The sequence below is a fragment of the Monodon monoceros genome, unplaced genomic scaffold (genome assembly GCF_005190385.1).
Source record: "Monodon monoceros isolate NGI ecotype Baffin Bay Population unplaced genomic scaffold, NGI_Narwhal_1 Super_Scaffold_16, whole genome shotgun sequence".
NCBI classification, from domain to species: Eukaryota; Metazoa; Chordata; class Mammalia; order Artiodactyla; family Monodontidae; genus Monodon; species Monodon monoceros.
Genome location: NW_021703772.1, coordinates 35,402,273 through 35,546,451, shown reverse-complemented (window position 1 = coordinate 35,546,451; position 144,179 = coordinate 35,402,273). Strand labels below are relative to the sequence as shown.

Below are 144,179 nucleotides of genomic sequence, written 5' to 3'. Positions count from 1 at the left end.
GCCCAATCATATCACTCTAAATTCTGTTCCTTATCAATCTCATCTTCTAGGCCCTGTCAATTTTTCCTTCCAAACCCAGAAATCAAAATCTAACATCTGGAAAAACTAGGATAGGCCAATTAGTGCCTGGAGCAGAGGTTTCTGGGATACATGCACCTGCCTATTAGAAACTGTTCTGACTCCACCATCTCCTTTTCAAAGGACACCAACAGCCTTCAGATGTTAATGACTTCCAGCCTTCAGCAGCTTGTGACTCACTTGAATGTGTAACCTGAAGGAGAAAGCTGCCATACCCTTGTATGGCAACCACACATAACCCTCTAGTTATTTTTGAAGTTTACAAGCCTGGTTCAGGCTCCTTAAAAGTTCTTCGTATGCCTACAAAAGCAAATTCAGAGTGAAGGACAAAAGTTTTCAGACGGTAATTAAACCTTTCACTATGCCATTATATCTTTGTCGCCCTGTCCCCTGGCAGCTTAACAATTAATCTTTTCAGAGGAGAGGAAAAATAAGTTACACGCAGCAACTACAGAGCTTACAGCAGCCCCGCACTATTAATTTTAATAACATGAAAAGATAAACTTATGTCACTCACTCATAGCCAAATGAGCATCTACAGAGACCTGCCCTGGTATAGGTCTAAAATTTATAATTCAGCTTTCTTTCCATAAGACCTTTTAGGTCATTTAAATGTTTTCACATTGCTTAATTGGAAAAAATATAGGTGATATAGTTTTATTCCACTCACTTAAAAATAAATGCCTTTAAAGTATTTGTAAAATAGCAGGTCATTTTCTTAACTAGTGCTACCTTCCCTGCATTTTTAAAACTATGAAAGATGGGAAGCAACACGATCATACAACCTCTTTTTATGTATTTTTTTCAACATACCTAAGCTTTTAGAAGAAAAGATTTGATTTGATTTTTTCATTCTAAATCTTCTTCTGAAAAGCTTTTATTCTCAGTTTCATATGATTCAATTGAATCAAATGCTGAAAGAATGAAACACTCCTGAAATTTCTTAAGCATGCATATAGAAAAAAAATTACTGCTGGCAGGAGGAGCTGTCAGTATGAACCTCAGCAGAAGTAAATTGTTTGGTATTTGTAATGCAGTGTAATAGCTATAATTCCGTTTGAGCTGCTGTCACTAATAAGCTGATAAAAACTGTGAGTTGAGACCCAGGCGTCCATCAGTGTGTGGCTTCCACAAATGTCTCTGCCCAGTCACTTAATCACGGCATATGTCTGCACATTCACCCAATCCCACTAGATGTACTATCTGACAATGAGGGGCCCAAGCTGGCTCTTACTGCAAAGAGAATGCAAAAGCACAGCTGCACACTGACTCCAGAGGAGCTTTCTTATTAGAAATTATCAGGAATTTTCACAGACATTTCCAGCTCCCTCAAAGTTGCAAGACAGTAACTTAAATGTGCTCAGCGTTAGCAACGGGCTGGGGGAAAACACTTCTCTCTCATGAAAAGCAATAACCAAAGAAAAAATGACAATCAGAAATTAAAATCGACTGTCTCAAATGCTTTAGGGCTGTGACCCTAGCGTTCACCTGTTGCCAAAAAGCTGTTGATTTCAAATAACAAAGTTAAGTGATTGTAAGTCTGTAAATACACTATATTCTGTGTATGTGTGAAAGTAAAAACAAATGTCTAGAACTGTATGTCATCACATGAACATTTTAACAAGGGTTAAAAAAAAAGAGAGAGTAGTATGTCTTATAGTAAATACTGGCCCAGGGAGTAAGGAGGCTTGAGTTTCAGTCTTCTGAATTGAATCGCAGAGTAATCATACACACATCACTTAAATGCAACTGCCTAAGAGTCTTTATGCGTAGAAAATGCAGTAGAAATATTAATGCTGCAATGACAGCATGGGCTTTGATGGCAGGAGTGCTTTTGAAGAGGACTTGGTATTTGGTAAGTTTATTTTTTATTTAACCTGCTGAATAAAAAGCATAATATACAATTATGCTCATTCTATTAATGATCATATAAATGGCCCATAAGGGAAACATTAAACCTTTATGTAAATATATCCTCCTCAGGAGCCTGCCAATATCCTGAATAATGTGCATTTCAGACACTCTCTCCAATGTGAAGAAATATGCTGGGGATTGTATGCAGGCGTTTGGAGAAGAGCATATGTGCACATCTGAGTAAGTCGTCTATCTCAGTATCCTGGAGTCCTGCAGAAGCTATAACAGCCCAAGAACAAGGGGGGAAATTCAGGAAGAAAGAAGAAGAGCGTTCTATAGACATTGTTAGCAGAGTACAAAAATTACTGTATTATCAAAACACTACATATTCACTTCAATTGCCTGTTGTTCCTACCATTTTTTTTAAGAAGAGCCGCTTTCGCTACATTCTCAACAATGTATTTTCTTCTGGCTTCTGAAATGTTTAATAAACAGACAGCCAAACGGAGCCCCAGTCTGGAAGAAGACATGGTAATTTTCTTCTAGAATAGGAGAAAAATAAGCCTTCATTTTGGTTTCTACAGTTCATTCATATTTTCATGTTCATTAAACTTTTTAAAAAAATCATAGCTTTTTGGAAACCAGGCAGTCATAATATGAATACTTCACTATTTCATTCCTCAGTAACACCTAAAGGATAAAATCCTCAGATTGACTCAACCAGGAAACCATGTATATGTGGTCATGCACATATGAACATATGAAGATAGCAACAACACTAGAAAATATCCATCAAGTTACTCAGTCTGAATTCTGTCCTGTGAAACTTCTTCATTAAAGTATGTTACTCCTTTTAAGAATTGTCTTCCACAGTTTAATCCTATTTTCAAAGAGGCATGATACTTTCATTAAATGAGATTACTGGGGAAATGCAGAAAAGAGAAATGAGGCAGATTACTTAATATGCTGATTCTTACAAAAACTATTCTGACAGAGAGAAAGGGTATCTCTACAGGCCATGCCATGGGCAGTATATGAACTAACAAAAGGGGCTCATTTGGGGGCTTTAAATGACAACTATATGACTAAATTTCTCTTGTACTTTGATCTCCATAGTCCCTATAACAGCTTAAAATCTTGTTTCACAGGACTCTGTACCTTGAACTGAAAGCTGACATGGACTACTCTGATATGTTACTCAATAATCAGCCAAAAATGTGACTGATTTTGTTGAAAATGGAATGATTCCACACAAGCTTTGGTGGTTGCTTTGATTCTCCTTAGTACTCTAGAATGGCATTTTCAACTAGTTATCTTTCTATACCCCAAATGATACTATGAACTAAAGAAATTTCAATATCTCAAAACAAAAAGAAAATAATTCCCCTTTTTAAGATCAGGTCATCATATTTCGGCCTCTTTTAAATATAGCTAAAAGTGAATGTGGCCCTCATGAACTCGATCAGCAAATGTTTGATGAGGGTCATTTTGTGCCACATAATGTTCTCCGTGTGGGGATACTGCAGGGAATGATGTCCAACTCTGAGACACACGTTAAGCTCGTAAGTTTAAGCTAACATGCTGTGGTGCCATTAACAGTGCTCTCCATGCATAAATCCACTGGCTTCTGTTCACTAGGATTGTTCGTTGGCCTGATCACTTTAACCTAAGAGGGGATACAGGGCTTCATGGTTAGTTCAGGTTTTCATATCGTGACCATCATCTCATGATTGAAAATTCATAAAAAATACGGTCATTAGGATTTTGTAGACATTAATAACACTGTTGTAATAAAGCAGCTCAGACATCTCTCGTTTTTATGTAAACAAAAAATTGCTTTACACAAGGGGTGTGGGCGTCTTCTGGCTTTCATTTGTTTTCAGTGTGTTTATGTAGCTTAATTGTCTCATCAGGCACTTTCCCAACATAATTATGCTTTTTAACAAATGGTGTTTATGGCAACCCCTAACAGTGCAAAAGAAAAGATTAGTTTCATCCTCTCATTCCACATTTTTATTCCCTGTGGACAGCTAAATCACACAAAGATGGTGTTAGAAAAATCCACCTTCACTGCAAAAGCTGAAACTAGGGGCAATATCAAGCTTTTGGCAAGCAGTCAGGCTTGTTAGTAAAAAAGGGAAGTCTTTCTCTCCCTCCGCCTCTAAGAATGTGACCCCGAGCAAGACCCCAAACACTTTATGGTTTGAGGGAGTGTGATCCTAGGCCTCCCACCACTTCGATCACCTTTGGGATTACTTCCGGCGAGAGACCTAAAACCTGCCTCCCCCGGAGGAACCGGCTGGGCCCCTGAGGAGCTGAGCAGTTCGCAACGGCTCTGCCACATCACCTGTGTCCTGCGCACGCACCACCGCCGGCACTTTTAGGGCGGCAGAGGCTCGCCGAGGAGGCTGTAGTGCAAGGTCTGGGGCAGACACCGTCGCTGGGACCCCCTGCGCGGTCCCGCCCAGGTTCTGGTGTGGGGTGGCCCAGAGCCGCGTGGGCCGAAGGGTAACCCGAGGGACTCGCTGAGGGCCCCGGGAGACTCTAGCAGAGGTATCAGCGTCCGCGGGCGGCGGGCCCCGGAGCGAAGGGCGGCCGGCGGCGGCGCTGCCCCAGGCCCGCCTCGAACCTGCGACCACGCTGGCTGCTCCTTGGTTTGGGGGACCCACCTGCTGGCGCGGAGGGCGGCGGGGTAGGACGGCGCCAAACCGGAGTCGCCGCGCGTGACCGGCGCACAGCTTCCGTCGCTGGCCCCGCCTCCCGGGCGCCCGGGCGCGCTCCAGCCCCGCCGCCCGCCGGCTCGGCTCTGCAGCTCTTTCCCTGACCCCACCCGACCCCACAGGCCCCGACCGCGTGCCGGCGGCCCGGAGGGCTTAACGTTCTCTCTAGAAGTGCTTTCCCGCCCCACCTGCTTTAACCTGTAACTCTCCACAACTCTCTCGTAAATGAGTGACTTTTTAAAAGGGCGTTAGAATCTAATGATGAGGTCATTACCCACTGATCCTACACCAGCAGGGGGCTCTTTTCTCCGGTTTACGCACAAACGCATCTTTAATAAATTCCCTTCTGAGAAATACTGCCCGCGAGCGATTTCGAATATGATCTGGACCCACCCCAAGACAAAAGCATATACCCATTTACTCTAAGTTACAGCTAGTAGGAACCAGGCATTAAGCATTTCCCTTTTTTTTAGGCCAGTGAACCTTGAGAATACATTTCTCTTCCAAAAAATCAGGACCTGCTTTTTTTTTTTTTTAATGTAACAAGGATTAAATGTCACCATTTTGATCCAATTTCGTTCCTGAAGTGAAATAATCACTAAATAACTACTTTGGCAGAATAAATTAATTTTTAAATCTATTTTTTATTTTCTAATTATACTTTTTAAACACAGATTTGAGGAAATTAACATTTATGTGGACATTTGGTTTCTAGCCTAATGTGGCATAAAAATAAGTAACATAATGAGTGTTAAAAAAAATCAGGTTCACGATGCTTCTCACATCATCATCATTGTACTTAGATGTCACAACAGTATTATGTGCGATTGTGTCAGATCCAGCCTTCTCCATCTCGGAGTGTTGGCAGGTAGGAGGGTTGTTGGCAAGAGGAGGGGTGTTAACCTCAGGATCCTGGATCCATTCCAAGGCTGGTAATTACATTCTGCCAGCCAGAATTCATCCCATAATTTTAATTGGATAAATCCTTTCTGGCCTAAGCTACTGCTATGCCTGTCAAACTGTTGCCACATTTCACCCCAGAGGTGTCTGTGTTTTAGTTGCAAGAATCAGTCCCTTTGAGGTTGGTTTATCAGTTTAAATCCTCAAAATGCTTTGGGACCCTAAGGAATTAAATATATATTTAGGGTTTTTTTCTATTGACTTTGCATAGAAATGCATAAAATAGATTTATACTCATGTTAATGCCTAAAAACCAATACCCATCTAATGTCAGCAGATAATTTTGAGAGCTGTTTAACCAGATCAACATCCCCAACTTTCTCTTCTTTCAAGAAATTTTATTGCCTATAGCTTTAACTTTCAATTTCCAAAAAGTTCTGCAGTATTCAAAGTTTCTTTCCATGGAAGACAATAGAACTGAAGCCCCTGTATTTCACCCTTCCAACAATCCTATGATGAGATGACTTGCTAAAACGAAAGACAGAGTAGTAATATTACACCTAGTCTTATCATATCCCTCCAGAGAAAACAGTATGACACCTAGGGGCTTCATGGTTCTAGCTGGAGCACCTGCCAGGACTAAATCTTCCTCCCTGCATCTCCTAATCCTCTTTGTGAGAACCACTCTCTCTTCCAGGGCTGCCAGGGCATCAAGTAAGATAATGCTTCCGAAAGCATCAACACAGAGGAGTTACTCAGTAAACTTTAGTCCCTTTCTCCACTCTACTCATGTCAAACACAAATGGAGAGGAAACAGGGCCCCAGGGTTCTTTTGGAAGGGGGGCAGCATCTGCCCCTGCCTGAAGACTGTAAGCATATCTTTTTTTAAAAGACAAGGAGACAGATACCAGCAAGGCTGATGAGAAGTTTAGCAATGAGACTGGAAGTATTATTTTGATCTCTTCAAGAATGGAAAAGTACCCTTGGTGTTAGTTTAGCTCTATCACATGTAATCTTGCCCATTTCATGCTTTAAAAGAGATTATGTCACATTTACAATGTATGTATATCAAGCCTCTCATTTTTATTTAACTTAGCATGCTTTGGAGGGATTTTTTCATACTTTTTGGGTGAATGTGTTATTCTGACTCCTCATTTCTCCTGCTAATAAATCCACATTCAGGGCATTAGTTATTTTACTTATCATGGATCCTGTCCAGAAACAAATAAGTACGAGAAGAGAGAACAGCTAAAAGTCCCAGTGTCAGTTCCATCAATGACGACTGCTTCCTAACACTCCCATAGCTTCCCTATGAGACAAAGAGGACACTTTCCTGTACTCTTCATTTTCAGTTTTGCAAGCAGGGAGAACGTAGCTCTTGTAAAAGCCTTCACTGGCCCATCAGAGTCGAGGCGGGTAAAAGGGAGAGACTGTGCTCTAGTGTGGCTCCATAGTGTGGCTGTACTTGAATGCAGAGCCCAGTACTGCTTGAAGAAGCCAGGACTAGGGTGAGCGAGGGAGGCATTCAGCTTGGGCACAAAATATAAGTGGGTGCCAAAAAATTCGGTAATGCAATATTGTAAGAAGTCAAAATTAAGACAAAATAAGAAATCAGTGCTAAACAAAATATCAAAATTTTAAGTGAAGCAGGATCCTACCCTGCACTTGCTGACTCACTCACACTCACCTCACCCTGATCCCTGCCCTGGGGGTTGTGTTCCCCTTCATGCCAGCCTGTTTCTGATTTGTAGAGTTGAGCGGAAACTGCACCACTCTGCCTCGCCTGCATCCTCTCTTCTGACCCCCCAAATGGGCAACAAAAACAAAAATATCAAGGGTAGAAATTTCCAGGCCAGCGGATACATATAATTTACAGTTTGTTCAAGAGTTTCATATATAGGAGACCCGGCCAACTTATCACAAAAGAAGGCAAGCCCTTATTAGAACAAGCAAAAGAATCAACTTTACTAACTTAATCCATTTCACTACCTACTTACCTGATGCATTTCAGAATACGGTAATTAGAAAGCTTCCTACTGTGCTGTGGAATTTTGAAATACTGTTTTAAAGAACATTTTAATTAATACAATGAATCTTTTTTCTCTTTTCATATTCTAGCATTTATCTGTGTTCAGGGAAATATGAGTAGAGAATTTCCTTTAGAAAGACAGAAGTGTAGGGAATTCCATGGTGGTCCAGTGGTTAGGACACCAAGCTTCCACTGCAGGGGGCACGGGTTCTATTCCTGTTGGGGGTGGGGGGGCGGGGTTAAGACCCCAAGCTGGGCAGCACAGCCAAAAAAAAAAAAAAAGAAAAAAAAGACAGAAGTCTAATTCCTTGTGCAATTTTTCTAAGATTACACTTTCACCATATTTTTACACTATGTCAGATTTCATTCTGCCTTCTTCCCTCCTCATGGAACCTGAGAAGATTTTGTTTCTTCTTCCATATAAATGTGGTCTGATAAATGAAGAATTAAAAAAGAGTGACCTTAGTTGTCATTCTAGGACAAGTTAAGTGTTAAGTGCAGAAGTGGTTTTAATTGCTTCTGAGTAATAAATTATTTGAATCATGTGACATTATGAAATATGTGTTCTATTAGTCATTTTCTAAAATAGAAAATGGGTTTCACTGCTGCCTTATTTAGTTTGGAGTGGAGGAAGCTATGCTACTCATTTATTTTAAATGAAGAAAAGGAGTTTGATATCCAAAGAAGTTACAGCAACTAACAGAAATAACACCATTGCCCTTACATCTTTAATTATGGGAAATGGATCTCTAGCCACTTTTGTCTTAATGAAGGGGGAAAAAACAGCAAAATTCCCAGAATTAACAAGTTTTCTTCTTAATATTTGGGAAATGTCTTTCCCTTTACACAGTATGGGCTGGATTCTTCCTCTCTAGTTAGCTGATCTCTTTATTTTTCTTTATCATGAAAAACCAGTAGAGTACAATGTAAGCATAGTTATTAGCTTAAAATTGGAATCACTGGTTATGCATTCTATTCCTTCACAGCCGGAATATCTCATGTAACTGGGCAAAAAAGTAAGTCTATGATCCATTCACCCCTTAATTCATTCCTTTCTTTTACCGCCTTCCCTGTGGTCATTCCATTGTGCATTCCTTTATTATGGAGGCTAGGTGTTGAATGGAATGAAGTGTCTCCCAGAGCCTCTCTCCAAAGCTGTTTTTTGTTTTTTTTATACCTATTAGTTATATTGCAGATGAAGAGCAATCCCTAAAATAGACTGAGTTTTTGCTGAAAATGTGTCTTAATTTATGGGACTACATTAAGATTATTTCTAAAACTATTATAATTCACAAAATGTATTTATTATTTCCAGAAAAGTGCTGAGAATGTTTAGAAACGCTGTCCCGTAAATAACATGAATTTTTGTTGCATTATGAGGTTTAATCAATAAATATTTACTTAAGAATTCCAACCAGGGCTTCCCTGGTGGCGCAGTGGTTAAGAATCTGCCTACTATGCAGGGGACACGGGTTTGAGCCCTGGGCCAGGAAGATCCCACATGCCACGGAGCAACTAAGCCCGTGAGCCACAACTACTGAGCCTGCGCTCTAGAGCCTGCGAGCCACAACTACTGAGCCCACGTGCCACAACTACTGAAGCCTGCGTGCCTAGAGCCCGTGCTCCGCAACAAGAGAAGCCCGCGCACCGCAACGAAGAGTAGCCCCCGCTCGCCGCAGCTAGAGAAAAGCCCGTGCACAACAACGAAGACCCAATGCAGCAAAAAAAAAAAAAAAAAAATCCAACCAGGGGTGATGACTGCCAACTTTTATTAAGAAAAATGACACATCTTGTGACAGTCCAGTAGTGTCCAGTCACACTCTGTGCATTTGTAGGCACTTCTGTGCTACTGTTGTTTAATGTCCTATGTATGTATATCTAAGTGAATATCAACTCTTACTGACACCAAGAGGGTAATCTCCCGTATGCACAGGAATCAGAGACCCTGAACAGAAGCATCCTGTGATGTCTGCATGCCCTAATTCCCACGTGTCATCCCTTGCTTTGAAAAGGACCCCCTCTGGAGAGAACCAGTTCTCCTGCTCTTGGGCAGATCTCCAAGGTCTGTCTCTGTAGGACATTCAAACTGAAGGTTCGAATTAAGGTTTTCCTGCTGATCTGTTTGTCTTTTACTGTATATCTCAGTGTTCGAAGGGATTTAACTTTTAAAAATTGTGTCTTTTCACCACATTTAAATAGAAAATGTCTAATTTCATAGGAAGAAGTAGAAAAGTTAAATTTTTTGGTTCTGTTGTTTTTAATGTTTTCTTTATCCTACCTTGTGCCTCTCAGTTATTACTGACAGCTTTTACTTGAAGTTCTATGTTTTTGAAAAAGATTTGAAAATAAAAATTCATAGAACCTTAGGTCAGAAGGGACCTTAGAAATCATCTGGCACCTCCTTGTAATGTTTGTTCAAACAATATTGGATCTGGAACAAATAGGCAGTAGAGGTGGAAGCAGAGTTTATGATGAAGTGGGGTTAGGGGTGGGCACTGTGGGTGTCGCTGCAGTCCTACACTTTGCCCCCATTACTTCTTCTTCCAAGGCCCCTCTCTGAATGCTAAGGTGCCTTTGAAAACCACTGACTATTTCAACTACTTTTGTGGGGCTTGAAACCCTTTTTGTAACATTATACAAAGTTCTCATCTTTTGAAGATTAACCTTCTATCTTGAATCGAGTCCATGACACTCTCAAAACACAAGCACTGTGGAAAATCCACACTGCCTTTTTTTAATTTATGTATTTTATTTATTTATTTTAGGCTGCGTTGGGTCTTCATTGCTGTGCGCAGGCTTTCTCTAGTTGAAGCGAGCGGCCGCTACTCTTCGTTGCAGTGCGCGGGCTTCTCACTGCGGTGGCTTCTCTTGTTGCGGAGCACGGGCTCTAGGCACGTGGGCTCAGTAGTTGTGGCTCCCGGGCTCTAGAGCGCAGGCTCAGTAGTTGTGGTGCACGGGCTTAATTGCTCCACGGCATGTGGGATCTTCCCGGACCAGGGCTCGAACCTGTGTCCCCTGCATTGGCAGGCGGATTCTTAACCACTGCACCACCAGGGAAGTCCCACCCTGCTTTTTAAATTATTGGATTGGTTTTAATAGTAATTTCTGTGGAGGAAAATAAATACGAATGGGTATTCAAATCTGAAATGATCCATCAAGGGTTTTAATTAATACTTGTGGAAATGTGGTACAGAAACCAGAAGGATAAAGATTTGGGGGAAGGAGAAAAAAAGGATTCAAGAAGATGCAATCAAATAGAGTAGACAATTATAGTCAGACAACAGGCAAGGATAAAAGCGGCTTGGTTACTGTATCATTAACCAGTTCAGAAGACTGTAATACAGCCCTGCCCTTCTCAGTGCCTCTGTCACTTTTGACATCAGTGTTTTCATTTCTGTATTTGGGGCAAAAGGATGGCAGTGTTCCTCATAGGAGATTTTTGTATTTTATTTAGATATGGGGCCCATTTTTCTTTGTTGCACCCCCCCATCCAATTTTTTTTCTTTTATTTCATGTTATGCCATTTGATCAATGGGCTTAAATTCTGAATGACAACAGAACTGGTCTGTAGCAGCAGTCTCAGCTACCCATATTTTAAAGCTGAATTTATATTACAAGTGTTAAAATATTAAATGAAAAATATGTAATGAAAATACATTTTGTAAATCAAATATCCACTTGATTGCTACTAATTTACTCAAGTAAAATTCAAACAATTCTTAATCTTTGAGTTTTCTTCATTTATCAATGTAAGACATAAAAGACGCCAATGTTTTTTACGGCAACATGGATGGACCTAGAGATTATCATACTAATTGAAGTAAGTCAGACAGAGAAAGACAAATATCATATGATATCATTATATGTGGAATCTAAAAAAAATGGTACAAATGAACTTATTTATAGAACAGAAACAGACTCACAGACATAGAAAACAAACTTATGGCTACCAAAGGGAAAAGGTGGGGGGAGGGATAAATTAGGAATTTGGGAGGAACATATACGCACTACTACATATAAAATAGATAAACAACAAGGACCTACTGTATAGCACAGGGAACTATACTCAATAGTTTGTAATAACCTATATGGGAAAAGAATCTGAAAAAGAATATACATATATATTCTTTTGTATATATTTTAAACATGTATAAAAAAACTGAATCACTTTGCTGTACACCTGAAACTAACAAAACATTGTAAATCAACTATACTTCAATGAAAAAATAAATTTAGGGGGCTTCCCTGGTGGTGCAGTGGTTGAGAGTCCGCCTGCCGATGCAGGGGACGCGGGTTCGTGCCCCGGTCCGGGAAGATCCCACATGCCGCGGAGTGGCTGGGCCCCGTGAGCCATGGCCTCTGAGCCTGCACGTCCGGAGCCGGTGCTCCGCAACGGGAGAGGCCACAACAGTGAGAGGCCCGCGTACCACACAAAAAATAAATAAATAAATAAAATTTTTAAAAGACCGCAATACATTTTTGAAGTAATTATTCAAATTATAAAACATATGTTAAACTACTCCAATCTAATTAGATTATCTAAAACTTATTGATAAAAGCACAAATAATAGAGAAGGTTGTGTGTGGAAAAGATATTTTAAAAATTTATCCTGGGTCAACCTAAAGTAGTTACTGATATAGGAATAAACCAATCAGAAGACTGTATATTCTGTAAGATAGCTTGATCTTCTCAAGTATGTCCAGCCTTAAAATAAACACCAAATATATTAATAGGAATATATTATATTTTGTTCATTATAATGAAAGTAAATATCTGTGATAATACAAATTTTGTGTATGAAAAAAGATATTTTCTTCATAGATATTGTGATTTTTTATTGATGGTTATAATATAAATTAAAGAATATACAGTATTTAATATTTCTAATGGATTGGCTTTATAATTATAAAACATAGTTTTAAAGCTAAAAGGAAACCTGAAATATATCTCATCAAACACTCTAAGGGTGTGAAACTAAAAAGTTTAAGTGATTGCCACATGTCTAATATCACTCTTCTGTTTTAAAAAATCAATGCCTGGAAGGTGGAATCCAAGGCCCTTCTCAGTGGGGCCCCATCTGCTTTTTCTCCTTTCCTTTTCCTAACCCTCCTCCTCAGTCTAATCTCATACTGCAACAGTATACTGCTCACCCAACACAATTTAAACTACTATATGTCTCTGGCTTTGCTTGTGCTTTGCTCAAAATTTTATTCTATGACCACCCTCCACCCACCTAATAAACAATCTCCACCTCTATGACGCCTTCCTGAATTCTGTCCTCTTCTCCAAAATTCATCATACTCTTCTGTGTTCTCAGAACATCTTACCACTGAAACACTGATCACATATTATTGTTATTTCATAAGTGTCTCTTTTCCCTGTTAGACTGAACAGGAATAAAGTAGTTCTTGTCTTTTTAATCCCTAGAGTTTAGTCCAGTCTTGAATCATAGACATTTTATAAAAATTTGTAGAAGAGATGAACTAATGGACTGATGGGTAGATAAGTATACACATAAGTGAATAAATGCATGAACTAATTAATGAATGAACAGACAAACCAAAAAAGGAGTGAACAGATAGGTCAAGTTTTTTGATCTTAGCACTATTGATATTTACCGGAGGATAATTCTTTGTTGTGGAGGCTGTCATGTGCACTGTAGGATATTTAGCAGCATATCTGGCCTCTCACCACTAGATGCCAGTAGCAGCAACCTCCCCCCGCCCAAATTGTGACCATCAAAAATGCCTCCAGCCATTGCCAAATGTCCCCAGGGGTAAAACTGCCCTTGGTTAGGAACAGCAGGAATAGACGGAATGATGGCTGGAGGCAGCAATTCAGGTGGAGGGCAGAGATTAGAACTCTGGTCTCTGTTTCAGTCCGGTACTTTTCATATTAACACTTAGTGAGATCCAAGTTCAATTCTCAGTCTTCTCACAATATATTCTTAAAACTTGAGATCAATAACAGAGTTAACAGAAGTATAATTTATGGGATAAATTATTAGAAAGCAACATTAGGAGTAAAGGTATGCCTTCCTTATATCAACGAATCTGGTTTACATTGCTTTTTTAAAAATAGCATTTATCTATACTGTATGCTATTAAATGCTACTTATTTGGTCCTGCCTAAAAATTGCACCTAGAAGGCATATGGTTTTTAAAATTTTTCTAAATGCCACTTTATAGCACCATCTTGTGGATTTTAGAGGAATTCACTGATTTCAGTTTAAAATGTCTAGCTATTTCTCCAAAAAGGACAAAAAGAGAATAGAGAAACTATTAAAAAATTAGGACATTCTTTGCTTATTGAAATGTTCTACCAAACTCTGAATTAGAGGCTTAGTGTAAGTTTGACTTTGACTTTGGTATTTGGCCAAATTTCTATTTGGCTTCAACTACAGCCTGCCCTTTGGCTTTTGGAAAGTCAAATAGCTACATACCTACGTCGTCATCATCATATCTGCATCTGTACAGTCAGCAAAGGAGGACATAATGCCAACAATGAAGGATATTCTAATGCACTGGTTAATATTTGAATATTCACTTTGAATGCACAGCTATAACTTGGAATTAAAAGCTCCTTGTGTGCTGGAAGTATTGGAAGAGCAAAGTGTTGCAAAATTAAGGAAGATTGTGAAAGCTGATGATCTTATATAGAAGAAAAAGAACTTTTAAGTTTTTAAATTGAGAAATAGGGAAATAGATTGATAATAATACAGATATTTGTTTCTGTACCATGATATCAAACTTTTAAATTTGTTTACCGAGATTTTTTTATTGTAAAAGGGTAATTGCAATTACATTTCACATTTCTTCTTATATCAAAGAAGTTTATTCTATGATGATATCTAGCTTCAGCCTCTGAAAATTGTTGAGATAATACTAAGCTATTTGGCCTAAATATGTATTTATATGCCTCTATTCTAAATCTAAAAGGAGAGTAAAATTGAAAGATGATGATGCAAAACACAATAGACTTGAAGTTTCTTCCTCTTTTTCAAACATCTGAATTTTTCCTTTCTGATTTGAAAGAAAATATTCAAGCATAAACTGTCAGGATCATCAAATTCTCAGGGCAGTGCTGGGAACCTACATGGGATTACTGATATGGAAAAGGCACTTCTACTAGCAGATGTAATTAAAATCTAATTTTATAGGCAAAATGTTTAATTGGTTATAATTCTTATTTGTTTTTCCCATCCCAATATACAATCTCCTTCTCTTCTCCATGAGATAAACTTAGCATAGCCATACACTAAAAGATTTTGTTCCTTGATCATATCCTTTGTTCATCTCTTCAAATGGAAGAATTGACAGTGGGGTTCAGTCCAGGGCAATTGGCTATCCAAGCTCCTTTCTTCCTAAGATAAGTTACTACTACTTTGGGAAATGGGAGAAGGCAAGGGTGTTAAAAAGAGAAGAAATCTTCCTGCAGGAAACTTCACATAATTGTTTTGACCCCAAAGTAACTATTTATGGTACAGGACAGTGGACTACTTTGCCTGCCTGTGTGGCTTAAAATAGAGCCCCAGCAGGTGGATCAGGAAGTGAAATCTAACAACCACAATGACAATAATTGCAATGGCATTTAGCTCTCTTTAACCCACATTACCTCTGTAAGAAGGCAGTTAATGCTATGAATAACACATTTCTGGCTTTGAGTAGATACCGAGATTAGTCAATATTGCGTAGTGGAACAAACTGCATACCATAGATCAAGAAGCCGTATTTTTTTTTTTTTTTTTTTTTGTGGTACGCGGGCCTCTCACTGTTGTGGCCTCTCCCGTTGCGGAGCACAGGCTCCGGACGCGCAGGCTCAGCGGCCATGGCTCACGGGCCCAGCCGCTCCACGGCATGTGGGATCTTCCCGGACAGGGGCACGAACCCGTGTCCCCTGCATCGGCAGGCGGACTCTCAACCACTGCGCCACCAGGGAAGCCCCAAGAAGCCGTATGTTTATTCCAGCCTGTCACCAAGTGTGTAACATTGGAAAAATGACTCAGGCTCTCTGCACCTCAGTTTCCATATCTGTAAAATGAGGGAGCTGGACGAGGTATTCTATAATGTCATTTCCAGCTTAATAGGTTAAGATTCTATGAATTGAACTATTGGGTAGGAGCATAGCCCCACCTCCATATTCTCTTTTTGGGAGTGGTACCAAGGGATGATTTGAATAGTGTTGCCCTGCATAGTTTAGGGATCTAATAAGACCATCTCTAACTTCTCTTCCTAGTTATCAAAGGTAGAAGATGTTGTTTTTAAACTTAATACCATTTATTTTCCATATATAACACATCTCTGCAGAAAGAGTTCATTTTACTTGTAAATATTTTCTTCAAATTTCAGAGGATAGCGCCTACTTCTAACTATTCAAAAATCTAGGTTTCAATTTTCTGAACCTTTCTATAAATCATATATCTTTAAACAATCTTTTCCTGAAGAGGGCCTGCAGAATATATATTCCTTGAGATGCTAAGTTTTCCACAAACAAAATAAGTTTGGATCTCACAACATGGTATATTGTTTTCTGGATATTAACAATGGCCATTATAATTTTAATGATTATGAAATCCACTTTTATCGTTATTTTTTGACTGTTTTTGTTTTGGTTTAGTTTATTTCGGTTTGGTTAATCTGGCAGAACTTTTCGGGGGTGGGGGGGGAGCTATCATTTTGGGAAATGGCTTTATCTTTCTAAACCTATTTCAGCCTGATCTGACACAGAAGCCATTCCTGGAGATGTGATGCTTCTGGATAGGTTTTCCAGCTCCTTTGTTTTTATGGTATATAATTATTTCTTCCTAGAAACAAATAAGAACCTCTGAACTTTCTCTTTAACATGAGGATGACCATTTAGCGGATACATGTACTACCTTATTCCAATATTTAGGTACTCTCAAAGATTCAGGTATCTCCTGTTTTCATACTGAAACTATCATTGTAGGTAATTCAAAGGTAAACTAAGAACACTTGAGACAAATTGGGTGGGCTCCTTTGTGATACCTTGTTCAAACATGGCTTTGGTAATGAAAGTCCATGTTCAATATTCACCGGAATAAAAAGTACTTGAGTGTGAGAATTTTTAAAAAATATATACACACACACAGAGAAAAGAGTTATATATTTACAAGAAATGAGAAGATCAGTTAAGGATTTGGAACCTGCTGCAATAAGATAAGGAAGGGATAACATTTCTACTTAATGCTAATCTCTTACTTTACACTAAAGCCTCACCTACTGAAATATATACTAACTTCATAAAACCAGAATTCTGACCTGTCTTATGTTGAATGTTAGGCAACAGTTGTAGCAAAGGTGATGAGTCAGTTAATCTCAAACTTAGGCATGGTTTTAAATTTAACCTATAGATACATGATAATAAGTAGCGTTGAGGCAACCAACATTATTTATTGGCATTGTACATGACATATTATCAAATATTCTAATTAAAATAATCAGTCAAAATATTTTTGGTAAATGAATTTCATACCATTTCTATATCTTTATTAATGCCATAATACGGACCCATATATTTTAGTATTTTATGGCATTTACTGATGACAACGTTGTTTCTATTTAATATTTAAAGAAAAGATTTTCATGTTTTTCTCTTACAGTTATCTTATACACATTCATGTTATTTTTATCTTATTTAAAAATTAAGCACATTTAAATTACTAATCTACTTATAATTTTAAATGAGAAATGTTTTTTAAAAAAGCAACAGGAATTAGAGTGCCCAAAATATTGAAAACATAATCCCTTTAAAAATATCCACCATCCCTCTCCTCTTTCTCTAATTCAAACTAGTTAGTTTCCTTTGAAGATGTCTTTTGCCAACGTTTCTGCAAACTATTTTTGTTTGAAAATTTCAGGGTGGAATAGTTTTTCAGATGAAGAAAACTGTATTTGCAATTACAGCTTATAAAGTAAAGAAAACCATAAACTCCCTTTGGCATCAATTTGACTCAAGGTCAAAATTAGATTTCCTCTTCCTATAATATTTGAATTATAAACCTATCTTCTTGTAAGTAGATTTGAGGGATCAGCTGGAAAATGAATACTAGAGTTAAGGTACAGTTTGAAGGGAACAGCTCACTTAATTTCGACCTTGTTCTGTTACAGTAATGATTTTTCAGTTTTAGTACTGATGCCATTGTATATTTTCGTAATTCAATAACAAGACTGGCTTTTAAAATTTCAGATTAATACTATTAAAGATTGGAGTCATTTCTTTTCATATCACACTGGATGGTGATAGCGTTGGTAACAGTTGCAAAGAAAGGTGTTGGGGCCTACTGTGTAACAGAATTATTTATTAAGTGCTATGAGAAAATGAAAAGGTACTTGTGGAGAGATAATTCCTGCCCCAAGGACTCTGTAACATATAGCTGGGTTTTTTTTTAACTTTTATGCCAAACATTTTCAAATCAATCTTAGTGAAAATATCCTTTGAGTAGGAAAAAAATCACCTCATTTTCCTCTCATCGTCTCTTATCTGAATGCATCACATCACTTACGATGGTGCCTAAAGATAAATTGAGAATTCAAACTCATTCAACTTAATTACTTAATATATATTAGACTGCTTATTTATGAAGTCACAAATCACTGACCTGAAAAGACCTGAAAAACCCCCCAGAAGAGGCAGGGATATACATGTGTCACTTGTTAAGGAATTAGATTTTAAGATAAATGGAAAATCACTAAAGGGTTTGCTATGGTCTGAATGTTTGTGTCCCCTCAAAATTCATATGTTGAAAACATAATGCCCAAGCTAATGGTATTAGGAGGTGGGGCCTTTCAGATGTGATCAGGTCATGAGGGTGGAGGCCTCACGCATAGGATTCGTGCCTTTATAAAAGGATACAGAGAGAAATCTTCAGTCTGCAACCTGGAAGAGGAACCTTCACTAGAACCGAAAAGGCACTCTGATGTCAGACTTCCAGCTTCCAGAACTGTGAGAAATACATTTCTGTTCTTTATAAGCTACCCACTCTATGGTATTTTGTTACAGCAGCCTCAGTGGCCTAAGTCTGAGTCCAGCACCTGATGATAGGCCCCACCGAAGTCTTTTCTGCAGATGGCCAACAGCAGGTGGGTTATCAAGGTTACCTTGGTTATTTGGTTACCTTTCCAATAATCTCCTTGACTTCCTCAGCCCTTGTCCAAGTAAGTGCAAAGATGTGCTGAGGATGACTTGGGCTTTGTGTAAAATAAGTCTATGCATAGCTCCTTAGCTTTTCCCCAAGATTATTAAAAACCTGATATTAGTGATATGGTAACAATTTCCATCATAATTGTTGCATCTAGTGCTAAAAGTAATTTTTTGTCATGAAGTCAAATCTTTTAAAAATTTTTCTTAATCTACATGTTATAAGAAGGGTTTCTAAGATGAGACTATATCTACCTATCAGGCAGTATAAATGTTTATTATGTCAAACTCTTAAGTGGAAGGATGTGTGGTTGTTTATTTTTATAGAAAAATTCAAACACTAAAGTAGAGAAGGGTATAATGGATCCCATGCACCTAGCTTCAACAATTATCAACATGTAGCCAATTTTATTTCATCTATACCACATCTATTTTTCCTGTTCCCTCCACCCTACCCCTCAAAGTATGATTTTAAAGGAAAGCCCAGCTATCATATTTCATCCATAATTTTTTACTTAATCAGCTGTGCCGTGAGGCTTGCAGGATCTTAGCTCCCTGACCAGGGATGAAACCTGTGCCCCCTGTAATGGAAGCGTGGAGTCTTAACCACTAGACTGTCAGGGAATTCCCTCATCCATAATTTTAAGAGGAGGTTTTTGATGTCAATAGATCACTGGTCTTCCCATGACTTACATCTGCTTTGGAAAAGTCAGTTTACCCAAGTGGCCATTTTCCCTCAAGACTCCCTGCTCCCAGTCATGGTTCTGTTCTCTCAAATATCTTCAGTATGTCTACTTCCTATACCACTCACCTCACTGATCAGTGGGATTATCTTCAGTTTACCCATGACTATTAACGTTAATTTGGCAACTTGATTTAAAAGGTGTGCAAAGGAATCACTACTTATTCATCCATTCGTATACTTCTTTGTTCATTCAACAAATATTTGTTGTTCTAGACACCAGAGGTACAGTGTTGAGCAAATTAGACAAAGAACCTGCTCTCTGAAATTATTTTCTAGAGTTTTGACAAAGAGGCAAACACTAGTCAGAAAGCTACCTCTTTGGGCATTGATCTCCTGGTTCCACTTTATTTTCCCTCTGAGAAACTCTTTACACCCTCACAAAGGATCCACGCTTCTTACATAATGGTTAAAAAGTTTTACATGTGTCAAATGTCACCACCCCCCCAATTCCCACTCGTTGCCCTGCAGATTGCTCCAGGAAGGTCTGGAAAAAAATGTGAATGGCCATATTTTCCTCTCAAAATAAAGTATTAATAGAAAAAAAGTAACCTGTGTCCAAAACTCATGGTTTTGAGAATAAAATTTCTAAATAATTACATGACAGCATTCAGAAAATATGTATGTCTCTACATAAAAGTAGTGTATAATTTAGTAACTATAATGTATTATTTTAAAATGAGTGATTATGCAAAATTAGTTCCCTTATATATCAATCTCTAATTTAAAACTGGTGTTTAAAGCTATAAAAGTTATCATTGCTTTTTGCAACATTGAATACTATCTAATTTGAATCCCTTTAGAAAGCCATCTGCAGTATTTTGAGTTTTGGCTGTTCCAAAATTGACTTTCTCTCTTGACAGGTACTTGATAGAGAAAAACTCAATATTTAAGCACACAATATGTCTGTCATGAAAAAAAATAAAATAATAAACAGTCACATAAAAGTTTTCTCCCTTTTTTAATTTAAATTAAGCTGGTTTTAGCTGTTTATTTTTATTTCCTCAATCAAAAAAATTAAATTGTAATATGCTATAGTATAAGGTACTTTCTGATGTTGCTTCTTTGGAGATTGAGAATAGAAATGGTTTCTAATTTTAAAGATTGAAAAGATTTAATAACTGGATGGATTATATTTTTAAATTCCCATTAATTTATTTTCAAATGAGGAAAACCCACAACTTTGAGAAACTGATTATTATGGGGTAAAAAGCCTTGATTTGTAATTGTACCCAAATATGAAAGCCTACATTTTGTAAGCATAAAGATTACATTCTCTTCAAAAGATTTGCAGATTCTCATAGGCACATAACTTAGAGAATGAGAGGATTGTAATTTGAAAAATTACAGATTTCATTGTTTTTTTGATGTGTGAAACCTATAAACAAATATCAAGAGATTGTATTGCAAGATTGAAAATCCCTTGTTTAATTTTATAAGGGACAGTGCCCTGTGTGGCTTACAACCCTGACTTAAAAGAAAAATGCAGAGTAATGCAAAAGACACTCTAATCACTGCATCTAATTACAAAGAAGAATAACTCAGTAAAAAATGTAAGTATCCTTGGGCAGGCATGTGGTCTGGTGGTCAGAGCATAGGATTTCAAGTCAGTAGTCTAAATTTCTATTTTAAACACCACTTCTAAATTTCTCCATGACTTTGGGCATGACATTAACTTTATTTTTAAATACGAATTTGAGATTTGTGCTTGATAATTACAAAGTAGACTTTTAATCCTCTGTTAGAGGTATAAATCTAATACTACAGAAAAATTAACAGACAGGTGTTTTCTTGACTTCAAGAAATACATACCCATGTGCTATTTCAAAGTTAGTTCAGGGCATTATTTAACAATCAACTCACTGATAATGGGGACTAATTTTGATAGCTTTCCTCCAAATTGCTCCTTTGCTTTTGAGGAAATGGTAGACCTCAGTAGAGCCAACACTGCTCTTTTTATACTAATTATTGTCACTCTAAGAACTTGTACTCCATAGTGATGAGCCTGCTTTGTATTTTGTTTATGTGCAGTGTTTTTTAAGTGTTCCTCCAAGTGTAATAAGTACAGACAAATTACTGTGTAAGTTTTCTTTAAACTACTGCTAGATTTCTAGGGATAAATGTAGGTAAGTGATGCAAATTCTAACACACCTCTATAAACCAATTACCATAGTAATTTTCATTGGGAATAATTATTAACATTTGAATTCAAGGAATGTGACCTGACTTACAGGACCATTCTATTTCTTTCTTTTTTTAAACAGAGTTTGAGTACTCTGTGGATTTTTTTTTTTGAGTATAATAATATTCTTGTACGCTTTTGAGTCCTTAGTTTAGTTAAAGATTATGCTTAATCGTTGGGAAAATCCACCCAGTCTAATTTGCTAATAGCCAGTATACAAATTAGAAACAAAGAGCCAAATCAGGAATATTGTGGAATGTTAATACAGCAGGAAGGGAGATTACAAAACATGGCCAAAATCTCAACCCCAACAAGAATCTTCAGTGCCTGATCTATTGCACAATTTCCAGGCAAAATGATCTTTAAAAACAGCAATTTATCAAGATAATGCCTCGTGAAAGGAAATGGAGACCATTATAAGGCAAAGTAAAACAGCTTAAGGACAGATCTTGTTTTATGTTTCTCTGATTAGAAATGCAGTGTAAGAATGCCTTATTAAAGTACTTAAAGCACAATTAAATGGTCCGAATTTCAAGTGAGAAATCATGGAGTTAAAGGATCAAATCCCAACAGGGTCAGTTTGGTCTCCTAGTATTATATGCGAGGAAACTTAGAATTGAGCTTTCCTTAAATTTGTCCTCTAGGGGAGATCTCAGAATGGAATCGTTGTGTGGTGGTTTGCAGTAGCTCTAATAGCTTCAGGGAGTGCCTGTAGTTTCCCAATTTAATTTATATTAAATAAAAAAGAGGGAAATCCAACTTCTTAAGTTCACGAAATTAAAGTTATATATATTTTTTAAAAAAAACCTGAACATTTAGGAAAATATTATATTAGTAGTATCTACTCAAAATACAGACATTTAGTCCTGTATTAAGTCCACTATTCTCAATTTCCTGCTTTGGTTGTTCAATGCATCTTACATTCAGAAACAATACCAAGAAAGAGAAGAATTCCTTGAAATTTGTTATCTTAGTTATAAAACATTAAATTTTCCCTTTTTAAATCAAACTCAGAGTCTTCATGTTCTCTATGGGTTCCCAAATCAACCCCACTTTATCTCCCCATCCCCTAAAGATACAGTGGAAATAAATTAAAAACAACAACATTTCCTACACATGTGATGCTGTCCCTCTGAGAAGGGAAAAAAACAAAATTTAAACCATGGGGTAAAATTCTACTATAACAGAATTAGATATAATGGGTCAATTTCTAGAATAGTGAATGCATGACTTTGACCTTCATTCTTCAGAAGACATTTTTCTAAGTATCAATTATAATTATAAACTGTAATTCCTTGACTAATTTAGTTGACACTTGAACTTTCTCCAAGAGTTCATATTTCCTCTCATTAGCCCATTTTATCCAGTATTACAACGTAATTTTTGCATTCCAATCCTAAATCTGCTAGAGTATTTTATACGGATATAGAACATTTGGCTTGGTGCAACCTGGTTGGAAACTTTGGAAAAAGAGAGTCCCTCTGCTGTCCCAATGTATAACTCATCCTATAAAACTCAAGTTTTATTTTTGACATAGCAAAGCTGTCTCTAAAAGGTTACCATGGAATCAGAAATAATTATTTTAACAATAGATTTATGTCATTTTCATCTTGAATTTATTTTAAATTGAAGTGTGCTACAAACAATTCTTATGCCGGATTGCTAATTACAAAACACTTTTAATAATTGTAACTGAGAACCTATAAAAATGGCAACATGTATTAACTACCCTTAAAATACTACATTATGGGCCTCCCTGGTGGCGCAGTGGTTGAGAGTCCGCCTGCCGATGCAGGGGACACGGGTTCGTGACCTGGTCTGGGAAGATCCCACATGCCGTGGAGTGGCTGGGCCCGTGGGCCATGGCCGCTGAGCCTGCGCGTCCGGAGCCTGTGCTCCGCAACGGAAGAGGCCACAACAGTGAGAGGCCCGCGTGCCACAAAAAAAAAAAAAAAAAAAAAAATACTACATTCTTATTGTTGGCTTAGGCTTTTGAAATGATACCAAATACAGCTTTATTAACTTTCACAATCATTATTATTTATCATGATAAAATCATTAACATTTTTTATGATAGAATTTTATAACACAAGTAATTACCATTTAGGATTAGGTTCAACTGTGAGAGACAGAAACCCAAAATTACCAGGTTTAAATAAGAGAAAATTCTGTCTCATATAAAATCCAGAAAGCAGTTTCAGGGCTGGTATTATGGATGCACATTCAGACTTAGGCTCTTCTTACCATCCTCAATATTCACTTTCCAAATGATTCAAGGTGATTGCTCTACCTCCAGTTATTGCCTTTAGAGTCCAGGTAGCAGGAAACCAAAAGGGGGCATGCTCCACCCAGAACATTTCATTGTAATTTTTATGACTAGTATGTGATCATGATTCTATAATGTGGTTAGCATATTCATAATTTTCAATTCTTTCATCATTATGTTTGATTATACATTTTCTATGTTAATAGATAATTTTCAGGAGAAGGTAAAATAATGACTCTCACACCAAAGCACTCTCGAGAAAGAAGAACAAAGCTGGAGGCATCATGTGTCCTGATTTCAAACTATATTGCAAAGCTATAGTAATCAAAACAGTATGGTATTGTCATAAAAACAGACACCTTGATCAATGGAATAGAATAACAAGCCCACAAATAAACCCATGCATATATGGTCAATTAATTTATGATGAAGGAGCCAAGAATATATAAAAGGGGAAATAATGGTCTCTTCAATAAACAGTGTTGGGAAAACTGGACAGTCACATGCAAAATAATGAAACTGGACCACTATCTTACACCATACACAAAACCAACTCAAAGCGGATTAAAGACTCAAACATAAGACCTGAACCATAAAGCTCCTAGAAGAAAACATAGGCAGTAGGTTCCTTGACATCAATCTTGATGATATTTTTTTTTAATTTGACACCAAAAACAAAGGCAGCAAAAGCAAAAATAAATAAGTGGGAGTACATCAAACTAAAAAGCTTCTGCACAGCAAAGGAAACCATCAACAAAATGAAAAGGCAACCTACTGAGTAGGAGAAAATATTTACAAACCATATATCTGATAAGGGGTCAATATCCAAAATATATCAAGAACTCACACAACTTAATAGCAAATAAACAAACCCATTTAAAAAGTGTATCTGAATAGATATTTTTCCAAAGAAGATTTACAGATGGCCAACTGGAACATGAAAAGGTGCTTAACATCACTAATCATCAGGGAAATGTAAATGAAAACCACAATGAGATATCACCATATACTTGTTTAAGTGACTATTATCAAAAAGACAAGAAATAGCAAGTGTTGGCAAGGATGAGGAGAAAAGGGAACCCTTGTGCCCTGTTGGTGGGAATGTAAATTAGTGCAACCATTATGGAAAACAGTATAGAGGTGTCTCAAAAAACTAAAATTAGAACTATCATATGATCCAGTAATTTCACTTCTGGGTATTTATCTGAAGCAAATGAAAATACTGTCTCAAAAAGATATATGCATCTCATATTCATTGCAGCATTATTTACAACAGCCAAGATATATGGAAGCAACCTAAGTGCTCATCGATAGATAAATGCATAAAAAATGTGATATATGTAATATTCTATTCTATATATATATATGAATATTATTCAACCATAAAAAAGAAAGTCTACCATTTGCAACAACATGGATGAACCTTGAGGGCATTATGCTAAGTGAAATAAGTCAGACAGAGAAAGACAAATATTTCACTTATATGTGGAATGTAAAACAAAAAGTCAAACTCATAGATACAGAGAACAGATTGGTGGTTGCCAGAGGTGGGGGGTTGCAGATGAAATGGATGAAAGTGGTCAAAAGATACAAACTTCCAGTTATAAAATAAATAAGTCCTGGGGATGTAATATATAGCATGGTGACTATAGTTAAGAATACTGTAATGTATATTTGAAAGCTGCTAAAAGAGTAGATCTTATAAGTTTTCATCACAAGAAAAAACATTTGTAACTGTGTGGTGATGGACATTAACTAATCTTATTGTGGTGACCATTTTGCAATATATACAAATATCAAATCATTACGTTGAATACCTGAAAGTAATGTTATATGTCAATTATGTCTCAATAAAAAAGACACATTTGAAAGAGTTTAATCAATTTGTGTATTTTATAGTTTGCAGTATACTGTGAGATTAATATAATCCCATATATATAGTAACATTTATTATATCTAATAGCTATTTATGCTAAATTTAAAACATGTGTCATGTCATAGTTCCTAAAATCCAGGGTAATGAAGTCAGATGTGGACTCTTCTAGACTGCCTCTTCCAGTTACCAGCTAAGTAGCCTTGGGAAGTTTCCAAACTCAAATCTCAGTTTCTCTGCTATAAAGTGGATATAAGAAAACCTATCTTAAAGGGTTTTTATAGGAGTAAATCAACTAATAGTATGTAAAATTATAGCACAATACCAGACACACAGTACGTACACAAAAAGGTTTGGTTCCCTCACTATCTTAGGGAGCAGAGCTAGAGTAGTATTTTTTGTTTTTGTTTTTGTTGTTTAACTTTACCTTGCCTAAGAAGGAACTTGGGAATTGTCAAATGGAGATTCCTGGGCCCCATTCTCATGAATCTGTGAATCCTCAGTTTGGAGCAGAAAATCACCAAAGATGCAGAGGGTCCTTGGATCCTCTTTTGAAAAAAAAAAAAGTTCAGGCAATAAGGGCACCAGGTGGTGGTAGATGTGGGGAGAGCTGTTCTCTGATCCAGTTTGCCTTTCTAACAGATTTTTTTTTAATTTATTTTTTAAATTTTTGGCTGTGTTGGGTCTTCGTTGCTGTGTGGGCTTTTCTCTAGTCGCAGAGAGCGGGGGCTACTCTTGGTTGCGGTGCGCAGGCTTCTCATTGTGGTGACTTCTCTTGTTGCAGAGCACTGGCTCTAGGCACGTGGGCTTCAGTAGTTGTGGCTCGCAGGCTCTAGAGCGCAGGCCCAGTAGTTGTGGTGCACGGACTTCGTTGCTCCGCGACATGTGGGATCTTTCTGGACCAGAGCCCAAACCCGTGTCCCATGCATTGGCAGGTGGATTCTTAACCAGTGAGCCACCAGGGAAGACCCTCTAACAGTTTTAAAATATGGTTTAAGGCAAGATATTTTCCTTTTTCTCCTTCCTTTAGCCATCTGTAAAATGTGGATAATAACTACTTCCTTATAAAATACTAAATGAGAATTTAGAGATCAAATCTAATGGTTTTGTCCCAGGTGAAACTTTTGTAAATAGTGACCAAGAAAAAGGAGAATTAAATTTAAAAAGGAATAAAATCAAGAGAAAACGTGTTTGGTAAAAGGCATAAAATTATGTTTGGAATGAGGCAGGAGATGAACAAATAAACTGAAGAGGGACTGGAGACAAGCAACAGAAATAAGGGGCAGATCAGCAACTAAATACTAAGTCTCGTATGTTTATTTTGGGAATTGGGGAATGAATAGTTACACTCTCAGAAAATGGAATGAGTTAAAAGGAAAAGTGGCAAAAGGTACAGGGAGAAAAGGAATGAATACACAGGAGAGGAAAACTGAAGGTCAAATGCAAGAAGAGGAAGGCAGAGTGGTTCTGGAATTTGTACCTTGCCTAATTGTTCCCTTAAGATCCATGAGAAAAGAGAATTCTGCTGAAGGAAAAGAACTAAGCAGAATTTCTGACGGGAAGAGCACAGAACCCAAAACCTAAAGGCCAATTTGTAGTTGAGAGATTTTTCTTTTAAGCCAGCAAATACCCACACAAGGATTTCATTGAAGGAAATTTGATTATGAAGTCACTAGGGATGATTTAAGGATTTTTCATTGACTCAGATGCCAGGATGAAAGACTGACTTTCAGGAATAGACCAATTTAAAACAAACTTTAAAACGTATTTGCAAGGGAAGGAAATCTTCTGGCTATTAATGCTGTTAAACTAGGATATGGAGTTTTTAAATGAACATTACTTATAGCAAACTGATAGGAAGGGATCACATAAGTGGTAAAAAAAATTCTGAAAAAATTGAATGTGGAAAAAAAATTATAAAAGCGTAATAAAACATCTAGAGCAAGGTAATTCGAGTTGTTAGTTTGTGCTTGTCCTCTACATATTTCTCTCTATTTTTCTTTCCCTCCATTTCAAGCAGACAGCTATGCTTTAGATTCCCTTTGTCAGGGGACTTTTGTAGCTGGTTTAGTTTAAAAGCAAAAGTTGCATATACTCAAACTCTTTCCATCTTTTGTAAAAGCCAAGATTCATCAAAGATATTATGTCAGGAACCCCACTGGAGAGGGGAGAAAGGGCAGCCAGAAAGAGAGGTTATCAACTGTGACAGTTGAGTTTTGAAATGTTCTAAAGGACTTTTATGGTTGAAAAGGAGTACAGCACTTAACAATTGTTGTGCTTTTAATAGCATCCAATTTATTGTAAGTATAACACTAGTTTTTCTTAAGCCTTGAAACACAACTTAGAAATCTAATAAATTCACTTTATTTTATTGTGGACTTTTAAAATTATAAAATGTCATACTTATAAAAGAATGTATACACACATAAAATGATACATATAAAATGATATACATGGTTCAAAGAATAATAAACATCCATGTAGCCAACACCCAGCTTAAGAAAAATAACATCACCTTTGAAGTCCTTTGAACCTCTTCCTGATCACATCCTCTTTCCCTACCACCTCTTCCAGAAACAACTACCTATTTTATTTTTATGTTTATAATCCCTTCACTTTCCATAGTAGTTTTATCTACAAATGAGTATATATACTCCAAAATCATATTGTTTAGTTTTACATGTTTTTGAACTTAGATGATAGCACATACTTCATGATTTGCTTTTTTACTCAACACTATATTTCTGAGATTTACCTAAGTTACTCCCACTCATTTTTCACTGCTGTATAATATCCCATAATTTGAATAAACAACAATTTACATATCCATTTTCTGTCAATGGACATTGGGTTGTTTTCAGTTTTTGTTTTGTTTTGTTTTGCTATTATGAATAAGGCTGCTATGAACATTCTCAAAACATATCTCTTAGTGTATACATGTAAGAATCTTCCAAAGATAAATACCTAGGAATAGAATCACTGAGTTGTGAGGTCTGGCAAACTGTGTTCCAAAGGATTCCATCACTTTGTATTCCCTCAGGCAAAGTGGTCTTCATCTTCCCCAACACTTGTTATGGTCAGACTTTTTCATCATTATCAATGCTCTGGGATATAAAAATCCTTTATAAATCACTTTCATTCACTCTTTGATGAATGTTCAATTAATTCATAAGTTCAACAGATTAAAATTCCTTAAAAAGTTAACTCCTCATTTACAAAAAAATTAAGTCTTTTAAACTATACTGACATATTTAAGATACCTGATTATCTGAGCCACTTTACCCAGCTGACCAGGCAGACTAACAATTCAATAAGCAAAATCTAAGATTTATAACTGTTAAAAATCTAATGAATTAACAAGGACTTACTGTATAGCATAGGGAACTATACTCAATATTTTGTGATAACCTATATGGAAAAAGAATCTGTAAAAGAATATATATATATATATCTGAATCAATTTGCTGTATACCTGAAACTAATACAATATTGTAAATCAATTATACTTTAATAAAAATAAATAAAATAATTTACTATAAAAAATCTAATGAATTAAACTCATACATGTGTTAAATAAGGGCTCTCAAACATTCAAGCACTATTCTTGTTCTTTTATACATTTCAAATTAAAACCTTAGGTGTAACATCAAATTTTCTTAACTTTTCTGATTTAAATCACAAGCTAATATTTTAAATTCTCTTTACTTTTTCAAATACTTAAAATACAACAGCAATAATTACAAAGTTGACTCCTAACTTATTATTACTATGAGTTTGATTTACTTTATCATTACAATTGACTTACCTAACTATATAGTGTATATTTACAAACACAGGCAGGCTAGATCAGAGATTCCATACTCTATATGAACCCACAGTTAGAAATTTGAGACCACAGTCAAGATCAGAAGAATCACTTCCAGGATCATTCTACCAAAGTTTTAAGTTAATTCATGAAGTCCTTATTTGGGCTTCTGCTCGCCCTATTGACGTTCAAGTTATTTATTGCGGCATAAAAATTCCCCCCAAATTTAGTGGCTTAAATCAACTTATAATTTTACTATATCTGATGAGTTTTATAAGTCATAAGTTCAAGGATTGCCTAGGAGATTCTTCTGCTCCATACGGCTTTGACTAGGCAGCCATTTGGTATTATTCAGCTGATAGCTGTCCTGGGCTAGAGGGTCAAAGACAGTGTAACCCACTCATCTGTGTCTCAACGTGGAGGTATAGAATCCTGGGCTTAGGTGGGCCCCTCTCCACATATACTCTCCTGCAGAGTAATCAAACTTCTTAAACGACTGCTCAGGGCTCCAAAAGGGAGTGTTCCAAGAGACCCAGACAGAAGCCTCTAGGCTTTTTATGACTTAGCCTCAGAAGTTCCAGAATGTCACTTCCACCGTATTCCATTGATCAAACAAGTCACTAAGTCCAGTCTAGATTCAAGAAGTGAGGATTAAGACCCCATCTCTCAATAAGAGGAGTGTCAAAGAATTTGCTGCCATCTTTAATCCATCACAACTGAATTCTGCTTGCTAACAGTCCTATCTGTACTCATGCTGATACTCCAGAATTTAGTTTCCAAAAAAACCATATGTTCTAGGCATCTTTCAAAATTCACATTTTCCAAACTTTTACTGTAAACATTTTCAAAATTTAATCACCTCATTTTGGAAAATAGGATTCTGAACTTCCCACCCAGGTTGCAGCTAATCTCTTAGTAAATGATGAGTTAATTTAATTTTATACTCTACCACTACCCCAATCTGGCTTGTAACACTTTACCTCAATTTTCCTTTTTATCTGCCTCTCCAGTCACAGTTTTATAAATATTATATTACATCCTTTATTAAGAAAGGTCAGAGGTTGCCAGATCCCAGAGTATCAGCACTGGGTACAAGATAAGACATCAGAGGGCATGCAGGGAGACTGAACTGGAGACACAGAAGCTACTAAGTAGCAAAAAATTCCTATTCCCTAAGCAGGAAGCAGAGTTACTGAATATAAAGGACTGGTCATGGGCTGAGGAGTAGTGATTATTTCACTAGTAAACAGAATGAGCTAATAACTTAAATCCACTTGTCTGGAGGGGCCTCTGCAGTAGTGGGTTTTGTACAATTCTGGGAGGAGGTTAGGGCACCCCAATAGTTATTGAGAATGAATTACTCTCTAGCTTTATTAACTTGAGGCTTAAATTTAAATTGGCTTAAAAAATAGTGTGGTATTTTCTGCAGATCTGAGTTTGTGGACAAATGTTCACACTGGTCTTAGTTGGGACTTAAATACTATCTGCCAATCTTACTATCCTTTGGTAAAAACTCCTTCTCTCACCCCATCTACCAACCTGAGTAGCTATAATACATTTCTACCATTCTCCTCAAGGCCTCTACTCTCACATTCTCAACTGATGGCCCTGTTGATTCTTCACAGAAAACTCTCAATTTCCTGTCCATCTGTCTCCAATTTATGTATGTCTGTCCATACGGATTCTTCCCTCCAGTGTCAGAGGAAGAAGTGTTCATATGCAGGGAGAGTTAGCCACCCCTTTTCAAGGCTAATTACTCTTCTGCCTCCTGCCTTCTCTAGCAACTGGACTCTCTTACCTGTACCATCAATTTCTATTTGACACTTTAGTTCCACCTGTAAGTTAATGAAATGTTTTCAGTCTTTAAAAAAATGTCTTTGGTCCTAAGTTCCCCTCTAGCCACTGCTTCACCTCTCTTTCTATTTATTTATTTTTGGCTGCATTGGGTCTTCATTGCTGAGTGCAGGCTTTCTCTAGTTGAGGCGAGCGGGGTCTACTCTTTGTTGCAGTGCGCGGGTTTCTCATGGCGGTGGCTTCTCTCGTTGAGGAGCACGGGCTCTAGGCGTATGGACTTCAGTAGTTGTGGCTCGTGGGCTCTAGAGCACAGGCTCAGTAATGTGGCGCACGGGCTTAGTTGCTCCACAGCATGTGGGATCTTCCCAGACCAGGGCTTGAACCCGTGTCCCCTACACTGGCAGGCGGATTCTTAACCACTGTGCCACCAGGGAAGTCCCACCTCTCTTTCATAGGCAAGTTTAGAAAAAACTTATTCTAAACTATTCTACAGCTCTAATTCACTCTTCAACCTACTGTAACCTGGCTTTGATCCCCACTACTTACACTAAAATTTCTCTCGCAAAGGTAACAAAGGCCCAGGCCCCAACTTTGATTCCTTTTGACAGTTTTCAGCACTGGTCTTAATTTATCGCTCAGCAACTTTCTACACTGTAAACTAAACCCTCCTGAAGGATACCCCCTTCCTCCCATGTCTTAAGGTACTCCTATCTATCTGATCATTCATCCTCAAGTTCCATCACTGAATTCTCTTCCTGTGAACAATTCTTATAGGTTCTTCAGAGTTCTGATCTTGGCTCCCTACTTATTCAACATTGTTTCCTTGGACCATCTTATATGCTTCTGCATGTTTAAATCCTAATTAGGATCCTAACTTGTTTCTATTTTGAGTTCCAGATCAATACATTCAACTCAAACTCCACAAGAGGCTGGGATAAGAATAATGGGAGGATAACAATCTACCCTAATAGAAAAGTCGGGGAAGACTTGTTTGGAGATGCGTAAATTGAGATCTGAAAAAATTAAAAACTAGCCCCCAAAAAAGGAAAAAGGGCAGAAGAAAGAATGAATCAGCAGAAAATGGCAAAAGTCCTGAAGGTGCAAAGAGTTGGGTTAATCTAGGAAATCAAAGACCAGTATGGCTGGAATACCATGGGCAAAAGGGGCATAGAAGTGAGTTTCCTAACACTGAACCTCAGGGTTAGCCTGTTCACCCAGCACAGTGCAGCACCAGGCCAGGGCAGACCTCTTCCCATCTTTGTACAAGGCAGAATACAGGGGGATGTGTACTCTTCATAGGCAGGCTTACTAAGAAAAATAACAAGAAGGGGAAAAAGGGAGTTGTTGAGCTGAGCATGCCCAATATATTCTTCCCCAATTTCCAATCAGACAAGTTTCTCTACCTCTCCAGGCAGAATGAACAAAAAGGCAAAAACAGGTTATTACCAAAGGAGTCATCATAATAATCACCCATAGACTTAGACAAAAAGGAAGGTAGAGGGGAAAGGGGGTTGATTGATGATGAAAATGGATGTCAGAGAACTGGGTGTCTCAATTAAATCAACAAATTGTGCCTGTGGATGTTCTACAGAAAAAGAACTGAAAGAATAAAAGGATAATTGTCAAAAAGTCAGATATCTGCAGCCAAGATTTCAGAGGACTTTGAAACTTTGGTTCTGACAAACTCAGGAAATGGGTATGGGAGTGTGGCTATGATGGAATGGAGGAAAAGGGGTTGGAGGTGAGAAGATCAAGGGTCTGAGAAAGTGGATGTAGAATTACATGCAGAGTTACCCACATGAAAAAGTTCTAAAGATGACATAGGAGAATAAGGGGAAGAGAAAATATGTGAACCAAAAGCTAAAGTCTTCAACAGATGAGATGGGGGGGCTTCCCTGGTGGCGCAGTGGTTGAGAGTCCGCCTGCCGATGCAGGGGACACGGGTTCGTGCCCCAGTCCGGGAAGATCCCACATGCCGCGGAGAGACTGGGCCCGTGAGCCATGGCCGCTGAGCCTGCGCGTCCGGAGCCTGTGCTCCGCAACGGGAGAGGCCACAACAGTGAAAGGCCCGCGTACCACACACACACAAAAAAATAGATGAGATGGGAAGAACGTTAAATATTGGTGATGATAGAGATAGAAGGGGAATGAGTTCTGAAGAAAAAGAAGAAGGGAGTGAAATGGTTTGAAAGAAGTTATGGGATGCAAAGCCATCTATTCTACCTCCTATCCCTGAGGTACTTTGGGTGTAAGAGAAAACAGCTTCCACAAGGGAGGACTGCAAGAGTGGCAAGGACATCAGAGCTGAGGCAACTTTCAGTTAATTTAAGGAACCATTCAGATGAGGCTGTAGGGCAGTTTGCTGATCACAGAGTAAGACATTCTGGGGGCATTTTTGGAGATCACAGCGAAAGGATTTAGGAGTTAAGGAAGGGGTAAGCAGGACATCATTCACCTCATACACTGTGTACTATTTGCATACAATGCAATGTGAAGAGTACTCTGAGTTTTACAACCTGAGGGCCCTGGAGGTAGTAATTAGAGCACTATGAGGATGGACATTTGGGAGAGAGTTGGCCCAAATAGAGGTAAACAGATAAACAGAGATGTGAGACATACTAGAACTATTTCTTATAGTTCCTTAAAGGAAGGTGGGACTTTGATTCTAACTTTAAGTAAGGTATCAATATCTTAGTTTGATAATGCAGCTTTGGGGCAAATGTTCACAATGGCTTTCCCGAGGAATACTATTGGGTTGGCCAAAAGGTACGTTTGGTTTTTTCCATAAGATGGCTCTAGTAGCACTTAGTTGTCTTTAACTTCATTCAAAACAATTTTGTTAGTATTGTGACAGCTGTCATATCAGTGTGCATTTTAAAAAAAGACTCATTAAAACTGGTGAATTTTTGTGTAGCCATTTCATTATTAAGGATGGAAGAAAAAAAGCAACATTTTCGGCATATTATGCTTTATTATTTCAAGAAAGGTACAAACGCAACTGAAACGCAAAAGAAGATTTGTACAGTGTATGGAGAAGGTGCTGTGACTGATAGAACATGTCAAAGGTGGTTTGCAAAGTTTCATGCTGGAGATTTCTCACTGGACAATACTCCATGGTCGGGTAGACCAGTTGACGTTGATAGCGATGAAATAGAGACATTAATTTAGAACAATCAACGTTATACCACCCGGGAGATAGCCGACATACCCAAAACATCCGAATCAAGCACTGAAAATCATTTGTACCAGCTTGGTTATGTTCATAACTTTGATGTTTGGGTTCCACATAAGCAAAAAAACCTTCTTGATCATATTTCTGCATGCGATTCTCTACTGAAACGTAATGAAAATGTTCCGTTTTCTAAACAAATTGTGACAGGCAATGAAAAGTGGATACGGTACAATAATGTGGAATGGAAGAGATCACTGGGCAAGAGAAATGAACCACCACCAACCACACCAAAGGCCGGTTTCATCCAAAGGTGATGTTGTGTATATGGTGGGATTGGAAGGGAGTCCTCTATTATGAGCTCCTTCCGGAAAGCCAAATGATTAATTCCAACAAGTACTGCTCCCAATTAGACCAAGTGAAAGCAGCACTCGACCAAAAGCATCAACAATTAGTCAACAGAAAATGCATAATCTTCCATCAGGATAATGAAAGACCACATGTTTTTTGATGACCAGGCAAAAACTGTTATAGCTTGGCTGGGAAGTTCTGATTCACCTGCCATATTCACCAGATATTGCACCTTCGGATATCCATTTATTTCAGGATTTACAAAATTCTCTTAATGGAAAAAATTTCAATTCCCTGGAAGACTGTAAAAGGCAGCTGGGACAGCTCTTTGCTCAAAAAGATAAAAAGTTTTGGGGAGATGGAATTATGAAGTTGCCTGCAAAATGGCAGAAGGTAGTGGAACGAAAGGGTGAATACGTTGTTCAATAAAGTCCTCGGTGAAAATGAAAAATGTGTCTTTTATTTTACTTAAAAACCAAAGGCACTTTTTGGCCAACCCAATAAATCCTGAGACTCTTACTTTCGAAATATTTCTCTAGTTAATTCTCTCTTTCCCCTCCCCATTGTCACTGTCTCAGTTAAGGATCTCTTTTTCTTTTCCCTGGACTTTTGTAGAAACCAATATCATTACTAGCCTTGCCCACAACTTCTGAGTCCTTTGTTTTCCCACTATGTCAGTTTACAGGGCACTTTCTATCCAGGCCATGCTTTCTCACCCCTATGTGCCTTTGTACTTGCTTTCTTCTTCTGCATTGTCCTTTCTTTCATTTATTAGCTAACAAAAAATCTTATTCATATTTCAAGACCCATTTTGAGTACCATTCTTTAATGCCTTTCCTGACCATCCCCACTTTGATCTCTCAAATTTACTATTTCTCATTTGTGACTCTGCTTCTTTGTAGAACTGATTTATATTTGTCCCCTGAGTTATGCTATAAATTCCCTGGACCAAGACTTATAAATGTTTCTATTCATAGTGCTTCATATGTAGTAAGTTCTCACTAAGAGTTAGTTGAATGGATGATGAAATGCATCAAATAGTCCATCCATCTGATGTATTTTTCACCAAAGGGTATCTCAATATTTTTCCTTTTCCCTGTCTCCTAAACCTCAAAGGAAAATGGTCCCCCCAATTCCCTCTCATGTTCAGTCACAAAGCCCTTACTCCCAACTCTTTTATGCATCTAAGGGATTTTATCAGTTCCTTCATTTCCTTATTTATCTCCTTACTCTCTCCTTTTCAACCAGATTTTTCTCTCTGCCATCAAGTATATTCAGATTTTAATTATTCATCTACAATACTACCACCTTGACTCTGCTAATCCTTTGTAGATACTTTGTTGTTTCTGCCAGACCTTCCCACCAACGTGAGTTGCAAAAGTCTCTCTTAATTTTTCTACTTGTCCACCAGGTAAATTGTCAGATTGCACATATACAGGCATGCACAAAAACAAAAGTAAGAAATAAAACCCTAGCTCATACAACTCAATAACAAAAAAAAAACAACCCAATAAAAAAAATGGGCAGAAGACCTTAACAGACATTTCTCAAGGAAAACATACAGATGGCCAATAGGCATATGAAAAGATGTTCAACATTGCAAATTATTAGAGAAATATAAATCAAAACTGCACTGAGGTATCACCTCACACCAGTCAGAATGGCCATAATCAAAAAGTATACAACTAATAAATGCTGGAGAGGGTGTGGAGAAAAGGGAACCCTTCTACACTAGTGGTAGGACTGTAAATTGGTGCAGCCACTAAGAAAAACAGTATGGAGGTTCCTTAAAAAACTAAAAATAGACTTGCCATATGATTCAGCAATTCCACTCCTGGGCATATATTCAGAGAAAACTATAATTTGAAAAGATACATGCATCCCAATGTTCATAGCAGCACTATTTACAATAGCCAAGACATGGAAGCAATCTAAATGTCCACTGACAGATTAATGGATAAAGAAGATGTGGTATATATATATATATATATATATATATATATATATATATATATACACACACACACACATACAATGGAATATTATTCAGCCATAAAAAAGAATGAAATTATGCCATTTGCAGCAACATGGATAGACCTAGAGATTATCATACTATGTGAAGTAAGTCGGAGAGAGAAAGACAAATATCATATGATATCTATTACATGTGTAATCTAAAACAATGATACAAATGAACTTATTTACAAAACAGAAATAGACTCACAGACAGAAAACAAACTTATTGTTACCAAAGAGGATGGGGGGGAGATAAATTAGGAGTTTGGGATTAACATATACACACTACTATATATAAAATAGATAAACAACAAGGACCTACTGTACAGCACAGGGAACTATATTCAATATCTTGTAATAAACTATAATGGAAAAGAATCTGAAAAAGAATATACACACACACATATATATATACATATATAAAAATAAAGCTGAATCACTTTGCTGTACCCCAGAAGCTAACACAACATTGTAAATCAACTTATACGTCAATAAATAAATAAATAAAATGCTTAAGGGAAAAAGGAAGTCTTTTCCTAATATTCTATAATTTGCTGCACAAAGGCCAAGCCAAATTTTAGAAATTACTACTTGTTTTGGCCCACATAACATTTTAGATAAAGGCCACCTTTGTTCTCAGCCTGTGACTTGTAGGCAGTGTCTTTGTTCCTCTAGTCATATACATAAAGTCCAGAAGGATAGAGATAATTCATAATTTTTGAATGATAGACAATTGAGAACTTGATGAAGGTATATGTACCCTCACCCCAGAAAAATGCACATGGTCATTTTTTTTGCTTAGTTTCCGAGGTTCACAGGTCCTCTGAACCCCAACCATGGACCCAGTTTTTAAATCCCAGTTTGAAATAGCAGTTATTAGAGATGGTTTAAAGGTTTCCTTCTCATTCACCTTTATTTTATAATTTTCGTAAAATGACAATGGATTGTGTAAAATATATGTTTTCTATAAAATCAACGCATGCTATATGATACTTAAAAGGCCTTGCAAAATAAATTCATTTTGTGATAAACTTGTCGAAGACTGACAGACTTTGAATTAAAAATGGTTGTCATATAAGGCACTCAGTTTCCTCATCTGTAAAATGCAGTAATTAATATTAATTAGTCATCATGTTGTATAGATTAATACTTGCAAAATTCTACCTTGATTGAAGCAGATATAATGCCACAGCTGTTTCTTCAGCTATTCTATTTTCCGTGAAGGAACACCTGCTTAGAATGTACCTAAGGAGTTATTTCTTTCTTTTTTGATAATTAAAGCACTGCTATGGTATGGCTGACATCTGGATTCACTTTTAAAGGCTTCACTGTGTTTTTCTGGCCCCTGGGAGATTCATGAACTATAATGCATTAGATGGAAATGTGTTGATGGGCTTCATTTTGCAACAGCAATTTTACTCTTGCTTTGTTATTTCCCCACTGCAATGAGTGAGAGCTGCCACTCTGTTACTGCTGCTAAGAGATTAAGAGAACTGAGTTGAGCTCCAGAAATTTAATATGCCATATAATGCCTGATTTATTTTGATTCTGGCTTTGACTTGAATTGATAAACTCACTTGGGACTGCTTTGCAGAGTCAATATCCAGGGATTAAATTTTCTTTATAAACTGGTTCTGAAATACTTTCTTTGGGGGGACATGAAAGTCTAAGTTCTCTTAACTATTTCCAAGAGCTATAGAGAAAAAACTTTCACAAAAGTATTCTAATATTATACATAATTTCCTCAAAAGCTATATTCTTCAATCTCCACTCAGTTATAGCTCACTAAACTTTTCTAGGATTCACTTTATAGAATTATGTACTTTTGTTTAAGGTGATTATAAATTATATACATTACTGCCTCTACCTTGACATTTTTCTTAGCCTGCTACTCAAAGCTAACAATAGCAGTGATGAAATGTGTATCAGTCATGGCTCACAGTTCCAAGTAACATAAGCTAATTCTGACTGAATGAGCAGAAAGAAGTTTAAAAGGAAGTGGGAGATCTCAGAAAATTGTTGGGAGGCTGGAGGAACAGGGATGGAACTAAACTTCCAGGAATAATGCTTACAATTACCCGTACAACTGCCCCAATGAGGAAGTCAGAGTCTTACTTACTTCTGCCCCAACAGACACTAAAAGCAAGTGCTGCCACTCCCACTCCCACCAAGGCCACTTCTGCCCTAGGAATTTCACGTTGCAAGCACTGCACCCCCAAATGTCAGATGCCTTTATCAGCAAATTGACTTCCGATCAGAATCTTTGCTTCCTCAAAGCTACTAACTTCCAGATCAAAGTCTATGCAGGTATGCTGAATGTTGAAGCTTAGGTCACATGTCTGTGCCCTCGCTATGACAGTCTGGAAATTTCGTTTTCAGAGCTTACCTTGGGGAAACAGCACTTACATTAAGATCGGAAATTCCCTAAACATAGCAAATATATTCAAAACGTCCTGGGCAGCCAGAAAATATGAAAATGTTTACTACAGGAGAGAATTAATATTCGTTGAGAATATATGCTAAGTGCCAGGTACTTTAAGTACATTATTTAATCCACAAAAAATAGATATTTTAATCCTAGTTTTTTAATTGAAGTGTAGTTGATTTACAATGCTGTGCCAATCTCTGCTGTGCAGCAAAGTGACTCAGTTCTGCACATACAGACATTCTTTTTTTTTTTTTTGCGGTACGCGGGCCTCTCACTGTTGTGGCCTCTCCCGTTGCGGAGCACAGGCTCCGGACGCGCAGGCTCAGCGGCCATGGCTCACGGGCCCAGCCGCTGCGCGGCATGTGGGATCTTCCCGGACCGGGGCACGAACCTGCGTCCCCTGCACCGGCAGGCGGACTCTCAACCACTGAGCCACCAGGGAAGCCCCAGACATTCTTTTTTATATTCCCTTCCATTATGGTTTATCCCAGGATATTCAATATAGTTCCCTGTGCTATACCTGAGGACCTTGTTATTTATCCATTCTAAATGTAAATAGTTTGCATATACCAACCCCAAACTCCCAGTCCTTCCTTTCCCCACCCCTCCCCCTTGACAACCACAAGTCTGTTCTCTATGAGTCTGTTTCTGTTTTGTAGACAGGTTCATTTGTGCCATATTTCAGATTCCACATATAAGTGATATCATATGATATTTATCTTTCTGTGTCTGACTTCATTTAGTATGATATAACCCTATTTTAACGATGGGAAAACTGAGGCTCAGAGAAGTTGTTACTAGCCCAGATCATTTTGTTGGTAAAATGGACAATATAGATTCATGTCCAGGCTTCTTTCCTTCAGAATTCTTCCCTGTCTCACAATGTATCTCTGATTTTCACTTCCCAACTTCTAATTCATACATAAGCAGCAGTGTACTAAGTGGGGCAGAGGGGAAAGAGAAAACATCAGCTCCAGGAGTAGGCAATACGGGATGCATTAGCTGCAAGAAAATTTAAAGACAATAATAAAACAGACTAAAAATAGGTCTATTTTTTATTATCTTTATCATTATGTGACAGCAATTTTAAAGAATGTCAGCAATAAAATATTCCTTCTTGCTGAAGTGGACTGTTCCCCACTCCTTGGTACATCAGTATATATAAGAAGTCCTGGGCTTCCCTGGTGGCACAGTGGTTGGGAGTCCGCCTGCCGATGCAGCGGGCACGGGTTCGTTCCCTGGTCCGGGAAGATCCCACATGCCGCGGAGCGTCTGGGCCCGTGAGCCATGGCCGCTGAGCCTGCGCGTCCGGAGCCTGTGCTCCGCAGCGGGAGAGGCCACAGCGGTGAGAGGCCAGCGTACCGCAAAAAAAAAAAAGAAGTCCTCAACTGAATTTTCAAGTTTTTTAAAGAGAAGGATGTTTAGAACTTGTCATTGAAGTGCCATAAACAGTTTTACGTTCCTAGAATAGACCATAAAAGGGATATTTAACACATGACATGTCTAAGTACCTATCTTTTAACATTATTTCTAAGAAAGTAAGTTCTAATTTTCCATTTAGGAGTATATCTCTCCCAAGTTTGGCAGTGTGAGTGGGGGCTTTTTTATCTTCTAGTAGCATCAGAGGCTCTGATAATAAGGCTTGGAGAGTTCCTTTGGAGAAGGAACTCTCCTTGGAGAGTTCCTTTGGCAGTAGAGGTTCTCTTGGCAAGGGGGCTCTTGGTGATGAGGAGGGAGATGGATCCTAGTAATTTATACAGTAGACTAGGAAGGAGTATCTCTTTTTTTTTTTTTTTTAATTTTTTTTTTTTCGGTACGCGGGCCTCTCACTGTTGTGGCCTCTCCCGTTGCGGAGCACAGGCTCCGTACGCACAGGCTCAGAGGCCATGGCTCATGGGCCCAGCCGCTCCGCGGCATGTGGGATCTTCCCGGACCAGGGCACGAACCCGTGTCCCCTGCATTGGCAGGCGGACTCTCTACCACTGCGCCACCAGGGAAGCCCAGGAGTATCTCTTTAAATTAGCAGGACAAAGATACTGTCTAGGTGAATCCCCAGGTGTAGAGAACTTGAGATCTGAAAGAATTACTGTACCCCATCACCAAGTCTTATAAATTCTATCTCCTAAACATCTCTCAAATAAGTTCTCTTTTCTCCTTGGCCTACTCAGATCCTAATACTATACAACCTGGACTACTGTAACATTCTGCTAGCTGGTCTTCCTTCTGGTCATTAGTCTCAGCCAATTCCAATTTATTATCCACATAACTGTCAGCATGATCCATCTAAGCATGAGTGAGATCATGACTTCACCTTGCTTGAAACCTTATAATGACTTTCATGTCCTCAGGAGAAGAATGCTAACTCTTTTGCAAGACTCAGAAATTTCTTTAAGACATAGCCCTTCTCAGCTTCTTTGGCTTCATCCTTTGCCATTCTTTAACACTATGGTATAGCTAATCTGAACTACTTGCACTCCAAATGTGTTCTGATCTCTTAGGTCTTTCGGCTATCGCATATGTTGTTAATTCAGGAGCCTAACTCTTATTTGTTGTCCTCTGATAAGTATTCTCTCCTTCCCAAACTCAAACTGTATTAAGTACTCCACACTCTGTACTCTGTCCCACAGTATCAGAGGTTTACTTTCATAGTAAGACTTAAATTACAGAAAAATAACTGCATTCTGGTCTGGCTTCTACCATTCTATAACTTTTTTTTAAGGCAGTGGCTATGTCTTTGATCTTTGCCACTCCAGCATTTAGTGCAGATTTTGGTAGATATTATACAGTCAGTAAATTTTTTTTAATGAATGCCAGGTTCTACATAGTATACAAGCTGTTGAGGAGGTGACAGTCTAGTAGTTAAATTCACATAACTAAAACACAAGGCATAAGGTGTGTCACAAGTGAGGTTTAAATGAAATGCTTTGGTGATTTTAAGGAGAAAGCTCTCAATTCCAGTTTTAGGGTGAAGTTGGGGTACAAAATGGGGAAGGGTCAAGGGAGAAGAGGCATTTGAGATGAACTTTGACAGAAGGAATTTTAATACTTGGAGATGCAGCAAGTATAGGAATAGGTTAGGTGATATATAGTAAAGCGAGGGTGTAATACAAAATCATAGAGTAGTCCCACTGAGCAAGTAAGAGAGTACAGGAAAAAAAGCTGGAGAAGTAGTTTAGGATTTCAATGCTGGCTAAGTACTCAGTATTTAATTTAGAAAGCAACTATACTATAATTAAAGGCAGTAAACAGCAGAAGAGAGACTATTAGAGCAACTTTAATAGTCCCAGTGAGGAGTAACAAGGTCATCTTTGACAGGTAATACAGTATAGACAGGCAGACAGACCTGGATCACTTATAAGTGGTATGATTTTCAACATGTTACTTAAACTCGCAAATCCCAAGTTTCTTCATTTATTTCAAAAGACTGCTGTGGTTAAATTTATGTAAAGAGATTAGCACAGTGCTTGGCATGTACCAAGTGCTTGAATTAATCAGTGATATTTCAGCAGTAACTGATAAAAATTCAACTCAAATCAGCATGAGCAAATAAGGGAAATTATTAAAGGGCTATTGACAAGCTCAGTGGAACAGAATAAAGAGCCCAGAAATAGAACCACACAAATATAGTCAAATAATCTTTGACAAAGGATCAAAGGCAATACAATGGAGCAAAGATAGTCTTTTCAACAAATGGTGCTGGAACAACCGTACATCATATGCAAAAAAATAAATTTACACACAGATCTTACACCGTACACAAAAATTAACTCAAAATGTATCATAGTCATAAATGTAAAATGCAAAACAATAAAATTCCTAGAAGATAGCATATGAGAAAGGCTAGGTGACCTTGGGTTTGGCGATGACTTCTTAGATACAATACCCAAAGCACAATCCATGAAAGAAAAAAATTGATAAGTTGGACTTCATTAAAATTTAAAACTTCTGCTTTGTGAAAGACACTGTTAAGAGAATGAAAGACAATCAGTAGGTTGGGAGGAAAATCTTTGCAAAATACATATTTGGTAAAGGACTTGTATCAAAATGTATATAGAACTCTTAAAACTCAGCAATAAGAAAAAAAATTTTTTTTTAATGGGCCAGGGACTTCCCTGGTGGTCCAGTGGTAAAGAATCCACCTTACAATGCAGGGGATGCAGGTTCAATCCTTAGTGGGGGACCTAAGATCTCACACGCCGTGGGGCAACTAAGCCCATGTGCCACAACTACTGAGCTCGTGCCCCTCAACTAGAGAGAAGCCCGCGCACCACAACGAAAGATCTGCATGCCGCAACTAAGACCCAACAAAGCCCCCCAAAATAAACTAACTAAATAAAAATGGGCCAAATATCTAAGCAGACACCTCACCAAAAAAGATATACAGATGGCAAGTAAGCATATGGAGAGACACTCATCATATGTCATCAGAGAATGTCATCAGAGAATTACAAAATGAAACAATGATGTACACATCTATTAGATGTGTACTATTAGAATGGCTGATCTATTAGAATGGCTGAAAGCCAAAACACTGACAATAGCAAATGCTGGTGAGAATGTAGAGCAAAAGGAATTCTCACTCACTGCTAGTGGGAATGCAAAAATTGTACAGTCACTATGGAAGACAGTTGGCAGTTTCTTGAAAAACTAAACACACTCTTAACATATGGTCCATCAACCCTACACTCCTTGGTATTTACCCAAATGACTTGAAAACTTATGTCCATAAAAAAACCTCCACACAAGTATTTATAGTAGCTTTATTCACAATTGCCAAAACTTGGAAGCAACCAAGATGTCCTTCAGTAGGTGAATGGATAAAGAAACTGTGGTATAACAACACAATGGATTATTCAGCAATAAAAAGAAATGAGCTATTATGCCTCAAAAAGACATGGAGGAAGCTTAAATGCTTATCGCTAAGTGAAAGAAGTCAATCTGAAAAGCCTACATGCTATATGATTTCAACTACATGACATTCTTGAAAGAGCAAAACTGTGGAGACAATAAAAAGATTGGAGATTTCCAAGGATTCTAGGGGAGGGAGGAAAGGAGGGATAAAATAGCTGGAGCACAGGAGATATTTAGAGTAGTGAAACTATTCAGTTTGGTACCTTAATGGTGGATACATGGCATTATATATTTGACAAAAATCCATAAAATGTAAAAGACAAAAATTGAACCCTAATATAAACTATAGATGTAAGTAATCAACATTATTGGCTCATCAATTGTAACAAATGTACCACAGTAATGGAAGATGTTAATAATAGGGAAACTAGGGTTGGGGGGAGGGGGAATATGGGAACTCTGCACTCTCTTCCCCTCAGTTTTTTTGTAAATGTAAAACTTCTCTAAAAATAAGTTATAAATTTAAAAATTTGCTAAACAGTACATATAAAGTTCGTGTACTTTAATAAAATATGAAAAAGTTGTTCTTAAAAAAAAAAAAAAAAAAAAAAGGCTAGTAAGGTAACTCCCAGAAACAAAGGCAGCCCAGGGCCTCAGGGACTAAAACTAGGATTTGATTCTCTTTGTTTTCTTTTGTTTTCATTCTCTGGTAAGTAAGAAGTCTTTCTTCACATATCAGGAATAATGACATTCCCTTTCCATTGCAAAGAAAAGGTCTAGATTGATATCTGAGCCTGGTGGCAGTGTGGGGAATCTGGGATACTAAGTCAATTAGGAAATTATATTGAAGCCTTGAAAAATGGTGACCTATGTTATGTGATAGCAAACAACTGGCAAAACTGTTGCCTGCAGTAAGATGAAAAATGAGCTTAATGAAATTTTTAAAAATTGAACTTATATCCAAATGACTATAGATTCATGTGCAGTTATAGAAATAATACAGAGAGATCCCATGTACCAATTGCTCAGGTTCGCCTAAAGGTAACGTCTTGCACATCTATAGTAATTTACTTTGCTCTGAAGTCAATTTTACCTGATACCCTTTACTGTTTTATTTTGTTTAATGTTTGCATATTATATTTTTTTCTGCCCTTTTAGTTTTTATTTGATGTATCATTATATTTGAAGTTAGTTGCTTATAGACAACATAGAGTTGGGATGTGCTTTTTAATCACTTCTGCCAATCTCTGCCTTTTAATTAGTGTACTCAGACCAATTACATTTAATATAATTATTTATATGTTTAGATTTTAGTCTGCCATTTTAAATTTTGGTTTGTTTGTTCTGTTCCCCAGCACCACCTCTCCCCCAAGCTGTCTCCTTTTTCCTGACTTCCTATAGGTTATTTGAGCATTTTGAGAATTCCATTTTGATTTATCTATAGTGTTTTGTAAGTATACCTTTTTGTATAGATTCTTAATCAGTTGGATCTAAGTATTATTTTATATATCCATCACTTATCAGTTTACTGGTGTCATCATTTTACCAGTTTGAGTATAGATACCATACCTCTCTTTGCCCTTCCCCATTTATAGTATAACTGTCTTAAATATTTCCTCTATACATTTATATATGTATGTAGAAGAAAAATTATAGCATCAGACAGTGTTGTAATTTTTTGCTTCAACTGTCAAACATAATTTTAAAAAACTCAAGAGGAAAAGGAAGGCCTGCTGTATTTACCCATATTTTTGCTCACCATGTTCTTTCTTTCTTCCTGATATTCCAAGGTTCTATCTTTTATTGTTTCCTTCCTGTTTAGAGAATTTCATTCAGTTATTCTTTTAGGATAAGTCTGCTGGTTAAAAATACTCTTAGTTTTCCTTCATCTGAAAATGTCTTCATTTCCCCTTCACTTCTGAAGGATATTTTCACTAGGTATAGGATTCTGGATTGACAGTTCCTTTTTTGTCAGCACTTGAAAAATATTGTGTTACTTCCTCCTGCGCTCCATGGTTCCTGATGAGAAATTTGCTGTCATTTGGGTTATTTTCCCCCTATAGGAAAGGTGTCAGTTTTCTCTGGATGCTTCCAAGGTTTTTTCTTTGTCTTTAGTTTAACTATGATGGGTATTGGCATAGATTACTTTAGATTTATCCTGTTTGGGATTCACTCAGAATCTTAAATCCATAGGTCATGTCTCTTGCTAAATCTGGGTACTTTTCAGCCATTATTTAATACTTTTTCAATCTTACTCTTTTTCTCCTCTTCTTCAAAAGTCTAATGACATGAATGTTAGGTGTTTTGTGATGGTCTCACAAGCCCCTAGCATTCTGAGTTTTTTTTTTTCCAGTCTGTTTTATCTCTGTTGTTCAGACTGGGTAACTTCTATTACTCTATCTTCAGATTCACTTATTCTTTCCTCTCTTCCCTACATTCTCCTTTTGAGTCCATCCATTATATCTTTATTTTTTTTTATATCTTCCATTTCATTGTTGAAATTTTCAATTTCTTTCTTGAGGCTATTTGTTTCAAGTGTGTTTGTAATTGCTTGTTGCAACATGTTTTTTATTGCTGCTTTAAAATCTTTGTCAGATTATTCTAACATCTCTGACATCTAACTTTTGGTATATGTTGGTTGTCACTTTTCAATCAGTTGAGACTTACCTCATTCTTGTTATAATAAGTGGTTTTCAAATGAAAACTGGAATTTTTTATATTATGTTTTATGATTCTATATCTTATTTAAAACTTTGGTTCTAACTCACTTTCTCTGATACCACTCCAGCTGAGAAGAGTTGCTACCTTATTACTACCAGGTGGAGGTAGAAGTCCAGATTCCCCACTTGGCCTGTTTTGATACTGGATGGGAGGGAACAGTTCCTCATTACTACTGGATGTAGATGTTCTGGCTCCCCACATGGTCTATAATGACACTGTGGTGGAGGAGATCTCATTATTGCTAGGAGATGGTAAAAGTCCTGACTCTCCAGTCCAGTGTAGTATCCACTGCACTGTGGGGGTGTGTGTGGGGGGGAATGGAGATGAAAGTCCAGGCTCTCTACTTGGCCTTCTCTGACACTACCCTGGCAGGGGTGTTGGGGTACCTCATTATAAGAAGCTGAGGCTCCTCACTCAGCCTTTGCTTGTTGGGTGTAGCCAAAGTCTTTTTCTGTGATATTTGGCTGGGATAGAGAATTTGTTTTCTGACAGTTTTCTATATTTCAAGGCTTCCCCTTTCCTGGTGCTGTGTCTAGGAGAGGCTTTTCTTGAGACTTCAAGACACACATTTGTCTGTGTCCACTGGTGTTTCTGAATTCTTTAGCATCACTTCTGCAGTATGTAAGGCAAAAATAAAACCTAGGGTATTCACCACCTTGATATTCCTCGAGTCCCAAGGTCCCTAGCCTGTCTGATTTCTTTTTTCCACCATTCAGAGTCATCTTATGTGTTTTATAAATAATAACTTAGCCAAATCTCCTTGATATCTTATTTTATTCCCCTTGTGCTTGATCTCTGAATTCTAATGATCTGGAGTGGAGCCTGGGTGTGGTTGCTTTAAAATATGTCCACAAGAGTTTTGGCAGTCCTCCCTTCAAGGAGCCTAATCTCTGTTTCATTAGTTGTTTTTTCCAGTTTGTTTCCTTGTTGTTTTGTTTGGAACAAATTCCTCTGTCTTCTCATTTTGCTTAACTTTCTCTGTCTCTGTGAAATTAAGTGAAACAGTTACCTATCCCAGTTTTGAAGGGGTGTCCTTGTTTGGAAACATCTCTATTCAGTCTATGTGTGCCCAGTGGCTTTGGTGGGAGAGCTGGATCTGAAGTGAGCACTGGTCAAGTCTTCCGCTAGGGTGTGCTGGTAGCTATCACCTTTTTTGAGGGGCTGGAGATAGAGGGGCTAGAACCAGAGCCACATGTAAGCTGGGCTTCTCCTGTGCTCAGTGGGTGTCACCACCCTCTCAGGGGCAGGATCAGGTCCCAAAGTGTGGGAGCAGAAGCCCTGAGGGCCAGGTCCGAGCTGATTCTGCTCCTTCTAAGCATGAGACCTTCCCCCCTCCCAAAAACGACACCTTCGCCTCAGAGGGGTTCAGTGCTGGAGCAACAGGTGCCAGAGTGAACACCCAGTGCTATTTAGGTCTTTAAATTCTTTCAACAATGTTTTGTAGCTTTCAGTATACAAGTCTCTTCCTTCATTAAATTTATTCCTAAGTATTTTATTCCTTTTGATGCTATTGTAAATGGAATTGTATTAATTTCATTTTAGATTATTCATTGCTAGTGTATAGCAACACAATTAAGTGTTGTATATTGATCTTGTGTCCTGCAACCTTGCTGAACTTTATTATTTCTAATAGTTTTTAGTGGAGATCTCTATCTGTTAGAAAGGAGTAAACTCAAACAACTGGTTACAGCAACTTTGTATGAGTAAGATCTCTAGAGAGGAAGGAAAGCCCAGCTCCTAAGGAGAATAAAGAGAGGAAGTGCTGGGCTGTCTGTGCCCATGGTTGATAGAAAAGTAGTGATTTACAAAACTGGTCTTCCTGGGAAAAGGAAGAGGGGACGGAGAAAGAAAACAGATACTTCAATAATATCACTGGGACCTATCAGAAGGAATTACAATGTTAATGACTTACCATAAATGACATAATACCTCAACTGATGAATTGAGAGCTATTACTTTTTCTGGAAGCGGCTCCTGTAGGGTTGTGTAAATCCTTGACTGTGGGGAAAAAACCTTGTGCTCACTTCAGTCTGTTTCTTTACTCTGCCCTTTAAATCTTTATTTGTATTTCTCAAAGACTTCAATTACCTTAGAGCTATTGAAATAACTTTTTGTATATTTAATGTTACTACAATTAATTTTCTTTCCAAAACACGAGAACTCCCCATCCCCATCAATAGTGACAGATTCAGTTAAAATGTCAACCTAAAAACAAGACCACAAAAATCAAAAGCTGCATTTGGAGTACATGAACATGTTTGGGCTTTTGGATTACATTTCAGTAATCCTCTACTTAACAAGAGACAGTAACAACGTGCATGTGATTCACAAAATAGAATGAAAGCTGGTTGCCAAAATATGGTTAATATATATTCATTATTATATAATTAGCCTCTGCTTCTTTTTAACCATTTATTTTTAGAAAGCAGTAGATAGATATACTTAGAATAATAAACAATTTTGATTGGTTACACTATTATGATGTCAGATGGAACTCAATAATTTAGAGTAGGCTAGCATATTACACCTCCATGAAGTCACTAAGTATATATATATATACTTTATATATATATAAATATATATATTTTATCATTTTATCATTTGCTAATTTGTGCTCTTACTTCAAGGCTATTTATTAATATTTGATACGTGGAGTAAGAAAACAGTATGTGTGCTTAAGCACACACATATATAAACTCAGATCAGTTAATATATGAAGTACCTAGTTCAATTCCTGGCCTATAGTATGCCTCAATAAATGCTGGCTGTAATATTTTAAATTCTCAGTAATATTCTCTCCCACAAGGTTCTTTACAGTGCCTTGCCTCACAAGCACTTAAATTTAGAATACTGGACTCTCCCCTCCCTTCCCTGTCTTTAGCATACATTTGTCCAAATCTTATTCATACACAACTGGTCACAGATGGTTGTTGGACACCTATGACTTTCCTACTGTTCAAGCTGGTTTTTGAAAACCTTAAAATAACAAATCCCGTTGACTGCAAACACCGACAGCAAATGTGTAACAACTAACGCCTTTCCCCCATGTGCCCTGCTCCCTGCTACCAATCAGAGACACATTAAACTTCTTATCTAAATAAATTCCCAAGAACTTAGAAATCTTTGTGTACCTACAAAGAAACTCGAGAGTATGAGAAGAGGGAGATTCCCTTCATCCAGGGCATGCAGAAAACTTCCCACAGATTTCTGTAACAGGACAGAATTACTCTAATCTTTGGGGTTGTATCTCTTTTAAGGCTCGAAGGACTAGAAAAACCTCACCTGAGAGTTGAGCTTACCGAAAGGGGAGCATGGTATACTCAAAACTCTCTACCCCGTACTGGAAGCGGCCTTCGGGCAGCACCTGCTGCTGCGCCTGTATCACAACTGCCGCCCTCCTTGCTCGGGGTTCTCAGTTCATTCCCGCCTCCTTTGCTCTCTTCAGGCTCTTTCCCAGACTTCCGTTCGAACTTCCCGGCCGCGGCAGAACCCACCAATCACAAACGTCCTTCCTCAGGCCACGCCCCCTTCTCATCGCCCCCTCCGGGAACCGGAGTCGGATTTCGCGCACACCCCTCCTTCCCTTACGCACGCTGCGCGCGGACGTCGGCCTCTGACGCCGTCGTTGCCCTCGGGGTCGGCTCTCGCCCGGGTCGCTCCCGCAGACCGTTGGGCACCCGGCCCAACGTCCTCCCTCAGGCCCTCCCACACCCTAGGACCCGCTCTGGCGGCGGCGACCCATGTGGGGGTTCGGGCTCCTGCGGTCGCCGCCGCTGCTTCTCCTGCTACCGCAGCTCGGAATCGGAGTCGCAGCGTTTAGCTCTCAGGCCGGAACCATGAACCTGGGCGGCAGCAGCAGCCGCAGCGGCGCTCTCGGCTCCCCGTCAGCCGAGCGGTGCAGGCAGCAGTGCGTGCAGCTGTCCGCGGTGCCGGGAGCCGACCCGCAGCGAGGCAACGAGTTGGTCCTGCTGGCGGCGGCGGCGGCCGCTGGGGAGGGACCGGAACGGCGGGACCTCCCTGGGGACCTGGCGAAGGAGGAGCCGCAACCACCGCCCCAGCATCACGTACTCTATTTCCCCGGGGATGTGCAGGTAACCTGCGGCCTGCCTGGGCACCTGCTCCTTCTTCTTGTACATATGCGAATTCTCTAGATTCCTCCCTCGTAGCTGGGGCCCGGTTCCTTGCCTCGCCTGAACACACTCACACATGGCGCTAAACGGGGTGGCTCCACGAAATCCAGAACCGCCCCTTCCACGCCCTGACCCCCTCCTCATAGAGCCCTAGACAGGAGGTGTCCTTGGAGGGCTACGACCTCGAAAGAGCCAGCCGTCAGTCCAGGTTTCGAGGGGGTGGAATTGAAGACCTAGAAACGAGAAAATGTGTATTTATTCTATAACTTGGTTTCTCAGAGGATCGGTGGGGGAGGGGGGCAGGAGGCGGAGAGAGGGCTTTTAAATTAGCGTGCTGGCAGTTATTAAAAAGTAAACAGACAAAATACTGGTACTAGGGTGTGACACTCAGTAACCCTAAGAAGGGGAGAATGGGTGGAAGAAAAGGGACAGGAATCGTTAAGCATGTCAATATTTTGATGCTCACCTAAATTCTGTACTTTTTTGTGTGTGATTTTATCTTTATTATTAATCTTGCGGCTGCAGGCAAATATACATGGCTATGTTGTCCTGGAAAGCTGGGCCTTAATCTAGATCTTAATCTAGAACTGCTTTGTCTAATAGGGTAGCCATTAGTTATATGGGGCTATTTAATTAAAACTAAATAGAATTAAAAATCCAGTTTCTCCGTCGCACTAGCTGCATTTCAAATGCTCAGCGGCCCCTAAGGTTTGTGTGTGCTGTACTGGACGGTGCAGTTACAGAGGATTTCCACGGAACATTCCCTTCATCACAGAGTTCTCTTGGGTAGTGCTGGTATAGAGAGGTAAAGCTAAAATATGGCTGGCTGTGTTTCTTAAACCGTGAAATAATTAGTTTATTAAACAATTATTGTTTTGGAAGTTAATGCTTTAAAAAAATATGTTTACAGACGTTGTGCCCTGAGTCAGATGATGATGAAGGTATATGTAGTTTTTTCTCTTGCCCTCCAAATAACTGACTGGTCTAGTTGACTGCTAATCAAAACTGGTATTTCAGTTTAAGAGGAGGAATTTAATGTACTCAGTTGATGCCCTTTTGCTCGGTTTGGGAAATCAGCATGGCATTGCTGACAGTGGCTTCCAGGGTTTTGTGGACCAGCTACTGTGTGCATCCATAATAATGATGATGATGGTAATGATAACTAACTACCACTGAACACCTACTAAATATTTTTAAAGTGGGCAAGTCAGAATATTAGCACAGGTCTTCAGGTGAAATCTATAAAGTGCTAAATATAGTTAGACTGATACCTCCTTTCATTTTGACATCATCCATTTCTTTAAGTAGCCTGAGATTCCATTAGCTTTTTGGACAGTGATATACTGTTGATTTATGCAGAGTATGAAGTCCTCTAAAAACCCAGGGCTTTTAGAGAAGAAATAGAGAATAATAATGCATCAAAGGCTCTGAGGCCAGATCGCCTAGTTTTAAACCCTGATTCTGCACTTTTTAGCTATGAAATATCTGGCCAATTGTTAAATCTCTCTGTGTTGCAGCCAGCTCAGCTACAAAATGGGAATAATGATGTATAGGATATCAATGAGGATTAAATATGTGAATACCCAATGAGTTACCCTCCCTTCTTATCTTTCTGATGACCTTTTTAATTATTGGGGAGTTCTGTAGCGCTCAGTTCTTGGACTTTTCCTCTGACTACCTTTATTCCCTTTGTGATCTCTTTCAGTCTTGTGGCTTTACATGCTACCTATACTCTGACGACCTTCAGCATTTGTGTTCTAGCCTATTCCTGGAACTTTAGACTTGCCAGTTACATGCACGTATTTCCTTTCGGACATTTACCTAAAGTCTCTGGATCTTTGTCCCTAAACTTGCTCTTCCTGTAGTCATCATCTTGTCTCTCAGTTAATGGAAACACTTCCTATTTAGTTGCTCAAGTTAGAAATCTTGAAATTATCCTTTTGTCCTCTCTTAATACATCAGCAAATAAAGTGGCTTTACCTCCTAAATGTATCTAGAAGTGATCAGAATAATCATTTAAAAACCTAAGTCAAATCATACCACACCTCTGCTCAAAACACCAGCAGCTTCCCGTGCCACTCATAGTAAAAGCCAGAGTCCTCTTGATGGCATGCAAGGCCCTTCACTCTATTTACCTTTACCACCCCGTAGCTTTTCTTTTCTTTTTTTCTCTTTTTTGGCCACACTGCTTGGCACGCAGGATCTTTGTTCCCTGACCAGGGATTGAGCCTGTGCCCCCTGCAGTGGAAGCTTGGAGTCCTCACCATTGGACTGCCAGGGAATTCCCACCCTGCTGCTTTTTTGACTGTTTCCTTTATCTGTTTTACTCTCCACAGAAGGTTCCAGCCACACCAGCCTTCTTCATATTGCTCATGGTAGACACACTTGACCTCAAGTTTGCATGTACTGCCTGGAACAATCTTCCTGCAGATGTCTGTTAGGATTCATTAGTTCACCTATTTCAAGTCTCTGGTCAAAAGTTGCCTTCACAGTGAGGCCTTTGATGACCATCCTATTTAATAATCATACATGTGCACAGGATCCCTGTCAACTTTTCTCCTAATAAATAATTAGGATAATTCATTTTTATCCATTTCATTTACTATATTAGTTATTCATTTTGGATTTTGTCTGTCTTCCACTAGTATGATGCACGCTTCATGTCTGTTTTCTTCACTGTTATATCTGCGATGCTTAGTGAGTGGCATGAAGTAGGTGTTCAGTAGATAGCTTATTGAATGAATAAACGTAAGTTCTTTTGAACAATGTATTAAGTGCTACTTGGCTATTATTATATGAAGGGCTTTTAGGCTCAGATTTCCTTCTCTTTGCACTTGATTCTTTTGAGCCTAATGTCTATTCTTATGAAATTTACCCTGTGAGATACAGCTCATCTTTTAGTGTATTGATCCTTTTAGAACCTTTATTTTCATTTATATCATATATAAATTAAATAAGCATTCTTTCTATATCTTTATTTTTAATTTGGATAAATATTGAACAGAATAGGGCCAAACAGAACTTTGTAGGATACCATTAGAAGTTTTGCCTCATGTTAACACAGATTCATTATTTGATGTTAATTGGATCTGGTTGACAGTGTAATTTTAAATGCTAATTACCATTACTTTTTTGATTTCCTTCTTGCAGTCATCTTTTATTGTATGTCCTTTTTTATTCTATGCTTGCCCTTTTATCCTTTGAATTACAGGAAAGCTGAGGCCGTAGTAATTCACTTTTCTTTAGGTACCTCCTGATGTTTTTCTTATCAGTAGTGATTTTGGAGGGGGATCAGAATTTTTTTAAGTAGGTACTGTCCAATTTTCTTGAGTTTCTTGCTTTTTAAATCCTCAGGATACAGGATTGTAGGTATTTCTTTTTTTTCTTTTTTTTTTTTTTTTTGCGGTACGCGGGCCTCTCACTGTTCTGGCTTCTCCCGTTGCGGAGCACAGGCTCTGGACGCGCAGGCCCAGCAGCCATGGCTCACGGGCCTAGCCGCTCCGTGGCTTGTGGGATCTTCCCGGACCGGGGCACGAACCCGTGTCCCCTGCATCGGCAGGCAGACTCTCAACCACTGCGCCACCAGGGAAGCCCTATTTCTATTTTTAAGTGTAAGTTTACAATTTGATGAATTTCAACGAATACAGTTATGTAACCATCACAATAATCATGTAATACAACATCTTGATCACCCTAAAAAGTACCCCTGTGCCCTACTTTTAGTCAATCTCTTTTCTCAGCCACAGGCAACCACTAATCTGCTCTCTTTTCAGTATAGTTTTGCCTTTTCTAGATTTTCATTAGTTAGGAGTCATGTAGTATGTAGTCTTGTGTCTGGCTTCTTTCACTTAGCCTAATGCTTTTGAAATTCATTCTTTCTGTTGTTTCTGTCATGAAGTTTATTTCTTTTTAATGCCAAGTAGTTTTCTGTGTATGGACATACAATTTGCTTACCCATTCAGCAGTTCATGAACATTTGGGTCATTTCCAAGTTTAGCTTTTAAAAACTTTTGCTTTCCTAAACACTAGGATATATAGATGACCATGCCCTAAGTGTATGTCCTGGTGAGTAGGAAAAGACTCATTTCTCCTATGTGACTCTCCTTTGCTATTCACACTATTACCACACTCAGAATATTTCTGACAACAGATGTGTGGGTATTTCCCCCCACACCAAGCAATTCTCTGCAACACCAGCTGGGTGTCCTATAATTCAATTCAATTCTGATACTATCTACCTGGAGTTAGTGTCAGATTCCACACGTTAAGGGCTCAGTCCCACAAGTCTTTTCCCCTCCCCACTTCAGACGCCAGTCGCCAAGTCCCAGTTTATCACCTGTACTGCTGACTGAACAGCTATAGATTGGGGTTTGCACGATCCCCCTCCTTGGGTTCAGTTAGTATGCTAGAATGGCTCACAGAACTTTGGAAAACAGTTTACATACTGTTTACCCATTTGTTATGAAAGGATATGATAAAGGATACAGGTGAACATCCAGATGGAAGAGATGCACAGGGCAAGGTATGTGGGAAGAGGTGCAGAGCTTCCATGCTCTCTCTGAGTGCACCTCTTTCCTAGCACCTCCTGTGTTCATCAACCTGGAAGCTATCCAAACTTGTACTTTGGGGATTTTTATGGAGGCTTCATTGCATAGGTATGATCAATCTTTAACTTTATTTCCAGTCCCTCTCTGGAGAATGGGGAGTGGGGTTGAAAGTTCCAAACTTCTCATCATGTCTTGGTCTTTCTGGTGACCAACCCCTGTCACCCGTGAAATTCCAAGGGTTTTAGGAGCTCTGTGCCAAGAACCATGGGCGTGCGCACACACACACACACACACACACACATACACACACATACACATATACACACACACACTCTACTATTTCACATCTGACCATATACCCTGGGGCTTCGTGTGCTATGTCGAGCAGCCTTCTTAGGCTGTTCCTGTTACGGTCCTTTTAGCTTGCTTACGTGAGATGTCCACTTTATGCTCAGCGAAGATGCCCCGTTGACCCATTTTTTATGGAAGTACAGCTCGTACCCTATATAGCTCTCCTCACTCTGCTATAACAATAGTCCACCTAACTTAAGTCTTTATCATGGAGACACATGTCAAGTTTTCCTAAAAATCCTTTGTACCAGTACTTCAGTAGCAGTGTGGGATAGGCCTTTATGTTTTTGCAGGTCAGCAAGCATCTACCTGTGGAGTAACTACCCCTTAATCTCTCCAGGAGATTCTCTTGCCGCCTGCCTCACTGGGGATGAGGAAGCATGCCTCCCACCCTTTAACCCCTACTGGGAGAGTAAGTGCATTGCATTCCCAACTGGGATGAAAACTCTCTCAAAAGAAAACCCTTTCTAACCACGTTCTTCCACCTCTTCTGTAGATTGGCCTTGTATAGTAGCCTGGGTTGCAGAACTGGTTTTGACTACCTGTTAGCAAGTCCTATGGGGATGTCTGGTGTCTCTTTCTAGAATATGGGAGTACTTATCCATTGTTCTTAGATTTGGACTTATTAGACACAAGAGTAACAATCTTATTTTTACATTTTAGTACATACACACAGTTACTTAGTATGAGCATTTTCCTACTCTGATCATGTAACCTCTGGTTAATCAAAGAAAACACCAAGTTTTTAGGTTTACCACCTCCTATGTGGTAGAGACTAAACAGAGTCATAAAATCTTATTCATTTTAGCTCATTAAATAACTATATAATATAAATAACTGTATAGTTTGTAGGAGCTCAGTTTCCTTAGCTATAAAAATGATTTAGATGTTTGAGCTTTCTTTTGTATTTGGCACTTATAACTAGCTATTTAGGAATCCATAGAATAATTCAGTGTTGGCTCTGTTCTTCCCAACTAATATTTGGGTGTCTTTATGAAGACCTGACTAATATTCCTACTTCAGACATAATAGGAATTCTACTGCATAATTCTGGAATTTCTACTAATACTACAAAACTGAGCTCATGTATTTGTGGAGCCTTCCCTGATGTCCCAAAACATAGTTTGAGTCTCCCTTTCTCTATGTCCCCTCACAGTTCTTCACATATCCCTGCTTTACAGCAGTAATCATATTGCCTTGTAATTATTTATCTCTGTCTCTCCCACTGGACTGTGTTCTTGAGGGACTGTAAACTGTGCTTAGTGACCCACAAATGCCCACTGATGAATATATGAAGAAATGGAAGTCAAAGTTCAATAGGCAAGAATATTTCCACCTTTCAATTTGTGTTGGAAATTTGTTCCTTCCCTTTCTGATGATGCTCATGTGTGTGCACGCATGCCCACCTCTGCATGTGGGGGTAGTTCCTTTCATGTTCATCCCTCTATTCTTTACATTGGTGCCTGAATTGCAAATTCTTTCATTTTTTGGACAAAAGCGTTCTGTGCAGAAAAAGAGTGTAGATTTCTTATAGGTAGGGACAAGGGAAAGGGCCCAAATTTGTTGTCTCACTGAAATAAAAAAAGAGATATTTATCAAAAAACAAAAAAAAAAGGATTTAGATGAGCCCTTTCAGATCTAAGCTCCTATGATAATTTTATATCTCATAAATCTGGATGTGCAGAAGGCAGTAGCAGAATCCATAAAAAACTTAAATGATGGCCTTCTGGGAATAGATTTTTTTTAACATATATGACAAACTTAATATTAATGAGGTAAAAACTGTTAAGAAGGACTTGAGCATCCTTTTGGGAAAGTTATCAAAGGATATGAATAGAGAATTAACAAATGAAAATTGCCAATAAACATAGAAAAATGTTCAACCTGATTAGGAATAAAAATATGCAAATTAAAAGTAAGATATCATTTTATCTTAGTAGCAAAGATATTTTAAAAATTAATGCTAATAGCCAGTGTGGGTAAGGATGTGAGAAAATAAGCACTCATGTATACTTCCAGTGGAAGTATCAATTGGTATTAATCTTTTTGATGGGAAGTCTAAAAATTATACAAATCTATACTTATTGATAAGGAATCATGCCTCTAGCATTTTTAAGTGAAAACTGTGTGTATAATCTTGCTGAGGGAAGAAATACAGAACGCTTTCTTAACATACATACTTGTATATGTGTATGTATACTACAGAACACTGGAATACTAGACACCAAAATTTTAATAGTGATTATTTCTAATGGTGGTTTTATGGATTGGTGGTTTTTATATCTTCCTTATACCTTTGCATGTAGACTAAATTTTTGTAGTATTACTTTTATTAGTCTTCATTTTTTTAATAGAAAAATGTGTATATTGCTAAAAATTCATTTTATTTAAGGTTGTACATTGAAAACTAAGTCTCCTTTTCATCCCTTTGGATGACTGGAGGCAGTCTCCAATTTCCCTTCCCTAAGGCTAACCATTGTTACTGATTTATATGTCCTTCCAGAGACATTCTATGCTGACGCAAACTTTTTTTTTTTAAACACAAATGATAGCTCAGCATTCAGGCATTTTTTTAGCCCTTATTTTACAACCCGTATGAGTGCTCATAGAACTGCCTCATTCTTCTGAAGCAGGAATAAATGTCCTTAGACAGATTTATTTATGCATGTGTGCAAGTATATCCCTGAGATAAATTCCTAGAAGTAGAATTACTAGGTCAAAAGAGAGGTGCATTTAAAAATGTTTGGTATATGATTGTTAGAAATAAGGAAAAAGTACAGTTCTATTTCCCTTCTCTCACACCCTATACCCAGTCCATTAGCAAATGCTGTTGACTCTACCTTCAAAATATATACAGAATCTGACCAGTTCTTACCACCTTTGCTTCTACTACCACTGTGGTTCGAGCCACCTTCTCTCATTGGGGTTATACTTAAGTAGCCTCATACTGGTCTCCCTGCTTCAAACTGTTGCCCCTTTGCACACAGGAGTCAGAGTAATCCTTCCAAACAGATTATATCAGCCATCTACTCCACACCCTATCAGAGCAAAGGCCAAAGTCCTCAGGGTATCTTACGAGGCATGATCAGCACCTCCCCTCTTCACCAGCAATCTCTGTGACCCTCTTAGTGGTCACTTTTGCTCCTTCTTCACTTCACTGGAGGTACACTGGTCTCACTGGTGTATCTTGGTTACACCAACGATGGCTCCACTTCAGGTCATTTTGCAGTTCCTTATGACTGAAATAATCATGACTCAATCCCTCAGCTCCTTCAGGCCCTTCTCAGCTATTGTCTTATTGGAGACTACCCTGTGTTTAAATAATAATCTTCCACCCACTCCAAAACTTTACGCTCCTTTTCCCTTGCTTTGTTATCCATCGCACTTATCACCATATAACGTCTATAAGGTCTTGTACTGTCCAGCCACTAGCTACTTGTAGCTATTGACCGCTTGAAATTTAGTGTGATCAAAGAACTAAATTTTAAATTGTATTTAACTTTAAATCTAAAAACTGATAGTTCAGTTCCTGGAAAACTTTTAAGTGTGTTTGAGCAACTTGGGTATGTGAATCTACTTTTGCAACTGTAAATCTTATGAAATCTAAATTCAGATCAAGTATTTCCGATGAAAATTTAGCACCCAAATTGAGATGTGTTGTAAGTGTAAAATATACACTAGATTTCAAAAACTTAGAAAGAAAAAGAAATGTAATAATCTCAGTATTTTTTACGTTGGTTACATGTTGAAATGATAATATATTGGATGTATTGGGCTTAATAAAATGTATTATTAAAAATAATTTTGGGACTTCCCTGGCGGTCCAGTGGTTAAGACTCCATGCTTCCACAACAGGGGGCATGGGTTCAATCCCTGGTCGGAGAACTAATAAGATCCTGCATGCTGCAGGGCGTGGCCAAAAAAAAAAAATTTTTTTTTTCACCTGTTAACTTTCTACTTTTTTTTTTAATGTAGCTGCTAGAAAATTGTACATGTGGCTCATGTTATATTTCTGTTGGAGGGTGCTGCTCTATTAACTCATGGAGTTATTATGTATCTCTGTACTAGAATGTGCACTCTGTGTGGGCAGGGGTTTCATCTCTTCTGATCCATGACTGTTCAGTACATATCCAATAAATTTTATAGAATAAATGAAATAAATTTGAATGAATTTCCCTTTTTTAAGGATATTATGAATAAAAATTGAAAGGAAAACAAAACTTACATGTACGTCCTAGAACATAAACAAAAAGTTATTAATATATATAGAATACTTATAAATAAACCAAATAAAAAAAGGCAAAAGATATGAACAGGCACAGGTAGAAATCCAGATGGCTAATAAATATATGAACAAAATTTCAACTTCCTCAATGGTGAAAAACTGAAAGCATTTCCACTAAGATCAGGAACAAGACAAGGTTGCCCACTCTCACCACTCTTATTCAACATAGTTTTGGAAGTTTTAGCCACAGCAATCAGAGAAGAAAAGGAAATAAAAGGAATCCAAATCGGAAAAGAAGAAGTAAAGCTGTCACTGTTTGCAGATGACATGATACTATACATAGAGAATCCTAAAGATACTACCAGAAAACTACTAGAGCTAATCAATGAATTTGGTAAAGTAGCAGGATACAAAGTTAATGCACAGAAATCTCTGGCATTCCTATATACTAATGATGAAAAATCTGAAAGTGAAATCAAGAAAACACTCCCATTTACCATTGCAACAAAAAGAATAAAATATCTAGGAATAAACCTACCTAAGGAGACGAAAGACCTGTATGCAGAAAATTATAAGACACTGATGAAAGAAATTAAAGATGATACAAATGGATGGAGAGATATACCATGTTCTTGGATGGGAAGAATCAACATTGTGAAAATGACTCTACTACCCAAAGAAATCTACAGATTCAATGCAATCCCTATCAAACTACCACTGGCATTTTTCACAGAACTAGAACAAAATATTTCGCAATTTGTATGGAAACACAAAAGACCGCGAATAGCCAAAGCAATCTTGAGAACAAGAAAAGGAGCTGGAGGAATCAGGCTCCCTGACTTCAGACTATACTACAAAGCTACAGTAATCAAGACAGTATGGTACTGGCACAAAAACAGAAATATATATCAATGGAACAGGATAGAAAGCCCAGAGATAAACCCACGCACATATGGACACCTTATCTTTGATAAAGGTGGCAGGAATGTACAGTGGAGAAAGGACAGCCTCTTCAATAAATGGTGCTGGGAAAACTGGACAGGTACATGTAAAAGTATGAGATTAGATCACTCCCTAACACCATACACAAAAATAAGCTCAAAATGGATTAAAGACCTAAATGTAAGGCCAGAAACTATAAAACTCTTAGAGGAAAACATAGGCAGAACACTCTATGACATAAATCACAGCAAGATCCTTTCTGACCCACCTCCTAGAGTAATGGAAATAAAAACAAAAATAAACAAATGGGACCTAATGAAACTTCAAAGCTTTTGCACAGCAAAGGAAACCATAATCAAGACCAAAAGACAACCCTCAGAATGGGAGAAAATATTTGCAAATGAAGCAAATGACAAAGGATTAATCTCCAAAATTTACAAGCAGCTCATGCAGCTCAATAACAAAAAAACAAACAACCCAATCCAAAAATGGGCAGAAGACCTAAATAGACATTTCTCCAAAGAAGATATACAGAATGCCAACAAACACATGAAAGAATGCTCAACATCATTAATCATTAGAGAAATGCAAATCAAAACTACAATGAGATATCATCTCACACCAGTCAGAATGGCCATCATCAAAAAATCTAGAAACAATAAATGCTGGAGAGGGTGTGGAGAAAAGGGAACACTCTTGCACTGCTGGTGGGAATGTGAATTGGTTCAGCCACTATGGAGAACAGTATGGAGGTTCCTTAAAAAACTACAAATAGAATTACCATATGACCCAGCAATCCCACTACTGGGCATATACCCTGAGAAAACCAAAATTCAAAAAGAGTCATGTACCAAAATGTTCATTGCAGCTCTATTTACAATAGCCCGGAGATGGAAACAACCTAAGCGCCCATCATCGGATGAATGGATAAAGAAAATGTGGCACATATATACAATGGAATATTACTCAGCCTTAAAAAGAAATGAAATTGAGCTATTTGTAATGAGATGGATAGACCTAGAGTCTGTCATACAGAGTGAAGTAAGTCAGAAAGAAAAAGACAAATACCGTATGCTAACACATATATATGGAATTTAAGGGGAAAAAAAATGTCATGAAGAACCTAGGGGTAAGACAGGAATAAAGACGCAGACCTACTGGAGAACGGACTTGAGGATATGGGGAGGGGGAGGGGTGAGCTTTGACAGGGCGAGAGAGAGTCATGGACATATACACACTAACAAACGTAGTAAGGTAGATAGCTAGGGGGAAGCAGCCGCAAGGCACAGGGATATTAGCTCGGTGCTTTGTGACAGCCTGGAGGGGTGGGATAGGGAGAGTGGGAGGGAGGGAGACGCAAGAGGGAAGACATATGGGAACATATGTATATGTATAACTGATTCACTTTGTTATAAAGCAGAAACTAACACACCATTGTAAAGCAATTATACCCCAATAAAGATGTTTAAAAAAAAAAAAAATTTCAACTTCATTTAAATTTTTAATAAATTCAAATTAGAATAAGTTATCCTGTGCCAATGAAATTTAACAAAGATAAAAGAAAAATTATACATACTTCGCTGGAAGACAGTATTGTAGTCTATATAGACAACCTTAACTTATGAATATTCTTTGACCTAGTTTTTCCACATCTGGGAATTTATTTTTAAGGATGTAATCACAGATATACATGAAGATTTTTCTATAATGTTCATTGCAGCTTTGTAATACTAAAATTGAAATTAAACATAGCATTCAGGTTGCTAGAGTAATCCAAAGAGGGAGGAGTTCAGGATAGCAGCTTTAATAGGAAAATATTTTAGAATTCTGTGTTGGTCAAAAAATCTGTCTAAGAAACCAAATTTTTATATTTAGTTAATGTCTTAGGAATAATAGATCATATGTATACTAAATAAAATCCATTTAAAAATCTATAATCATTCTAAAGTGTTTTATTTTTAAAATTTCTACTGTGCTATTTAGCGTTATCTTATAACCCTGTGTTTGATGGATTTGAGGCTTAAACTGAAGAAGTGATTTGTTTAAAATCTTAAAGCCAGAAGGTAATAGGTTTATAGTTTTCATTTCTAGTACATTAACCATAGGTCATTATAACATCCCTACTTCCTCCCCAATAAAAATGGGAAACTAATTTTGTGGAAATAATTTTACATAACTGTGTATTTAATATTTGTTTTATCTTTCTTACCTTTCAGAATTACCATGAAATTATGACTCGTCATCCTGAGAATTATCAGTGGGAAAACTGGAGTCTAGAAAATGTTGCCACCATTTTAGCCCACCGGTTCCCCAATAGTTATATTTGGGTGATAAAGTGTTCCCGAATGCATTTGCACAAATTCAGCTGCTATGACAATTTTGTGAAAAGCAATATGTTTGGTGCTCCAGAACACAATACTGACTTTGGAGCTTTTAAGCACCTTTATACGTTATTAGTTAATGCTTTTAACTTAAGTCAGAAGAGTTTGCTACCAAAGAAGAATGTGAAAGATTTGAATAAGGACGCCAAAGCATCTAATTGTAGATCCAGTTCTTCTCATACTACTAATGGTTGCCGGGGAGAAAAAGAGAGGACCTGTGAAAAATTTGATGAGTCTGCCATGAGTTTTTATCCACCATCACTAAATGGTGCTTCTTTTACTTTGATTGGATTCAGTAAAGGTTGTGTTGTTTTGAATCAGTTGCTTTTTGAATTGAAAGAAGCCAAGAAAGACAAGAACATTGATGCTTTTATCAAAAGCATAAAAACAATGTACTGGCTGGATGGCGGTCATTCTGGGGGAAGCAATACTTGGATTACTTATCCAGAAGTCTTGAAAGAATTTGCACAAACAGGGATTATTGTTCACACCCATGTAACACCTTACCAAGTACATGATCCAATGAGATCTTGGATTGGAAAGGAGCACAAGAAATTTGTTCAGATACTTGGAGATTTTGGTATGCAGGTGACTAGCCAAATTCATTTTGCAAACGAAGCTCCTTCCATAGAGAATCACTTCAGGGTTCATGAAGTATTTTGAGACTGCAGTATTATTAATACAGAAGAGCAGAAGCACTTTGTGCTATAAATTCAGATAATGAGATGTAATTCATAGATGCATTGTCAGGTTTTTTTTGGTGGGGGGTGGGGGGAAGGAAGCACACATTCCTAAACTATGAGTGTAATGTGCAGTAGTGTTCCTTGCTTGTGAATGTGGATAGTTTTTAATTGGGACTGGGTTAGAATTAGTTTATTTGAAATCCAGAAGGTGGTTTGTGATAATCCTACAGGGAGATACAAGACCCTTAAGAATGAAAGTTATAATATAGTCCTTATAAAAGGCAATTAAGATTGTTACTATTGGAAATAGTTTATTTTCTGAGTAATGTTTAAAACCAATTTTGGTGATACTTTAAGGGTAATTAGGTATTTTGGCACTGAAAACTTTTGAGTGGAAACACTTTCTCTTCAAACAAAGTGAAAGCACACTGATGTTTTCCATCAATTTGCAATAACTATACCCTGCCTCTTATGTTTATAAACTTATGGTGTCATTCTTCAGTGTGCCATCAAGTGTTTTTTCTTAAGAGTCAAAATGTATTTGTTTCCACATATCTAAGAATGTGCAGTAGTGTAAAGTTAGTTTTTAAAAATACTACACTTAAGCACTGTGGCTTAATTTTTAATTGGCAACTTTTGGATAAGACATTTTGGCGTTTCTTGCATTTTGGCAAAAAACCAGTTCTTTTGGAAAATTGTTTGAAATTGAACATAATTATGTATACTGGGTAAAAATACAGTACAGATTTTAAATTGTTTCATCCTATCATCTTTTGAAAGAGAGCAACTTAGGTAAAATATAATACTGTATTTGGTAGTGCCCTATTGAAAAGGAGACAGATTCTATAGAACTAAGTCACTATTTCTCCTGAAGCATGATTTTGTCTGCCCAAAGAAAGCATCTCTCCTTGGCCAAAATGTAAAACTATATTGCTATATGAAAAGTTGAAAGAGAAAGTTTGAAGACACAAATGATTTAATTTTGGCTCAAAGACTGAATTTGCTTAACACTGCTACATAATTTGGGTGAGGTTTCCTTCTGCCCATTTTTCTTGACCTAGATAAATACATTTTGAGAAACCAAGATCTAATGAATGTCAACTAACATTGAAAGATTACAATAAAAGGCTAGTGGTCTTTTTAAGAATTGTTTATTAATAATTAGCTTTTGCAGGTCATGAAATAATTAAGAGGGAAGTAACATGCTGCTTTCAGACTGAAAAAGAAAAAAAGACTGAAGCTTAATATCAATAACCTAGAGGGTCTAAATATATAAAACAATAGTTTAAAATGTTAATTTCTTGGTTTCGTCTCAGAATTATATTTTAATGACTCTATAAATATATTCCAAATATTCAGAAACTTCTAAGAAAGGATTTTTACTTACCAGATGCTTAAATTGTATGAACTTCAGAATAGTATCTTTCAATGTTTTTTTTCTTAAGGATGAAGTACAGTAGTTTTATATTGCTTTGGTTTCTTTTAAATACCTGCTGTTTCTTTTGAGACCCAAAATTCCCAACAAGGAAACAAGTCAGCCTAATTCTAACATTTGACTTATTACCTTGTCTTAAAGCACCATTATTGATTGGATGGCTTCTTTCAATACGTTTAATAATCCTTGGTTAAATTTATGTGTATCCAATGTAACATAGCTAAGTTACTGAGTACTTTAATGAGGGGGGGAAGGAAAGGCATTTATTTCTACAGGATTAACTAAAATGGAAAACGTATGACTTTTAGCAGAAAGATTCATTTAAAAATCTGAGGTATTTAAAATATGGTCCTTGTAGCTATCCAGTCATGTAAATGCTTAATTGTAATTGTTATATGTTGAATGGATATTAAGAATAACTGTCTGGGACACCTGGAATTGCCATTGCATCAAAATGAGACAGTGTTGAGAACTGAAAATATTTTCTTTAATGAAAATGTATTCAAGTTGATCCATATTCAAATATCTGTTTAATACTTAAAATTTGTTCTTTCTCCACATTTGTTTAAAACTATTATAAATGTTAGTGTATCCTTTGGATTGTGCCTTTGTGTTTGTGTCATGAAAGAGTCAACTGAGAAAAGAAGTCAAACAAATAATGTGAAAGTTGTTACCGCCACAGCATGAATGTACAGTTGTATTAAATTTAATCCACAGAAGTCTGTTTGGATGTGCTGTTTGTTACTAGATTTGTTAAAACTTTAGATCGTTATTTGGAAGGAAGCGATTTCTCTCCACTTTGCCACTTTGGGTTTGTGTGTGTTTTCATTAACCTCCATGTTTTTTCATACAGGCAACTTTGAACCTTTCCTATAAAAATACATCTCTTCTTTTCCTTTAAATTGCTCCACAGAAAATAGCATCATTTCCTTCTGTTGGATTTCCTAGACAACAAAATCTCTCAAAAATAAGTAAGTTCTTCCTTTTCTACACTAGTCATCTGTATTCCTTTAGCTGTCATCAAGAGACTTGGTTAGAATATGGTGTGATCTGTTTTTCATTTCATTCATGCAATATCTAAGCCCCACCAAGGGCAAAGAAGGTCTAGGCACTGAGGATACAGTACAGACAAAACAGTTCCAGCATGTGAGGATGGAAATGTGTAATAGACTACGGCTTAAGAGGAAAAATATGAAACAAAAAGGTATTATTCTTAAAAGAGCTATTCTGTTACACTTCATTTAAGGGCTTTTAAGAGAAACATGCTTTAGAGGATAAGATATTCATGTAGATAGACATCTGTGAATTCAGGTTGCTCTTTACAAAGGCAGAGAGGCCAAGCAGCTCTTAGTGGTAGAGACAGGCAGTCGCTTAGGATGGTCATTTTAGTATCCTATTTAATGGAACTTGAAAAAATACAATATAACTTAGGTGTATTTAAGACATCCAAACACCCATGGCCTGTATGCTTGAAAAAAGACTGTAAGGTAACACCAGAGATATGTGGGTGACTACCAATCTATGTTAGTTCCTCCTGACTATATCTGTTTTTTAGCACTGGGGGAAGGAGTCACAGCAGCACAGTTCCAACTCCATCCAGATGTGCATTCCTGCTTCCTGCATTTTTTGGTGGGGGTCAACTTCTTAGATTAAGCTTTGATGTCTGTTGGCAACATTAGATGGGTAAGAAAAGCCTCATTGGGCTTCCCTGGTGGCGTAGTGGTTGAGAGTCCGCCTGCCGATGCAGGGGACACGGGTTCATGCCCCGGTCCGGGAAGATCCCACATGCCGTGGAGCGGCTGGGCCCGTGAGCCGTGGCTGCTGGGCCTGCGCGTCTGGAGCCTGTGCTCCACAATGGGAGAGGCCACAACAGTGAGAGGCCCGCGTACCGCAAAAAAAAAAAAACAAAACGAAAAGCCTCATTACTAAGGTTCTTTCCAAATGTTCACATAGCTGCTGTTCAAAAGGATAGAAAATAAGCCATGTTGACCTTGTTTCCCTTGTTTTGATATTTCATCGAAGTGACAAGTTTGAAATTACTGAATAAATAGAATTCAGATGTAATTATGTACCAAGACAAATACTGTTAATGTTTGTGAGAAGAAAATAATTACAATCTTCGCATGTATTTTTAAAATTTATTTTGAAAGAATAATATATACCAGGGCAAAAAAAAAAAATCAGATAATAACTGCAAATTCCAGTCTTCCCATCTACTTGTCTAACCTCAGAGGCAGTCACTATCACTGGTTTCTCATGTATCCTTGCAGAGATAATTCTATGCATATACAAATAAATGTTTATTTACAGCATACCTTTTACACAAATGGCATCGTACTGTACTCATAGTTTCAAACCTTTTTCTCATTTAATTACCTTGGGAAAATACCTTGCCAGTACATACATATACCTGTCTCATTCTTTGACTGCATACTATTCCGTTTTTATATTACACTCTGCTGTCTACCTGTTCATTAGTCTTACTTTGTATCTCTTGTCTGTGTAGCAAGCAGCACATTGAGTTGTTTTGCTGGCAGAGGAAAAAAATTCCTTTGTGCCCCTGAACTGTAACCAGAGAATAACTATATGATGTATCCCTAAGTATCTGAGATGAGCTGCACCTAAGGGTAAGAATGGAGAGTTACTAATCTGGGCACCACAACTATAATTTCAAGTTTCTATCACCCAGCTGTGTCAGCCTAGACAGTCATTTAAGCAATCTGGATTGACTAGATGATTTCTAAGATCCCTTTCAGCAACAAAATTCTGAGATTTGGAATTCCTGACAAGTTGCAGCTAACATGCTGTGTACTATTTTATATATGAAAAACATCTCATTTGGTCTCAGCCAGGTAGGCAAAAAGATTAAAATATTTTGCATTTAAAATAAAAGACCCTAGGGGACTTCCCTGGCAGTCCAGTGGTTAAGACTGCGATTCCAATGCGGGGGGTGGGGGGGCATGGGTTCAGGCCCTCGTCAAGGAACTAGGATCCCACATGCCGCGCAGCGTGGCCAAAAAAATAAAAGACCCTAACATTAAAAATTATGACCAGGAATTTTAACTCCCCCCCAAAAATAAATAAAACCTCCCAAAGGATTCATCAGTATTGCAGCTATTATAATGTTGCAACAGGAACTACCTCAAATCTCTCAGCAAAGGAATATTAAATGGAAGCTAGCACCAGCCATCAACCATGTTCCTGCCCTTCAGCTATCTCCTTTATTTCTGTAGCAATCCTATAAAGTTCAAGTTTTATTTTAAAGATGAGGAAAGTAAGCTTCTTAGGAGATTAACTTGCCTAAAGTCGTCCAGTTTACTTTCCAAATAAACTGAATTAAAATGAATATTCGTTAGGCAAATTGTAATCTCAGCTTTACTTCCTAGTTTTCCACATGACCCTGGACATACATCATACATATTTTGCACTGATTCTCTTACTGGTTAAAAAAAAAAAGGGTTTATTAAAGAGCTGACTCTAAATACTATTCCAACTAAAAGGGGTTTTGATTTTTTTTTTTTCTTCCCAAAGAAAATCATTAAAGAAGTTCTTTGCTTAACCTAAGAAATAATAAAAATCAAAATCTAATAATTAGATATAAAACAATTTTTTTGACAGACTTCTTTTGTTGACCTGAGTAACTTCATTCTGTCTTCCCAAAGATGCCTGTGAAGTTGAGAACAATTTTTTATATACTTTTCCTTTCTTATTTGTTGTAATTTGCCTTTCATACCTGAAATTAATCCAACTCCAAACACGGTATGAGTGGATAAATTATTTTTAAAAGAAAGTTTTCTCCATAATTAATATGCACTAAATCGATGTACTCAGATTGCTTTAGATGGGCACATTTGTATTCAGTAAATATATATGGGCTTTCTTCAATGACACTGCAATAAAATTACTAGGTGCAAAACAAAGAATGGCATAGATCCACATACAATCGCTGATTGTCTTCAATAATGATGTTATTGGGATCTCTCATGTATTCATTCTTAAAAGAAATTTTTTTTAAAAAAAAAGGATAGGCAGAAAACATCTACTGGGGAAAACTTGAATTAGGTTAAAGTTTAGCCATAGGTATAAATTAAAACTGATTTGAATATTTTCTGACATTCAAAAACTGAAAAGGGCAGGCCTAACTTTTACTGGGTACCAAGAAAACCAGGATCAGATTAAACATTTGCTTTGGACAAATCACAAAACTAATAGTCCAAATCACTATCATCTAATCCAGTTGTTCTCAATCCTAATTATGCATCAAAACAATCTATGAGTTCTATTAAATAGATACCTATGCCAAACCCTAAAAATACTGAATCAGAGTCTACAAAGATGGGGCCTAGGCATCTGTAGGTTATAAAAAGCTCAAAAGATTAATGTAGTACATATTGTTCGTTGCCCATGTTTTTTCCTTATCTGGATTCTGATTCTGAAAATTATCCGTTCTACCTCATGTGTCTCAGGGGCAGCGGATTCTACTTCCAGCTCCAGTAGCTCCAACTGACCTAAGAGTTATTCCATATCCTTTACCAGTGACTGGCTCAGGGATGGACAGGTCTAAGCCACTTTAGATCAATGAGACCCAAGCATCTGGCGGCAAATTCTGGGACAGCTTTGCATGTTAAGAGGGCCCCTGGAATCCTCCCTGATTCCTCCACTTCATGTAAATGAACATGCACCCAGGCCCAACTGCTATTGGCAACCATCCCATGACCACGAGGGAAGCCAGCACTAGTATGATGCCAATGCTGCAGTTGAAAACGGCAGAAAAAAACCCCCACAGGTTCCTGGTGACCCTTCTGAATCACTGGAATAGAAATACTGAAGCCCTTTCTATCAGCAGACTTCATGTATAATGATTCAATACATTTTCTTATTGTTTAGGTCATTTTAAGTTGGATTTTTAGTTATTTGCACCTGAAAGCTAAAGAGCTGTCCCACCGCAGCACTTTTTCAACCATAACAATCTGTATTAAGTAGAAACCACACAAACATGCCTTCATACTTATTTAATCTGTAAATCTGAGATTGATTTATCTTTCCTATTTTAACAAAGGATAAATCTTTAAAAAAATAATTTACATCTTGTTATACTTCTCCAATATTTGAGTTGAACTGTATTTAAAAGTTTATGCTCACTGCATTCACTTCAATATTTATTCAAAGTTTTTGCTATAGGCTTTGTCTTGAATGTGCAAGACCATTCGCCGTGCATAGAAGTCCCTGTATTCCTCTGGTAATTCAGCCAGGGTTTTTAAGGCTCTGTCCAAAATTTGTGCAGCTCTTGATGCTGCTGTAGGATCTTTGTTTCCATAGGTATCCGTTTTATCATAGCATTCAGATGGAAGATGCTTCCAAAAGACATTCACTCCCACTCCAAACTCTTCAGATATTACATTATGGAACCATAAAGCTGGAGAAGTTTAAAAAAAAAAAAAGTTAAAAATAAAAGCTACAGTTAAAAAAAAAAAAACCCAAAATGTCAGTGAAATATCACGAATTGCATTATAGCCAATGCAAGAAATAATTCTTGTAACTAGATCCCTTCGTTAGCACACTCCCAGCTTTTAACAGAATCATTTTAACTTTTATGAATTGCCAACCAATTTAAAGTGTCAATAGCACAACCCAACGTTTAAAACCTTTGGAAGTAGCAATTTTTCCTTTTAACTTGAAAGACATAATAAAGTTATATTTGTTTTGTAGTTCTGTAATTTGGGGCTGTGTTTTGTGTTACTTGTTTACACTTCCTGAGTCACACAACCACATCAAAAGTGTTCATTTTTTATACCCAGAACATTTCAATTATTTGAGGAGTATCTTTGACCTTTTCTGACTCAGTACAGTACTTTTGTTCTCAAAGACTTCCTGTACAAGCTGCATTCGGTTTTCTAACTTGCTTAAACCTGCATTCACTGTAGCCTCCTCAGTTTTACATTTCTAATGCAATTATAATCGTCTTATATTTCTTTCAACTCCTTTATAATAAGTATATAAAACTAAAGCAAATATTTTGGTTGTGGAGAGGATGAGTAAACTTTTATCATATAGCTAATTAATATTTTACTTCTACTAGAAAGCTTACTTCGTTTTCAATTGAGTCTAAATATTTTCAAAACACAGGTGCTACAGAAATACTAAAGCAACACTACAATATAATAAAGATGAAATACTAGTCACATCCAAAGAAAGTTTAATCCTGTGGAAAGGAGAAAGGAAGATTTATAAGAAGCTAAATTTTAGAAACAAACTCATTCTGAGTGCTCTAGGAGAAACGAAAGCTTAAAATATTTTGATTTACAAAACTAGGTTCCAAACATGGTTTTAATCTTAATTACTCTTTCTTTCAGAACCTTTTTTTCCATATTCAATGTAACAGGAAAAAAAAGTAACCATTCTGTTAAATTTACATCCGAAGATGGGACTTGTGCTCTTACTTCAAAATATATGCAAATGTTCAGTATTTCTGTTTTGTTTTGTTTTTTCTTCCTTTAAAGTTGTATACAGAATAAGGGAGAACTGCATCACCCTTAACCATGCTCTCAAGACACAAAACCCCCAAATTTAAGTAATGGCAATGGATTTAAAAAATATGTGCTGGTTTTAGCAATCCCACTACTGGGCATATACCCTGAGAAAACCATAATTCAAAGAGTCATGTACCACAATGTTCACTGCAGCACTATTTACAATAGCCAGGACATGGAAGCAACCTAAGTGTCCATTGACAGATGAATGGATAAAGAAGATGTGGCACATATATACAATGGAATATTACTCAGCCATAAAAAGAAAAGAAATTTGAGTTATTTGTAGTGAGGTGGATGGACCTAGAGTCTGTCATACAGAGTGAAGTAAGTCAGAAAAAGAAAAACAAATTATGCTAACACATATATATGGAATCTAAAAAAAAAAAAGTTCTGATGAACAGGACATGAATAAAGACACAGATGTAGAGAATGGACTTGAGGACACGGGGAGGGGGAGGGGGAAGGGTAAGCTGGGACGAAGTGAGAGTGGCATGGACATATATACACTACCAAGTGTAAAATAGATAGCTAGTGGGAAGCAGCCACATAGCACAGGGAGATCAGCTCGGTGCTTTGTGTCCACCTAGAGGGGTGGGATAGGGAGGGTGGGAGGGAGACGCAAGGGGGAGGAGAAATGGGGATATATGTATATGTATAGTTGATTCACTTTGTTATACAGTAGAAACTAACGCACCACTGTAAAGCAATTATACTCCAATAAAGATGTTAAAAAAAAAAATGTGCTGGTTGTTTTCGAAGTCAAGTATCAAATTTTTTTTTTTTTTTTTTTTGTGGTACGCGGGCCTCTCACTGTTGTGGCCTCTCCTGTCGCGGAGCACAGGCTCCGGACGAGCAGGCTCAGCGGCCATGGCTCACGGGCCCAGCCGCTCCGTGGCATGTGGGATCCTCCCGGACCGGGGCACGAACCCGTGTCCCCTGCATCGGCAGGCGGACTCTCAACCACTGCGCCACCAGGGAAGCCCCAAGGTATCAAATTTTTATACACAATTATGTGAAGGACATTTTATCAGGACAATACAAAGATTAACAAAACATGGTTTCTTGTCCTCAAAGAATTTATAATCTAGTCCCAAATGAGAATATCATATTATTATTAATACTTTTTAACTTAATTTTATTATCACTGAAAAGTTATTAAACATATTAAACTTATTAACTTAGATATGGAAAATAAAACTATATAAATAGAATTTGTTAATGCATCCCTTTAATCTTAATTATGATTTTATCTTTATAATCTTCAGGTATTCAGTTTTGCATAATAATTATAGATGTTAATTATATCACTGGTTACTAACAGTAACTAATGCCTATTTACTGTTCAAAAACATTAAGTGACACTAATTCAGACTGTAGAAAAATAATGCACACAAAAGATATCATAGGTATTAAGACTAACATTTTTATATTTAATAAAATCTCTAATCTCTCTTGGCTTTGAAATATATTTACTATTTCTTGGTAAATACTTAAGTGACAGTTCTAAAACATGTTAATATTTTAGAAACAAAATGATTTTAAAAGTACAATGAGGTATAATCTCCTAGATATAAAGTATCTTGTTTGAGATCCTTTAATAAAAGAATAAAGACATTAGAGTATAATAATATTATATATATATAATATTATATTTATAGGTTGCCTTTGAAAACAAGATTGTTAATATTGTAAGAATTTGTCTAAGCATACTTTAAACACACACACATCTGTGTATAAAAATCATCTTGTATATGACAGGATACATCTAACAAATTTTTTTACTAAAATAATCATATAATGATGGATGGAAGACAGAGTACAAATATTATAAACAGCAAATTACTGAAGTCTGGAAATCTTACCAGGAATGAATAATACATCTCCAGCTTTAAGGGAACATTCATACCGTCTAGCCTTGGAAAACAGTGGATATTTAGCTAAGTCTGGGTTATCTACATTCAGTACTTCTGATTTAGTACCTGAAAAGTTCCAAAAAAGGATAAATATAGATTGAGCAGTTAGCATTTTTTTAAAAAGTAACCACAAATATAAATTTGAAAAAAATTTTTTTCCTGTACTACTTTTGTGTACTCACAATGTGAGAATGATTACTATTCTCCTGAAACCTAAGACAATTTTCAATAACACATCCTTTATTTATAACCATTGACTTCCATGTAATATAATTAAGATAATCTGAAAATCTCATTCTTCATATTGCCTATCATCACATACACAATGGAGAATACAATACATCATAATTAGGAAGAAGCCCTATAAAGTTTTTCTATGAGAATGAAGAGATTAAAAAAAAAAAACTAACTGAATAAATAAAACTTCAGAAATTTAAACTTAAAAAAAAAACAGTACCTGATAAATATAAATATTGGGCATCTCGAGGACTGAATAGTACAACACGCTTTTTTCCTGTCACTTGTATTAATAAGTTATCCATTACCTGAAGACAAATAAGAACTTATGAATAAGCAGTATCTAAAATTCAAATACACAGAACCAATGGTATTCCAAACAGTTAACCGTAAATCCTATCCTTTAATAAAGCTTGACTCACATTACCTAAAACTTATAGTAATATTCTAATCTAACAAGGAAAACAGTTGTGTTACACAACTGTGTCATTATTTCTCCAACACTGTCTTAAAATGGGAAGGATTGGCAAGCTATTAGGAAATCTGAAGTCAGAAAACTATTTGCCTTTGCCCCACCATTCTGACAGCAAGTATAGTTACACCTATTTGAGGCTCCCCTTGGTAAGTATCTATTTTACTTATCTGTCAAGGAATGCTATAAGGCCAAAATTAGACAACAGGTTGAAAGCACTTAGGAAAACCAGGTGTTGGGAAAATACACAGTACTGCTGCAACTACTAAACTCTTTTACTATATGGCCAACCATAATTTGGTTATAGGTATGTATCTTGATTTCCAAATTATTTCTATAGGACTATAACTTGGCAAATTTTCTTGATGAACCTATTAATAATGGAGCAATCCTGACTTTTCCTGTGTTTGTAAGGGTACACTACATTAGTACAAATTTTGAAAAATGTTAAAAGGCAGAGCTACATAATTCTCAGCTAAGGAATTAAAATATATACTAAGCAAGATATATTCATGATTATTTATTGAGTACATATCACTTCTACCTAAGCATTTCTCCTTTTACCACTAACATTTGACTTATGTAAACTTTAACTATATAACTAGCATCCCTTTGACTTATTTTTATGTTTAAGAAAAACTTTATAATATTTAAGATAAAATGGATACTACATAAAATAGTCATTGAATACAGTTAAAAACTTTGAGTTACATCATTTTCTCACCTTATCATTCATGTAAATAAAACCTTAAAAAATATGCTAAGACTTTATATCTATCTCATTTAATTATAGAGTTACTACGTTAAAATCCTCCCGAGGGCCTCAGCTAAATTGTAAAACACACTTCTAAAACTTTATTAAATTTAACTCAGAACTTTTCAAAATATTCTTTTATCTTTAGAAACCTATTAGGTATTGCTTTAAGCTTTCTAAATTTCTCCACCCAACACCAAACCAAACACAATACTAGATGTTTAATATTTTTAGATACTTATATGCATATGTTTAAGCAAATAAAATTGTAACACCATAGAATAAATGATCAAGATCAATACTCTACACATCTTGCTGCTCAATAAATACAGCAGACACTTGACATTCTCAAGGGATATACAGCCTAAGACCTTCAGGTGTCCCCAAATTCTTATAATTGGAAATGGCTCTCCACAAACTTCTGCCTTTCTCCTCAACAATGGTTCCATCTAGTCATGTATCACTTCAACATCCTCATACTACAACCTTAACATTTTTCCCTCTTTCGCAGCTTTCCCCCTCATCTGGTGTCCACTTTTCACATGTTAAAAAAAACACTTCAAAAAACTTAGTATATATATAATGAGGAACCAAGAATAAGACCACAGAGAAATGCAAATATAAGAAACTAACTAGGCTTTGGCATTAACTAAAATAATTCACTCCCATACCACTGCCTTGCAGAGCACCTGTTTTCAAACTTCATGTTTCAGCAAATTACATGTCAAAGATCTTTGGGGTAACCTCCAGAAAGCTGAAACTGTGCATGTTAAGTCCATAAATTCTAAAGAGCTACTATAGTTTTAGATTTCTCATTTATGTAGCATACATCATAGTGGGTCCAAAGTTGTAACCCTGGTGAGCTAATTCGAAAAACACTGGAAAAGAACTGCTCTTCTTTGAAGAATTTTGGAAACTTAATATCTCCTTCCAATAAAGGAAACTGCTTTCTGATATCTGCAACATCCTGCATTGAGAGAAACATAATGAGAATTTTAATAATAAACACAATATTGGCATAATGCTTATTTTATCTAAGGCTTCCATCAGAGCCCATGATAATAAGGAGGAATGGGGCAAAACTCTGCTCACTGCTTTAAAATACTAGGATGTGACCATAGCCAACGCATGATCTTTCAACTGAAGGAATGACAGACTATGTACCAAGACATTCAACAATATCACTATTGTTAAGCTTAATATGCTTCACTAATAGAAAAGTTCTTCCTACTTTAAGCAAGAATCATACAATTGCCTTCTACTCTAATATTTAAGTTTAGGAGTCATCAACTTGAATATAAGTTATCAATTACATAAAACCTGTGGGTACTACTAAGGGAGAAGAATAAAAGAAGGTAAAGAAATAATAGTGCCATAAAGAGAAAAGATAGAATCTGACTTGATCATTTTAGGGACCAATCCTTAACACTGTGCCCATATCAATTTGATTCTGAATACATATATATGAATTATCCAGGATTTTTATAATTATTTTAGATTATATTTTATTAGCTGAATGGCCATCTGTAAAATATACAGTAGAACAGATTTCTTAATTGTGGAGAGATTAGACAACTTGTTACATTCAGAATGCTTACCTTTCTAGGGTCTTCTCCAAGTGATCGTAGGTAGTACTTCTCATCCTTAAACATTCCAAAGAAAAACAACATCAGTATTCACTTGAAAATATTAGAAAGTAAAGATGGAAGGAAATGAATCTGAAAAGCTAACCCTCTTAAGTCATTTTTGAAAAAGTTCCATTTTCTTACCCTTTGTACTAATGCTCTCTGGTGGCTGTATGAAGAAATGTCTCTATATGCCGCTAGTAATAACGACAGGATCCCAAAACATTAAGTAAAATAAATCCTAAAGGCGACACATACATACCACATCTAAAGCCACAATGCTTAATTTAGACTTTATACTCCAAATTATTTACAATCTTAACAGTGTCTTAAGACTTAAAAGAACTCCCATTTGTATAGCACATATGATCTCAGAGCATTGCTAAGGGCCAACGACAAACTAATATAAATGTAGAATAGAAGATAAATAAAATACTTTTAAAAATAATTTTTTTAAAATCTGAAACATTGCATTTTATAAAGCTAAGTTTATCCCTAATCACATAATTCTCAAGCCAAATCCTTAAGAGTCAGCTCATGTACGAATTAGAAATATGTCATTTCATAGTAATAAGTTTAAGTTGATGCTTTAAAAAATTGTCAATTATAACTTCACTGAGTAGCTCTAATAGGGAACTATTTGAATTATGATGCACTGTATTGCCTGCATTTCCTGTAATAATTAGAGAACTGAGATATATCAGGTCAAACACAGGGGCAACCCAACTCAAGAATTCTGCCTCTTTCATACTTACATTGACTATTATAACACAAACTTCAAAATATATTTTATTTACCCTAACAATATATTATACATCTCTGTTCATAAATTTTACTGAACTCCTAGATTTACTGTTTTTAAAATTTTAACTAGTACCATATCAGATAAGTTCCATAAATTTATTACTGGCTAAATAGATTTCAAAGTATGTTCTTTAAAATTCTAAGAGTCTCTTCCAGTTCTAATGTTTCAGGATTTAAAAGGTAAATTCATGTGGCCGGTACAGAGATGCACCGCAGACTGCCCTTCAAGATAGGATTCATAACTTATTGCAAGGAGTGTGATTAAGTTACAGCTGCCAGCTGTTAACTCCTGCAGGTCCACCTCGCCCTTTGAACTAAAGGTCATGCTCTTCGTGGGGTAGCCCCAGCCAATGACTAAGCAAGATGGTAAAAGGCCTAGACATTGCTACCCAAGACAGGACTCCTCTAAGAGGTTGTCTTCACTCAGGAGTTCCACACTGATCTGGCAGAGACTGTCAGCTCTGTATCACCATCTGATGGCACCCTCTACCCAATCCGCTCCTTTCCTTTCACAGGTATTACTTCCCAATAAACCTTCTGTAGTCCTAATTCCATCTCAGCGTATGCTTCCTAGAGAACTGAACTAATAGTCCATATTCATCTTACTTACACACTCACCCTAATTTTTAGACTTTAATTTATCTTGTCTTGCCCTTTATCTTGTCTCTGTTTCTTTTACTTCACTTGACATTTCATGGCTATTTACATCTGTGCCACTCATTACCCTTGGACAGGAAAGGACTGATACCAAAGGGCAACTGAACATGTATGTTAAAGCATGGCTGTAAAGTTAAAAAACATTTTTCAGGTACAGCTAATGGATTCAGTTTTAGTAGATATTCTAGTCATACTATAGAATACAGATTTCTGGAGTTTGTAGGGATACTGGTGGATCTAGTGTAAACATCACCCGATGAGAGAACTGTGAAAACAAAACATTTTTACCACCAAACTGACCAGCAGCCCAGCTGGCTCAGATGCAGACAATAGCTTTCTTCAAAACTTAAAAAGTAGTTTATTTTTCAAATGTGCTTTTGAGATAACAGAGTAAATTTTTTTTAAAAATTGTATTTATAAAAGCCTCAATGCCTTATCTCAAGACATTTAAATTATTTAAAGCTGGATTTAATGTAAATAAGTAGAATTCTTCTGCATTTAATCCTGAACAAATATTATAGTAAATACACACAATAGAAGTCACATTGATAATAACAATAATAAAATATAGAAATAGTCTAATAGTAAGATATGAAAATAAAGTTCTCTGTTAGCATTTGAACCTGGCATATCAGACCAAAGCATTTTCAGAGGAAGTAATATTAATAGCTAACATTTAGTGAGTGGTTCCTACGTGTCAGGCACTGTGCTAAGTACTCTATAGATTTTATTTAGTTAACTGTCACAAAAACCTTATGAAATAGATACCGTTATTATTCCTATTTCATAGATGAGAACACTGAGGCATAGAAAGATAATTTGGACAAGGTTTGAGACCTAATAAATAACACAGCTAGGATATATGGAAGGCTATAGTTCTTACATATCTATTATTCTTTTATAAGAAAATAATTTAGTATTTACATATTAATGCTTTCTTAAGAAAATGTGTTAAAAGCAGTTACCTCTGAAATAAAGAATTCCTTATGCTTTTCTTCAGCTGCCCTCTGAACCAACTTGCCAAAAGGTAAAGTTCTGAAATAAACACAAAAGAATCCTTGGACTTAGTAACAATAAATCATCTAGTAATACTTTAGTCACTATATATATATATATATATATGTATATATGTATATATATACATATATATATATACACACTGCTTGTTGGAGTTTGATATATCTTCTGTTTTACAATATCCATAATTTTTATTATAACCTATTATGTGGAAGTCTAAATTTTCAAAATTCATTTAGCATTGAGCTTATTTGACCTAGGTTGGCTGAAATTTTGATTTCAAATAGATCTACAGTACAGATGGATCCTTCTCATATCAATATACTCCTAAGTTGCTGTTAAGAAAAATGTTTCTGGTTCTAAGGTATTTATGGTATCTTTGGAAATAAACCAACTTTCAAGCTTTTATTGCTACTAATTTTCAAGTGTCCTCACAAAACAAGTCTTGTGATGAATGGGGCAAGCTATCAACACCAATGCTACTTTGGAAGAGACAACAAGCAAACAGTCCAATGAAGACAAAGCCCCTCTGCTTCTCACCAACCTGCCTGCCTTCTGGCAGTAGCACACAAAACTGCTCTCATCCTCCTGTACCACCCTCTATCATTTCAGGCTTCTGAGGAATAGCTCAGGAATTCCAGTGAAGTGACCAAATTTTATTCTTCTTAAATATTTCTGCCCAAATGCCTGTCTCCTTCCATCCTGGTGAACAGGGCTGAACACTGCAGAAGCAAAGTTTGTTTCCTTTACCTCACGCTCTTGAGCCTGAAGGGCTGTCTCTTCTCTGCATCACATCCTATCCATTCAACCTTCTAGAATCAAATGTACGGCCCCCTATCTGCAGATGATACCTGTACTCTTTCACTCTTATTACCAAATATCTTTCCACTTGATATCTGTACTGGGGAGGTAAGATTTCCTTGTAAGAAGATGACCTTGCAATGTTTTCCTAGAAACATACTGGGTTAAGATAAATGTGGAATGTCAGCTGTGAGAACAGGTAACATTGTTTATTGTAAAAAATGACCCTTTGGGAATCCCCCGGCGCCCCAGTGGTTAGGACTCCACACTTCCCCTGCAGGGGACACAGGTTCAATCCCTGATCGGGGAACTAAGATCTGGCATGCTGTGCAGTGCAGCCAAAAATAAATAAATAAATAAAAAGACCCCTTATTTATTGTGTCTAGACTAGAAGGATAGTGAGTGGACTATAGCCACCTGTTAGGAAGCAGAGGACTTGGCTTCTCCGTGTGCAGCATAACACAGTAACTGAGCATGTTCCTTGGAGGAACTGAGAAGTCAAGGTCATGAGCCATTTCATGCTGCTAGTTTCTGCGCACTAAGTGGCTTAGCTAAGCTAGGGTGTTTCTGCATCCACCTCTATAGTCAGTCTTGTTCCCTTACAAGTAAGCTGTCACTTGGTGAGCCAAAAAATGGCTTCTGGATTGGTATAAGGACTCCCACTGATTCCAACCTGCTGGAATACTGTTTCCTGCCTTGTATCCCTTTGCAAAGGTAAGTGAGTCTGATGCCAGATTATGGACTAGCAGGTGTCAATCAGAATTTGAGGACACACTGCTGATAATTATGTAGAGTGAGCACTCCAAGAGAGAAGAAAGGAGTCTGTCATCTACTACTACAGTTTTGGCTAATAATATCAACAAATTTATTTGTTCAATGTTTTCCATCTCCGACCTCACTATATACTCTTCATTCCTACCAAAGCTTCTTTGAAGAGTTTGGGAACAATGTGGAAGCCTCTCTGGGCCAAAACTACCTCTGAAATTGGTGCAGTTGCTAAGGCTTAGCTTTTTTACTGGAGAGAACCCAAGACCTTTACAAGAAGAGGCCAGATAGAGTAGCTGAGTCCAGAGAAGCAGAACTCGGGTGCCCCCGGCAACCTTCTCCTTTAGGTCGTAGTACCTGTCAGAGCTTCTACAGAAACTAAGTTGAGAGAAGAGGAAATGAGGTATATGAATTGTTAAGTTCCTTGGCCTTAAGGTCTTATCTATCCTATGCATGTTTCAATAAGAAGGGCATCTGCTATAGAAGTTCCACTTGTCTGGACTGACATACAGACCAGTAAGGGAGGTAGTATCAAGGAGGGCTTAGGATTATTAGGACTTGGTGGAGTCAGGCAAATTTGGGTATAAGTCTTAGTTCCAACATTTAGAGCTATACAATCTTGAGTAAGTTATTTAACGTTTTTAAACTTCCATTTCCTCATCTGTATAATTATTATTTAAAAAATCTACCTCACAGAAGTCTAAATGAGTAATATAATCTAGGATGCACAGTACCTCATATATAGTAAGTGCTCAATAAAGGACAGATGGTGGCGTTAACAACAATGATAATGCAGCAGCATGCAGTAGTTACCAACATTTAGAAAAAGAAGAAAAAAAATCTTCACTGTTCTGCTCCCCATTTTGGAAAGGCTGCTTCGCAAAATCAAGATCAGGAATGATGAAAGTATAACAAACAATGAGAGCAGGATGATGACAGGAGTCAGATGATGTGATAGGCAGAAGCAGTGAAGCAAAGCTTATATAAGATTCAGACTTAAAAAAAAATCTATGGCCAGAAGAATAACAACTGTATCCTTTCACTACACAAGGCTCTTCTTTTTTATAGTATACTGACTCTGGAAGAACAGTTAGAGCTACCAAGAGGAGAGAAGTAAAAGCTAAGACTTGGAAACATATTTATCTTCAAATGTTTAAAAAGCAGAAATGCAACCTTAATCTGAACTGATAATAATTATATATGTGCGTAGGTTTTCTTACTTTCTAGTCTCTGTCTTTGGTCTAGATGCCTCCCTTCTTTCCTACTCCCTGATAACTGCCAAAAATGACTAAATCTATTTTCCTTCTTACTCTAAGAAACTAATCTTGCAACTCCTTAGTAGCTGTAGTGAAAGGCTTAGAGGAAGCTGGAATAGGAACTATTACATAATATATGTGCTTCAAAAACATGTTTTGAAAAGTTTATAGGACATGACATAACATCAAGGCAACTCAAGATGAAGTTTCAATACCCATTTGTTACAGCATTGGGCTCCCTGGAAAATAAACATCATTAACTGCAGGCTGAAAAATGCTCATCATTCCAGCACTTTCTTCCACTTTCTTGATTTAATAAAAAATGAAAAGTTCTTACACTTGGAAAAATTTATGGTAATTAAATTCAATCCATGGCCTATTAAAAACCAAAACTGTAATGGCAAATATTCAAAGGATCAAAAACCGAGAAATGCTTTGGCAAGCTGCTATATGGACTTGGGAAACTCTACTGAGAAAAGAACGGCCCTGGACATTAGAAGCTCTGTTTAACTCATCTTTAAACTCTGGAAGGAACAGTGAAAGCCACCTTTCTTTAAAAATCAGTCTTTTGTGAACAACATGGTTTTTCAATAGACTGAATTTGCTGGGAACTGCATGTGCTCAGAATTTGAAAGTTGTTTGTTTTTAAATTTAACATTTTTAGTGAAACTCAAGGGAATAAACTCATGGGAATAAATAGCATATTAAATCTATAAGGTTGTAGCATTTAAAGCTTTCAAGTTGAGATATTCCGCAGCATTTAACTATCTTTTACTTTTAAGACATTCCAAAGCATAAAACGACAACCATGAGGGACATTTAAAGTATTTAAGATTATTTGGACAAAAAAGAAAATTAAGCCTGATTTATCCAAGTTGATAAAAGATTATACCAAACATAGTAACCACTTGTCTTATATTTCTGGAGAGGGCAGAAAAAGAAAACATGAGCTTATACTTATCTAAAAACAATCTGGAATTAAAAAATCTTCCCAAAATAGGGCACTTAAAAATCAAATAGGTTATAAAGGAAAACCTTAGAATTTACTAAAGAATTTACTAAATACTCTAGATAACAATTACTAATGTGGGAGGATCAAGTAATTAATGAAACATTGAATGAATACAGTACACCGAGCTTTAGATGAATCTAACTTTAGTTACAGAAATTCTGCTCTTTCCATGACTCCAGAAGGTATTGGGTACACACTATATTTTTAAAATGGTCTTTGGAAATGTCTTTGTATAATTATGTAAGCTCAGAATTCTTGTCTTTTAAAAGCCATTCTTTAAAAATTAGCAAGCTATTCCATAATTATATCAAACTAGCCAAAAGAGAAAATGCCATATAATCTTTGTATAATAATGCAAAAATATTTTAAAGGTTTAAAAAAAGTTATGTGTATCCCCAGAGTAAACCTCAGAAGAAAATACCTATACACAAAATTCTTACTAACGAAGTCCATCTGGGCAACTGCAGCAACATGAATCTTCACCTCTTTCCTCCCTCCAATTTGGCTTAGGTAATCCACTGTCCATTTGCTTGTACACGTCCCCAAATCAATTCCTTCCAACACTAGAGGTTTTCTCTGTGTGGAAAAAATCAACCAAAAATTAGGGAAAACCAACAATGTATCAGGAGCTGTATTTGGTAATAAAGGGATAAAAACAAATAAGAAATGATTCTTTATCCCAAGATGCTAAAAATCAAACCTTCTGACAATTCATGCTGTAACTAAAACAGGAAGAGGACCCATGTAATATAGTTAGAACAAAATTTTAACATTAGGAAATCAAAACCAAACAAAACAGAAGTGCCACCATAAGCTTAGAAACAAGAGAAATCTGAGTATTATTTAAAGCATTCTCTAGAGTGTTATTTATGACAAAACATACAACTGATTAAAATTTGTGCTTTATACTCAAATACTGTTTGCAACTTTTTATTTTGACACCATTCTAAACGAAAAGTTGTAAGAACATTACAAAGAACTCCCATATATCATTTACTCTGAGTCACTAGTTGTTAATTTAACATTTTGCTCCACTTACTTTACCATCTGCTCTCACTCGTTATATGTGTACAGAGAGAAACATATTAAAGATAATTTCATTTTTTCTAAACTAGTTCAGTGTAAGTTGCTGACATCATGCTCCTTTATCTCTAAAACTTGAGTATATTTTCTGAGAACAAAGACATTCTTTTATATAACAACAGAATAATTATCAAAATTATATTTAACACTAATACTTTAATCCAAACTGTATCCAAATTTTGCTAACTGTCCTTATAATATCCTCTATATTTTTTCCCTATATCTGAGATGCCACATTGTATTTAATTACTATATCTCTTTTACTCTGGAACAGTTCCGCAGACTCCCTTCTATGACATTGACATTTTTGAAGAGTACAGGCTAGTTATTTTGTAGAATGCCCTTCAACTTGGGTTTTTCCGATGTTTCTTCATGATTAGATTCAGGTTACTCATTTTTGGAAAGAATGTACCACAAAAGCAATGTTGTGTCTTTCTCAGTGCAGCACATCAGGTAGCACATGATATTTTCCCTATTATTTATGATGTTAATTTTGATCAACTGGTAATTCCTGCCTCAATCAAATATTGCTACGATGAGTGTAAAAATCATGATTAAAAAAAAAAAAAACTCCATCACCTTCTACATGTACTAGTTGGTATTCTAATGTAAAAATCAGCTCTAACTTCTCCATTCACTTATTTTATTCACTGAGTTATATTCTACTGATATAATTTTGATGCTCAAGTTATCCCAGATTTGGCCAGCAGGAGTCCCTTCGAGCTGCCTCTTGTGACGTTTTACCTAAGCACTTCTTACTTTATGGAAAAATAACACAATCCAGTATCCTTTTACATCTCTGTCCCAGCCGTCTAGTCATTTCTTCAAGCAGCTCTGGTTTCTTCTAGTGGGGAATGCTGTTTAGAAACCATGATCTGGGTGCTGAATGTGTTTATGACTATTGGTGTGTCATTACTTCTAGGCCTTCTCAGTGGACAGAGCTAGGAAACACATGAAGCTGTGTATATACTCACTCCTCCCCAAATATATATATATACACACACATATTCTGCATATGCATATAGTTATATCTATTTATCTATTTCTCTTTCTCTCTCAATATGTACTATACACACACACACAATTAATGGATGTATGATGAACCATGATACTCCCAATATGGATACCTAATTGTGATCTTATACCACAAGATTTATTCTAATATTCATTGTTTATATATTTGTAAACTCCCTTCTCTTAGTGGGAAACCGGGTTCCTATCATCCTCAACGTTTAATCAATTGTACAATCCCAGAATTCACAATAAGTGCTTTTGCAATTGCTAAGTTATACCACTGTAAAAAAAGTCTACAAACTAGAATTCAGTATTGTTTATGGTTCTTTTTGTTTTTAGACTGATATATAATCAAAGAACTGTGTTCAAAAGTGACTTAGGTTACTTCTCCTCCTCTCCCTTACTTAGGTTCACTTGTTACTTTTATATTCTATATTAGAGTTTGGTTGGTTTTTTTGAACCATTCCTTATCCTTGTTAATTTTATTATTATTATTACTGTAGAATATAAAACAGTAACGTGATCTCCAAAGTCAAAATTGTACAAAAAAGGTCACTGCATCTATAATCACCCACCTCATAATCACTCATCCCCTATATATAACCAGTCTCATTAATGTCTGGTTTATCGTCCCTGTATTTCTTTTTTGCATAGTGACCAAAAATATATATACTTTCTTATTTCCCCTTCTTTTTTATACAAAAAGTATCTTATTATTTCCCTCATTCTTTTTTACAGCTTAGTACGCCTTAGTGTAAATGGACAATTTAATCAGTCTCCTATGCATAGGTTTTTAGGTTATTTGTAATAATTCGCAAGCATAATAAACACTAGAAATTTTCATACTGTTGGAAATATATCCCCAGAGTAAATTCCGAAAGAGGAATTGCTATATCATAAAGTAAACACATCAATAGTTTTGTTAGATATGCCAAATTCCCCTCCATGAGGGTTGTACTACTCGGCATAAAATGTGAGAGTACCAGTTTCTTCACAGACCCACAAAGAATATTATTATTAAAGCCTTTTGATTTTTGCCAATATTATAGATAAATGGTATCTCAGTTTAATTTCTCTTATGAATAAAACTGAACATCTTTTCATGTGTTTAGATGCCGTTTTTATCTTTTTGTCAACTGTTCATTTTTTAATCAGATTTTTGCCCTCCCCCCCATTAATTTTTAAAAGTTCTTTACATACATGGGCTTTTACTGCCCTTTAATGAAATACGTTGCAAATATTTTTCTCCCAGTTTGTATTTTATGTACAATTTTAATCATTTATCACACCTGAGTCAGTTAGAAAGCCCTTCCATAGACCTAGATTGCAGAGAAATTTACCCATGTTTTCCTCTAGTACTTAACGTAGTTTCTTTTTTTTATTTAGATCTCTGATCCATTTGGAGATCACTCTTCTGTACGGTGTCAGATATAAATCTAATTTTATCATTTTCTAAATGACTGTGACCATCCACTTGTCCAAGCACCGTTTATTGAAAAGTTCATCTTTGCCCCAGTGATTTTTAAAATGTCGCGTTCATCACATGCTAAATTTCCATATATATATAAATATCTCCAGAGCCTGGATAAATACTTGTGTGTGTGTACACACATCTATCTTCATCCAGACTTTCTATTTTATTCCTCTAGTCTGTCTATTCATGCACCCGTACCACACTATTAAATATTAAAACATGTTAAAAAATCCGATAGGACTATAACCCCTCACAGCTTTTCTTCAGTGTTTTCAGGTAAAAATGTCTTGTTTTGCAATTTAGTTATTAATTTCTAGTTTTATTACATTGTGACCAGAGTGTTGTTTGTAATTTTCCACTTTATGAAGCTTAGTGATGCTTTGTGACATATTGTATGTCTTGTCTGGGAAGCCTAAATTACAAAACACTTTTTGCTATTCATCTTCCAAAGCATTTCCACATACATACATCATTTGGTCTTCATAATACTGTCCTGAAGGCATCTTATACTAACGTGTCCTGCAGTGAGGTAGGGAGGACAGCAACCTATCTAGCACTAGTCTCCCAAATAAATTAAGGCTTGAATCCTCCCTATAGGTTGCTAACTCCTAAAAGAAAAAAAGTTCATCGCTGACTTTTGTAAGGGCTGTAGCTCAATGACCACCCTTATCAACTGAAATTGCTGGGGGGGCGGGTTTCTTTATCATGAGCAGGCTAACTGTAAACCTGTGGATATTTTTTTTTTCTGAAAATATCTGCTGGCCTCTTTATTCTTAGTTTTTCTGAAGCCTGGATTCCCTTGCAAAGCACGGCAAGTAAAAACACTTTTTTTCCCCCATTAGTATTTTTCTCTGAGAACTAAAGTTCGAATTATACGTACAAGAGAATCGAACGTCTGAACTAGAACCCACGTTAGTTAGAATCCAAGACCACTGGAAGTTTGTCGGGGGATTCCCATTGCTTCCCCTTTTGGCTCAGTGCAGTGAAAAACTTCTTCAGATCCAGTAACTCGCGTAGACTGACAGGCGCCGTTCAAGCCACTGGCTGGGGTTGGGGGCGAAACCGCCTCTAGATTTTAGGAAACCCGATGGAAGATTGGTGGTGGTGGTGGTGGTGGTGGTGGTGGTGGGGAACTCCCTGGGTTGCCATGGTAACGGTAGAAGACTTTGTAATCAGACTCCCGCAAGGCCGCTAAGCAGCTAGTAGGGCTGCTTGGGCAAAATATTTCTCGTAGCCAGCGCTCTGCCGTCAACCTGCTCCCCAGAAACGTGGAACGGAAAACTTAACAGATGAGCTAGTCAACATCCCCCATGTGCCCTCTCCCTTGGCCGCCGGGCCAACCTGCCACCTTAGGCCGACAGCCACCTCCTCCCACACCCTGGATCGCAAGAAACCAATTCGGAGCCGCTGGAGCGCTAGGGACGGGTATCCACCGGCTTCCCGCGGTTCTGCCCCGCAAGAGGGCCTCACCTGCGGATACAGGTGCTCCATGAACTGCTCCTGCGAAACGCCCTCGAGCCGGGGTACCGGGAAGCACTGCCCGGCCATGGTTGCTCACGCCCGTCCTCTTCCAAGTCCTGGGAACCTCGGCCCTAACACGTTCCAACCGCGCGGACCGCCCGGAAACAGGTCCGGGAGAGAAAAGGTCCACGAGGCCGGCTGAGTCGCGAGAGCGGCGAGTTCCGAGCGCGGGGCTGGGGGCCGACGGGCATGTGATGGAGAGCAGGGAAGTGGCGAACTCACCAGAGGTGCAGTAACTGGCCAGCCTGACTCTCCAGCCTCTTTCTCCGAGTCCCGCCGAGGTGGTTTCCCGCCGACTTTGTTTCCGTACTGCACAGGCAAGGGGTGAAAGGTCACAAAAATGGCGCTGGCCGTCAGTCTCTTACCCCGCTTGCTGCTTTCTCGGCCTCTGCCGGGCTCGGCTGCCCGACTCTGGACTCCCGGTTCGGCCGACGTGTGGCCGCCGTTGGCTGGACTTTGCTGCTTCTGCCGCCGCCGCCTCGGCTCGGGAGCGGCCCCATTTCCTCGAGTCTCTTGGGCCTCCGTGGCCTTGGCGCTGCCAGCTCGAGCTCCTCAGCGTCCCCTGCTCAGCCCTCTGGGACTCCCCACAACCCTTCCCGCTTTCCCTTCCTGCCCTCGGCGAACCTACAGCACCGAGGAGCAGCCCCAGCAGCGCCAGAAAACCAAGATGATCATCCTGGGGTTCTCCAACCCCATCAACTGGATTCGGACTCGAATTTACTCCTTCCTTATTTGGGCCTATTTCGACCAAGAGTTCAGCATTGCAGAATTCTCAGAGGGAGCGAAGCAGGTTTGTTTATTTCTCTACAAATAATCTCTCCACCTCTCATGCATTGAACTATTAGACACGCAGAAGTGTTTAGCGGTGAGGTTTCCACTGGGTCTCAAATGATAACATGTGGGTAGTGACCCAGACACAGAGCCCTCTGGCCACTTCTTGATTTAAATTAAGCTTCTGCTTCTGTTGCAAGGTCGCCGAGAAATAGGGTTTCGATGGAGACACCAAGGTGAAGTCCGTTAATTTTTCTACTCTCTACAGGTTTTGAGTCAGAAATGGATTCAAAGCCTGTTTCTGCCACATAAAAGCTACATGGCTTTATTTTTTCTGAAAAAGACAAAATTGATCGTATGCTGGTATTGATATATTTAATCCTAGCTTTTCTAAAGATTATTTCTATAAACACAGCCATTGATATTTATTTATGTGACCTGTCAGTTATAAATTAAATGTTTTCAACTTTATAATCAATGTCAATATTAACTCCTGCTTTTGCTTCCCCGAGTCAACTCCTGACTGATTTATGTTTTTATAAAAAAATTGAAAAGTAAAGAGCAAGCTTGATTAACAGCATTGTAAGGGATAAACCTCTGCTCATGTCAGTTCTCAAAATCTTTTGTCCATGCAGAGGTAAATGGGCATGATGCTACTGTTCTCCACCACTCTGCTGATGACTTGAGCTTGTCTACCTCATGCTTATTTATGTGTCAATAAGGAATGGAAGTCATCTCCCCACTATGGGCAGGATTCAAGCCTAAGTCCCTATTTTCTCTGAACACAGAGGAGCTTGGGACACTTTTTAGTCACTCTTTGATCCTGAAGGTTCTCCAGCTGTGAGCTATTTTAGCCCTTATCCTTGCTATTAAGTAGTATCTGCACCCCTTCATCAGCCAGTTTGTATACAGTCTTGCCTCATCTAAGTCAATTTTTGTGCATTTAACCATTCTGATTTCCAAAAAGAATGTTGGGTCATCCATGGCAAATATTTAGTGATTCCATTAAACCAGCGGTTACTTTAACATACTTTTCAGATCAAGCAAACCAGTTTTTCAACACGTACGACTTCAAAGGACATAGCTGAAAAACCTTCCTCCTACTAGATCTCATAAGGCAACTATACCTTCCTTTGCATAGATGTAACTCTAGGGCTTGGAAATAATCTGATGCAAAAACACTGGGTAGATTATCTACTCTCATGGACTCAATTTGCCCTTTCTCCTTAGACTAACCTCCTATCAATAAGATGTTATCTTGGGATGTGAATATCAAGTTATCAATTAGATCATGTTCTTTAAGATTTTTTGTTTTTAATCATAGAACATAAAACAGAAAGGGACCTTCGTGCTCATTAGTCTAATTCTTTCAGATGATAAAAATCAAGTTCTAAAAAGGTGAAACGATTGGCTCAAGGGTGCATAGCTAGCGAGTGCTGAGGTGCATTTTCTTGTAACCCACTCTATAAGCAGTCTTGGTCCTCCAGAGTCACTAGAAGTTGAGATGGTTAAGTACAATCTAGGCAAGCTTTTTTTTAAAAAAAATTATTAAAAAAAATTTTTTTTCAAGTATGTTGATGTATAATATTATATATATTGTATATATATATATAAAATACAGGTATACAATGTAGTGATTCACAATTTTTAAAGGTTACACTCCATTTATAGTTATTATAAAATATTGACTATATTCCCTGCGTTATACGATATATCCTGTAGCTTATTTTATACCAATCTAGGCAAGCTTTTATTCATCATGTGAGCCAGAGGAATAGGTGGTCCTTAAACAGCTTTATTACCTCCACAAACCCTACTTTCCATTGATATGCACATATGACATGATACCTTCCCTATTACTGCCCTCAAACCACTAACCATGTACTGTCTGTTTTCCTGTATCTTGCTAACATATTTTGGCCTTTTCTATGAAAAAGAGGGCTATTTCCTAGAAGGCTGTTTAGGTTAGGCAATCTTATATCACCAAAGCCTTATCAGGGCAGCCTCCTAATGGTTCATTATTACCTTATAGGATAATTTGCTCAGGTGTGATCTTCTTTGGCCACACAAACTAGAGTCTCATGTTTGGGTTTCAACATGATGGTTATGGTCTTTGTTTCTTCTTACCAAATTTCCCCCATCTTCTGCACACAAAGGCTTACTAAAACATACAGTGTTTCTGAACCCTGAGATCCTCTAAAGTGTTTGCAAGGGATCCTTGAATCCATTTGGAAGTGTGCTTTTCCTCAAAATTCAACTCCGTTATTGCTAGGGCTGCCACAACAAAATACCTCAATCTGGGTTGCTTACACCACAGAACTTTATTTTCTCACATTCTGGAGGTTAGAAGTCCAAGTACAGGGCGTTGGCACCTTGTTGGTTGGTTTCTTCTGAGGCCTGTTTCCTTTCCTTGTAGATGATTGCCTTCTTGCTGTGTCCTCACATGTTTTTTTTCCCCCTATGTGCATGTGTGCCCTAGTATCTCTGTGTGTATCCAGATTTCCTCTTGTAAGGACACCAGTCAGATTGGATTAGGGCCCACCCTCATTTGACTTCATCACCTCTTTAAAGGTCCTGTCTCCAAATATAGTTACCTTCTGAGGTACTGGGAGTTAGGGCTTCAACATATGAATTTGGGGGAACACAATTCAGCCCATGTGGGAAGGCTATATGAGAAAAGAAAAGTCAACCAACTTTGGAGGAGTTATGCCTAACACCAATATCTAGTGTTTGACATTGTCTATTGCCTTTATCATAAAATAGTCTTTGTTACACTTAGACATTCAAGTATGAATATTGTACATTGTATGGTATTTCACATGATATCTTGAAATAATAATCACCACCTTCCCCCCACTGTTTTTTTAAGGCTTTTGCTCATGTGTCCAAGTTGCTGTCACAGAGTAAGTTTGATCTATTGGAAGAACTTGTGGCCAAAGAGGTAAAGTATACTTTTATTTTTCCTTTAAAAGTAAGTGTATTATTCTCTTGCAGTAAAATGATATACATTGTCCTTATTTATGCTTTAAAATAGTATGCATGCTTACTTAACTTCTTGTCTCATATGTAAAGTGGGATAGTAGTAGTATTGTTGGGAAATCATGTGAGATAGTATATGTAATGTAGAGCACTTAGAATGGTATATGGTTCAACCAAAGACTATATATGTGTTTGCTTTCTTCATGGTATTTTATTGTGTATATGCAATATAATTAATTTAGCTAGTTTCCCATTGATCAATGTATAGCATTTTCAATTCCTCTGCTATTCCAATGTTGTTGTCAATATCCTTACATATCCATTACCATTGACAAAAAAAAGTCTCATTTTTCTCCTAAAAGATTAGCTTTTAATATTTAGATTTTCATTATTCTTATGGTTGTTTGATTTTTGTATTTGGTTTGTATTAGAAATCTGTGACTATTCCCACTGCCACCCTTAAGTAAAATAAATCACCCTTAAATACAAAAATAAAATAAAATAGTATGCATGCCATCAGCCAAAGTAGAGTCCCTGTATCTTGCCTTTTGGGTACTTGGGGTCATATAAAAGTATAGAATGATTTGCTACTTAAGGCATAAGTAAGTTAATATGATGTCTTTCATTTCTTATATAGAATTCTGTATAAGAACTGAATTCTATATAAGAACAGTTCTATTAGGAATTATCTAATTGAGTAATCAGATCCCTTTCAGCCTTGCTTTTTCTTTTTAATTAATTTATTTAATTTATTTATTTTTGGCTGCATTGGGTCTTTGTTGCTGCGCACGGGCTCTAGTTGCGGCAAGCAGAGGCTTCTCTTCGTTGTGGTGTGTGGGCTTCTCATTGCGGTGGCTTCTCTTGTTGTGGAGCGTGGGCTCTAGGCGCACGGGCTTCGGTAGTTGTGGCACGCGGGCTCAGTAATTGTGGCTCTCTGGCTCTAGAGCACAGGCTCAATAGTTGTGGCGCATGGGCTTAGTTGCTCCGTGGCATGTGGGATCTTCCCAGACCAGGGGTCGAACCCGTGTCCCCTGCACTGGCAGGCAGATTCTTAGGCACTGCGCCACCAGGGAAGCCCCTCAGCCTTGCTTTTGAAAATGAATAAATATGGCAGTAAATTTAAAAATATTTTTACAAAATTCATTCCATGAAGAATTCACTCCACTTTTTGAAAAGCTTTTGAAAATTCAACAAGTGAACTATGGTTTGCTTTTTCCATACTTAGACACTACGTGTATTGAAAGAAAAGGTTACTTCACTACCTGACAACCATAAAAATGCCCTTGCTGCTGACATAGATGAAATTGTATATACATCAACAGGAGACATCTCCATTTACTACGATGAGAAAGGTAATGCTGGAGCATAGTCAACTTTAAATGACCCACAATTGTCCAGATAAGCTAAACTAGTGAATAATCATGGAATAGTGACATTTTGTTGGTACAAGTGGATATTTATAGAACTGCAGAGAAAATAATATATTCATTCTTTAAAGCCCTAGCTCTGGAAGACTTGGGACATGGTAATAGTTTCTTATGCCTTTCTCTCTAGAACTTTTCCCTAATGTTATTTAATTCACAGAAGAGAGCATTGTAACTTAAGTTAATGAAAATTGTCTAAGACAAGCTGCTCCCATATCTTAAAATGAAAATATTTGTGTTTCAGATTTCCTAACTGAAAGGAAAACAATTGAATATTTTAAGTGTCTAGCTGTATGTTAAGTAGGAGTAAAGAGTAAAAGAAAAAGTAAATAATATTAGCTAAAGACTGTTTTGAAAGTAACATTAACTCAGAACTCCCAAATTGGATTTATTTGGAGACGATGAAAATAGTTGAAAGGAACTTTAGCATTTATCTTGTTGTTCTCCTTGTCCTATTTTCCGTGAAAACTTACTGACTTACTCCTTCTACAAATATTTGCAGTGTATTATGTGCTAGGCACACAGGAAATCTAGTCTTTGCTTACACACTTGCTAAGGCAGTTCTGACTGAGGACTGTTAATAGTGAAAAAATTTTCACACACATATTAATTTGAAACATTTGTAAAGGTACTTTTAATGATAAATATTTTCTTCTTCCTAATATTTCAAATTGCATCTTAGCACCATGGTTACCTGATTTTTGCACAGGACGTTGTCATAATCACTGGGCATAGTAAAGTGAATTAGGGGTAGAATAGAAGGCTTCTTTCTGGCAGTTGAGGTTAAGTTAATGACATAGCAGCAAAAAAGTGTTTCCCCCCCCCTCATTTTTGGTTTGACAATAGATATCTGTTATCATAATTTTAGAAAATGCCACAAATTGAAAGTAATCCATGTAGTGCACTTGGTAAAAAGTACCTGCTCAGTAAATAGTAGCTCTTACTACTGTGATCCAGAGAGAAAGGTGTCATAAACCCCAGGAGAATTTTCTAAAAATAAAAACGTGTCAATACAGGTATCTTAAGTTAGACTAGAATGAGCCCCAAATTTGGTCTGTAACAGCTGTATAATTACTGCCAGTTGCTGATTTCATTAAGGATATAAGGATGATAGATTATTGTGATTTGTATTTGTATGTGTGTATGTTTTTTCTCTAAGGAAGGAAGTTTGTTAACATCCTGATGTGCTTTTGGTATCTAACCAGTGCCAACATCCCCAGTGAAACTATAAGTGGAGCCAGTGTGTTCCAGGTTAAGTTGGGGGATCAGAATGTGGAAACTAAACAACTTCTTAGTGCGAGCTATGAGTAAGTCTAATCACATTTCGTTGTTTCCTTTCTCTAGAAAATAGAAGGTAGTATGAAAGTATGAAAACTAAAGGGAGCTTTAGGGAGAAAAAGATTGAAATTTGACAAGTTATTTATGAAGGGAGAAAGTCAGAAAGACACACTGGCCATGAAACAGGAGTGTTCAGAAATTAGGAAGAGGTAATATTGCTGGATTTAATTAAACTGTATTTCAGCTGTCTATTGCTACGTTACAAACCACTCCAGAACTCGGTGGCATCAAACAGCCACTCATTTTGCCTGCTATTCTACTGCTCAGGAATTTTGGAAAGGCTCTGCTGTGGAGTTTTCTCTGCTCCCTCTGGCATCAAGTGGGGTGGCCGGAGCTAGGGGTTCATTTCCACAATGGCTTCTTCACTCGTGGGCAGCACCATGGTGCTCCTTGGCTTCTCCACATGATGTCTCATTCTCCAAGGCCTCTCTTTGCGGCTTGGGCTTGTGGTAGTGTTAAGCTAGTCACATGTTTACATGGTGGTTGGCTTCCAAGAGGCAGAAGCCAGAAGATGCTAGACCAGTAAAGGGCTATGCCCAGTATTGGAACAACATCATTTCCACCATGGTTTGCTGGTCCAAGCAATCACAGGATCTGCACGGAGAAAGGGCATGGAGAGACTCCACCTCTTCATGGGGCAGCAGCAAGGTCACGTTGCAGAAGAGCATGTGGGATGCAAGATGTAGTTATGACCATCTTGGGAAAATAAGATCTGCCATAATTGGCACATGGACCATCCACTCACTAGACATTTATTGACCATCTCCTATTTACCAGGTACTCTGGTAAGGGTTCAGATACAGAATTGGAGGGTTCCTGCCCTTAAGGAGGTATTGTCTAACAGGAGGTTAACAAACTATTTAAAAGAGACACTCTAGTGTATTATTGTACTAATAAAATTTGGAACAGTGAAAAAGTCAAGCGAGTCAGTGGAGACATAGTTTAATATCTATTTAAAAGAGAATACTGTTATGTCATAGTTTAATATCTATTTAAAAGAGAATACTGTTATGTCACCAGAGTTATACAAATTTGCTTTAAAATAATGAACAACTCCCAAAAACGACCTAGGAAAGAAAATATGCTGGTTTGCTCAGGTAAAGGGAATTATATCTTCTTTTTCTTCACTTTTCTTGAAGGAGATGTACTTTTTTTCTTTTTCTGTTTTGAATTTTGCTTTACTTGTAATTACCCAAAATATTCTGTATATTTAAATACTTAATTTAAATCTGCTGAATTGTCTCTTTTTTAAGATTTCATTTAGAACACTATAATCAACACTAACCTTTGGTTCTTCTGATATTCCCTACTGAGATCACAGGCAGCTCATAAACACTGCTATTTTCAAGATTGGTCTTAGTGCAAGCTATGAGTAAGTCTAATCACATAAACCAGCTTCCATGAAAGTGCTGTTTTTATCACCATATTCCAATTTATTTCTCCTCGTATTAGGCGTATATTATGGCTAGTACTTAACAATAGAATAACATTGAAGTTCCTCTCAAGGACTGGCAGATGTTGGAGTGTATGTAGATCAGTCCATTAAAAATACTCATTTTAGTTGAGAATGCATTTCTGATTTTGTGGGGATATATTTTGTGATCAAATTGGTAGATTAAACTTTTGATTTTTATTTACCATTAACTGTTAGCTTTTTGCTAACAACTGCCTCTAATATATACTTGCAAATTATGTAGTTATCCAGGAAGTATTTGGACTGATATAAGATTCACATTATTTATAATTTTTTCCCTAGATTTCAGAGGGAGTTTACACAAGGAGTAAAGCCTGACTGGACCATTGCACGGATTGAACACCCAAAGTTATTAGAATAATCAATCTTGGAAAAATCAGCTTATTGGACTTTTAGCAATTACTGAGAAGAACTAAGGAAGAAAAAATTTTCAGATCAGTTGATCTTCACTTAATCAAGTCTGTGGATTACTTTTGTATTATTTTGAAATACTCCTTGTAGTAAATTGGCATGATACAATAAAGCATTTTCCACAGATTGTCATCACTTTCTGTAGAAGGAAGTCAAAGTAAAAAAATTACAGCAGCCCATCATTGGCATCATATTCAGTATCATTTCTAATGTTACATGTATATGTATATATACACAAACTCATTTTATAGACAATAAAGAAGATATTGAAAAAATTACACATTTTTAAATTAATAGTCCTTAAATATTTTATTTGTGGTTAATACACTTATACCAATAATTCAAGTATGTGTAAGATTTCTTTTTCAAAATCACTGCTGCTATTTGATTACCTCTTTGGTCACTAGCTGGATGAGAAAGAACAGATGGAATTATAGCAGATGGGTCACTACAGTACTAAAAATCAGTGAGGCTTACTAAAGCACAAAGAGAAAAAAGAAATAGAACAGTAACTTACTCCCCTATGAAGTAATATGAAGTCTTCTAACATACTTGTATTTGGACTCCTAGAAGTTGGGATAGGGGAGACAAAAACAATGTAAGAAATAATGTCTGAAAGTTTTCCTAATTGATGAAAACTATAAACCCACAGATCCAAGAAATTCAACAAGCAGGGAAGCACATAAAGAACCTCACGGGCTTCCCTGGTGGCGCAGTGGTTGAGAGTCCGCCTACCGATGCAGGGGATACGGGTTCGTGCCCCGGTCCGGGAAGATCCCACATGACGCGGAGCAGCTGGGCCCGTTAGCCATGGCCGCTGAGCCGGCGCATCCGGAGCCTGTGCTCCGCAATGGGAGAGGCCACGACAGTGAGGGGTCCGCGTACCGCAAAAAAAAAAAAAAGAAAACCTCACTAAGGTACATCATAATCAAATTGTTGAAAACTTGAGAAAATTAGAAAAGCAGCTAGAGAAAAAAAAAAAGACACATTCCATACAGAGAATGACTTTATTTCTTTTCTCAAACTATGCAGGTTAGAGGCCTTGGCATGACATCTTTAAAGTACCATAGGAAATAAACGCGTTGACCTAGAATTCTATATTCAGCAAAAATATCCTTCAGAAAAGGTGAGAAAAGACTTTTTCAGACAAGGAAAAGATGAGAGAATTTGTTGACAGAAGACCTGTTTTATAGGAAATGTTAGGGGCTAGTTGACAGAATAGAGTAAAAGGACCCATGCATATTGGACAACTGATTTTTGGCAAAGGTGCCATAGTTATTCAATGAGAAAAAATAAGTCTTTTTAACAAATGGGTAACTATATAATTCAAATAGGAAATAACCTCATCTCTCGCCTCACACCATACACAATTTTAGTGCAAAATTTAGATTGCAAAATGGATCATAGACTTAACAAAATCTAATACTCTAGAAATTCTAGAAGGAAACATAGAAATTGCTGTCTTGGGATAGAGAAAGATTTCTTAGGAGACAAAAAGTGTGAATCGTGAAAGAAAAATTTCTAAATTGGAATTTATTAAAATTAATACTTCTGCTCTTTGAAAGACAGCAGCGAGAAAATGAAAAGCCAAGTCACAGATTGGGAGAAACTATTTGTAATCCATATATCTGACAAAGGACCTGTATCCAGAATATATAAATAATGCTCATAGCTTAATAATGAAAAGTTAAACAGCTTTGTACAGCTGTCATGACTCATCAAACTGTGGACTTAAAATGGGTACATTTTGTTATATGTAAATTATCATATATATATACTGTTTTTTTTAACAAAGTGAATCAGCTATACATATACACATATTCCCGTATCTCCTCCCTCTTGTGTCTCCCTCCCTCCTACCCTCCCTATCCCACCCCTCTAGGTGGTCACAAAGCACCGAGTTGATCTCCCTGTGCTATGCAGCTGCTTCCCACTAGCTAGCTATTTTACATTTGGTAGTGTATATATGTCCATTCCACTCTCTCACTTCGTCCCAGCTTACCCTTCCCCCTCCTCGTGTCCTCAAGTCCATTCTCTACGTCTGCGTCTTTATTCCTGTCCTGCCCCTACATTATTATATATTTTTAATGCAAATTATACCTAAACAAAGTTTGCTAAAATATTTAGCAAGGAAAGTAATTTGTAGGAAAATAAGCTCAAATGATTAAATTTTTTATAAAGTATAAAAGAGCTATGTTTCATCTAATCTTAGATGAAACAGATAATAGATCAGTAAGGCACATATTGCTAAAATGAAAAACAATGCAACCAGTTAAACTATCACTTGCCATCTGTTGTAAGATGCATCTCCAGTGATTTTAAAATGGATGGTGAATGTGTGATTTAGAATCAATGAAATACACTGTGATTTATTGTTTGTGAAAATATACCTAAATTGTAAAACTTTTTTAAAATGCAAGAGATTAATATGGCACTAAACTCATTATAGTGGCAACTACCTCAGGAGGACGGGAGTGGAATGTGACTGTAATGTTTTGTTTCTTAAAAAAAGGTACCTGATACCCAAATAATGCTCTTTGTATATGGTTTCTCAATAAAAGGAGACGGGCATTGGGAGCAATTCCAGGTCTATGCAGAAAACAAGCAAGAGTAGCCTGAGACATATTCTTGGGCTGGGAAGCAAGGACACTATCAAAGCTGACTGCGGTAATGTTGAAAGTTATTTATTACCATTTAACAAACCCAAAACTTAGTAGCTTAAAAATAACAATCACTTATTTTACTCATAAATTTGGGCAGCGTTTGACTTGAAAGTTTGTCTGCCCTATGTGGTGTTGACTGAGGTCACTTGGGGATATTTATGTGAAGGCCAAGCTGATCCAACATGGCTTTGCTGGTGCGTCTGGCTCCTTCTTAGAGATGGTTGAAAGGCTGGATGCACTGGGTCACTTTTGGTCTCTAACCGATCTTTAAATTTTCCCCCCAAATTATGTTAGATACAGATGAAGTAAATTGGCATATCTTCTACCGCAGAAAAATTTTCCTATCCATGTTATTGAATATAGCTGTTTTATCCCTACTGTGATGGGTCGTTTCACCAAAGATTTTGACCATTTAAGGTTGTATGGTAGGGGTCCTAAGGTATTTGTCTTGACCTCACTAGCTTTTATCTTTACAGATCTTACAATCCAATTGCTCCCAGTGAGTTCAATGGGTTTTTTTTGTCTTTTTTATTTTTGCAGCGAGGGGTTAAGGTTCCACGTATCAGTGATACCATGCAATATTTGTCTTTTTTGGCTTATTTCACTTAGCATAACGTCCCCCAGGTTCATTCAGGTTGTAGCACATGACAGGATTTCCTTCTTTTTTAAGGCTGAATAATATTCCATTATATAATTTACCACACACACACACACACACACATGCACAAACACACACAAATATTCCATATCTTTATTCATTCATCTGTCAATATTTAGTTTGTTTCCATACCTTGACTATTGTGAATAATGCTGCAATGAACATGGGAGTTCAGATATCATTTCGAGATAATGATTTCATTTTCTTTGGTTATAAATATGCAGAGTGGATTGTTCCATCATATGTTAGTTCTATTTTTAATTTCTTGGGGAACCTCTATACTGTATTCCATGGTGGCTGTACCAATTTATAGTCCCACCAACAGTGCACAAGTGTTCTCTTTTCTCCACATCCTTACCAGTGTTTGTTAATCTTTTGAGTTTTTGATAATAAACATCCTTACAGGTATTAGGTTTTTATTTTTACTTGCGTTTACCTGATGATTAGTGATGTTGAACACTTTTTCTAGTACCTGTCGGCCATTTGTGTATCTTTTCTGGAAAAATGTCTATTCAGATCCTTTGCCCATTTTTTAATTGGGTTATTTGGGTTTGTTTGTTTTGGTTTGGTTTTGCTGTTGCGTTGTATGAGCTCCTTGTATGTTTTGAATATTAACTCCTATCAGATATGTGGTTTGCAAATATTTTCTCCCATTCCACAGGTTGCATTTTTATTTTGTTGATGGTTTCCTTTACTGTGCAGAAGCTTTTTAGTTTGTGTAGTCCCACTTACTTAATTTTTGCTTTTGTTGCCTTTGCTTTGGTGTCAAATCCAAAAAAATCTTTGCCAAGACCAGTGTCAAGGAGATTACCTCCTATGCTTTCTCTAGGAGTTTATGATAAACAACTATATACTCTTCCCTTAGATTCATCAAACATTAACATTTTGCTATCTCTTTCTTTTTCCTTTTCTCTCTTTACACACACACACAGACACACACACATGGTTTTTATCTAAACCATTTGAAAGTAAGTTTCAGGTGTCATATACTTTACTCCTAAATATTTCAACATGCATTCCCCCAAAATAAAGACATTATCTTATGTAAACATAAGAACATTAGCAATAATTCCATATCATCTAATATTTAAAACCAAATTTAAAATTCTACCAATTGTCTTAAAAATATCTTTTTGAACTGAGATTCAAGCAAGGTACACACATTGTATTTTGTTATTATCTCTTAAGTCTTTTTAAAATTTTTAGGATATCCTCCATCCTTTGTACGACATTTCAATTTTGAGGAGATAGTAGACATACAGCATGTCCCATATCCTGAATGTGTTTGATTATTTTATTATGATGTCATTTCTATAACCTGGAAGTTAGGGCTAAAGGCTTAATTAGATTCAAGAATATCTTGTAAGTGATTTGTGTACTTCATAATATATAACACACATTATATATACATATACATGTATATACATATATGTACATATATACACACACATACATACAATTTGTGGTAGGCTGAATAATGGCTCCCAGAGATGTCTACAATCTTAGCTCTGGACTCTGAATGTTTTATCTTACATGGTGAAATGGCACTTTGTAGATATGATTAAGGATCTCATGATGGGGAGAGTATCCTGGATTATCTGGGTGAACCCAGTGTTATCCCAGTGATCCTTATAAAAGGGAAGCAGAAGGGTCAGAGTCAGAGAGAAGGAGATGTTATAATGGAGCAGAGGTTGCAGTGATGTGAGAGTCAAGGAGTGTAGATAGCATCTAGAAACTAGAAAAGGTGGAAACAGATTTTCCCCTAGTGTCTGCAAAAGGGACACAGCTATGCTGACTCATTTTAGACTTCTGACTTCCAGAACTATAAAATGATAAATTTGTATTGTTTTAAGCCACTGAGTTTGTAGTAATTTGTTACGTCAGCAACAGGAAATTAATATACAAGATAATCCTTACATGAATCAGTATTCCATTATAATTAGCAAAATGATTCTCTAATTCTATAATACCTTTTGCTGGCATTCTATAAAACAGAGCCCCCTTCCCTTTAAAAAACTCACCACAAACTCATGAATTTTAATCATTCAATGTAATATCAATTACAGTAGTTATTCTTCTTGGTGCTTAAATAGCCCCCAGTTTGCCAGTGGGATCCCCTATAATCTGCTATTTCAAGTTAAAGACTGTCACGACCCTGTCTGAATGCTTCTGTGTTTTATGGCACAACAACAAGTCCCAGGATCTTCTTGTCCACTTCCTGCCTCAGATTTGAAAAATCAGTGCTTTCTCCAAGGAGTCATCATTTCTTTTCAGGGAAATTTCTATAGACTGAATATTTGTGTCCCTCCCAAACTCATATATTGAAATCCTCAGTTGGATGTTATTAGCAGGTGAGGCCTTTGGAAGGAATTAAGTCATGAAGGTGGAGCTCTCATGAGTGGGATTAGTGCCCTCATAAAAGAGAGCCCAGAGAGCTCCCTCCTTCTGCATGTGAGGATATAGTGAGAAGGTGGCCCCCTAGGAACCAGAAAGCGGCTCTCGGCAGCCACTGAATCTGCTGGCACCTTGATCTTAGACTTTGCAGTCTCCAGAGCTGTGAGAAATAAATGTTTGTTGTATAAGCCACCCAGGCTATGGTATTTTTGTTATACCAGCCTGAAGAGCCTGAGGCAGGATCATGTTTAGAAACCAAGATTTGGGCATCTTGAAGCATTTTAACCTTTTATGTCTGCAAGAGAATGTTCATATTTATATGTATTTGATATTTTGGGTCATTTATCTAAATGAACTTTGGGAGAGCTAAATATGGATTGTTTGCCTTTATTTCTGTCAACCTTATTTAAAAGAACTCCTCCCCATCTCTCTCTATGCCCTAACCCGGATTTAATTTGGTTTATAGCACTTGTCACATCCAACATTGTAGTAAATATTGCTTTGTTGATTTGTTCCATTGTCTGTCTTTCCAACTAAGGCAGGAACTTTGTCTATCCTGTCCACTGCTATATCCCCAGGGCCCAGAATAATATATGGTGCATGGTAGAGCTCAGTAAATATTAGTTGAATAAACAAATAAATGAGCGAGCCTCACTACTGTTGCGTTTCCTGGCTCACGTGACAGAAATATTTTCCCTCTTGCTTTTGATTTAATGCCCTAGCAAGCTGGGTGTAATTTATTTTATCATGTACAGTCCCCCCTCAAGGCGTATATGGTATTACTCACTACGTGACCTAGCTTTTATAGTCCTATAATAAATGTTATTTATTCTGAACACCACACGGTGGAGCCAGTTGTGTATGGAATGTAAATGCGGGATCGGCAGTAAGTTTGTTAGGGTCTGAAGTCACTGAGAAACTGGAGGATTGCTTTGCTTACTGACAGATTTTTGTACATAGATATGTTATAGGCAGCTTCTCAACAAAAAAGTTTTTTTAACAGAATTTGCAGGTGTTAAAAGGGTTAAATGTATGAGTCAAATCAGAGGGAACTTTTACCCTCATGTCTTCTCTGATTGCTGGAACCGTAGATTATAACATTCAGTTCCTTTGTGATTACTGCCATCCTCAGAAGGTTTTTTCTGGATGGTGTAATGCATCAGTCAGGATAATATAGATTATGCTGCAGTAACAATCTCCAAATCTCAATGGATTGAAGCAAAAAACGGTATATTTCTTGTTCAAACTACATGTCCAATAAGAGACACTTGGAGACACCACTCAGTGGTGGCATCACCTTCCCTCCTGGACACAGGTGATGGGCAGCCACTGCCTGATACTATGGCAAATGAAAAATACAACTCTGAAGGGTCTCACGTGAGCAATACATGCCAGACTTGGAGGTAATACAATTCACTGGCCAGAACATGGCCCTACTCAACCACAGAGATCCAGGAAGTACAATTCTATCATGTGGCTGGAAGGCAGAGTCTGAGAAGCATTTGGTGAGCAGCAATAATGATTACCACAAGCTGCAGAGAACTCTCTCTCTTGTTTTAACCCCAGGGATGGCTACTGTAGAGCCAGTCAGTGCACACAATTGCATCTGGGAGATCAGGAGGCTCAAGAGATAGAGGGACTTCTGGGATCTTTTGGTGACATAAACTGAGAATTATTGATACGCTGCTATAGGAGCCTGAAGATCTCTCTAGTCGCTCTCTAGTCCTGTATACACCAATGACTGCAGATGTCTTAAACCAGTTTTAAATGAAAAAAGGCCATAGAACACCTGAATTCCATTCTCTTCATTTGATGAGATCTGCCAAGGTGTATTAAAATACCCCTTAGATTAAATCAAAATTGGTCAGCTAAGACTATATAGTGTCAATCTTACTATAAATTGTTTATTGTTTCAAAATGATAATTTTAAGAAACTTAGATAAAATAAGACTTTGTGAGAGTACTTAATCTTGGTCATTCAATCTCACAATATGGGTACATTATACAAATATTGGTGTACCATTTAGGGTTAGTTCTGACTGCATTAAACAAAAACTTTAAAATCATGATTTAAGTAATATAGAAGCAGTTGATCTCTCTTACATACAACAGAAGTCCAGAGGTAGGATTCTTTGGGCTGGTATGCCAACTCCACAAAGGCCTTTGGGATCCAGGCTCTTTCTAGTCACCACTGCGTTCCTTAGAGTATGACCCTGTCCTCATAGCACAAAATGGCTGGTAGAGCTCCAACCATCATATCCATATTCCAGGCAACAGAATGGGAGAAAGGAAAGAATGAGCTAAGTGTATACATCAGCTGTCTTTTAAGATGCTTTCCAAGAGTTTACACAAAACACTTCCACTTAATTTCTTTGGCTAGGAGTTAGTCATATGGCCACATACAACTTTGGTTGTGGTGGGAAATATAAACATAGTCTTTTAGCTGAGTACAATTTATTGTCCTGAATAAACTAGGGGTCCTAAGATTAAGGAAGAGGAGGAGACAGCAATTTGCCCTAATTGGGTTACTTGAGTCATGAACCAGTGCTGACTCTGGTAGCTGGCTGACTTGCTTTGCCAGCTTCACTAACTGACAGCTAGCTTTAGGAGCCCATGTGCTTTCTAACTGGGGTCTGGTAATAGTCCTAAACAATGCCCAGCAAAATTTTTAAACTAAATGTAACAGAGCACCGGAGAAGACTTCCAATTCTAGAGCTGTTTAAGGATGCTCCAAACAATCTGTCCAGACCTCTGGGGGCTCAGTCCCTGTTATTTACACCACACACACATTTCTGCCTGGAGGACGCTGAATATAGTTTATCCCACTTCAAAAATAGAAACCTCCCTCTGCCTGCCCCTCCCACTCCATTTTATAAACCAGTCTATTAGACATTCTATCAAAATTTACTTCATTTACTTGCTTAATAAATTACAACTCTGGCTCAGCAATATGTGAGAAATTCACCAGAAACAGAGGAAGAATTAGATAATCGATTCCGTTTATGGACCTTTCCTTAGCCTCTGGTGTTGTGAGTGCAGAGTAGCTATGGGCAAGGCTGGCACTCTGCCTGCCCTCCTCCCCGCCTCCTATCCCGGCTTTATTGATTCTCAAAATATTGCATTCTACTCAGGGCAGCTGAAAGGCTCGAACAGAGCAAAATGGAACTGTGTTCTGGTCTCCCTCCTTTTAAACTTCCTCTTATGGTACTGCATTTGAATAAGCCCCATGCTACAGAGAACAGGAAGACACAATATGGTTTATCTCAAACCGGAAGTAACCAAATCCAATAATTGACCTTGTTAACTAATTCATTGCCAGGGAAGAGACTCCCTGTTATTGCTTCCTAAAGGAAACAACAACAACAATTTTTAAACCAACTTAAAATTTATATCACATAACAAATCACATATTTTAGTTATTGTCAAATACTTTGAGGCAAGATTTTTTCCTAGGGAGTAAGTACATCAAGAAGTAGGACTATCTAAAGGAAGCCGTCTGTGACGCCTTATTAGAATTTTATTTGACTCCCTATTTCCTTCCCTACCACTACTTGCTAACTTCCTATTCTTTCTGTCCTCAGTCACATCAAGGTTGTCCCTGCTTTGACACCTTCGCAGGAATTGTTCCTTTGCCAGCCAGGCTCTTTGCTCAGATCTTCAATGTCTGGTCACTTCCCGTCATTCAAGTCCCGCTTAAACGCCACCTCCTCTAAGAGTACGTTCTGCTCATCCACTCGAAAGAGCCCAACTCCATCACTCTCTGTCTGCCACTCTGCTTTATTTTTATCACAGAATTTCTTGTCATCTAATAGTTTCCTGTTTATTTACTTGGTTATTACCTAGCCTCCCTCCATTAGGATGGGGGCTTCCAGTTTCAACCTAGCCCCTCATCATAACTGACAAAATATTCTCCACCTCACTGGTGTTCAGGGTTAGGGCAGAGTTTCTCGACCTCAGCACTATTAACATGTGAGGCCATATAATTCTTTGTGGTGAGGCTGTCCTGTGCGCTGTAGGATGTTTAGCAATATCGCTGGCTTCTACCCATTAGATGGGCCCTAGTTGTGACAACCAAAACTGTCTCCAGACATGGCCAAATGCCCCCCAGGGAACAAAACTGCCTGTAGTTGAGGAATGCTGGTTTAGGCTGTTGGCTGCTGTGTTGCTGCTTTTATGTTCAGGAGGCAGTATCTTCTCAGAGTAATAATAGCTGTCAGTCCTTGAATATCTACAGATATTGGGCACCGTTCTGTGGGTTTTACGTTTAATCTTTACAACAACCCTTACAACCGGTACTTTTCCAGATAGGGAAACTGAGGCACAGAATGACTGATAAACATGTCTAAGTTCACGTCGTCAGTAAGAGTGAAGCCTCGGGCTCAAACCAGACAACAGGCCCCAGAACTCTGTGCTAACAGTAGTCGGCACTGGTGTGGGAATCTCATTGCCTCTGGCGGCAGAAACTGGGCATCAGATGTGCTACGCATACCCCTAGCCCACACAGCCCTTCATTCACAGTGACCATGAGCAAGTGACAACCTTCCTTTCCAAGCCTCAGTTACCTCTGTAAATAATAATAATAGTAACTTCACGCAGGATTGCTTGAGGAGTTAACTGCAATAGCTTAAGTGAAAATAACTTAGCCTGGTTTCTAGCACATACTAAGTCCTGAATTCGTATCTCCTCTTCTTTTACCCTTGGCTCCAAGCTCCAAAAGCACTGAAAGCAGAGTTTAAAGACCCTAGTCAGACAAGCCCCTGGGGAAATGTAACCTTTAAGCAATCTGCCGCATTTGTTGTTGACCGGGAGAGTAGAAAGCGGCCCCCTTAGAAACAGCAGTCCAGGCTGGCATCACCTCTTCTTCTAATGAACAACAGCACAAGCCATCAGCACTTGCCCATTACGCCAAATGGGGCTTTTAAATCTGTACTGATTAGATACCCCGGGGCCTGGCTGACAAGCAGCCTTCCTCGCTTCATTTCTTGATGTGAGTCAGTGAATTAATTGCCTGACCCATTGTTTTCTAACACGGCCAATTAAATGTTTTGGGATGGATGGCATGCGCATTTTGGCCAGCAGGGGGCCTCCTTTGCTAACATAACGGAATTGGTACTTGGGCTTGCTGGCAGAGCCCCACCAAAAATTGGGTACTTTTGAAAAGTGTGCTCAGAATAGGGGTTCTAAATATGGGGCCCACCGATCCCTAAGAATAGAATTCTGTGAACTTGGATGAGAAAAGAACTGTGTTTATTTCCACTACCCTCCAACTGAAATTTAGCATTTTCTTCAATTATGAATGTAGACAGCAAATCACGGATATTTGTCGAGCTCACCACGGTTTCTGCAGAGATCTTGAAATATCGTTTATATCCCTCCTTACTCCAAAATTACAGTAGCTGTAGGACCTGCTGCTAGATCTTGTGATTAGTACATTAAGAAAGAAACACATGGACCATATCACAAATCTGTTGTTGGTATTTTAATAACTGTCTTTTGATATTATTAGTTTGCTTTGTACTATTTTATTTATTTTATTTTATTTTGTTTTGTTTAAAACATTATTCTGAGAAGTAGCCCATGAACTTAGACTGAGTGTTCATGAACACTTGCAAAAAAACAAACACCTGGCCGACAGGCTACTAGGCCTCGTCTCCAGAGGAAAGAAGTTAGACTTCAAGAGAATCTTCATACTTAATGATTTTTAGTCATGACTCACTTCTTGCCGTTCAGTCTCTTCCAGTGACCTAAACATGTACCACAGTTCTATCAAACCATTAGCTACAGTGCTTGGCAGTGTAAAATTTACATCAGGATGAAATTTTGGTGTCTTCAGAATTGCATTGACTTAATTTTAGAGCATCCAGGATGCCCATCGTTCTGGCCTTGGGGAGGAAGGGGCCTAGCTTTTCCAGCTGCCTTTGACTTCATATTTTTGTTATGCTTGGTTCATTTCCAGGACTCAGGAATCTTCTGAAATAACAGGAGTTTCTCTCCACACTCAGCGCTGAGATTCACTTACTTTTCAGGGAGGAGGCCTCTACACTCTGCGACTCTTGCTTCCAGAGTCAGTTCTTCTCCCACTCCCATAAGAAAAATTCTGAAATACCTGTACCAGAAGGAGAGGAAGAAGTGGGCACATAGAGAGTTTCTTCCCCCACATTCTTCAGTTTCTTATCCCTCAGGGAAGGGAGGCCACAATGGGAGGTGGCTGGCCTGGGCCAGGCTGAGGTGTCCAGTTTTCCTGCCTAATGCCGAGTGCATCCCAGGCCTTGGCCTTTGAGGGCACAGGAACCAAGCAAGCCCAGGCAATGTGTGTCCCTTCAGCACTTTCTCCTCCCGTTTTCCAAACTTCCTACTTTTTCTCCGCTGCCCCTTCCCCTGCTACTCCTCAGCCCTGTCCTTTCATTCCCAAATCAGACCTTTTTCTTTATTCCCTAGAAAAGCAAAGGTGACCCCAGCTGCAGCAATAATAACAGAAAATAATATCCACCCCTGTATTTATTAAAGACCTATAATGTGCAGGTATTATATGAGGTGCTTTAACTGCAACCTTCTCATTCAACCCCCTAACCAGTTATCCTGTGTTGGTAGTGCCCCCCCACCCCAAGAATTCATGTCCACCTCAAACCTAGAATTTGATCTTATTTGGAAATAGGGTCTTTGCAGATGTAATTAGTTAAGGATCGAGATGAGATCGTCCTGGATTCGCGTTGGCCCTAAATCTAATGAGTGATATCCTTATAAGAAGGGAGAACAGAGACACAGAGGGGAAGGCCATGCAAAGATGGCAGGAGTTGGAATTATGCTGCCATCAGCCAAGGAACATCAAGGGCCACCAGAAGCTGGATGAGGCAAGGAAGGATTCTTCTCTAGAGCCTTCAGAGAGAACATAGTCTTGTTGATACCTTGATTTCAGTCTTCCAGCCTCCAGAACTATGAGAGAAAAAGTTTCTGTTATTTTAAGCCCCTAGTTTGTGGTACTTTGTTACGACAGCCATAGGAAACAAACACACCAGCCAATGAGAAGGGTATTATTACCTCATTTGTCAAATGAAGAAACCCAGGCTCAAAGTACCTGCATAGATTTGCACAGTCGATGGAGGACCTGGGATTTGAACCCAAAGTAACAAACCCCCAAAGCCTTCCAACTTCCCTTCAGTAGTGTTGGATTCAATTAGCTGTTGACCTTGATAGTTGATTACAGTAATTAATTTCCAAGTTGGAGGCAGACATGGGGCACAAGCTGTGGGAGGTGTATTGTATAGGGGAGTATAGGATTCCCAAAGGACTTCTGGCCTTTCTGGGGAGGGAGGGGGTGAAACTGGAGCAGCTCTCCACCCTCTTTCCACTGAACTCTTCTTAGAGTAAATCACATGGAACCTGCATTCCAGGACCATTCCCTGGGGAGGTTTGCTCTCCTCCCTTCATTTTCATTCCTGTCTAAATAATTTAAGGGGTTCTACAGATGTTCAAATGAGGAATCAAGATCTCCCTCTGAGACAGGCCTCTTGTTATTGCGGGAAACCCTCATTTCCCAGCAGATGAGGGTCCACAAGACTATCAGGAACTTTTTTATAAAAGTGGCACTGTAAACACGCTGGCTAAAGTCATCTGTTGGTGAACAGAGAGGGCTTGATTTTGCCTACCTGCACAATTTTTTTCACAGGAACATTTCTAAGAAGATGGGTGTCTGTCCTACAGAAAAATCACTGAATTCCTGAGGTCCTTAAAGGTTTTACCATATTTCACATACCAGGCCCCGTAGTGTGGTGTGAAGTTCCTAGGGACATTAGAGACCTGGGGACCCCCAGACCGTGTCAGCGTGGGACCTGGCTGGCCTGTGACTTGCTACAGTGTTGCTGCCAGCGACTCATTGGTGTCAGGTCACTTGGCTGAAGGGCTGGAGGTTTATCAATGTCCCTATCCCTGACTTGTCAAGAGTTACAAGGTTATATACACTGACAGGAGAGTTTTTATTTTTTAAAAAAAAGGATTTCTAAGACAAGATCAATTTTAGTCTTAGCAGTCCTGATACTGTCACTTTAGGTAAAACTCATCACAAGTTCAAATCCCAGTTCAGTTCTTACCAGGTGGGTGTCCTCAGGCAAGATCTTGAGCTTCCCTAGTCTCTGAACCTTTCTGCTTTGAAAATACTAACCTATCTCAAAGGCTTGTGATAGACTGAAAATCTAAAAGTCAAACAGTATAAAAATGGGGAAGAGCAAGGTGATAAAAAGTTTGTGTTATCCCCTCCCAATTTAACACGAAGGGTTATAGTCAGATGTGGATATGGTCTCGGAGCTACTTGCCAAAAGCGAGAAACATACTATCCTAAATGAATTTTTTTTTAAAGCTGTTGACACCCTTCCTTTTATTTCCCATCTAATTCCTAGCAAGAGAATAGATGATGAGGAATAATAACAAGTGTCAAGTTGGCAATTTTTGTACTTTTGTACACGACTGGGCTATTATCAAGTTTGTGAGGTCAGAGGGTCTGCAAATGTGTAAGACGAGTCTTTCTAGTCCAGTTTTAGCCAGGACCCTTGAGTTCTTTTATAATAGAATCTTAGCATCTTGCAGAAACATCCTTCAGTGTCAGCTGATCCAACCTCCTCATTTGACAGACAGAGAAATGGAGGCCAGAGAGCCTCCTGGATTCATTTTCCTCATCTGTAAAATGGGGGAGACAGTCCTTACCTCAGAGGGGTTTTCTCTGTTTTAAGGGTATAGAAAGGTACCTGGCATGTAATAAGCCTCATATAGATGTTCGCGAGGCAGCAACGCTTGGTAATGAAGAAAAAATTTGTGTATCAGACTGCTGAGTTCATACTCTGGTCTTTTCCTCACTATTTTGTGACCTTAGGTGAAGTAACTAAAGTCCCTTTCCTCACAGAACTGTTGCAAGGATTAAATTAGTTAATATACGTAAAACACTTAGTGCCTGATGCATGATAAGCACCATACAAGAATTAATTTTTATTACTGTTATTTTACAAGAGATTATGTGGCTTATATAAGACTGCCCACTCAGTAGCAGAGCCAGAAAGAGAATAAAAAATGTTGGCTCCTAGCTGTGTGTACTCTCTACCAAAGTAATGTTCCTTCCAAGGAAACTGGTTCCACATAAGCATAGGGCCCATTTATAACTTCTCTGAGGCCATTTCTGACTCCTGTGATTATGATAGAGCTGAATTGTTTACTTCATCCCCCAGGATCATAGTTTGCAGCACAGCTTAATCGATAAGCTGTAAATAGGTTAATTAATAAGCTATGCACATGCCCTGCGACTGAGAAAAATTCTCAGCCACTTCTCTCCATGTGGGGGCGCCAAAGGGAGACAGAAAGGTGGCAGGAAGAGGAAGAACTAGCTGCTTCCTGCTTGCTTCCTGTTCCTGTGGTGTTGCCCAGCTATGGCCCTTCACCCTAAGCCCTCCCCAGAGGCAGGTGATTCCAGTTTGCAGTTTTCCCAACCTGCAGACACCGCTTTGTCAGAGGTCTGAATCTGTCCTGGGAGGGCCTGAGGCAGTAGCAGCAGCCAAGCTCCAAACTCCTAAAGTGTAAAATCCCAATCTCCTCTCTTTGTTCCCCAGCCCTAGGTGATGGCTGCTTTGTGCAGCTACTACCCCTGTGATATCTCAGGGTCCCCTTTTTGCCTCTTCAGTTCTGTAATATCTAGTTTAAAATTCTTTATATTAAATTTTCACTGTTAAAATAATTGGGGTGGTTTATTTCTTCTGATAGACTCTGGATGATACACACGTGAATACGCATTTATAAAAATAAAAATAATCCACAGATAGAGGTAAATCAAAAGTCCTCAATCATCTCCTCTCTCTCTTTCTCTTTTCACACCCCGCACTGGATGTGGTCACATAAATTAGGTCTCATTTGGGTTTACTCAATCACTTAGTTACTTCATTCCCTAGAGGAAATCACAGTTATTAGCAGGTGTCTGTCCCTCTAGAACTTTAAAAAATACATTTACATATGTATAGGTACACACTCATATATTGTAGAGTATGATCACCAAATGAAGACATAATGAAATAATGTAGTGTAAATATAGCCGTACATTAGCATTTAAAAGTCCTTTTTCTCTTTTCTAAGAAAATTGATCTCTTCCATTTTAAAATCTTAGATTTAGATCCCAGTTTTAATCTGTTCCTGCTTCTTTTCACCGCTCAAAATGACATACTCTTCTTTTGATTCTTTTTTTTTTCTTTGCTCTTATCATAACTTATGCTAAGTATATAGTAATGGGACAATAAACGGTAGCTGTTATTATTACCACAACAGAACCCCACTGCATGGCTCTCCTAAGGTAATAAGATTCAATGAGCTCATTATGAGATTCTGTGTGTACTTCATCAACCAAACATAACTCATTTTTAAGTTAACTCTTTTACCAAAGGAGTAACACCTCTACCAAAATGTGCAATGAAAGGTATTAAGGAAAACACAAAACATATATGATATTGTTCCTGCCTATAAATTTCTTATAATCGAGTTGGCTTCCCCTTGCTGGCAGTTAAACAGTTTCAAATGAACGTGAAAGGTAGTACATGGTGGAAGAGTTCAGAACAGGAAGAGATCGCTTTCAATGGAGAAGCCAGCAAAGACTTTCCAGAGGAGACGGAATTTGGGCTGAATCTTGGCTAAGCACTTGGCCTTGAAATGACAGAAGAAAGAAGCCAGAGAGGACATTAAGAGCTCTGATCTATGTGACCCAGATTCTCTATCACAGTGAAACAAGTTGCTTTCTACATTGTAGAGCAGGATTTTACAAAATCCACTTATGAGGTGGACCCACGAAGGGAAGTATTTATGTATAAAACCAAGGGTGGACCCAAGGAGAAAAATGTCTGTTTCTCTAGTTTATACTGTCATGTCCAAGACGCTGTAAAATTCATGCTCTTCCTCCTTTCTTCTTTCTTTCTTTCTTTCTTTATTATTTTTTTGGCCCATCATGTGGCATGCAGGATCTTCTCCGACCAGGGGTCAAACCCATGCCCCCTGCACTGGAAGTGCAGGGTCTTAACCACTGGAGCGCCAGGGCAGTCCCATGCTCTTCTTCTTTATCCTTCCCACAGCTCTGACAATTCCTCTTTCCCATTCAACACCCCTCAAGACTCCTCTCCCCCCCTCAAAACCCCCAAACCCTCCCACAACAAACAAACAGGAAAAATATTTTTAATTTCTCTCTCTTATTCACCTGAATTTGCAGACCCTGGTCTTACATTCAAAGTTAAGCAGCCCTGCTGCATTATCGGTAATCCCTTTAGATTTTTCCCTAACATCTCAATGAAATTCTCTCATAAATTCCCTTCTTTGCTGACCAAGTGCTGTGCAGTTGCTGATTTTGCAAGATACGTGCTAATGTAAAGTATGTCACCTTTGAGTCTCTTTATCATTTGGTTGCTCTCTGCTCCACCTTCTCCATATTTATGTCCTTATCACAGCCACACACGGTATTTCAGATGTGCCTCAGTGTTCTTCCTGCCATGCCAGAATATTGACTGTAATCCAATAGCCTATCTCAAAATTGGTTTGGGGGCTTCTTTTTCTCCTTGTGGTCAAAATAGCTTGCCTCGTAAATGCCAGAATATATTTTTGCAGATTAGGGTTTTCTTTTCTTTCTTTCTTTCTTTTTTTTACAAAGAACGGTGTCAGATGCTTTCCAGAAAGATGTTTAAATTATTTGGATAGCCTGCTTCAGCCATTAACATTTTCCTTTGCAGTTTAACCTCACAGATTTGCAGGACGGTTTCCCCACTGAAAATTTCTGCTGATTTCTTTGTAATTAAACATAACTTTCTTAGCGGTTCTTACATTCAAGCTATGGCTTAGAGCTTCAAAACACTTTTCTCTTGCTGCTGAAATCATGAAGTCTGTGGTCTCCCACATCTTTTCTAAAAGCCTGTCTTAACAGAGAAGCCTTCACAGCTTCTGTCCTATTCAGCTGTTGCCACTGATAATTTCAAAGACATATTCACAGACTCGGCTCTGCATCAGGCAGCTGTTATGTGGTTACTGAGTGTTTGTGTGAGAGTTGGTGGCTCCGTATCTCCTTTCAAGTTTCCATTTGCATGTAGAATTGTCTGTTTGAGAAAGGTTTTGTGCTTTCCTCCCAGTGCAGCGTGTTTCCTGTTTTCCTTGGGAGGGCTCTGTACTGTAATCACTTTTCCATTCCAAGTTCCTTCGACACTGATTTACTTAACTGTTTTGCAGCCTTCTCTGTGTCGAAATTTGCATTTCTGCAGTACAGTTTGGTCATTTATTTCGAGTGGGTAGAGCGTGTTTCACTTCTGTCTGATTCCTATCATTTCTGTCTACTCCATTTATCTCCGCACATGCCACATCCCTCCAGACCTAAGACCTGAAACCTTAGTTCTGGTTTTCTAAGTGCTTGGACTGATGTCAAGACAATTTATAAAGCACTCTCATCCCAGTACAATGGGCCAATGATACCGTCAGTTTGTCAGCTTCTGGACTGCTTACCTGGATTTGCCTATTGACTAAGGCCACTGCCATGTGCAGCTCATTCCACATGTGCCATCCAGGAAGCCCTGGTTTATAAGCCAGTCATTTATGATGAGCATTATTTCAGTCATCATTGCATGATGTGCCTTTGGCACATTTTGGATTCACATTCACAGACTGCAGTCACCCGTAATTAAATCCTCCTCTGTTGCATGAATTATTTTATCTAGTCATATTTAATTCACCTCCTTCTTCTTTTGGAAATCTCTAGTGAGCTTCAAGCTTCATCCTCTAGATCTTTTGTCTATTTCTGAAGCTAAAGCTAGATTGATTACACATTTCGGCCTTTGAATACTTTGTGCTAGTCCTCATGCCAGGAATAAAAAGCAAGGTACTACCAATCTAGTTTTCTAGTCTCCTTCTTTTGTGGTACCCAAGGTTTCACTGCAGTTCACCTGAAGATGGTTAAGTGTTCCTCTAGACCAGTGGTTCTCAACTGGAATGATTTTGTTCCCCAGGGACATTTAGCAATTTCTGGAGACATTTTTGGTTGTTTACCACAGATGATGGGGTGATACTGACATCTAGTGTGTAGAAGACACAGATGCTACTAAATGTCCAACAATGCACATGACAGCTCCTCACAACAAAGACTTATTCAGCCCCAAATTTCAATAGTATGGAGGCTGAGAAACCCTGCACTAGACCATATGATTCTAGACGTATTCAATACTTAAAATGTGGTGGTGATATATCTCTCAATGTCCCTTCCCAAATCCCTGATACCTGTTCTCTGGGTTCAGGCACCATCATTCTGTCCTTTGATAACACATCTATATTTTCAACTCCAGTTTTTAGGATTATGCACCTGAATTTCTGAAGCTCTGTGTGCAGAGCCCAAATTTGCTATTAATCCTTGCTACTTTCTTAATTTAGCTACACATGATTCTTTTGACCAGAAGAGAAATAATACAGCCAGCCAGTGTAAATTTCATTCATTCACAAATATTTTTTGAGTGCCTACGATGACAGGCACTGTGCTAGGAGCTGGGGAATAGCAATGAACAAAATTAATATGCTTTTTGCAATGCTGGAACTTACAGTCTAGTCAGGAAGACTGACAAAATTGGGAAAAGTATTATGAAAAAAACAGTGTGGTGACACAGAATAATGAGAGGGAGGAAGAAGGAAGAATGGGACCTGGTTCTCAATTTAGACAGGGAGGTCAGAGAAGACCTCTCTGAAGAGGTGACATGCTGGCCAAGGAGCATCCAGTCCTGCAGCAGCAGAGGTGGAGGGGAGGACCTGTGGGAAGAACAGAACAGGGTCAGAGCAAGCTTGGTTTGTGGGAAGGACTGGTAAACAAAGGGAAAATGGGACTACCTCAGGGCAGAAAGAAAGAGAAGGGCTACTCCATGCAGGCACTTTAAAGCCATGGAATACAGTGGATTTTATTCAAAGTGGTTGGGGACCTCCCTGCTGCCCCGTCCCCTCCACACCCACCCTGCCTCATAGTCCCCACCAGTCCTTCCGCCCCTCATTCTTTTTTTTTTTTTTTTTTGCGGTACACGGGCCTTTCACTGTTGTGGCCTCTCCCCTGTGCTCCGGACGCGCAGGCTCAGCGGCCATGGCTCACGGGCCCAGCCGCTCCGCGGCACGTGGGATCTTCCCGGACCGGGGCACAAACCCGTGTCCCCTGCATCGGCAGGCGGACTCTCAACCACTGCGCCACCAGGGAAGCCCCCTCCCCTCATTCTTTAATTGCTGTTCCACAATTTCTATACAACCTGTATAGAAATTCTGAAGCTGCCTTCACATTGGAGACTCTAGAAGGGCAGTGATATCATCTGATTAGCATTTTAAAAGACCCTTCAGGGCTTGGCTCTGATCTTAACAGGAACCTGTGTAAATGTCTTAACCCTTTCCCCAGATCACTCTGCCAGCTTGGTTACTTGGCCAGCCTGAGCCCAGGTGTAACAGGTATCAGCATGAACGGGTTGGGTGAGGTGAATGCAGACCCAGTCAAGGGGAATCATTGCTCAGACTCCAAAGTCTTGACTCACAGAGAATCAAGTTCACTGAATTCTTGCCTATCTACAGGAGCTCTTTGGAAAACAACAAAACAGTTGCCCCAAATCTCTCTCTCTGTCTCTCTCTCGCTCTGTCTCTCTGTCTGTCTCTCGGTCTCTCTCTCTCTCTCTCTCTCTCTCTCTATATATATATATATATTACTATTTTTTAATAAATTTACTTATTTATTTACTTATTTTTGGCTGCGTTGGGTCTTAGTTGCTACACGCGAGCTTTCTCTAGTTGTGGCGAGCGGGGACTACTCTTTGTTGTGGTGCGCGGGCTTCTCATCACGGTGGCTTCTCTTCTTGCGGAGCACAGGCTCTAGGCGCGTAGGCTTCGGTAGTTGTGGCACGCGGGCTCAGTAGTGTGGCTTGTGAGCTCTAGAGCGCAGGCTCAGTAGTTGTGGCGCACGGGCTTAGTTGCTCTGCAGCATGTGGGATCTTCCCGGACCAGGGCTTGAACCCGTGTCCTCTGCATTGGCAGGCAGATTCTTAACCACTGCGCCACCAGGGAAGTCCCTATATCACTATTAATGTAGGCACATATGGCAATAAATATACTTCTCTTAATTGGCACACAGAATGTGTAGGTAAAGTGTTTTTATTTATTTATTTAGAATTTTTTTAAAAATTATTTATTTATTTTTGGCTGCGTTGGGTCTTCATTGTGGTGCGTGGGCTTCTCATTGCAGTGGCTTCTCTCTTTGCGGAGCACAGGCTCTAGGCACGTGGGCTTCAGTAGTTGTGGCACGTGGGCTCAGTAGTTGTGGAACGTGGGCTTATTTGCTCTGCGGCATGTGGGATCTTCCCAGACCAGGGCTCAAACCCGTGTCCCCTGCATTGGCAGGTGGATTCTTAACCACTGTGCCACCAGGGAAGCCCTAAAGTGGAGTTTTTAAAAAGTGCTTTTTAAAACCCCAATAACCTGAAGCTACTGTTCCTAAGAGACTGGACTATTTTTCTGGAGTAGATTGCCCTCTGTTTATCTGGAAGACAAGTGTCCCTTTTCTCCTCCCATCCTGCCCCCTCCCACCACTCCTCTGGTTTGAAAGAACAGGAAGAGAGCATTAAGCCACTTTCCAAAAGAAATGAGGTGAAAAGGAAAGGCAAAGGAGAAGAGGGGCTGAGAAACGGCACCAGTGAAAAGTCAACAATGGCAGGGTAGTGGTGCTACTGCTGGAGACTAAAGGACACGTAAGGACAGCAAAGTTTAATATCTAAATGTAAAGCCGTTTGTTTTATAGTGCCGTAGTATAAACATTCTGTTGCTTCCCTGGCTGCCTCTTCTCCATCCTGAACAGTGCTCCAACACTTTAACAAAGTCTGCTGTATCCTCATATGTCTGGTTTGGTGGTGTTTGAGGCCAAAGAGAAAGAGAAAGCTGAGTTTCTGATATGGGTCAACTTGGAGCAGAGAGCTAAGAACAGCTGCATGAGAAGAGATGTGAATGAGATTGAGAATTTCCAGGAGCAGAAAATTAAAAGCAGAACTGCTCTTAAGAACCTAAGGCATCCGGAATTCGAAAACATCTTGATGAGGGCATTGGACTTTTGCAGGAGAGGGAGTTCCTCTCAACTATATGTAAATCTGAAAGAATGGGTACCTCAGCTGGTATCTGAATTACTTAACATTCAAATGAATGTGAAGGTAGGACCAGACATCTCAGGAATGCATATGTAACTTGATAGGTGAAGCACATCTGAGTCATTCATTTATTATTCAATAAATGTAGAGCAAATGCTACAGACCAGACCCAGAGGCATATGATGGTGAACAGGACAGACAGAGTCTCTAACTTTATGGAGTTTACATTTGTGGGAGGAGTAGGGGAAAAGATGAGGAGAGATGATAAACATTTAAACAAACAAATGGTCAGAATAATGATAGGTTCTCTTTAATGTTACTGATGGGAGAACTGTAATCAGAAAAATACCAAGGCAGCGGGAGCTATTTTAGGGGGCGGTCAATGAGGCTTCCCGAGAGCGTGACGTTTAAGCTGAGACCTAAAGGCTGAGAAACAACCCTCCATACCGAAAGCAATGGGAAGAACACTCTAGGAACAGAAGCAGGAAGTGCAAAGGCCCTGAGGCGGAAAGGGATTGGAAATTTCCAGGAATTCATGGAAGACCAATGACCAAAACTTAATGAGAAAATTTGAAAGGGTTGTAAAATGAGGTGGAAGAGTTGGACAATGGTCATTCAAAGCTTTGTAGGCCAAATAATGGAGTTTCTGTTTCCTTTTAAGCCCAATGGGAAGTCCCTGAAGGATTTTAAGCCAAGGACTGATATCATCTGATGCTATAAACAGAACAGATTGGCAAGGAGAAAAACTGGAAGCAGCAAGACAAAAAGAAAGGCTCTTTCAGACATCTAGGAGAAAGATGAGCAGAATGGTGGGCATGAGATGAAGATGTGTGGGATATGGTTTGGAAGTTTAATTAATCAGACTTGATGCATGGGATGTGAGGCATGAGAAAAATTGAGGGAATCATTCATTCAACAATATATATTGAGTCAGTATGTGTCCATCACTGCTCTAGCTGTTTGGGACCATCAACCATGAAAATAGACAAAGATCCCTTCCCTTAATGGAGCTTACATTTAACAGGGATTACTGGCTTGAGCAACTAACTGGATAGAGTTGTTATGTCTTTTTCTTGGTTGAGGAAGGCTGAGGAAGAAAGAGGAGCTTAAGGGAATCAAAAGTTCCATTTTGACCATTTGAAAATACCTATGAGACATCCAGTGGAAAATTCTAGTAGTGAGCTGAGTCTGGATTTCAGAAGAGAAGTCTCAGGAATATTTATGAATTGAGGAATAATCAGCATATAGATGGCATTTAAAGAGATCTAAACCCATGAGAATGGATGAGACATATGTTGCCCTTGAAGATAGGCTATAAAAAAGAATCAAATAAGGCTGTGGGCTGAGCAGTGAGCTACTCCAGTATTTAGTGGTTGGATAGAAGAGGGTATGCCAGCAAAGGAGCCGGAGAGAGGGCGATTAGTGAGCGGGGAGGAAAACCAGGAGACAATTGGGATTACGGATGCCAAGACAGGAAAAGGTTAAAAGAAGGACAGCCATCCACTTCACTGAAAGCTGATGCTAAGTCAAGGGAGATGAAGACAAAAAGCGTTCCTCTGGGGCTGTCAACACGGAGATTGTTGGAGGTCTTGATAACAACAGTGGCAGCAGAGAGAAGGGAATGGAAACCAGGTTGGATTGTGTCGTGGAGGGAATGGGCATGAGGAAGGGAGACAGAGAGTGCTGACAATTATTCTAAGAGGGTCTGCGAAATGGGGTAGTGCTTGGTGGGTGATGGAGGGTAAGGAGAGGGTCTCTGTTTTGTTTTGTTTGTTTATTCAATGGGAGATGATCAAGTCTGTTTGTATGGTGATGGGAGCGATCCAATCCAGCGAGCAGCATTGACAGGGAAGAGGAGAGGATGACTAAGGGAGACGCTGTGAAGGGCTGGGACATGAGCCCCAGCAGAGGGCTGGCTTCAGGGGCTCCTTGCATTGTGAGGAGGAAGAATAAGATGAGGCAGATGCAGGTCTCACTTCTTCTGTCTCCCTAAGGAAGCAAGTCAGCTTTCCAGTCTGTCCCTTTAGAGCTGCATCCTGCTCTGATCCAAGAGATTTCAGCCACTGTGGGGTGTTCCAGAGGGCCCTCAGCATTGAGGGACTTTCAGCCACCAGGACAGCATGTTTTCACAGCTGCGAATTTACTAACACCCTGGACTGGCCAGGCCCCGTTCATCTGGGCTGACGTATTGCTTAGCTAACAAGCAGTTTTTGTGGTCGGAGAAATTAAAGACTTCCTCCATAAGCCTCTCTGGGGCAAGGAGAACTTGATGGGGGCCAGGCAGCTGTGGAAAAAGGACAGTCTGTGACTGGTGAGCAAAGAGCTGCAGAAGAGGAGTGCCCAACCAGGCAGTCAGGAACAGCAAGACAGGAGATTTGTTTCTGAGGGCAGTGGGGGTGGGCAAGGGCTATTAGACACAGCAGGTTTTCCGGGGCAGTCCTCACATATGCCGCAGTGTTTCCAGCCGGGGAGGAGGAAAGGGGGAAGGAAATTATAGCTTGTGGACCTGAATGGGCTAGGATTTTATGCAAATTACCTTACTTAAGCTTCACAGCAATCCTCTGAGCTACGTCCCCCTCCCCGTCATTTTACAGGTAGGCAAATCGAGACTCAGAAAGTTATAACGCTTAAGGCTATGTAATTAGTAAATAGCAGATCTGGCATTGTAACCTGTGGCTCCAAATCCCATGCGTGTGCCAGAATGGTGCTCTACCATCGTGGCCCTTCAGTGAGTGGCTAGTGGTGGAAAAAGCAGACCAAGAAGAGTTGTTCTAGGAAAAGAGTTACTAGGTGAGGCAAGTTAATGCTACGATTCAGCCTGAGTGGCAGCTTTGCTCTCCTTCCAAGGGATCTGTCATGCCGTAGTTCCTTGCCTAGACTGCTGTGTGACAAAGTCTTTCCACAATGGGCACCTAGGAAGTCCTTGACTTTGAGGGGCTAATCAGGAAGGAAGACAGCAGACTCTCATAGGAAAGACTCATCTATGGAAAATAACTCCCATGCTCCTTATTTTGCCCCTTAGCCCCCTTGCAACACCCTCTCCAACTTTGCCGATAGGCTTTAGAGCTGCCCCTCCCTCCTTTAATCCATGGACTAGGTTAAAACCCTCCCAGGACGCATTTAGCCAAACCAAACTTCCTTGGAGTTACCCATGCAGAGCACATCCTCAGTGTTTACATGTTGAATAGTTTATGATTTGTTCTACATCTGATCAGGCAGAGTCAACTACCAAAACTGCTGATCCGTGGAAACTTCACAGCCTTTCTGGGCATAATAACGGCTACAGCTACAGCTCATTCAGAGACAAATAGCCTTTGATGAGCAGTGCAAGGACAAATTAAGACGTGACTCCCGCTCAGTATCTAGATAGTAGCCTGCTGCTGCAAGCTTATTTGAGAAGAAATGGGACAGGGGAGCTGGGAAGGCTTCTGCCACACCCTCCTAAACAGCAGCAGAGGGACCAGAACATAAAGGTGGGCATATTGCCCAGGACTTTTCAGTGAATCAGTAGCAAAGTGAGGCTGTTGCTAAGGCAACTCTTTCTGTTATCTCTTCTGTTCCAACCTGTGGCAGAGTCGGCTAATTGTCCCTAAGTTTCCATTATCTACTTCTTTAATAATGGAAGCCCTAGTTTTTAGGAGGGAGGGACCCTGGTTGACTGAAATAAATTATGTATTTCCAAGTCCTTGCAGTTGGATGTGATCATGTGTCTAAGTTCTGGTAAAGGGAGAGGGAGAGGTATATCTTCTACTCTTCTTTCCTGCTGACTGGAATGTGGACATGATGACTGAAGCTTGAGCAGCTATCTTAAACCATGAGGTGGAAACTATTTTTCAGAATGACAGACAGAAGGAGCCTGGGCCTCTAAAGATTGTGGCACCAAGATTGCATCCTGGACAGCTACTATATAAGTAATTGATATTTTTTGGCACTTGTAGTCAAACCTAATCTATCTTAGGATACCTTCAAATGCCCCTAATGGTCACTGGAAAGTCACATATCTCACTAAAACAGCCTTTCCAAGACAGGGAGAGACAACCACCTCTGTGCTATTTATTAGGAGCAGTGATTTCAGGGGCACTGCAAGCCTCTGCTGTCTCTGACAACTTTCTACCATCTGTCAGCTTGTGTGGGAAATCCCACTTCATTTCATTTCTTTAGCTTAGTGATGTTCAAGTTTCTTTGGCTTGTGGTTCTTTGATCAAACTTTACATCCACATTTCCGAAGGTCTACAGGATATCTCCACGTGGATTTCTCACCAGCTCCTCAAACTTGACTCATCTAAAAGCAAATCTCTTCATTCTCTCTCTCTGAATAGCCCTTAGACTTGGGAAGGAGGAGCTCCTGCCCTGGACCTCAGGCTTTAGGGGGCCTCATTCCTACCCTTCCCCAGCCATGCCAATCCCTAGGTTAGAAGGATGTCTCCACCTAAAGCCCCAATCACCCCTTTTTAAAAATTTTTTATTTTTTAATTATTTTATTTTATTTATTTTTGGCTGTGTTGGGTCTTCATTGCTGCGCGTGGGCTTTCTCTAGTTGCGGCGAGCAGGGCCACTCTTCGTTGCGGTGCACAGGCCTCTCATTGCGGTGGCTTCTCTTGTTGTGGAGCACGGGCTCTAGGCGCCTGGGCTTCAGTAGTTGTGGCACACGGGCTCAGTAGTTGTGGCTCGTGGGCTCAGTAGTTGTGGCTTGTGGGCTCTAGAGCGCAGGCTCAGCAGTTGTGGTGCACGGGCTTAGTTGCTCCACTGCATGTGGGATCTTCCCGGACCAGGGATCAAACCTGCGTCCCCTGCATTGGCAGGTGGATTCTTAACCACTGCACCATCAGGGAAGCCCCCAATCCCCCTTTTTTGACCACATCCACTTGGGTATCCAGGACCCCAGAATTCCACTGTCCAGAGAGCCCAGACCTGCTTCCTGCTTCCAGGGCCCATGCAGGCATCTTCCCTGGGTGGACATCTGGAGAACGAGGTGGGTAAAGGGAAGATGTTCTCAGGGAGTGTGGATGGAATTTGGGCATGAGGGCTGGGATGTCCACACATGTCCTTGCAAGACCTCTCATCATGTGGAGACCTTCTGCAATGTGGGGGGAAGGGCAGTTCTGAAGGTGGAGACAGCCCCCGGGGAGGGGGCCAAGCCCCACCTTCCCAACAGTCAGTGCAGCAAGGCTTGGGGGAGCTTTGCAGAGGTGGTGCTTCAGATTGCTTGCTCTTCTGTCTGGTGAGCAGTGCAGTTACTGCTTCACTAACATGTTACTGTTATGGGCAAAATTTTATCATTAGAGGAAACATTGCAAAGCAAGGGCTCTGTGGGCCAGACAACACCTGATACTGCTGATCTGTGTAGACCATCTCGCAGTCTTCAAAACCCCTTCCAAAGCATCCCCTTGTTTATTCCTCACACCTAGGAAGGCAGGGCAGGTTTTATTGTTCCCAGCAGCAGATGGGAAAACCAAGGCTTAGTGAGGTTAAATTACTCTGAGAGCTCATGGCAAACAGATGGAAAGGTCTAGACAGGAAGCCAGGCTTTTTAACTCCTAGTTTAGTACCCTTTTCATCTCACACAATTCTGATTGAATTCAGTAACAGAAATGCCAAAAGAAAACTCCAGCATTTCTTTTCTGAAAGAGCCTGTGAAATGTATTTGGTGAAGGGTTGGCGTGTCTATTTATGAGACTTCTTCAGTTCTCTTTGGTTAATGATATTTAATCACATGTACCTTGCAGTAAGCCAGGATAATGGGGAGAGATGCATGGGGTCAACTAACAACTTGTAATTTGATAAAATTCCAAAGCTTTTAGGGGGCACAACTGATCCATTATATAAGATTTCATAAGCCAAAGGTAAAATTAAAGTTAGAGAAACTGCCTAAAAATGTCAGGTATGTGTACTGGACCATGAAGTTTCTTTTTCTCAGGCGGTTTCAGGATCTGATAACTTAGCAAGATTGAAAACTTTATGTGTGAAAGTTGGATATATAAAACAAGTCAGTAATCAGAGAGGTCAGTGTTCCTTTTGATAAGCTGGTATCTTGGATGTCTCCAGTGAGCCAGATAATGAAATATTCTACAGTACTAGCCAGGGAACACAAGCTGTTCATGGTGCTGAGGTTCTCATCACTAGGTGCTTTATAGTTACTGTATCAGTTAATCTGTGCTGCATAACAAACCATCCGCACAAAGTAGTGGATAGAAACAACAATCGTTGATTAGCTCATGATTCTATAAGTTGGCCATTTGGGCTGGACTCACACGGGCAGTCCTGCTGGTCTAACTCAGGCTTACTCATGTGGTTGCAGTCAGCTCATGGATGGGCTGAAGGGCTGGGGCCTATTTCCACATGCTCCATCTTTTAGGAGGCTAGCTCAAGTTCGCTTACATAGTTTCCAAGCAAATATTTCAAATCCAACATGCAAACACGTTTCAAGCTTCTCTTTGCTTCCCATTTGCTAATGTCCCATTGGCAAAAGCAAGTTACAGGACCAAGTGTTAATGGGAGGAAATTCAAAGAAATTGTGACCCCTTTTTTTCAAATCTACTACAGTCTTTACATGCCCCTCAAAAGTCTCATGTCATTATGGCATTAGACTTGAAGTCTAGGATTTCATTATTGAAATCAGCTCCAACAGCTGATGAGGTGCTTCAGGTGTACTCTTCCAGGACAGCAATTCTTGATCTGAAGACTTATGAACTAAAAACACAAGTTATCTCCATCTTTCAATTCTGAAATTGCTCTGAAATCCACTTGGGCACATCCTGCCAGCTCCCCTTTCTCTGGAGACAGTGAATGTTCTTGATTAGGGCATCGCTGGGAGTAGTTCTTCCCATCCATTTCTCCCTGGAAGTGTTCACCAATCTGTCGTCTTGTTCCGGTTCCTGTGAGGAAACACAAGAAACAGGAGAAAAGATCCCTGCCTTCAAAGGGCTTAACACTTCAATTATACAAAAGTCACAGATGGTTAACATTAAATGTTTAACCCGCAGACACAAAGTATTCTAGAAGGTCAGAAACACAGGACAGATTAGGATCCGATGCCATGTTAGTGATCTCGCAGGTAGATGAGGATCTAAAAATGGGTGAAAGACTTTCCATTCTGGCCTTTTGATTAAAACCTGGCAGGTTTGGCCTGTATAGGTTGGTACATGATTTTGGTTTTCAACAATAGTGTTATTAGTTTTTTGGATCAAATGTCTAATTTTTAGAATATTCTTATTTGCTCTCTAGTTAAATCATATGAGGGATCTTCAAGTTGTCCTCTCTCTCCCTGCTCCCAGATTCCTGTCTTGTTGCTTGAAATTTTTTTCATTAAAAGTATGATGATAACACAAAAGGGCCAATTAATTGATCCTTATATTTTAAGTGGTATTTCATACTGAGATGCCCTAATGCAGTGGCTTTCAGGGATATCTTCCCCTAAGGACCACTTGGAAACATGGAGGAGAATTTTCTAACTACCGCAATGAATGGCACAGTTGCCAGACACTGGGTAAGCGTCAGGGATTCTGTGCATCCTGCAATATACAGGACAGTCTTGCATAGTGAATAAGGGATGCATGCGCTGCACGACTTTTAAATGTCCCAGAAGACATCAGTGTAGGGGAAAAGTCTGTTTATAATGATCGAAGCCTAAAGCCTTACTCTATTTTTATATAAACACAGACTATTTTGGATACAGTTTAAATATATACTGAATTTTTCCATGAGTGCAACTACCATTCAAATGGAGGGAAGAGTACACTTTGCTTTGTTGGGAACTAAACAAGAGTTGTTAGCCACTTCAAAAAACTGGGGCACTTGAGTTGCCAGCATGGCACCTATATCAGTTGGCACTTGGAATTTTTAGCTGTTGAAATCATGGCAATTCTACATATAGGTGCAAACATCTGACTTTTTCATGCCGTCTTCTCATGCAGTCATTTCTGAACTTTTTACATATCGAAATATGTTACTCTATGATTAATTACTTTCCTTTTATTTCTCCTTAAAATTACAGCTATAGCATTATATAGATTTTTAAAAATTATGTGTGAACGTAAGATATTATCTGTGATTATAATCTCAAGATAGGAAAGAAGATGTTATAAAATATTTGCTCTAAAAGGAGACATTGGGTCTGATATGGTTTAGAAGCACTACGCTAATAAAAACTTATCAGGATAGAATATCTCTCAGAGGCCTAGATGGCACAATTTAAATATGAGAGAGGCTATCCATTCTATAAATTCTTACCCAGGGTCATGGGTAAACAGAAAGATAAATTTCACACTGAAATGCTTAGAAACTAGGTGAGACTGTGACAGGTTTTTCTAACACACCAGTAAAGAATGTGATTTCCTTTTTTATAGGTTTAGAAAGATATTTTCTTATTTTTGTTTCAATATGTTCTAGAATTTAGCCATGTCTTTGTGTGTGTGTGTGTGTGTGTGTGTGGTACGTGGGCCTCTCACTGTTGTGGCCTCTCCCGTTGCGGAGCACAGGCTCCGGGCGTGCAGGCGCAGCGGCCATGGCTCACAGGCCCAGCCGCTCCGCGGCATGTGGGATCTTCCCGGACCGGGGCATGAACTCGTGTCCCCTGCATCGGCAGGCGGACTCTCAACCACTGCGCCACCAGGGAAGCCCCTAGCCATGTCTTTATGACCTCCTTAGATTCTTTCAGTCAATGGTCTTGGTTCCACATGTATGGAAGCAACTGTCCTGCACTCAGTTCCTCGTCCTCTCCTCCAGATTCAGGCTTGGTTGTGAGGGTTGGTGCAGCTCTTGCCCCAGGCCAGGAGGGGCTGCGGTTCCCAGCCAGGCACTTACCTCTCCCAGTGTTCAGAGAGAGGATGAGCCAATCTGATGCTTGGACAAAGCAACTCTAGCTCTGAAACTGGCTTGCCTCGTATGCTGGCCGACATCTTGTTTTCTGGGTTTGACCCATATTCTGGCCCTATCAACTCTACTGATGCTAACCTTCACCAGCTAAGCTTCTTTCTGGGCCTTTTGGTATCTCCTAATCCAAAAAGGGGGACGTGAATAAATCCTCAGAGGAGACTGATGGTCTGTGATATCCCTCATTTTGATAAGAATTGGAAATTTGGTTATTTTTTTAGTCCCAGAATCCTTTGTTTGTCTCAATTTGTGAAAATAAACCTTAAGCCATCTGGATTCCCACATACCTCCTTAGACTGACCAGATGTGATCGTGATGGGTGGTGATTTTTTTTCCCCATAGTGGAAAGAAGTTGGTCAATCTGCTCAGTCAACCCCTTTTCATCAGTGTGGACCCCACAGGAACATTTCACTCTGCCCTACTTCTACACTTGCCGATACCTGGCAAAGCTGTTAATCTTTTGTAGATAGTAAATCAGCTATTTTACTTTTTTTGATACCTTCCTTTTCCATCTCTGCAGCACTGATCGAGACCATAAACTAACTGGCTGGCATTTTTAAAGAGCCCTTCTTTCTTCTATCCTATTATTTGGGAGGAGGTTGTATCTTACTTGGCTATAGAAGTTTTCTTTTTTAAAATTTAGTCTGTCACACTTGGTAGGTATATTATAATCCGCTGCTAGTTTGGCACTCTCTATACCATGCCAGAGGGTTCCTGGGCTTCTGTCACCTTTCAGAGCATGGCCATTTTCCCTTACCTGAATGGAAACTGTTCTGGATAGACAAGTTACATGAAGTAGCCTTCCCCTCTAGCTAGAGCTGACTGATACAGCATTGGACAATCAACCAAACCTAAGCAAATCAGATTCTCTCTGGAATCTCCGGTTTTGAATGGAGACATACAGAGATGGGATCACTTGAAGCTGACTCACGTTAATGTCAGTGCTCTAGAGCAGTGGTCCCCAACCTTTTTGGCACCAGAGACCGGCTTTGTGGAAGACACTTTTTCCACGGACTGGGGGGTGGGGGAATGGTTTCAGGATGATTCAAGCTCATTACATTTATTGTGCACTTTATTTCTTTTATCATTACATTGTAATATATAATGAAATAATTATACAACTCACCATAATGCTGACAGGCGGTAATGGGAGCAATGGGGAGCGGCTGTAAATACAGATGAAGCTTCGCTCACTTGCCTGCCCCTCACCTCCTGCTGTGCGGCCCAGTTCCTAACAGGCCACGGACCAGTACCACTCCATGGCCTGGGGGTTGGGGACCCCTGCTGTAGAGGAAAGGTCCACAGATCTCTGATGCTGAGGTTTCCAACAGCCTTGGCCGTTTTCTTCATCCTCTGATTTGGAGAGCTGCCTGAGCATTTTTTCAATAAATTACCTTTTTTTTTTTCCACATCTTTATTGGAGTATAAATGCTTTACAATGTTGTGTTAGTTTCTGCTGTACAACAGAGTGAATCAGCTATATGTATACATGTATTCCCATATCCGATCACTTTTGAGCCTCCCTCCCGCCCTCCCTATCCCATCCCTCTAGGTCACAAAGCACCGAGCCGGATCTCCTTCTAAGATGGTGGCTAATGGGAAATTACCTTTTTCACTTAACTCAGCCAGAGACTGTTTCTCTCACTGGCAACCAAAAGAATGTTAACTAACATACAGATTATGGCAGAGAATACCAATGTAGCAAAATGTCTGCCCCCCTTAATGACAGAGGAATGAAGACAGGCAGCCTGCAAAAAATGGGGCAGTGTTTTCATCCTGGGCATACTGGTGACCTTGGTTTCCTAATTTGAAAGTAGGAAACATGATCTGACTGGTATGAGCATGCTTTTGGGAAAAGAACATAATTTATTTGAAAGCTGAATTATCTAGAAATACATAAGGTGTTTGGTGGCTTGATGTCTAAGTGTGCATACAAGACAAAGAGAAACATAATGGGCCATAGAGAAGAGGAGAATAATACAGTATTTGATAAGCCACTCTAAAATTTAAAAAAAAAAAACCCTCTTTGCTTCACCCTGGGGTGGCTCTGCTTTCTCCTGGTAACCCCAAATTCAACTTTCTCTCAGGAGGAAAGCAGCAACAGCATATTAATGAGTTCAACTTTACATTCTTATGATCAGTGAGAACAGCGTAATAGTCTCTTGATCACCTTGGGTCACCTTCCTGTGCTGTTTGTTTGTTTTATTTTAAATGCAGCAGAAAAGCTGCTTTGTCTACAGCTTTGGAGGTCACCAGCTCCAGCAGAGAAAGGACAGGGAGTCTGAAGGAGACTCTTTGTCATGTATTGCTTGGAAGGGTGCCTTTTCAGATGTGAAGGGCAGTTGGGTTTCCTAAACCTGATTATTTGAAGTTGTCTCTAGGAGAGCCCAGCTGCCCACTCCTGGTCCCCTGAAAGAGTTAACATTTTTCCCAAGTCTTTAGTCAAGACAACAGTGTTCTGATATGCAGATGCCATGGCAATATTTATGATTTGCCAGTGGCTCCATTTGGCTTTGTAAGTTTAATGTTTTCAGTTTGATAGGTGATAACTCTGATTAGATTTATGCATCCAATAATCAACTGGGAAATATTTCTGATTCAATAAGATACATTATATGGCTGTATCCATTTCAGTAAGTAATGTCTCTGGATTCCTGTACCTGCTAGGGAATTCATCAAATTTTTGTCAAGAGGGCTATATCAGATTTTTAGGACAGTATATTTATCTCAGAACAAAGACAAACTATTGCTGGTAATATAGCTGGCTAAGTTAATCTAGTTTGTAGTAAAGTAGTCATTTTGAGGTCAAGTTCATGGATACCGTTGGTAAAATCTGAAATGAAATGAAGATGTTCGTAGCTTTTGATCAAATGAAGGACAAACCAATAAGAGGAAATGCACTATTCAACATTCCACTAGTGGGACTTCCCTGGCGGTCCAGTGGTCAACACCTCAGATTACAGTGCAAGAGGTGCAGGTTCCATCCCTGGTTGGGGAGCAAAGATCCCATATGCCTCAAGGCCAAAAAACCAAAACAGAAGCAATATTGTAACAAATTCAATAAAGACTTTAAAAATAGTCCACATCAAAAAAATCTTAAAAATAAAAATTCCACTAGTATTCTGACTAGTTACAGTTTATCTAATTTGGAGAAAACAAGCAGACATAGTAACAGCCTCAGCTAGTGGAATGTTGACTTTACAATCATTGGTGTGGGAAAAAATGCTTTTAACCCCAAAGCTCCTTTATAAACCAACTGACTTTGGTAGGCAACATGGTGAAACCTTGACTAGAATTCACAGTCTCTCTGTTCCCTGCAAACAGCTGTATCAAGTTCAGAAGTGCCTCTTCTCTGAATGGAAACCATCACTGCTGGATGCCCACAAAACTGCCAATGCCATTTCCAGAGAAATATACAAGCAGATTAAAGTTTTCAAAGGTCTTTTTATCATTTTCTACTTACATATGTTAAAACTTGCCCAACAGTGAGTCCATGCATGAGAATCCACTTTAGAGTTCTTATTTGCTTTTCTTTTCTTTCTGTTTTTTTTTTTACATCTTTATTGGAGTATAATTGCTTTGCAGTGGTGTGTTAGTTTCTGCTTTATAACGAAGTGAATCATTTATACATATACATATGTTCCCATATCTCTTCCCTCTTGCGTCTCCCTCCCTCCCACCCTCCCTATCGCACCCCTCCAGGCGGTCACAAAGCACTGAGCTGATCTCCCTGTGCTATGCGGCTGCTTCCCACGAGCTATCTACCTTACGTTTGGTAGTGTATATATGTCCATGCCTCTCTCTCACTTTGTCACAGCTTACCCTTCCCCCTCCCCATATCCTCAAGTCCATTCTCTAGTAGGTCTGTGTCTTTATTCCTGTCTTACCCCTAGGTTCTTCATGACATTTTTTTTTCTTAAATTCCATATATATGTGTTAGCATACGGTATTTGTCGTTCTCTTTCTGACTTACTTCACTCTGTATGACAGACTCTAGGTCTATCCACCTCATTACAAATAGCTCAATTTCGTTTCTTTTTACGGCTGAGTAATATTCCATTGTATATATGTGCCACATCTTCTTTATCCATTCATCTGATGATGGACACTTAGGTTGTTTCCATCTCCGGACTATTGTAAATAGAGCCGCAATGAACATTTTCGTACATGACTCTTTTTGAATTTTGGTTTTCTCAGGGTATATGCCCAGCAGTGGGATTGCTGGGTCATATGGTAGTTCTATTTGTAGTTTTTTAAGGAACCTCCAGACTGTTCTCCACAGTGGCTGTATCAATTTACATTCCCACCAACAGTGCAAGAGGGTTCCCTTTTCTCCACACCCTCTCCAGCATTTATTATTTCTAGATTTTTTGATGATGGCCATTCTGACTGGTGTGAGATGGTATCTCATTGTAGTTTTGATTTGCATTTCTCTAATGATTAATGATGTTGAGCATTCTTTCATGCATTTGTTAACAGTCTGTATATCTTCTTTGGATAAATGTCTACTTAGGTCTTCTGCCCATTTTTGGATTGGGTTTTTTTTTTTTTTGTTATTGAGCTGCATGAGCTGCTTATAAATTTTGGAGATTAATCCTTTGTCAGCTGCTTCATTTGCAAATATTTTCTCCCATTCTGAGGGTTGTCTCTTGGTCTTGTTTATGGTTTCCTTTGCTGTGCAGAAGCTTTGAAGTTTCATTAGGTCCCATTTGTTTATTTTTGTTTTTATTTCCATTTCTCTAGGAGGTGGGTCAAAAAGGATCTTGCTGTGATTTATGTCATAGAGTGTTCTGCCTATGTTTTCCTCTAAGAGTCTGATAGTTTCTGGCCTTACATTTAGGTCTTTAATCCATTTTGAGCTTATTTTTGTGCATGGTGTTAGGGAGTGATCTCATCTCATACTTTTACATGTACCAGTCCAGTTTTCCCAGCACCACTTATTGAAGAGGCTGTCCTTTCTCCACTGTACATTCCTGCCTCCTTTATCAAAGATAAGGTAACCATACGTGTGTGAGTTTATCTCTGGGCTTTCTATCCTGTTCCATTGATCTATCTTTCTGTTTTTGTGCCAGTACCATACTGTCTTGATTACTGTAGCTTTGTAGTATAGTCTGAAGTCAGGGCCTGATTCCTCCAGCTCCATTTTTCGTTCTCAAGATTGCTTTGGCTATTCGGGGTCTTTTGTGTTTCCATACAAATTGTGAATTTTTTTGTTCTAGTTCTGTGAAAACTACCAGTGGTAGTTTGATAGGGATTGCATTGAATCTGTAGATTGCTTTGGGTAGTAGAGTCATTTTCACAATGTTGATTCTTCCAATCCAAGAACATGGTATATCTCTCCATCTATTTGTATCATCTTTAATTTCTTTCATCAGTGTCTTATAATTTTCTGCATACAGGTCTTTTGTCTCCTTAGGTAGGTTGATTCCTAGATATTTTATTCTTTTTGTTGCAGTGGTAAATGGGAGTGTTTTCTTGATTTCACTTTCAGATTTTTCATCACTAGTGTATAGGAACGCCAGAGATTTCTGTGCATTAATTTTGTATCCTGCTACTTTACCAAATTCATTGATTAGCTCTAGTAGTTTTCTGGTAGCATCTTTAGGATTCTCTATGTATAGTATCATGTCATCTGAAAACAGTGACAGCTTTACTTCTTCTTTTCTGATTTGGATTCCTTTTATTTCCTTTTCTTCTCTGATTGCTGTGGCTAAAACTTCCAAAACTATGTTGAATAAGAGTTGTGAGAGTGGACAACCTTGTCTTGTTCCTGATCTTGCTGGAAATGCTTTCAATTTTTCACCATTGAGGATGATGTTGGCTGTGGGTTTGTCATATATGGCCTTTATTATGTTGAGGAAAGTTCCCTCTATGCCTACTTTCTGCAGGGTTTTTATCATAAATCGGTGTTGAATTTTTTCAAAAGCTTTCTCTGCATCTATTGAGATGATCATATGGTTTTTCTCCTTCAATTTGTTAATATGGTTTATCACATTGATTGATTTGCGTATTTTAAAGAATCTTTGCATTCCTGGAATAAACCCCACTTGATCATGGTGTATGATCCTTTTAATGTGCTGTTGGATACTGTTTGCTAGTATTTTGTTGAGGATTTTTGCATCTATGTTCATCAGTGATATTGGCCTGTAGTTTTCTTTCTTTGTGGCATCCTTGTCTGGTTTTGGTATCAAGGTGATGGTGGCCTCGTACAATGAGTTTGGGAGTGCTCCTCCCTCTGCTATATTTTGGAAGAGTTTGAGAAGGATATGTGTTAGCTCTTCTCTAAATGTTTGATAGAATTCACCTGTGAAGCCATCTGGTCCTGGGCTTTTGTCTGTTGGAAGATTTTTAATCACAGTTTCAATTTCAGTGCTTGTGATTGGTCTGTTCATATTTTCTATTTCTTCCTGATTCAGTCTTGGCAGGTTGTGCATTTCTAAGAATTTGTCCATTTCTTCTAGGTTGTCCATTTTATTGGCATAGAGTTGCTTGTAGTAATCTCTCATGATCTTTTGTATTTCTACAGTGTCAGTTGTTACTTCTCCTTTTTCATTTCTAATTCTATTGATTTGAGTCTTTTCCCTTTTTTTCTTGATGAGTCTGGCTAAGGTTTATCAATTTTGTTTATCCTTTCAAAGAACCAGCTTTTAGTTTTATTGATCTTTGCTATCGTTTCCTTCATTTCTTTTTCATTTATTTCTGATCTGATCTTTATGATTTCTTTCCTTCTGCTAACTTTGGGGGTTTTTTGTTCTTCTTTCTCTAATAGCTTTAGGTGCAAGGTTAGGTTGTTTATTCTAGATGTTTCCTGTTTCTTAAGGTAGGATTGTATTGCTATAAACTTCCCTCTTAGAACTGCTTTTGCTGCATCCCATAGATTTTGGGTCGTCTTGTGTCCATTGTCATTTGTTTCTTGGTATTTTTTGATTTCGTCTTTGATTTCTTCAGTGATCAGTTCGTTATTAAATAGTGTATTGTTTAGCCTCCATGTGTTTGTATTTTTTACAGATCTTTTCCTGTAATTGATTTCTAGTTTCATAGCATTGTGGTTGGAAAAGATACTTGATACAATTTCAATTTTCTTAAATTTACCAAGGCTTGATTTGTGACCCAAGATATGATCTATCCTGGAGAATGTTCCATGAGCACTTGAGAAAAATGTGTATTCTGTTGTCTTTGGATGGAATGTCCTATAAATATCAATTAAGTCCATCTTGTTTAATGTATCATTTAAAGTTTGTGTTTCCTTATTTATTTTCATTTTGGATGATCTGTCCATTGGTGAAAGTGGGGTGTTAAAGTCACCTACTATGAATGTGTTACTGTTGATTTCCCATTTTATGGCTGTTAGTATTTGCCTTATGTATTGAGGTGCTCCTATGTTGGGTGCATAAATATTTACAATTGTTATATCTTCTTCTTGGATTGATCCCTTGATCATTATGTAGTGTCCTCCTTTGTCTCTTCTAATATTCTTTATTTTAAAGTCTATTTTGTCTGATATGAGAATTGCTACTCCAGCTTTCTTTCGGTTTCCATTTGCATGAAATACCTTTTTCCATCCCCTTACTTTCAGTCTGTGTCCCTAGGTCTGACGTGGGTCTCTTGTCGACAGCAAATATATGGGTCTTGTTTCTGTATCCATTCAGCTAATCTGTGTCTTTTAGTGGGAGCATTTAGTCCATTTACATTTAAGGTAATTATCGATATGTATGTTCCTATTTCCATTTTCTTAATTATTTTGGGTTCATTATTGTAGGTCTTTTCCTTCTCTTGTGTTTCTTGCCTAGAGAAGTTCCTTTAGCAGTTGTTGTAAAGCTGGTTTGGTGGTGCTGAACTCTCTCAGCTTTTGCTTGTCTGTAAAGGTTTTAATTTCTCCATTAAATCTGAATGAGATCCTTGCTGGGTAGAGTAATCTTGGTTGTAGGTTCTTCTCCTTCATCACTTTAAATATGTCCTGCCAGTCCCTTCTGGCTTGCAGAGTTTCTGCTGAAAGATCAGCTGTTAACCTTATGGGGATTCCCTTGTGTGTTATTTGTTGTTTTTCCCTTGCTGCTTATAATATGTTTTCTTTGTATTTAATTTTTGACAGTTTGATTAATATGTGTCTTGGCGTGTTTCTCCTTGGATTTATCCTGTATGGGACTCTCTGTGCTTCCTGGACTTGATTAACTATTTCCTTTCCCATATTAGGGAAGTTTTCAACTATAATCTCTTCAAATATTTTCTCAGTCCTTTTCTTTTTCTCTTTTTCTTCTGGAACCCCTATGATACGAATATTCATGCATTTAATGTTGTCCCAGAGGTCTCTGAGACTGTCCTCAGTTCTTTTCATTCTTTTTTCTTTATTCTGCTCTGCAGTAGTTATTTCCACTATTTTATCTTCCAGGTCACTTATCCGTTCTTCTGCCTCAGTTATTGTGCTATTGATCCCTTCTAGAGTATTTTTAATTTCATTTATTGTTTTGTTCATCGTTGCTTATTTCATCTTTAGTTCTTCTAGGTCCTTGTTAAATGTTTCTTGCATTTTCTCTATTCTATTTCCAGGATTTTGGATCATCTTTACTATCATTATTCTGAATTCTTTTTCAGGTAGACTGCCTATTTCCTCTTCATTTGTTAGGTCTGGTGGGTTTTTACCTTGCTCCTTCATCTGCTGTGTGTTTTTCTCTGTTCTCATTTTGCTTATCTTACTGTGTTTGGGGTCTCCTTTTTGCAGGCTGCAGGTTCGTAGTTCCCTTTGTTTTTGGTGTATTTTCCCAGTGGCTAAAGTTGGTTCAGTGGGTTGTGTAGGCTTCCTGGTGAAGGGGGCTAGTGCCTGTGTTCTGGTGGATGAGACTGGATTTTGTCTTTCTGGTGGGCAAGCCCACGTCTGTTGGTGTGTTTTGGGGTGTCTGTGGACTTATTATGATTTTAGGCAGCCTCTCTGCTAATAGATGGTGTTGTGTTCCTGTCTTGCTAGTTGTTTGGCATAGGGTGTCCAGCACTGTAGCTTGCTGGTCGTCGAGTGAAGCTGGCTGCTGGTGTTGAGATGGCTATCTCTCGGAGATTTTCACTGTTTGATATTGCATGGAGCTGGGAGGTCTCTTGTGGACCAGTGTCCTGAAGTTGGCTCTCCCACCTCAGAGGTACAGCACTGACTCCTGGCTGCAGCACCAAGAGCCTTTCATCCACACGGCTCAGAATAAAAGGGAGAAAAAGTAGAAAGAATTAGAAGAAAGAAAGAAAGAGAGGGAGGGAGGGAGGGAGGAAGGAAAAAAAGAAAGAAGATAAAGTAAAATAAAATAAAGTAAGATAAAATGTAATAAAGTTATTAAAATAAAAAAATTATTAAGAAAAAGAAAAAAAAATTAAAAAAAAAAAACGAACAGATAGAACCCTAGGACAAATGGTGGAAGCAAAGCTATACAGACAAAATCTCACACAGAAGCATACACATACACACTCACAAAAAGAGGAAGAGGGGAAAAAATCATAAATCTTGCTCTCAAAGTCCACCTCGTCGATTTGGGATGACTCGTTGTCTATTCAGGTATTCCACAGATGCAGGGTAAATCAAGTTGATTGTGGAGCTTTAATCCGCTGCTTCTGCGGCTGCTGGGAGAGATTTCCCTTTCTCTTCTTTGTTCTCACAGCTCCCAGGGTCTCAGCTTTGGATTTGGCCCCGCCTCTGCGTGTAGGTCGCGGAGGGCGTCTGTTCTTCGCTCAGACAGGACGGGGTTAAAGGAGCCGCTGATTTGGGGGCTCTGGCTCACTCAGGCCAGGGGGAGGGAGGGGCACGGAGTGCGGGGCGAGCCTGCGGCGGCAGAGGCCGGCGTGACGTTGCGGCAGAGGCCAGCATGACGTTGCACCAGCCTGAGGCGCGCCGTGCGTTCTTCCGGGTAAGTTGTCCCTGGATCCCGGGACCCTGGCAGTGGCTGGCTGCACAGGCTCCCCGGAAGCGGGGTGTGGGTAGTGACCTGTGTTCGCACACAGGCTTCTTGGTGGCGGCAGCAGCCTTAGCGTCTCATGCCCGTCTCTGGGGTCCGCGCTTTTAGCCGCGGCTCGCGCCTGTCTCTGGAGCTCCTTTAAGCAGCAATGTTAATCCCCTCTCCTCGCGCACCAGGAAACAAAGAGGGAAGAAAAAGTCTCTTGCTTCTTCGGCAGGTCCAGACTTTTCTCCGGACTCCCTCCGAGCTAGCCGTGGCGCACTAAGCCCCTGTAGGCTGTGTTCACGCCACCAGTCCTCTCCCTGGGATCCGACCAAAGCCTGAGCCTCAACTCCCAGCCCTGCCCACCCCGGCGGGTGAGCAGACAAGCCTTTCGGGCTGGTGAGTGCTGGTCGGCACTGATCCTTTGTGCGGAAATCTCTCCCCGCTTTGCCCTCCGCACCCCTGTTGCTGTGCTCTCCTCCACGGCTCCGAAGCTTTCCCCCTCCGCCACCTGCAGTCTCCGCCCGCGAAGGGGCTTCCTAGTGTGTGGAAGCCTTTCCTCCTTCACAGCTCCATGCCACTGGTGCCGGTCCCGTCCCTATCCTTTTGTCTCTGTTTATTATTTTTTGTTTTGCCCTACCCAGGTACGTGGGGGGTTTCTTGCCTTTTGGGAGGTCTGAGGTCTTCTGCCAGCGTTCAGTAGGTGTTCTGTAGGAGTTGTTCCATATGTAGATGTATTTCTGGTGTATCTGTGGGGAGGAAGGTGATCTCCGCGTCTTACTCTTCCGCCATCTTCCTGGAAGCTCTCACCTCTAATCCTTTTTTGCTTTTCTGTAGGACTCTTTACATTTATCAAGCACTTCTTATATGCCAGACACTTTTTAAGAGCTTTGCATGTGTGAGTCATTTCATCCTCATAGTGGTCCCACGAGATGACTGCTATTATTATCATCACTATTTTACAGCTGAGAGTTTAGCTAACTTGTCTAGGCTTTCATAAATAGTGGCAGAGCTGGGGATTGAACACTGTAATTGGGGGCTGGGGACTGCACTCGTTTACTGTATGTTTTGCCCTCAAAACTATTACTGTCGATACACATGAAAATGTTCTGCATTTTCCGTGTGCTTGAATTTCATGGTAAGTATCTACTATCAAGGCCTCTGGGGGAAGCAGACATGTCAGGAACCTTGAGGTTGAACAATATGCCAGAGCCTGTTTCTTCTGAGGGTGCCCCGCATCTGTGCTTCTGTTTTACTGACTCTGTCTTAGTAACAGTCTTTTGCCCCCTATATTTCTTTTGGTCAAATAATATCTTGACTTTCCTCTCACAGTAAAGCACATAGATCTAAAGTGTACAGTTTGATGAATTTTGACAAATGTATGCACCTGTAAACCCAATCAAGTCATAGAACGTTACCGTCACCGTAGAAAATTCTTACCCTAGAAAATTGTCTTCAAAGTCTGCAACCACTCCCCTCAGATAGCCACTGCTCTGATTTCTATCTCCATATGTTAATTTTGCATGTTATTGAACATATGGTATGTAATTCAGAGTCTAACTTCTTTCACTCAACGAGGTCTTTTAGAGTCTCATGCATGTCATTGCCTGCATCAGTTGTTTCTTCCTTTTTATTGCTATGGAGCATTCCATTGTGTGATTATGCCATAACTGGTTTGCCCATCTTTTTCCTGTTGGACAATTTGGTTCTTTCTGATTTTATGCTATAATAAATGATAATGTAATGAATATTCTTAATTTAAATCTTCTTACAGATATGTGTTTTCATCTCTTTGGTGTAAGTATCTAGGTGTAGAATTGCTGGATCATAAGGTAGCTATATTGTGAACTTAAAAAGAAACTGTCAAGTAGTTTTCCAAAGTGATTGTATCATTTAACTATTCCATCAGCCATGTATGAAAGATCCAGTTGCTCCACATAATCTCTACACGTAGTATGACCACCACTTAAAAGAAAATAATTTAAAAATACTTGGCCACTTCTTAGTGTTATGGTTATACTTTTAAGTAGGGTAAGTTGGCTATGGCCATATAAAAATAAGGTTTACGCACTGCTTCCCTAAACTGGTTTGGGATACAAACCAATAGTGAGGCAACTGCATTTCTGGTGTCAGATTTGCTTGCTTCTCTCAAATTCTGGCAGGAAAATGTAAGTTATTGCCATCTTTAGAAGTCTTGAAAATTAACATAGTAGTTGAACAGTTTCTTATGCGTAGTTGCAAGAAAAAATTCACTTAAGCTGGGCTAATTACAGAGAGGTTTATTGTAAGGATACAAACACATCTCAAGGTGCCCGATTTTAGCAAGTCTAGCAGAATTTTACAGAACCAGAGAGGTATTAGTAAAATTCTTGCTTTCGTTCTCACTTTCTTTCTTTCCCTGTCCTTTTGGCCCCATGACCCTTGTCTCTGCTGCACCTGCTTCATACTTTTGTCTTTGGGAAAATATCCCATTACAAATGTCCCTAAAACAGCAGCTTCCATTTCTGATTACAAATGGCATTCTAGCCTGTACTTCCACAACCAGGAAAGAGAACATGATGGCCTCAGCTTTGGTGAGATTTCAACCTTGGTCCACTCAGCTCACACGGTCCGACAGGCAAGGACACAGTATTCTAATGTCCCTTCCAGTCATGACCAGGCATCCTCTCTGAGAAGAGGAAGTGAACAGCAAGAAAATGAGAGGTGGGTAGAATGACAGTTGTCTCCAATATAAGGTTTTATGAGCTGGCATCTATTTAATTTCTCAATTGCTATTACCAAGTATCAATAGCCATCTTATCTTTAACCTTATAATTTGGGACAGACTCACAAAGAATAGGTTACCCACCTATTCCTACCTGCCAAGAAAATGTTATTGTGTATACACGTTGATTATAGTAATTCCTTCTAAATTATTATATTTATAGATGTTATGGAAAAATAGATAAATAGCTCATACCCTTCAATAATAATTATATCTATCTTAATAAATGCTCTTAGTAGCTCACAAAGGTGCTTGGTGAAGTCAGAAAGATTCTAAACTATGTTATTTTTGTTGCCAATGCTAATGTGAGGTTTTGATTAAAACCCTGAAAATGGGCTTCCCTGGTGGCGCAGTGGTTGAGAGTCCGTCTGCTGATGCAGGGGACATGGGTTCGTGCCCAGGTATGGGAAGATCCCACATGCCGCGGAGCAGCTGGGCCTGTGAGCCATGGCTGCTGAGCCTGCACGTCCGGAGCCTGTGCTCCGCAACAGGAGAGGCCACGACAGTGAGAGGCCTGTGTACTGCAAAAAACAAAAACAAACAAACAAAAAAACCCTGCAAATGATTGTTATGAAACCAGTTAAAAAAAGATGCCTCGTATTTAATAAATATCTTCTCTTTCTGGTATGTGACATTAAAATCATTTACTTAAAGATTATTATTGAACTTTTTCCTTTAAAAATAAATATCCTCACATTTTCAAATTTAGAAAGTAGCTAAAGAGAGTTACTTCAATTCCTAAAAGCAAGACCTTAGTAGTTGCCTTTTAGTGTTAAAGGATTACCATAAAATTATCATAAAATCCTTCTTCATTTCTCTCTCTCTCCTCCTCTCTCTCTCTCTCTCTCTCTCTCTCTCTCTCTCTCTCTCTCTCACTCTCACTCTCACACTCTCACACACACACACACACACACAGAATCACAGATATCATAGAAATTTTACTGTTAGCTCCTAACAAATATATATGTTTAAGAATTCTCGGGAGTTCCCTGGTAGTCTAGTGGTTAGGACTCCTGGTTTTCATTGCCGTGGCCCGGGTTCAATCCCTGGTTGGGGAACTGAGATCCATAAGCTGTGGGGTGTGGCCAAAAAAAAAAAAGGCATTCTCAATTTTCTGGCTGTGAATTACCCATTTGTAATTATCTGTAGCAACTAGTTAATCCCAGGCTCGTGTACCGTTGCCAACCAGCATACCGGGGCCATTCTTCCCATTATAAATTACTGTGTGGTCAGGGATAGAAAATGACTTTGAACATTAACCTAGGGAATATGCAATTAGAAAGAACTAGCTGCAAGATGTAAAAGTAATTGATTGTGCTCCTGAACTAAAGAGCAATGTGTTTTCGAATGATCTACTTTGGGGATTATCTCTGTTTTGGCTCCTCTCCGCTGATGCAGGTGACTGGCAGGGAGACCATCTCTGATAACAGTTCCTAAAACCAGGCTTCTCCACGTATCCTAAGCACTATAGAGTCAGGAATTATATTTCCTTAAAAATGTAGGTATCAACGTTTTCTTAAATTTATAAAACTGATTTAATATTCTAAAAAAAGTTTCTCCCACAGGAGAAAATGTTGTCCTAGTTGGTAAGACCCTTCCCAAGTTCCCAGATCTTAACTCTGCCTCATGTAGAGTAGGATACTGTGCACAGAAAGAAAGGAGAAGAAAAGCAGATATGCTTGGATAACCTCTATAATTGCTCATACTCTGTCTTTTCTTGGATTCTTGGTGAAAGAATTCACTTTGATGAAGTTCTTCAAAGCTTCCAATTACCTACAGGGTAAGGATTATTGGGACCAATTTACATTGATCATAATTTAGAGGACTCTAAGTATTTAAACATAATACTATAGAATGAATGAGAATAATTAATATTAATATTACATACTTATAGCACCTCAATATTCAGCATGCTCTCATATACCTTACTGAATTCAATTTCCAAAGACTTTGTGATAGGCTAGGAACCTAAGGATAACAAGAAAATGTACTACTGATTTACCAATAGTAAGCAGGCACTTAGGCCTGTTTTGTGAATACTCCATTTCTTCTTCAGCCAGACCTGCACACTGTTGCCTGCCCCATCTTCCAAAAGATCACCTTTTCATCACTTCCCTCTTCTGCTCCTCTTCACCTTTCCTGGAGGGTAAAATCTAGACTTCTTTACCTGCCATTCAACCTGCTCTATCTTTCTAATCCTATTTCTCCCTCAGCCTCCTTCTCCACTGACCCTCAGTTTTGGTGGAGGTGGCCTTGCTATTGCTCAGTTATGAGTACTGTTGGGGAATTCCTTTTTACCAAAAATCTCTCCCTCCTTTTTCAACCCCCTGAATCAGTTCAAATCCTGGTATTCCTAATAGCTTTAGATTAATGTTTTGATATTATTCTGAGGCTCATAAGTAGGTATTCCCAAGGCTTGTAATAGTTTATAGCTCTTATCATCATAAAATAATCCTTTTTCTTTCATTTAATACTTTTCAACTTGAATTTTAGTTTGTTCAGTAATAATATTGCCATTCCCACTTTGTTTGTCTTGTTTTGTTGTAATTTTCCTACCTTTCATCTTCAAAAATTTAATTCAGTTTTAAGATATTCTTTTCTCTCTCTCTCTCTCTCTCTCTCTCTCTGCCTTAACACAACTTAAGACATAAGAATCTCTTTTAATTGAGGAATTTAATCCATTCACATTCATTGAGATACCAGCATGCTTGATTGCTTGATTAAATCAGCTAATACTTGTAAAACACTTAGAACAGTCCCTAGGACAAGGCAAGTGCTTCATATGCTTGTTCAATCAATCAGTCCATTCTATTCTTGCCTGCTTGGGTTGTGCTTCCTGTTTGAAAAGCTTTCTTGTCTTTGGTTTTTCTTGTTTTTTGGTTTTGTTTTGTTTTGCCTGTGTTGTTTTGGGTCCTTGTTTTTTCACTTTTGCTAATAAGACTTTCTTTTTTTTTTCTCCATGGTATTTGAAAATTCTAAGTCTTATGCTTATTGTCTCAGTATTCTTAGGTTTTTAATAACTATATTTAAACTTACATTCTCTCTTGAAATTGATATTTAATCTGTATCTAAAATCTCACTCTCCTCAAAACAAGGCAAGGCAAATCTTTTAACTTAATTTCTTTCTTTTTTTTTTTTTTTTAAGCAGAGGTCTTCTTAGGAGCCCATATGATTTAAATTTATTTATTTATGGCTGTGTTGGGTCTTCGTTTCTGTGCGAGGGCTTTCTCTAGTTGTGGCAAGCGGGGGCCACTCTTCATCGCGGTGCGCGGGCCTCTCACTATCACGGCCTCTCGTTGCGGAGCACAGGCTCCAGACGCGCAGGCTCAGTAATTGTGGCTCCCAGTTGCTCTGCGGCATGTGGGATCTTCCCAGAACAGGGCTCAAACCTGTGTCCCCTGCATTGGCAGGCAGATTCTCAACCACTGTGCCACCAGGGAAGCCCTTAACTTAATTTCTATATCCCTTTCCCTTTCTCAGGTTTTGTTCAAATTACTCTGAATTTTAAATTCTAATTATTATGAATTACTTTATATCATGCTTATCTTTTCTTAAAAAATTATAGTGTGTTTTATAGACATATTATCAACGATTATTTACTTTTTAATTAAATCTCCTATTAGTATCTATTTTTTCCTTGAATTGCACTTTTTTTTTAATCAATTTTTTAGTTTGCCTTATGTTCCAGTAACTGTTCTAGGAAGGATTCTTAAGTGGTAAACTGATACCTTAAATGCCTAAACTTTCCCTCCCTCCATGGATATGTGGATGACAGTTTTGCTGAAGAAAAATTTCTAGGCTCAAAATAATTTCCTT

General features: G+C 38.6%; 4 protein-coding genes across 8 annotated transcripts in view; 2 read left to right on the top strand and 2 right to left on the bottom strand.

The window, feature by feature from the left end:
- Window positions 1-4,650, bottom strand: part of FTCDNL1 (formiminotransferase cyclodeaminase N-terminal like) — a 47,761-nt gene extending 43,111 nt beyond the window's left edge. For both annotated transcript variants that reach the window (XM_029225764.1, XM_029225765.1), the window contains exons 1-2: window positions 4,602-4,650; window positions 2,348-2,474 (exon numbers count right to left, since the gene is read on the bottom strand). In XM_029225764.1, coding sequence (XP_029081597.1) covers window positions 2,348-2,462 — 115 coding nt within the window. In that variant the 5' untranslated portion in view covers window positions 2,463-2,474; window positions 4,602-4,650. The remainder of the gene's footprint in view (window positions 1-2,347; window positions 2,475-4,601) is intronic.
- A 46,027-nt stretch (window positions 4,651-50,677) lies between these two features.
- CUNH2orf69 (chromosome unknown C2orf69 homolog) lies at window positions 50,678-64,431 on the top strand. Its single transcript, XM_029225922.1, has 2 exons — window positions 50,678-51,028; window positions 63,349-64,431. Exons 1-2 carry the CDS (start codon window positions 50,678-50,680, stop codon window positions 64,174-64,176), a joined length of 1,179 nt encoding a protein of 392 aa, XP_029081755.1. The 3' UTR covers window positions 64,177-64,431.
- Window positions 64,432-70,569: 6,138 nt separating this feature from the next.
- On the bottom strand, window positions 70,570-88,656 carry TYW5 (tRNA-yW synthesizing protein 5). The gene is made up of 8 exons (XM_029225286.1): window positions 88,519-88,656; window positions 83,899-84,053; window positions 79,592-79,661; window positions 77,139-77,183; window positions 76,370-76,507; window positions 74,535-74,622; window positions 74,027-74,143; window positions 70,570-71,047 (listed from the first exon to the last, which is right to left on the bottom strand). The coding sequence occupies exons 1-8, from the start codon at window positions 88,594-88,596 to the stop codon at window positions 70,791-70,793; spliced, it is 948 nt and encodes a 315-aa protein (XP_029081119.1). The 5' UTR covers window positions 88,597-88,656; the 3' UTR covers window positions 70,570-70,790.
- A 183-nt stretch (window positions 88,657-88,839) lies between these two features.
- MAIP1 (matrix AAA peptidase interacting protein 1) lies at window positions 88,840-97,873 on the top strand. Of its 4 annotated transcripts, none has more exons than XR_003793948.1 (5): window positions 88,840-89,359; window positions 92,210-92,281; window positions 93,545-93,671; window positions 94,949-95,050; window positions 96,838-97,759. XR_003793948.1 is itself a non-coding variant. In XM_029225289.1 (5 exons), the coding sequence occupies exons 1-5, from the start codon at window positions 88,910-88,912 to the stop codon at window positions 97,650-97,652; spliced, it is 831 nt and encodes a 276-aa protein (XP_029081122.1). In that variant the 5' UTR covers window positions 88,840-88,909; the 3' UTR covers window positions 97,653-97,873. The 4 variants fall into 4 exon arrangements, 2 of the variants coding, with proteins under 2 accessions (XP_029081122.1, XP_029081120.1); XR_003793949.1 differs by having other exon boundaries at window positions 97,619-97,752; XM_029225289.1 differs by having other exon boundaries at window positions 94,903-95,050; window positions 97,619-97,873.
- Window positions 97,874-144,179: the final 46,306 nt, after the last annotated feature.

Coding starts and splice junctions, on each gene's coding strand:
- CUNH2orf69 (XM_029225922.1), top strand. CDS start 50,678: ATGTGGGGGTTCGGGCTCCTGCGGTCGCCGCCGCTGCTTCTCCTGCTA. Junction 51,029..63,348: donor ATTTCCCCGGGGATGTGCAG/GTAACCTGCGGC, acceptor CTTACCTTTCAG/AATTACCATGAAATTATGAC.
- TYW5 (XM_029225286.1), bottom strand. CDS start 88,596: ATGGCCGGGCAGTGCTTCCCGGTACCCCGGCTCGAGGGCGTTTCGCAG. Junction 79,662..83,898: donor AGTAAGAATTTTGTGTATAG/GTATTTTCTTCT, acceptor TGTTTATTTCAG/AACTTTACCTTTTGGCAAGT. Junction 77,184..79,591: donor AGGAATTCTTTATTTCAGAG/GTAACTGCTTTT, acceptor GGAATGTTTAAG/GATGAGAAGTACTACCTACG.
- MAIP1 (XM_029225287.1), top strand. CDS start 88,910: ATGGCGCTGGCCGTCAGTCTCTTACCCCGCTTGCTGCTTTCTCGGCCT. Junction 92,282..93,544: donor AAGAACTTGTGGCCAAAGAG/GTAAAGTATACT, acceptor TTCCATACTTAG/ACACTACGTGTATTGAAAGA. Junction 95,051..96,837: donor CTTCTTAGTGCGAGCTATGA/GTAAGTCTAATC, acceptor TTTTTTCCCTAG/ATTTCAGAGGGAGTTTACAC.